Raw genomic sequence first — 142,060 nt, 5'->3', positions numbered from 1 at the left:
CCCTACACGATTTAAAACCAGAAATTTATTGATCTTGATTATTATAGCAATCTTAAATAGGCAAATAATATACGATTTTCATGGTTTTACAAGTCGAATTTAATTTTTCTTCGCATCAGAGTAATAAATTGTGCGCTGAGTGTTACAGACGAATCTTATTTTATAGATGGCTTCTAAATCGGGGATAAGGCAATCTTCATTTTCTCTAACTTAACCTACATTATATTCTACTTTATTTTTTCAATAATTTATCAGAATAAACAAAATGAAAATCATCGTAGAAACTGACGATGAATGATGTGGAGGTTTGTATTTTAAACTCTTCAATGATTGGATAGCCGGGTTGGAAAGGAAGTGATAGTCCTGAGTTTTTATTTCTTCATTTGAAAACAAGTTGGTCTAGTTGTACGATCACTGTCTTGGTCAGCTCTCTGTCTTCGTCTACACACGGTGAATTGCCATTTGGTCTACAACCAGCTCATGAACTACCCAATTAGTCTATTCCCATATGGTCTACACACAGCCGGTCAACTATCCACATGATCTAATAACCATTTCGTCTACTTATCATTTGGTCTAATGACCATTTAGGCTAATAGCTATCTGGTCTATCTCCTATAAGTCTACTAAACATTTGTTCTATTGCTCATTTAGTCTAATGTCTAGTCTGTCTAATACCCAGTTTGTCTAATGCCCATTTTGTCTATCCATAAGATATAATAATGATTTGGTGATTGTTATTATTTATGATTGAATGATTATTAGACTATAAGGACATGAGACGGGCTTGGTGTAGACCATATGGAAAAAAACCAAACGGGTTGTAGATGAAGTTTTCTGCCTAACAGCATGGAGTTACTAAACAACAATAACAAAAAACACTATAAGGACATGAGACGGGCTGGGTGAAGACCATAATGGAAAAAACCAATGGGGTTGTAGATGGGGTTGTAGTTGACTGTTATGGATTTGGATTGCCATGGATTTTTGATAAAGACATTTCACATGACAACATGATAAAAAGTAAGTATATCATTTCATTTTGAATATCTTAGAGGAAATGTTGTCATTCAATGAAAGAACACAGGAAATGGTTAAGACGGGTTAACAAGGGTATTTCAGATTTACTACCGCTCGATGCCTTTATTTCGAGGGGCACTAGTATTCGGAGACAGACAGACAGACACAAATTGAGGGGGGGAGGGGGAGGGGGACAGGTGCATCGTTCTTCCTTGGTGGATTGAGAACAAGCTATAAGTAATTATTGAGAATGGAAGGGTGTGGGATTTTTTTTTCCGAGTATGACAGTGGTGAAGGAATTCAATTTAGGTATCATTTTTTTAAAATATATTCTTTTCACGTTGCGTTTCCCTCTTAATTCCCTTCTTTCTTCCCTCTTTTTGCCATTCGGGGGCGGGCATACATGAGCTATACTTTAGCTATACTCTGTGCTATTGATGATTATCATCTCAGTATAAATGCCTACATGCTTATAAAATGATTGGAGATATTGTCAACTCAGAGTCAGTTATACCCACACTCAAATTTGATCCATTTCGCCATTGCAAGAATAATGCATTCCAAGTAAATTACTGGATAAATTAGGTGCTGTAACCACTAGCTCATTGGCCGTTATTATCAATTATAAAGAAATGACATGCTTGCTGGTAATAATAGTTATAGATAATCATGTTAACAACACTTGACAGGAATATTGTCAGCCTGCAGAGACAGAGGTTAGAAGGGGAAGGAGAGAGAAAAGGAGAAGTTTGTTGAAAGGAAGAGAAATATGGTAAGAAAACAAATTTGAATACATGTAAAGAATTCTCTGTGAGGATTGAACCAATTTACCATATTAAATAATATTCATGACATTATGATTAAAGACGATAACAGAGGCCTAAAATCAAATATCGTGCAGTCTCATCAAAATATTTTCAAAGTATCGCTGCCGAAAATACCTTGAAACAAAATTACGTACAAAGGTTTATTAAACTGCTTACAAAGAATAATGTTAGTTGAAATTTTAAAAAAACTCCACAGTATAAGAAGAAGATTATATTTTCTCTGTCATGTGATAAAATGTACACAATTTGTTGATGTCATGGGACAGGTTCGAATCCTGTGAGGTTCCGGTCAAATTGATCACTAAGAATCTTCATTGGTGTCCATACATCATCATTATTGTACTTTAATCAATACTTATGAATCATTTAGGCTCTAAATCTGTCATGTCAATCGAAGCATGGTGACATCTGTGTTACAAGCCTTCCATGCTTTTTCCTTACAGCTCTACAATGGAACCCTTTAAAAAAAAAAACGCTCAAGACACATCTCTTGAATTTGGAAATGTATTATTAACTATTGGCTGAACAATCAAACTTACTCTTGAACTATACATTGCGTCCTAGAAAACAACAAACCGCGAAAATATTTGTAATGATTTATGCTATGATGAAATATACCAACCAGCCATTGATCTCTAGTAACATGAAATGGATTTTAAATGATGGCCTTAACTAAACGATTGAGCATTCATGAGTGCGTACGGGGTGTGTACATAGAGATATCTCTATGGGTGTGTATGTGTGGGGAAGGGCGGGGGTCCTTTATTAAAGAGAAAGTTGAGTTCTGGGAAGAGGTGAAAAATAATTTGTGAGCGTTATCATTCTTATTATGCAAGTGTGGAAGAACATCAGATAAGACACGTTCCCTGAAAAGCATGGCTCTTCAAATGCCTTCATATTCTAAATATCTCATGTAACATCGTAACAATCCGGGTAGGATTTTTACGCCACGTGTTTGTGTAGTCCCATATACATCTTTCTGTGTACAGTGTTTGTAACTCTACCAAGACTGGGCCAAATTTCTTATCATTTTGATGATTCCAGAACCTTGCAATACACACAAATTCTTATATGCTAGATGATCAACCTTTTCTGGTCGATTCCACAACGTTTCTTTCGCAATGCAATCGCATGACCAGAACTCAACTTCATCTTTAAGCATAAGGGAGTCAGGGACGGACGCGCATTCAGTGTCTGTTCGGGTCGCGTTATGTTTTTTCTGCGGCACAGATTGGGGTTAGGTGCGTGTTGAGCCTATGGGAAAGTTTAGGGTTAGGTTAGGGTTAGGGTTAAATCAAGACCTCTTTTTATTAAAAAAAAAAAAAAAACCCCAATCTGGGCCGCAGAAAAAATGACGCGTCCGGGTCGGTCCATTGGGCCCAAAGACGTTTAAATAGATGTTGTATTGCCCTATGCGACCGACCCAAAAATCATAAAATCTACGGTCGGCTTTAAAAAAAGGCACCTAAAGGGCAATACAGCATCATTTTTGTTAGGCCTTGTGGTCTCGTTCCTGAGATTGTAGATTCCATAAGACGTTACCATGGCAAGTTGGCTTTAGCGTTGGACATACAATTAACAACTAAATTATTCATACCCCTAGTAAATTTGATAATTTTGTAGTTTTCGTAACAATTACTGAAGAATAAACAGAATTGGGGCCATCAGATGTAAGCTTTCATAATGTCCCATTGTCAAGGAACATAAAGGGGACACAATTAATACATTTTTCACTTACTTCCAAAAGTACAAAACTTGGTAGGGGTATGAGTAATTTAGTTGTTAACGCTATATTTGTATGTTTGATTTGGTTTCCTATGCGTACCAATCCAAGCTATCCTTTTTATGTTAATCTATTTTCTTCAGAAATGTACCCTTATAATTGATCCAATTTCTACACGCAGTAAAGAACATTTTGTACTACAGGTAAATAAGCTCGTTCGTTCGTTTAATCATTTCAAGATACAATAAAAATGTAACTTAATAAACAATATACAAAACAAATATAAATCATTAAAAATATGTCACGTATAAAGATTTAAAAACCGTTAAATATGAGATTTGAAATAAGATAAATATCGGAAAACCTGTATAAAGCCTTGTAGTTTACAGTTATCTTAGTTTTGAATAATATACATATTAGGAGTGCTCAAACTACACGTAACAAAGGATGATGAAAATAAAAAGAAAGAAAGACAAAACTACTGGGAACAAGAATTGTTAAGAATATAGGAAAGTATTAATCATGTTTAGAATAAAAAAGTAGATTTCAGCTGTTTTTTAAACAATAACATTTTTGTATACAGACGAATGCACGGTGGTAAATTGTTCCAGATGAAAGGTAATTAGGCATTTCTAACTCATTTTGTTGGCAAAAGTTGTTATTACTTTCCATAAATGAAATGAATTACACAATCTAGTATTATAAGCAAGAATTTCATTATTAATTGAAAACAATGCAGTTATCTTACAAGGAAGTAATTTAAGAAAAACATTGAAGCCAACTAATGCAACAAATGCCAACAAATCAAAAATATTCAACCACTTTAATCTAAAGAATAATGGACAAGAATGAACTGTATAACTACTTCCTGTAACGCGTAGGCCCTTTTTCTGTAACTTATAAAGAGTGTTCATTTTCATTTGACTTTAATTTCCCCAATAACAATACAATATTTGAATTATAAAGTGTAAATAATATCGAGAGAGGTACATTAGTCAGTATACCTATACATTTTGAAACTTTACCTATACCAATATTAGAGGTATTACAAAGTTTTGGTATGGGGTCATGAATTTGGTTCAAATTAACAATTTCGGAAGCATATGCGTTCCTACAATATTCATTGATCGTTGTCGCGGTTGAAATCGAGTCTAAAGTTATGAAATTATAAATAATAAACTCTTTATGTTGTATAGCTCCCTCTCAAGGTCAAATATTAATTTAGCTATGAAACAATGTTTCTTGACTAAAATCGACCGATTAACTATTCCCGTTTGGAAATTATATATCACAACTACATATTCTGAGATTTTCATGGTCGCAGCTACCATTGTACGGCCATAGGCGCTATTTGAAATTTATCAAAATTTACCGGGAGCACCGGTAAATTTTTATATTCAATTTTTCTCGAAAAACAGATGTGTTTAGGGGCTAAATTTTGTTGTGCTTATGAAACATCCACAGGGGCATCCAAATATAACAAAATTGTAAAGATTTACTATCAACCCAATTTTCAAAATTTCCCAAAACTTTGTATTACCTTTAATATGAGCATCCCAACAAAGGTTATTATCTACATTATTATGTAGATTAATTATACAGCAAGAAAATTAACAACTTCTTTCTTAGATATACAAACAGAGTTAATTCTAAGCGGAATAAATAGGTATATGGTATAAAAAGAAACAAAATTTGAAAAGTTAAGAAAATTGAAGCATTCTCATTTCATATTTTGATATGTAAACTTCTGAATTTGTTTCATAGATTTTGAAATATTTTTTGAAATATTTGTTTTTTCAGACTTGCTAAGCTCCTCCCCCAAAACCTCCAGATCTCATTCCCCTTGTGACATCATCTGTCAGTCATTAATGAGCTAACTTGAGAAAGTGGTATGTATCTTTGCCGAAGTCGACCACCTGTTACAATACGTTATACAATAGCAACATACAAGTTGCTGTGTCAGACATGCTGTAGCATCACCAGGAAGACAGCGGCAATGATGATGTATTGTACATTATGCCCGCCCCCCCCCCCTCCCACTCAGTGTTATTTAGGGTACGCATATGCTCGTTCCCTTTTTTTGAAAGCACCCCCTATTTGAGGACTGTCAACATTTCCGAACCCCCCTTTCGCGGGCTTTTCGCGGGCTTTTCCTGCCTTGGAGACCCCCCTAAATCAGGAAAAATGCTCAATGTACCCCCCTAAATTCGGAATAACTTCTCAGGAGTCCAAAGAGATGAGAGAAAACAAGGAAAAACACCCCCTTTTTAAAGAAATCTCCGGGTGAAAAGTCAAATATACCCCCTTTTTTTTTTACAATTCTCGGGCCGGACTTTGTACCACGAAAAGTACCCCTTTACCGGACATTTTGGCAACACGCATGCGGTCATTCCGACCCCTGAGTGGGCGGGGGGGGGCGGGACATTATGTATGGAAGCATGTAATTCTATTATGAACTTGTGCTAAGCTGGGGGAAATTACATACCATTGTCTATTCTAGAATATTAGTTTAGTCTGACATGTCTGACATAGCAACTTATATGTTGCTATTGTTTGTGGTATTGTAACAGGTGGTCAACTTTGACAAAGTTACATGCCACTTTCTAAAGTTAGCTCATTGGTGACTGACAGATGATGTCACAAGGGGAACGAGATCTGGAGCAAGTTTAAAAAACAAATAATTCAAAAAATATTTCAAAATCTATGAAACAAATTCAAAAGTTTACATATCAAAATATGAGGTGTATGCAGGACTGCACACCAACAGGAATACACTTGTATTTTGATATCATGGGCCCTTTAAACTGCAGCACATCACTCTTCTGGCATGCCGGGTGCACAGTCAGAGGGAGACGGAGGTCTGACACTTACTGCGCGTGTACAGGTTGCACAAGCTTCTCTCCAATCACAGCCTTCAGATCGCAGTGATCCCTAGAAAAAATGGATAATGGGAAATGAGGTGAATGAAAGAAAAATATCATATAAACCATTTAGTTTTAATGTTTTCCTCTTTAAAGTAAATTAATCGCTACCGATCGTTGTGTTGATAGATAGGGTAATCTTAAACTAAAACCTGTGTGGCTCAAAGTCCAGCTTTGAACATCCCTGCCTGAACATAATTATCAATAACCACCCAACACCATTCATGCCATGATTAAACTCCGAGACTGATTAATATTTTTTTCCGTGAACGGATCATTAAAACATAGCCATAGGTAAATGAAGCTCTGCTTACAATCTCCGTCATTGCTTCATCAGGTCTGTACGACCCAGTTTCTTGTTCCGCATCGCTGTTTCCATCTTCGTCGGTGGGCTGCGCACTAACTGGCAGCACCAGCACCCTTTCTAATGTATCTCCTTCCTTTAGAAATGAAAGAGAAAATGATTACATTTTAATACGTATAGTCGACGGTGTCGATTTGTACCCGTGGTTGGGGGGGGGGGGGTGAAAGGTGCCAAAATATTTTCGGCAATGGATCAAAGCAACCAAGAGGTAGAAGCGTGTGGCAGGTTGCACCCCTCCCTTCCATATTAACTTTTTCAAGTCACCCTCAATAAAGATAACATTTGAGAGAATATGGGACCCATGTGGGTCCCATATGGGCTTTCTATCTGGGTTATTATCCTCTCAAGCGCGTAGCATGGATTTTATTTTAGGGGGGCGGTAGTGAGCCCGCGAATCACTTACAGAGCGCACGAAGCGCGCTCCCTAGGAGATGGGTGCAGGGAGGGCTTTGATGTTTCATGAAATTATTAGAGAAAGAAGACGATTCGTTGTAGCGTTCTCGACTCTTAATCCTTGTCTAAATTCAGGGGGGGGGGGGGGTAAGAGGACCCCCCCTTTTTTTTTTGGTCTCGAAATTTGAAAATTTGACATTTTTCTTCGTTGAGGGGGGGGGGGGTAAGGTCAACATTTTTTGGTCAGCCATGGGCATAATTTAAAAAAAAAATTATATAATTAAAAAAACAAAAACAAAAACAAAAACAAAAACAAAGGGGGGTTCGGAAAAATACACACATAAAAAAATACCAAAAGGGGGGGTTTAACCCCCCCCCCTGCGTACGCGCCTGACTACAATATCAACTTTTAAATTTCTGCCCCTTGTATAATTCGTTCCTTTTGCTCTGTTTTAAATGTAAACATTTTGTTGGCTCAGCAAGCAAGTCATTTTTCATAACATTTATCTGTCATTTCCAGGAAATTTGTTAGACTAGTATTATTGCATGAAATCATTTTCTAGTGTTTACACTCATTCAAGTACCCTTTTCTCTAGTCTCTTACCTTCACATCCAACATAATTTCTATCTTCATTCCTCGTTGGTCCGAGGATTGATTGAGCGTGAACTTAACCTGGAAACTCGATTGTGGACCACTCACGGACACCTGTCGAATATAACAAAATTAATAAAATATTAGACAAGCTTTTTTTCCACTGCACGAAAGCCTTTTAATGGCAATAAGAGTCACACACCTCATATTTTTTATTAAAGGGGGAGGATTCCCTTGGATTTTTCCGGGGAACCCACCCATAAGTATTCTCGAATAAAAGATTGCTTCTCCCCCCCCCCCCTCCCCTTCCAACCCTCGACGGCTTGCCCAAAGTGAGTCTCGAAGGACTAAAGGCTATTCCTAATTCTAGAAGCTGGTAGGATTTTTTTCACCAATATATTTCACCATCTCCCCAATGTTATCATGCGACTTTTGACACCCCTCATTATTTACCTTCCATCTCCCTTCATTGTTGCTTCTGTCATTGTTACAGGATGAATTGCCTCTCTCTTGATGTTTGGGGGTTGCCATTGCATGGCTGAAATATAGAGCATATTATGAGAGTGTGAGAGCGGATTTCATCATTAAGAAAATAAAATAACTAGAGGCAATTAATAAATATTGTATTATATATTTCATAACCAATTTAGAATTCAAAACTTAGGCTGAAGCGGCGGAGCGTTATTAAAAGATTGAGGGAGCACTAACCAAATTTTGTTTTCTTTTGATGGAAAAGGAGCACTTGTAAATACACTGTCGCTCATATAGTTCGAATATTTTTTTTACCCCTAATTATGGAATAATTTTGACAATAATTTATTCTCATAGATCTAGATAATAGTATACATTCTCAGATTTTATTGAATAATAATTTGCCAGTGTTTTTTTTTTTTGCGTGACTAATAAAGCATGTGTATGCTACTATGCTTATCAACTAGGGGACCTACGCCCTTAAGTCATAAATGACAGTAATGAGGATTAATGCCCCACAAAAGGGCACTAAATATAACACATCGACACGGTTTTGATACTGGGCCTTCACAGTTACGAGGCCATTGATTGGCCACTGAACCATGACTGTACGCAGCGGGGCTAGGGTAGGGGGCAGTTCCCACATATATAAAAATATTACAAAATGCAATAAATTTTCAATAATTCATAGCATTTTACCCCGGTCCCCAACATGAAAAAATTCTCTGTACGACCATGTATTATGGCTCAAGGCATGGGCACACAGAAGATAAATGAAGATTTTTTGACATGATGTTATGCCTTTTAGCATGGTAAAAAATCTATTTCATTTATGCGAAACCTTCACCGCAGAACAGCACTAACTTAGTTATGCAATTTGCCTTCTGGCAATTATAGTTTAAAGAATAGGCAAGTGAATGAAATGCTTCAACACCACTAACACCAGGGAAGGAAGCGTCCATAAATTTGAATACATTTAGTTGATAAACGATTCCGCTTAGCACGTCATGCAATCAAGAAAATGACGATGCCCATGTCTTGCTGAGAAATTGTCCTTTATTCTTGTTTTATGCCTTTCTCATACATATTGGTGGGGTATCATGTAGGTTGAAGGTCAGTAATGCAATAAATCTCCCAGAACAAACAAAGTTGTTATGGGGGGGGGGGGTTAGTTCTCCTTTAAACTTGTATTGCCTCTTCATTTCAACAAGGAATGAGAAATACATTGATAGGCGTTTTAAAAATTAATAACTTCCATAATTTACAAAAGTTAGATTCAAAAATGGATAAAGGAAAATGAAAATAAGTACGACCTTGATGCAGTTCAACGAGGTAGTAGAATAGGATCGTACGTTGAAGAAAAGGTCCTTTTAATTTATCATAGTCTCTGTTGGTATGTGAGTATAATTGGTGTAAATCTTTGTCACTTTCTGTCACAGCGCCAGCTACGACAGAGTTTTAAATAAGCTTGCAGCACAGCAAGTGAAAGCTTATCAAAAATAGGGAGAAAATAACCTCTTCAGCTATTTAGTGAATAAAAAAACTTCAGAAAACATCTCCCATCACAATATGTCTCCATTTTTATTTGATTTGGGAACGATTCTTGGGATTCGAAACTTCTCCCAAGTAGTGATCGAACCCTATTGAGAGTGGATTTCCACTAAAAACGGAGTTATCCCCAATCTGCCCCCCCCCCGCAAAAAAAGAGAGAGAGGGAGAGAGAAGGAAAAGAAGGGAAAGATAAGAGAAAGGGAAAGAAAGAAGTGGAAGAAGAAAAGAAGAGGGGGAAAAAGAAGGAGATCGGGAAGAGCTTGCCTCCCAGCTGTTACCCCCCCCCCCCCCCCCTCCACCAAAAAACAAGAGAGAATGAAGGAAAGGGAAAGAAAAAAGGAAAAGAGGAGATAAAGGGAAGGAAAAAAAGAGGAAGAAGAAAAGAAAAGAAGGATGATATCAGTTGCAACTTTCCCGCTAACAAGTTGTTGCTCTGTGGGAGGGGTAAAAGGCCCTTGCTTCCCCTTTGGAAAATGGCAAATCCATAAAGAAAGAAAGAAAACATAGTGACCTGCCTTTGTCACAAAATGGTGTCCAAATTTGCTCATCTGACCGTGATTAAATGCCTAAACCCCCTGACCTCCTGTGGGGCTCCGCACCCTGGACCCCACTTCAAATAGTGACCTGCCAGTGTCACAAATAAGGTATAAAAATGTGCTCATCTGACAGTAATTAAATGCCTAAAACCCCTTGATTTCCGGTGGCTCTGCCCCCTGAACCCCACCGAGGGCCCTAAAGCGGACCCCTTGATGCAAATCTGACGGCAATGTAATGCTTAAATGAAATCCCCTGAGCTTCTGGGGTCTCGGCCCCCTGGACCTCACGCCAATAAGTGTCCTGCCGGTGTCATAAATAAGATATCAAGATATGTTCATCTGACCGTAATGAAATGCCTATTAACCCCTGGGATTCTGGGGGCTCCGCCCCATGGACCCCACGCCAATGAGTGACCTGCCAGTGTCACAAACAAGGTATCTTACCGTAATTAAATGCCTAAACCCCTGAACCCAACCAATGGCCCTAAGGCGGGCCCCTGGATGCTCATCTGACCACAATCTCTTACCTAAAACCCCTGAGCCTCAGGGGGCACCGCTCCGACCCCACGCCAATTTGTCACCTGTCAGTGTCACAAATAAAGGCATCAAAATATGCTCATCTGACCGTAATTAAATGCCTATACCCCCTGAGCTTCTGAAGCTCCACCCCCTGGACCTAACGCTAATTCGTGACCTGCCAGTATCACAAATAGGGTATAAAAATATGCTCATCTGACCTTAATTTATTGCCCCAAAACCCTGAGCTTCCGGGGCTCCGCCCCCTTGACGCAACACCAATTCGTGACCTGTCAGTGTCACAAATAAGGTATAAAGATATGCTCATCTGACGGTAATTTAATGTATAAAACCCCTGAGCTTCTGGGGGCTCCGCCTACTGGACCCCACTCCAATTTATGTCCAGCAAGTGTCACAAATAAGGTATCAAAATATGCTCATCTAACCGTTATTAAATGCCTATACCCCCTGAGCTTCTGGGGGCTCCACCCCTTGATCCCCGCTGGGCTTCGCCCCTAGACCTCACGTCAATTTACGCAACCCTCTACCTGATCGTAGATACCTACCCCCCCCCCCCCACCTATTTAGAGAAACGTTCAGCGGGGCCTGCGTGTAAGAGTGGGGTGGTGCAGATTTTTTTTGTCCCCCCCCCCCCCCGTCCCCAAACGTTTTGCTCATTTCGCCACTGCCGGCGTTACCATAACGTTCCAATATTTTGCTCGCATAATTTCAAATTTGGGCCCCCCCCCCCTCAGAAATCCTGGATCCGCGCCTGCCCCCACCCCCTCCCGGCCGGCCCAATTGAATTTCAAGGATTGCACCAAGAGTTCAATGGACTGTGGTGATATAGTTGTGAATGTAATGTTTCCTTTTATATTTCCGTTGATATTGAACTGTATCGTCACAACCTTTCCTTTGTCTATTTTGGCTTCGTGCTTGCAAGGACCAAAGTCTAATTTCACGAGAATAGAAACTACAGCGCCACGCCGCCACGTATATTAGATGTTATACGACAAGGATACGTTGTGACTTGTTAATATTTATAAAACTGCATATTGCTTTCTACATTCTTTATCCGACATGAACTGGAGACATGTATACTAGTATTGGAATACACAATTGAATGCAAGGTAATGCATTTTTGTTTATATCTTGAGTGTTATAACATAATGTTGCAATGCGGAATCAGCTCTGCGTCACAGCTATGTGTAGTAAATAACTTACTATTTACAAGATCATGAATATAGCCAAGGGTGTCGATTTGTATCCGTGGCTGGGGGGGGGGATGATAGGTGCCAAAATATTTTCGGCAATCAAGAGGTAGAAGCGTGTGGCAAGTTGCACCCCTCCCAAGCGCGTAGCCAGGATTTCATTTTAGGAGGCGGTAGTGAGCACGCGAAGCGCGGTCCCTAGGGGGTTGCGTGCAGGGAGGGGGAGTTCCCCCCCCCCCCCCCGCGAAGCGCGGAAGCTTTGACGTTTCACTAAATTATTAAAGAAAGAAGACGATTCGTTGGACCGTTCTCGACTCTTAATCCTTGTTTGAATCAAGTTCCCCTTCCTCCGCGCATAGCGCGGAGCCCTGACGTTTCATTAGATTATTAAAGACAGAAGACGATTCGATGTACCATTCTCAACTCTTAATCCTTGTCTGAATTCATTTTCGCCCATTCCTGCGCGAAGCGCAGAAGCTTTCACATTAGAGAAAGAAGACGATTTGTTGTATCGTGTCCTTCATGAATTCAGTTTCTCCGCTTTGACATTTCACTAAATTATAAGAGAAAGAAGACGATTCGTTGGACCGTTCTCGACTCTTAATCCTTGTTTGAATCAAGTTCCCCTTCCTCCGCGCGTAGCGCGGAAGCTCTGACGTTTCATCAGATTATTAAAGAAAGAAGACGATTCGACGTACCATTCTCGACTCTTAATCCTTAATGTTTGAATCAAATCCCCCCTTCCCCACGCGTAGCGCGGAAGCTCTGATGTTTCATTAGATGATTAAAGAAAGAAGACGATCCTATGTACCATTCTCGACTCTTAATCCTTGTCTGAATTCATTTTCGACTATTCCTGCGCGAAGCGCGGAAGCTTGCACATTAGTGAAAGAAGACGATTTTTTGTATCGTGTCCTTCATGAACTCAGTTTCCCTCCCTACCGCGGAAGCTTTAACGTTTCAATAAATTATTGCTCTTAATCCTTGTCTGTATTAATTTTCGCCCATTCCGCGCTTAGCGCGTAAGCTTTCACGTTTCATTAAATTATTCGTAAAAGAAGACGCTTCGTTGTATCGTGTACTCTGACGTTTCATTTGATTATTACGCTTAATCCACGTCTGAATTCAGTTGCCCCCTAACAGCTTTGCCCTTTTCACTGAATTATTAGAGAAAGAAGACGATTCGTTGTACTGTTCTCTATATTAATCCTTGTCTGAATTCAGTTTCCCTACTGAAAATAATTTGTGTTACAAATAAGTTGTGACATAATAATCTTTCTCCAAAAATGAAAAATCTTTTAGGAAATATCAGGAAATAAAATGAGTGAACAAAACAAAAATAAAGATACAATGACGTGAATTTTAAAAAGGGTGAACGGAAACAACATAACAATTAGAGAACTTTTTTATAAGTCATACTAATGTCCGAAAATCTTTCTCCTTGTCTCCGATCTCATCACGAAATTGTCACAGAGTTCATCTATGTTTACACTGTCCAGGATTGTCTGATGTGCATTGCAGATTGCTATTTTTGCGCTTCGCGCTTAACATTCAGCTCGTTGCTTTTTGACGCTGCGTCTTTGCATTTCGCGCACTGCATTTCTATGATGCTGTTGATTGAACAAATTGAATAAATTCGTCAATTCCTGATGAAGCCGTATGAGCGAGAATTCAATTTATTCTTGTCTCATATACGGTTGTCTTATTTACTTCGTATATATGTATGTATTATGAAAATGAGATAGCAAAATGTGTATATTGATGGTCATCTTGCGAGTAATAACCATTAACTACTCTCATCGGGCTCTCATCCTTAATTTTTCTCTTCATTTTTTTTTTTTTTTGATGGTGAATTATTTGGGGGGGGGGGGTGATTGTACAGGCCATCCCCCCACCTAAAATATTGGGGGGGGGGGATATATCCCCCCCCCCCATCCCCCCCGGGGTCGACACCCATGAAGATTGTACAGGCCATCCCCCCACCTAAAATATTGGGGGGGGGGGATATACCCCCCCCCCCATCCCCCCCGGGGTCGACACCCATGAATATAGCATCAATTGCTTTCTGTTTTGTAAGTACAATACCAATACGAATTAATGAGACTGAGATGCGAAAAGGGACGGGCGATTTAATGGACGAAACTCAGTAGAATCAGAATTTTGTTTCACGTAAATTTTAGGAAAGTGATCAAAATAGTTATTGGTTGGTATTTTCGGAAACGTCCATTATTATTTTATCAGCACGCTGATTCCATCTATATACCAGTGGGCATTTTCAGGATAATATCACTGTCCACCGTCCACCCCACCCATCGTAAAAATAGAACTATCTTTAGTAACCACCAATATACAAGGACAATATCCTCGGGACCCGGATAATTATCCGAGGAGGACAAAGATAACTAAAGAATAAAACATAAATATAAAAAGGGAAAGAATCTGGACTAGGGTGGAATTGAATTAGGTGATAGTTTTTGATCGGGATTGGCTCTCCGGGTAGTTTTCAGAGGTCAGGGGACAGTTGCCTATATGAGTAATAGTCCACGGGTACTTATCCGGCTGTAATTGTTCACGATGATTTGTCTTTCTTCCAAAACGACTCACTTGATCAATAAAGGTAAATTCATGCACAAATTGGGACTCTAAAAATCTTCGGGGAGCCCCCTCCCCCCGGCTCTTGGAGCCCTATGTGTATGACCGCACTAAAGCTGTAGGTTAATAATTCAATGCTTCTTCATCTGTGGTCTAGAATTAACGAATTATCTGGAGGAATATATTCAAATTAAGAATTTAGCAAGGTAACAGACAGTGAGGATTTTTTCAAAAACAGAACCTTCCTCAATGCCATCTTTGTTTACACTGCGGTTTATTGAGGCGCAATAAGGAGCAAGGCAACAAGTATGAAAATGTAACGACCCTTTAAAGTATTATTTAAAATATATAATTGATATTGGCGGGTGAAATTACGAGATTCTGGAGCACATGCGAAGAAACTTAAGAAACCATTCGCGGCTTAAACTCTCAAAACCTTTATCCTATTTACCCTGCGTAAGAGGGGCGCATAATCTTTAAAAGCAAATATAATCTTGATAGAAAACTACTGTAGATGAAAGCAGAAAATGAAAAAGTAGACTGGTGAAATTTGTGAATTTATGAAAGTTATAAGAATGGGCTCTTCAAAGTGGCTGAATGGGTAATGAATCTGTGATGTAGTGGAGAACAACTTTCTCATTTGACTAAAATGTCCATTTTTCAAAAATGTATTACTCAGGATTTCTCTTTAAATGACTTATATAAATATGCTTACCAAACTAATTTTGTGAAGTTCCCCAAGGGAGAAGGCACTTAGGAGACAAAAAATAACTTAATGAAATTTGTGTACACTACAACCGGGAGAGTTATCCGCGACTACGTCACAATCCACTGGCCAAACTGCCAATTTGAGATTCGCATATACTTAGTGATTTCATATTTAAATCATCCTTAGCTTTCTTATCATTGATCTGATTCATATTAAACGTTCGCCTTTCTGTTTATCTTATTTTTTTTGCTTTCACACAAATTAATGGACACAAGGGGTGGATCGCCCTTATTAAAATGGATCATGAATTTAATTTAATTTCTCCCCTTTTTCTTCCTCTCTTTTTGTTGGCATTTATTGCAACCCCTTTCTTTTTCGTTTGTGCACCCTTCAACTGCCACTATTGTTATTGTTGTTGTTGTTGTTGTTGTTGGGTTATAAGGCTGTCCAATCTGGGAAAAAAATTATTTCCGCCTGGCTATGACTGATTCTGGAGTTATTCATCAATGATGATTATAGCTGGCGCTGTTTCTTTTTCTCTGGCTCAAATATTGATTCAGTGAGTTTCACAGCTTCCGTTCAATTGATGATGTGGGCAATAATTTAGGTGTCGACCGTGAACTGGGTGCGAGTAAAGGTTAACTGTGCAGTGCTAAACTATACTTTTCCTTTTTCTTCCTTTCTGAGAGAGTGAAGACGAACGTGAAATAATACAAATACAAAATAAACATTGGCCTTTAGACGTGTATACATTATAATTAACAACAAAAACCAAACATATAAAAAAATCATATAACTTGCTCTTTACATCACCTTGGCAAAGTTAGTTATAACTCGCCAGCTGCATTAGGGGCGTTCACACATAACATTTATCGAATTGGAACGCGATTGATTGATTGATTGATTGATGCAAAGGTTGTTTTTGTTGATTGATTGATTGATCGATTGATTGATTGATTGATTGATTGATTGATGCAAAGGTTGATTTTTGTTTGCGACATTCACACCGGATTCACACACAGGAGAATAGACCAGTTCACGGTTAGCACATTACTGCAATGACCCCGAATATCCACAGATCTTCAAAACATGAAGAGGTCCCACTTTGTACATTGTGAAATAATCACTCCTACAGCGACGGAGGTGCTATATACTATAGCCTTTGTTTTCCCCTTTTGAAAGAATACTTCCACCTGTGTATCATGGGGTGTACTGAATGTGCAAGAATGAATAACGATTACATAACTTTTATGAGCACGTATCCAGTACTTCGTCTCCGTGTATTTCACAATTTGTTCTGCAATGACCTTGATCTGCTCATGCTCAGACTGCAACCGTGAACTCGCTCGACGGCAAGAACGTCCGAACTGCGCATGCGTGAGTCTCGACGCCGTACGCGCGCTCGGAATCCTGGGATTAAATAATCAATATCATTCACACAAAATCAAAGCGCCTGGCAAACTATTGCGATTATTCTGAAAATTACTGCGAATTGGATCGCGAAAATTTATGAAATTATTCGAATCGATTTTTTTTTTTTTTAAACCTCACTTTTTGTTTGTAGGTGTGAACTCCCTTGTGGCTTTTTATTAAAAAACCACCAGAGCGTGCAGATGATGTTCTTTCACAAGAAATTATGTAAACTCCTTTTTTTTAGCTTCAGCCTTGAAAACAACTTTTTTCCTCTCTCGTATATATTTCTTACAGACCATTAAATAACATTCAATTGTTTCAGTCTCATGACAAAAATTACATAGGCCTTTTTTATGTTTGATATTATAATATTGATTATAATTTGCATTTTCTTATTCTCATTTTAATCTTTTATCTTTTCTACAAAATCCAGATAAGTTAATAAGTCTCGCTATATCAGAACGGATCTGAAATAGGAATCTTCCTTTATCTGTTGTTTCCCACTGATTTGCCATAATTGCTGATAAAATGACACATGTGATTTGTTAATTGAGATATATTCCGGTTTTTTTTGTGTGTGTCGCTTAGTCCCTGTGGTTCATTATGCGCAAGCATCCACTCGATTATGTCTATATATCTAAATAATGTCAGTTTCTCCGATATTTCTGCAATTATACTAGACTTTTCCCCTTGTTTTTCATAGCCTGCAGGGTTTGTATCGAATCTGGATACTGAAAAATAGTCCTCCTATCCACATGATGATCGCTGTCAGTTCGGCGGTCATATTATAACTTGGGTGGTTCTATAACCTCTACCTGGGACACGCGCCCCCACCCCCTCCCCTTTCACTACCTTTAATGCATGTATACAGCTTGTCCGTGTAAATTCTTCGTAATGATTTGGAATAGTTGTAAACAAAAACGAATATCAAAATAAAGTTAGTTGATTTCAATAGCTATAAATTTCAATTTGAAGGCAAAATGTATTTAGCAAGCGTCCGTGGCTATGACAAATATATCAGACAATTTTCTAATACAATTTTTATTCGTTTTTGTGACCTGATAGATTTTATCTATATTATTATCGGTTTGTGCTGTACAAGCTTGCAATGGATATATAATTCCAAATATTTGTATAGACTTTGATTATTTTTTTTTAAATCTTGAAACTTGAATACATTTAAAAAAATGTACCACCCCAGCTATTATTGGTTTTATTTCTTGTTCATAAATTATCTACATAAAAAAAATCACAAAAATTTATTTCTTCAGAATTCTGTTATTTATACCAAATAAAACGTTTTTATTAATAATAATTATGTGTGAGATCTACAAAGTAATCTATATGTATTACGTTCCTTGTGTTAGCTTTCTCCTCGAGTCATGCATTCTATCAAGTTCTTCTTTAAGCAAGTCTGTGCATATTTGCTAACATTCGTAATATTCATTCATCATTCATTTCGGTTTATAAAGAAAATCCCTGTAAAGAAAACAGTCCAAAGACTGATATACGTACATAGATGACATAGTTGCACATTTTCAAAATTGTATAAAAGAATCCCATACATTCACCAAAGTGGTATAAAATAATTCTATACAGTCACCAAACTTAACAGGGAACAAAAAATTGAGATTAGAAGTAAACAGTGAATTGTTTAACATATTGCCCTTCAAAATTATAATAAACATAAACAAAAAAAAATCCAATTTTAAAGACAAAACAAGAAAAATTGTACACGATATTATTACAGAAAAGGAAAAAAGGGAGAAAAATAATCAAAGTAGGCTTACTTACATATCGAATGTAGCGAGGAATCATGAAACAATGTTGCCCAGAGAGATGAATATAAAAGTATTACCTCTACTTATGAAAATAATATCAGAAGTGATGAGTAGTTTTAACAAACAAAATATACTTGTAAAGATGGTGGTCCACGGGCTAATGGGTAACAAGGGTGTCTCTCTAAGCGGAACACGTCCTTCAGGAGGTCGTAGAAACCACTCAGAGCCGAGTAGTGTGATTAGTAAGTGAACAGCAGGTAGTCGGGGGGGGGGGGGGAGAGAGAGTCTACCGCTAGACGTGGAATATACACGTTTTGTTATATATAGAGCATTACATATTTATGCACTTTTTCCAGGTTAATATTTGTGTTCTAAAACATAAAACAAGCTTTGTTTCATAAAACTTAGTATCTTTAACAAATGCTGAAACAATATCTTAAATTTGCTTTTATCTATCAAATGCAACAATTTTAATAAATTGTAAAAACTATTGTAACTTATTATTGCTAACAGTTTTCATGAAACGTTTATCTACATCTGCTGTGTAATATAATCGATCCATACATTTAAATGTAATCGGTCATTGCGCAAGAGAAGTATAGGTGGGAAGAGATATTTTTGGAATAACATTAATTGATCAAGGAAAATTGGTAAATCAATTAATTCTGGTAAAGTATTTGATTTTCATGGTAAGAGAACGTACTTCATCTATGACTGTGGATGATCTATAACTGTGGATGAAATTAAACGCAGTTTTCAAAGAAGATGAATTGGAATTGATGAAAGTAACTTTTCCCTGCATCTGAGATAATGGAAAAACTGGGAAGTTTTATGGAGGTGGAACGAAGGCAACAGCGTAAGTCATTTCGATATGTGACCCGCTACGGCAAAACCCGACGCTTCTCGGCAAATCCCATTGTGCTGTAGGCCCGTTTGAACATGAAATTTCGAATTTAGGGATCAACTGAGATTTTTGCATGATCAGAAAGTCTATTTTTTATAAATTGATTTAGAGAAAAAATGAACTCAAAAAACGATCTAGAAGTATTTTTAATTATATTTTGTATCTAATCATGTGCTCCATTGTCCAGTGAAATTAGTTGAAACAATGTGGTCAAAAGAAGGGAAAGTTCGCGATTCATCGCTTGTTGTTTTCCCTCTCAGTTGACCACGTTTGAGTCGATCCCTGACGTATTTGGTACGAAAATAACGAGTAAGGATCGGTTATTCCAAATATGGTTATATTGGGCGGTCCTAAATAAAATTGCCCAATGAAAAATGCCATGAAAGATGACATCATTTCGATGAGCTGTCAAGCAGGCCGTAAACAAATGCCTGTTGCCAGCCACGTGATCCAAATCCAGACACTTGATTCGCCAATATTCGCACATGACGTCATTGCCTTGTTGTTGTGATTGCTCAGCGGTCAAATTCTCGCATCGAAACACCAGCTTTTTTCTTCGAAAACTTGTTCAGAAGTTTGTTTTTAATGAGCTAGAGTTTCATATATCAAGTAAAATACGGGCATTATCGTGATCCAAGTCCCCAGGGACTCGGATCCACAGACACTTTTTAATCTGAAAAACATGTCCTAGAGTCTACCTTCCAAATTTGTTTCCACCAAAGCGCGCGTTTAATGGTACCTTTGAAGATGAAATATTACTTTCATTATAATTTTTTGTAATGATTATTATTGCTTTATTTAGTCAAGCCAATTTATCTAGTAGGCTTATTAGAAGTCCTTCACTGAATAAAGCAAACTATAATTCACATTTATTTAGTCAAGCACTGATTAGGCTGTATGATATTGAAGACGAAATATTACTTTCATTATCATTTTTAAAAATTATATTATTGCTTTATTTAGTCAAGCCAATTTATCTAGTAAACCTAATAAAAGTCCTTCACTAAATAAAGCAAACTATAATTCACATTTATTTAGTCAACCATTAATTAGGCTGAATGAATAAATATTATATTGATTGATTTCATCATGCCTTTAACGGTTATTGAAGACGAAATATGACTTATTATAATTTTATTAAATGATATTATTGCCTTATTTAGTCGAGCCAATTTATCTAGTAGGCCTATTAAGATTGAAGTAAAACACTATTAAACTGTCTATATATTCCTCGTGGTGCGAGTCCCCCCTCCGAAATTAATATGAGACGGCAATTAACCCGTTGATATTATCTACCCCTCATTTCCCTCCTCTTCAAGACCACACTGCCACTTTCAGACAGATACCTAGAGATGTTAAATTAATATCCGCTGTTAAAGTTTATTAATAAATCAAAAGAATCTGACTAAAAAACATTATAAAACTGTCTATATATTCCTCGTGGTGTAAGTCCCCCTTACATGTTAAAATCATCAAATTTCCCATAGAAGGGGACTTACACCACGACTAATATACTCCTCGTGGTGCGAGTCCCCCTCCGAAATTAATACGATACGGCAATTAACCCGTTGATATATTATCTACCCTCATTTCCCTCCTCTTCAAGACCACACTGCCACTTTCAGACAGTTACCTAGAGATGTTAAATTAATGTTCGCTGTTAAAGATTATTAATAAATCAAAAGAACCTGACTAAAAAACACTATAAAACTGTCTATATATTCCTCGTGGTGTAAGTCCCCTTTACGTGTTAAAATCATCAAATTTCCCATAGAAGGGGACTTACACCACGACTAATATACTCCTCGTGGTGCGAGTCCCCCCTCCGAAATTAATACGATACGGCAATTAACCCGTTGATATTATATACCCCTCATTTCCCTCCTCTTCAAGACCACACTGCCACTTTCAGACAGTTACCTAGAGATGTTAAAATAATATTCGCTGTTATAGTTTATCAATAAATCAAAAGAATCTGACTAAAAAAACACTATAAAACTGTCTATATATTCCTCGTGGTGTAAGTCCCCCTTACGTGTTAAGATCATCAAATTTCCCATAGAGGGAGACTCGCACCACGAGGAGTATATTAGTCGTGATCCGAGTCCCCTTCTACGAGAAATTTGATGATCATAACACGTAAAGGGGACTTGCACCACGAGGAATATATAGACAGTTTTATAGTGTTTTGAGTCATTTTATTTGATTATATTGAAGTTACCTAGAGATGTTAAAAGAATATTCGCTGTTATAGTTTATCAATAAATCAAAAGAATCTGACTAAAAAAACACTATAAAACTGTCTATATATTCCTCGTGGTGTAAGTCCCCTTTACGTGTTAAGATCATCGAATTTCCCATAGAAGGGGACTTACACCACGACTAATATACTCCTCGTGGTGCGAGTCCCCCTCTATGGGAAATTTGATGATCTTAACACGTAAAGGGGACTTACACCACGAGGAATATATAGACAGTTTTATAGTGTTTTGAGTCATTTTATTTGATTATATTGAAGTTACCTAGAGATGTTAAAAGAATATTCGCTGTTATAGTTTATCAATAAATCAAAAGAATCTGACTAAAAAAACACTATAAAACTGTCTATATATTCCTCGTGGTGTAAGTCCCCTTTACGTGTTAAGATCATCAAATTTCCCATAGAGGGGGACTCGCACCACGAGGAGTATATTAGTCGTGATCCGAGTCCCCTTCTACGAGAAATTTGATGATCATAACACGTAAAGGGGACTTGCACCACGAGGAATATATAGACAGTTTTATAGTGTTTTGAGTCATTTTATTTGATTATATTGAAGTTACCTAGAGATGTTAAAAGAATATTCGCTGTTATAGTTTATCAATAAATCAAAAGAATCTGACTAAAAAACACTATAAAACTGTCTATATATTCCTCGTGGTGTAAGTCCCCTTTACGTGTTATGATCATCAAATTTCCCATAGAAGGGGACTTACACCACGACTAATATACTCCTCGTGGTGCGAGTCCCCTTCTACGAGAAATTCGATGATCTTAACACGTAAGGGGGACTTACACCACGAGGAATATATAGACAGTTTGATAGTGTTTTGAGTCATATTATTTATCATATTGAATGATAGAAAAGAGACTAAGAATACAGAATATTACGTCGTTTGAAATAGTGTCCTAGCCAGTATTTTTTGCATCAATACAAATATGTGTGGTGGAAGGAAATCCCCCGTGTAGGAATGTTCTGTGTGAAGCTTCGCATCGTGGACAATAGATTTCTTTGACAACCTCCCAACCGTGAATCCTTTAGAAAGATTGCTGGAAAATAAGGTACGTCTCAAGTTTGTCCCCAGTGACTCGGATGACGATATAGCCAAAATACGTGTATTCATCGAGTGGCTAGAACAATGTCGAGGAAAAAGAGGAATTTAACGGATAAAACCGTCGCTTCTTTGTTGAATGATGCATCGGCGTGCGGTATGCCGTGCATGGCTTGACCGAACACCTGGCTGACTACTTCGCGAACCCGACCGGGCCGAGCCCCCGGCCGCGGGCGAGAGAGGAACTCCTTCGTCTCCTAGCTCCGACTCTGATTCTGGTAGGTTTATTAATATTATCATTATTAAAAAGGTATTCAAGTTACTTAGTTAGGTCTACGCCCATATTATTTATTAAAGACTTGTTTCGCCAAAATGTTCGAGCAACAAAAGCTAGATTAGACATTTTAAGTGCACTATTATTTAAATTAAAATTTATTATTAGATTTATGAAGCATCTCATACCTATACAAAAATCTCTGCGGAGTCTAGACTACTTGTTGATATTAGTTTTTGAATCTCTATTTTATAATTATACTTAACAGAGTCTGATGAGTTCGAGGAGGCAGGTCCATGACCAGCAGAGCCATGTGAAAGCGGCGATGAAAGCGGCGATGAAAGCGATTGGGTCGATGAGGCAGATGCATGCAGAGGAGCCTATGGATTTGTCAAGTGACAATGAAAGCGTCATACTGGGACCGGGTCCTGTCATTGATGACGAGGAGGAGGCGGCAGCAGCTACAAATCTGGCCCAACAAATACATGTAGATCTTGATCTGGAACCGCTGAAGGACCGCGTGAATAAATGCAACTGCCGTATCTTCAATCGAAGACGCTGTATCAAACAATTCTCTGTAGCCGAACAAGAGTCCATAAGGTATAATTGGATCTGTCACTATTTACTTGTATTTCTTTATAATAATGTCTAAGGACTGGATGTTTATGTACAAGCTGCAGTTTAATGCAAAATATACTTACATTTATTCTAAGCTAATTATATTTTCTCCTATTTTGCAGCATTAATCAGTAGACCCTAACATATGCTTTAAAAAAAATACTTCACCACTAAACTGTACCAAGCATAATAAATATTATAATTGAGATCCTTAGGAAAACGTTGCAAAGCTCTGTCCAAATTTCAAGTGTTTTAATGAAATGAAATTTGCTACAATACATTTACTCTTTTCTTCTTCCAAGTCAACCAACTTTTACTTTATTGTGAGCTGGTGTTTTCCATTTGAGAATGATCTACTATTGTAGTGTAACAAAAAATATTTACTTTGTAAAGAAAAATAGTAGATGCGAAAATTTGACTAATCAGGAGATTTTTGTTTCGTTTTGCTTTTTCCCTCATGTCTGCAGGTCAATGTTCCTAAAGAACAGAAGACAGAGGCACTCAGGAGGCAGGAGGAGCATCTTCTACAGGACAGCCTGTCAAGCCTTACAGGCAGTCGCGATAGAGCTCTCCATCAAGAAGCTAGGGAAGAAGACTGCGAACTCCAAGCCTGTAGTTTTTCATTACAGATTCGACTTTGCACAGCAAGTGCATTATCCAGTTGACCCCCAACAACCTGGCCCTTCGTATTTCCGTACACAAAGAAAGTGCCACATCTTTGGCATGTCTTATCCTATGTACATACTATTGATCTCTTCGGCTGTGAATTTTGTATGAAACAAGATAACTCAAGAGATTCGAAACTGTTCATCATTAATTCTTGGGCACTAATGCATAATAGTTTATGATTAGTGTAGTCACTAGTCAGATTGCATTTGTTATGGGATTCGTTATTGTTTTTTCTTTACTTTGATAATGAAAGAATATATTTTATATCTGATACTGATTGACTGAAATTAATATTTTTGCATTATTAATCTCTATCTCAAGAAGACAACAGCTCTGTCAAATGGTCTCAACTGTTACTTTATTGTACATTCCTAAATGAACCAGGATATTTTTACAATACATGTATTATAGGTTATCTGTTGTCGAGTGACTTACACGATATCTTTTTTTTTCTCAAATAGTCTTGATTAAGACTAATGCTTTATATCATAGCCTTTATTAAATATGACAAAATATCAATCATTTTGAACTCGCTTTATTTGTTCCAGTAATTATCATTTGAAAAATAGATTCTGACGGGTTTCAAGTTCAACGCAATTCGTTATTTCACTTTATTGCAATCTTATTTTTAATATATTTTTTTTAAATCATTTTTATTACATCTGGTTTTGTAATAGGCCTATTATTAAGCATAAATTTTAAGAAAATGCACTATTACATTTTATTATTGCAACATTGATGTAACCTGCTACTATTTTGTGTACAAGAACAAATTCTGTACTGATGAAACATAATAAACCGTGGAATCGTTTTCCCATCAACTTTGCCTAGTATAACAAAAACTTTGAAATTCTTTTGTTTTCTATTGTTTTTAAAAATTATCATAACTTTATTAATATTTTTCCAAATCTAATGGTTTTAACAGAAATGTAAGTTGGGTATGTGTCTAGTATGCCTGTAAAATAACAAGACTTTAGCTTGTTTGGTTGATGCCGTTGCTATGAAGTGAATGTATGCATGTTTTTTGTGTGAAAATTGAACCAAATTCTTAACTTTAAACCTCAATATCTCATAATCAACTTCCGGTGATTGAAATCACAAAAATCACAATAACTTTGTCAAATTTCAATCAATTTTTTTAAATGAGGTATCATCTTAAAGGTCATACTTTACTCTTTCCAATGATACCAAGAACTCAATTTTTATTTTTACCATGAAGTGTTGGGTTTTGCCATAGCAGGTCACATATAGTAAAGAAACCTGTCCCAAAATCCATTTTCTTTCCCCATAAGTAGAATTGAAGGGGAGAGGGAGGGGGAGGGGGTTAAGTCCAATGAGTTAGAGAAGAGGGAAGGGATGGAGATGGTAGGGGCAGATTGTGAGATTTTGTATAAAGAACAAACTCATAATTTAAATTAATTTATGTTGAGAAATATGAAAATCAAAATGTTAGGAGTATTCAATTTTGTTCTGAAAAAAAATGTTTGTTCTAGTTTGGGGGTTGAAATAACTGCGTATACAATAGTGCGTTAATATTTTCCTATTATATGTATGTAATTATGCTATTTATTAAGTCATAATATACATGTACATTGTGAAATTATGAACAATGAATAATGTTATACTGTAACAGTAAGTTTAAGGTTGCACCGTGTGAGAGAGAGGGGGGGGGGGGGGGGGATTGGGGAGTCCTGAAAAGGATTGTCGGTAATCTCTCTTTCTAGAGCTTGTGTGTAATCCTGAAAAAGACTGTTGGTAATCTTTCTTGAGCTTATAGTTCTAAGGAGAACTATAGCGTCGGTTGAAGAAGATGGGTAGTAGGAGTGGCTCGACGTTTCGAACAGGTTGAATATCCGTCGTCAGGAGTCGACAGCAATTATGTTGTGTTCAAGTTCGTTTATCAAATGTTAGAAAGTTTGTCACATAATTATGTTTCAGCTGGTATAAAAACTAGGAATTTGGAAATCGCTTTCCTTCTATGTTATGTTCCTATGCTATGTTAACAGTAAAATTGGAAATTTTCTGGTTTCTTCGTTTGTCAATCTTAATTAGTATAATTCATAATAAGATATGATTTGATTTTTTTTTTTCTCGGCTTTTCATAGAAGTCGATTGAGAAAACAACAAAATCTTGACTTATGTCACTCGATAAATACAAGAAAACTATCTTCTGCAGATAGATCCACTCCGCATATCACTACAGGGTCTGTGAGTGAAGAATACGGTAGCTCTCGGTAAATCTGCATTTTTGAGTTAGGCAAAATTCTGACAAATCGTACAATGAGTTTGAGGACCAGAATAAGAGTATTGAATTGTTACATCTACCCAGTACTTATGTATGGTAGTGAAACATGGACTTTAGCCTCTGATACTAAAAAGCGTTTGGAAAGTTGCGAAATGTGGTTTTTAAAAAGAATGATGAAAACCCCCTGGACTGACAAAGTTATTAATGTGGAAGTTTTTACACGAGCTGGAGTGCAAAGGAAAATGATACGTGAGATGTTGATTAGGCAGTTGAAGTTCATGGGTCACATTACACGTAAAGAAGGCCTAGAGAATCTTGCTCTGACAGGGAAAATTGTGGGAAGAAGGAGTAGGGGAAGAAGGAGGATACTTTGGATGGATAATCTGCAGAAATTGTTGGAAGAGAGAGGAGTGAAAGAACTGGGAGTGGTACTAATACAGAAGGCTAGGAGCCGAGGGTTGTGGAACAGCATGATCGCCAAAGTCAAACGATATGGCACTTAAAGAGAGAGAGAGAGAGAGAGAGAGAGTGAGAGAGAGGGAGAGTTCATTGTTTGGACGGCCTCTACTAGCCTATGTTTTTGTTGAGTATTATGCACAACCTTCGTAAGGATGAAGATTAGCAGGTTATTGGCAATATATTGCCAAATATTGCTCTCGAGCTGATGAAGACATACTGAAGTAGTTTTTCGGGCAAAAAAATCGTAGTAGGCCCTACACGATTTAAAGATAAAGTTGAGTTCTGGTCATGCGATTGCATTGTGAAAGAAACGGTGTGGAATCGATCAGAAAAGGTTGAATTGATTCGGTTTATTGCAATAAAAGAACATGCAGCTGAAAAGGTGAAATTGCTCAATTATTACAAAGTCAATGTACAACACGATAAACGATCAAATATGAATGACTAAGACGTACAACCATAAATGATGCATAATGAAACAAAATAAAACTCTCGTATAATATAGGTGTGTACATACTGCAAGGTTCTGGAATCATCAATAAAATTATGACAACGAAATTTGGCCAAGTCTTGGTAAATATGTATACGGGACTACACGAACATGTGGCGTAAAAGTCTAAAAATCCGTCCCGATCTGTATACTGTTACATGCCATATTTAGAATATTAAGGCATTTGAAGAGCCATGCTTTTTAGGGAACATTCTTTATCTGATGTTCTTCCACACTTGCATAATAACAATGATAAAGCTCAACAATTATTTTTCACCCCTTCCCAGAACTCAACCTTCTCTTTAAAACCAGAAATGTTTTTGATTATTTACAACAATCTTAAATAGGCAAATAATAAGCGAACAAGATACGATTTACAAGTCAAATTTAAGTTTTATTTTAGAGAGACAGAGTAATAATTTCTGCGATGAGTGTTACAAACGAATCTTATTTTATAAATGGCTTCTAAATCGGGGATAAGGCAATTTTCATTTTCTCTTACTTAACCTATTATATTATAATCTAATTTATTTTGTCTTTATTTATTAGAATAAAAATAATCATCGTAGAAACTGACGATGAATGATACGGAGGATTGTATTTTAAACTCTTCAATGATTGGATAGCCGGGTTGGATAGGAAGTGATAGTCCTAAGTTTATATTTCTTCATTTGAAAACAAGTTGATCTAGTTGTACGATCACTTGGTCAGCTCTCTGTCTTCGTCTACAAACAGTGAATTGCCGTTTGGTCTACAGCTCATGTACTACCCATGTTATCCATTCCCATATGGTCTACACACAGCCGGTCTACTATCCACGTGATCTAATAACCATTTCGTCTACTACTACTGGATAACTGTTTTGGTTGAGTATGCACAACCTTCGTAAGGATGAAGAATAGCGGGTTATTAGGCAATATATTACCAAATAACTTGCTATTTTTGAAGATATACTGAAGTAGTTTTTCGGGCAAAAAAGTCGTAGTAAGCCCTACACGATTTAAAACCAGAAATGTATTGATCTTAATTATTATAGCAATCTTAATAGGCAAATAATAAGCAAACAAGATACGATTTTCGTGGTTTTACAAGTCGAATTTAATTTTTCTTCGCATCAGAGTAATAAATTGTGCGCTGAGTGTTACAGACGAATCTTATTTTATAAATCGGGGATAAGGCAATCTTCATTTTCTCTAACTTAACCTACATTATATTCTACTTTATTTTGTCAATATTTCATCAGAATAAAAAGAATGAAAATCATCGTAGAAACTGACGATGAATGATGTGGAGGTTTGTATTTTAAACTCTTCAATGATTGGATAGGCGGTGTTGGATAGAAAGTTTTTATTTCTTCATTTGAAAAAAAAAGTTGATCTAGTTGTACGATCACTTGTTCAGCTCTCTGTCATCGTCTACAAACGGTGAATTTCCGTTTGGTCTACAGCTCATGTACTACCCAATTAGTCTATTCCAATATGGTCTACACACAGCCGGTCTATACCATCCACATGATCTAATAACCATTTCGTCTACTTATCATTTGGTCTAATGACCATTTAGGCTAATAGCTTTTTGGTCTAATTTCCATTTAATCTTATCTCCAATAAGTCTACTAACAATTTGTTCTATTGCTCATTAAGTCTAATTTCTAGTCTGTCTAATTCCCAGTTTGTCTAATGCCCATTTTGTCTATCCATAAGATATAATAATGATTTGATGATTGTTATTATTTTTAATTATTTAATGATTATTAGACCATCAGGACATGAGACGGGCTGGGTGTAGACCATATGGAAAAAAAAACAATTGGATTGTAGATGCAGTTTCCTGCCTAACAGCAACAGGAGCAACAGCGAGATCGAACAACAATAACAAAAATTAAAAGGGAAAAAATAAAGGACTGGTTCAAACCGGTCCAAAGGTTGTTCCCCACATGTGACGTCAGGTATACACCCATTTGACATAGAAATCTCTATGATTGGACATAACAGATTATGACGAATCATCTTTTGGGCCAATCATCGTCTTACAACATCGACATGTATGCAAATTAATACCGGCTATCTCGAGCTATAGCAATACGTTGCAAGCTAGCTCATTTCACTTCAATTCGCAATTCGCAAAGGCCGTGTAATTTTTATTCTTTCTGTCTTTCTACTTCATCGAGAAAAAAAAATTGTTTTGCATGTTACGAAATATTTCGTGTTCTTGAAGTGCAGTGTCGCAGGTTGAGAGATAATGTGATTCGTTAATTTTTACCACATTCTGCAGACAGTAGAGACCTAGAATCTATACTTTCAACTTTTTGTAGATCTATATCCATCGTGGGAAAATGAATAGACCTACACCTACATCTAAGTTGACTGTTATTATGGATTTGGATTGTCATGGATTTTTGATAAAGACATTTCACTTGTAACATGATAAAAAGTAAGTATATAATTTCAGTAATTTTGAATATCTTAGAGGAAATGTTGTCATTCAATGAAAGAACACAGCAAATGATTAACACGGGTTAACAAGGGTATTTCAGATGTACTACCGCTCGATGCCTTTATTTCGAGGGGGCACTAGTATTCGGAGACAGACAGACAGACACAAATTGAGGGAGGGGAGGGGGACAGGTGCATCGTTCTTCCTTGGTGGATTGAGAACAAGCTATAGGTAATTATTGAGAATGGAAGGGTGTGGGGTTTTTTCAGATTATGACAGTGGTGAAGGAATTCAATTTAGGTATCATTTTTTTTAAATATATTCTTTTCACGTTGCGTTTCCCTCTTAATTCCCTTCTTTCATCCCTCTATTTTCCATTCGGGGAAAATACATACATGAGCTATACTTTAGCTATACTCTGTGCTATTGATGATTATCATCTCAGTATAAATGCCTACATGCTTATAAAATTATTGGAGATATTGTCAACTCAGAGTCAGTTATACCCACACTCAAATTTGATCCATTTCGCCATTGCAAGAATAATGCATTCCAAGTAAATTACTGGATAAATTAGGTGCTGTAGCCATTAGCTCATTGCCCGTTATTATCAATTATAAAGAAATGACATGCTTGCTGGTAATAATAGTTATAGACAATCATGTTAACAAGATTTAACAGGAATACTGCCAGCCTGCAGAGACAGAGGTTAAAAGGGGAGGGAGAGAGAAAAGGAGGAGGAGGAGTCTGTTGAAAGGAAGAGAAATATGGTAACAATCAAATTTGAATACATGTAAAGAATTCTCTCTGAGGATTGAACCAATTTACCATATTAAATAATATTCATGACATTATGATTAAAGACGATAACAGAGGCCTAAAATCAAATATCGTGCAGTCTAATCAAAATATTTTCATAGTATCGCTGCCGAAAATACCTTAAAACAAAATTATGTACAAAGGTTTATTAAACTGCTTAAAAAGAATAATGTTAGTTGAAATTTTAAAAAACTCCACAGTATAACAAGAAGAATATATTCTATTCTCTGTCATGTGATTAAATGTACACAATTTGTTGATGTCATGGGACAGGTTCGAATCCTGTGAGATTCCGGTCAAATCGATCACTAAGAATCTTCATTGGTGTCCATACATCATCATTATTGTATTTTATCAAATCATTATAAATCTTTTAGGCTCTAAATCTCTTGTGCCAATTGTAGCATGGTGACATCTGTGTCACAAACCTTCCATGCATGCTTTTCCCTTACAGCTCTAGAATGGAACCCTTTTAAACAAACGCCATTCAAGCCATTCTGATGTATTTAACTATTGGCTGAACAATGAAACTTACTCTTGAACTATACAGTGCGTCCTAGAAAACAACAAAACCCCGAAAATAAATGATTTATACTACGAGCGAACCATGCGCTTTGCATCAGATATAATATATACTCCATTCACACTCGCTTCATGTCAAAATCCATTTGTTCCAGATTCGGGTAAAACAGTGAAAAGTTAAGATCACATAGCCCCCCCCCCCCCCCTTCGTTCCCTGTATTGTATTGTATTGTATTTATTTTCCGTCATTTAAAAAAACATGAAACAAAATAATCGTAAAGACAAACTTATAAAAGGAAGATGGAGAGATGGCCCTACTCAGCGTTGTTAGCACCTTCTCGTTCTCTCTCCCTCTCTCTCTCTCTCTCTCTCTCTCTCTCTCTCTCTCCCTCCATCTCCCCCCTCTCTCTCTCTCTCTTTCTCTCTCTCTCTCTCTCTCTCTCTCTCTCTCTCCATCTCTCTCTTCCCTATTTTGTTTAAATTAATTTAATACATTTCAAGTAGTGGAGAGGAGAGGGGAGATCACAATGTCATCGTATTGCTGTACCACTTTAATTAAAAAACAGTATACACAGTCGTAACTATTTTGTGTGCATGAAAATAACACGGAATTTAAGACATGTTTTTAAATCGGGCGATTCATCATGAACATTAGGTTTTAAAATATATCTCATGGCCTATGGCAACAACACCAGGCTTAATTTCGTGTTCAATTGCCTATTACAATATAGAATATAAATATGAAATTTGATATAAATATGAAATCATCACGTTGATATCCTCTATGATAAGGAGAATACACGTCCTCTGTAATAGAGAAGGTATACAGGTATTTCAAATGTTGAAATATACCAACCAGCCATTGTTCTATATATTATAGGTTTTCCCGCCCAACTTCGTAAACTTAGCATCCGAATTAACGTTACGTTCATTCAAGTTCGTGCGAAATTGAATGACTATGTAGATCAACATTCAAAAAGCTAATTGCGTCGTTCAATTTGATTTAGTAGCATGCGATTTCATACTCTTGTCACGGAGAAGTGCAAAACGAGCGTTCAATTTAGAAAAGCGTGCAAAGAGCAAATTCGCGCCGGACAGACGGTGGTATGTATTCGAGCATTCAATTTCGTGATTAGGCATCCATATGTGACATTTGTGCATTGCTTTTCATTTGATGTTAATTTGTCACTTAATATACTTCTGTTTGAATAATTTAATGCTAAGTTTACTTGTAGGAATGATTATGCGTATTTGTTAGCAGATATCTGTCATTACACAGATAACTGTCCCCAGAGAAGGCGCACAATTTGTGACTTCTCTTCTTCTTGTAAGAACAAGCTATATAATTATACACAGATCCTGGACAGCGGTAGAGTTGAGCTTTAGACATGGCCATGATGGAAACAAAATACAATGATGAATAAAGAAAAATATGTGAAATGAAAAGAAAGAAAGATTACCCACTCAATCCAAGCATATGTTAATACGTTATTTGTGACAATGACGGGACAAAAATTGGTGTGGGGTCCAGGAGCGGAGCCCCCAGAAGCTCAGGGGTTTTATACATTAAATAACCGTCAGATGAGCATATTTGTATACCTTATTTGTGACACTGGCAGGTCACTAATTGGCATGGGGTCTACGGGGCGGAGCCCCCAGAAGCTCGGGGGTTTAGGTATTTAATTACGGTCAGATGAGCATTAAGGGGCCCGCCTTAGGGCCCCTGGCGGGTTCGAGGGGACGGAGCCCCGGAAGCTCAGGGGTTTAGGCATTTGATTACGGTCAGATGAACATATTTTGATACCTTATTTGTGACCCTGGCAGGACACTGATTGGCGTGAGGTCCAGGGGGCGGAGATCCCAGAAGCTCAGGGGTTTTAAGCATTGGATTACCGTCAGATGAGCATCCAGGTGCTCGCCTTAGGGCCCTAGGTGAAATCCATGGGGTAGAGCCCCCGGAAGCTCAGGGGTTTTATGCATTATTTTATTCACGGTCAGATGAGCAAATTTTGATACCTCATTATTTTGTGAAAAAGACAGGTTACTATTTTTTCTTTCTTTCTTTCTTTTCCAACAAACGCATACAAAAGTATAATTTACTAAAGATTGAGGAAAAATTTCGGAAAATTATGTCATTTCAGCAACATTTGTAAATCACCGGTATCGAATGAGAAATAAACCACAATTGAATTATATTTGGGGGCATCTGTCTCCCCCAAAACCACCTACCCCATCAGTACACCAGTGCTCCCCCCCCCCCCCCCCGATCTACACCTTGCTGGCGGGGAAAATCGCAACTGATCCCCCTACCTTTTTTCTTTCCCTTTCTCTCCTATTTTCCTTTCCCTTCCCTTCCTTCTCTCTGTTTTAAGTTTGATGGGGGAAGGCAAGGGCCTTTCGACCCCCCCCCCCCCTCCGATCCACACGTTTTGGGCGGGATTAATCGCAACTGTTCCCCCTTCTTTTCACCCTTTTCTTTTCTTCTTCCTGTTTTTGTTGTCTTTTAGCTCTCCTCTTTCCATTTCCCTTCTCCCCCCCCCCCTCCCCTTTGGGGGGGGAGGCAAGGGCAACTTGTTGGTGGAAAAATTACAACTGATATCCCCCTTCTTTTCTTTTCTTCTTCCTCCTTTTTCCTTCCCTTTATCTCCTCTTTTTCGTTTTTTCCCTTTCCTTCCTTCTCTCTTATTTGTTAACGGGGGAGGGGGGTAGGTAACAGCTGGGAGCCAAGGCCATTTCGGTCCCCCCCCCCTCCCGATCTCCTTCTTTTCCCCCTTTTTTTTTTTTCTTCCTCTTCTTTCTTTCCCTTTCTCTTCTCATTCCCTTTTCCTTCTCTCTCTCTTTTTTTTGCGGGGGGGGGGGGGGGTGGAGGTCAGGGCCCGCTGCCCCCCCCCCCCCCCCCCCTCCCCCTGAATCCTCGCTTGCCGGGGGCTAAACCCGACACCTACGTTCAGACTGACAACCTTTTTGTCAATGAGTTAAATGGTCTTAAGTAACTTTGAGGGGTCAAAGCTTACGGGTAACATTTTGTGCCTTAATTATGCGAGCGGATATTTTAGGACAAGATCCCATATGAAATCATAACGACATGACATTATCATCGAGGTCGATGCATATCATTAGAATATTTCAAAGCTTCCATTACTATTTAGGGATGGGCACGTGATCTCTCAAATAATCTAATGACTAAAACAATTGTCTGTCACGGTAAAAAAAAATCACAAAATAATATTTATTGATTCGATAACAATTATTCATGACTATGGATAGATGATTCCTTATATGATTATGGCAATGTTCAGATTTAACATGGTGACGATTGGATATGACGCTATATATATTGACAGTACTACAATATCAACTTTAAATTTCTGCCCCTCGTATAATTCGTTCCTTTTGCTGTTTTAAATGTAAACATTTTGTTGGCTCAGCAAGCAAGTCGTTTTATCTGTCATTTCCAGGAAATTTTTAGACTAGTATTATTGCATGAAATCATTTTCTAGTGTTTACACTCATTCAAATACCCTTTTCTCTAGTCATCTTACCTTTACATCCAACATAATTTCTATCTTTATTCCTCGTTGATCCGAGGATTGATTGAGTGGATTGAGCGTGAACTCAACCTGGAAACTCGAGTGTGGACCTCTCACGGACACCTGCCAAATATAACAGAATTAATAAATATTAGACAAGCTTTTTTTTCCACAGTACGAAAGCCTTTCAATGGCAATAAGAGACACACACCCAATTTTTTTTTCTCCCAGAAACCGATTCCCTCAAAGTGCTGGCGAACCCACCCGAACTCACCCCCATAACTCAACGAGTCTGAGATGCAGAGGGGATGCCCAAATGTTCCCGAATTAAATGATTTCTTCTCTGCCCCCCCCCCCCCCTAAATCCAACCCTCGACGGCTTGCCCAAAGTGAGGGTCGAAGGACTGAAGGCTATTCTTAATGCTTGTAGCTGGTAGGATTATTTCAGCCTCCTGCTCTCCAATCCTTCACATTTTTAAAATCCCTTCATTGCTTACCTTGTATCTCCGTTCGCTGTCACCATTGCCACTGTTACGGGATGAAGTATCTCTCACTTGATGTCGGTAGGTTGCCATTGTTTGGCTGAAATAGTATGGGACATTATGTTTCATCAACGATTATCTCATCTATATAATGAGAGCAGAATTCATCAGTAATAAAATAAATTAACAAGAGGCGATTTATAAAAAGAGGTAAGGAACACTTATCAAAGAGGTCCCTTTGGAGGGCAAAAAAGCACCCATAAAATAGTGAATACAAAGAAGGAAAAAAAATCACAATCAGTGGAAAATTACATGTTTCAACGCTTTCACTGTGTAGCAAGTTTCTTCAAACCTATGTCGTAGATGACGCTGCTGTTAATGCAGTACCAGTGCCATTGATTAGGAGAGTTTGGCCAACTTGGGCCACAACATGGCGTATATTCTTTTGTTTTGTGCTTGCCCAACAAAGCAGTAGCCGCCATACTGTGACCTACTCGAATCGGGTTGGCCAAACTCTGTGCATAAATGGCTATGTGCAGTACGACGAGGTATTAGAATGGGATCGTATGGTACGTCGAAGAAAAAATATATTGTCCTTTATTATAGTCTATGTTAGTATGTGAGTATGTATGCATGTATATATTCGTCACTACATGAGTTTTCTTCTACCATATCATCGTGCTGCATCAGCAACAGCTCCAGCTACGACAAGAAGCTTGCAGCACAGCAAGTGAAAGCTTACCCAAAACAGGTAATTTTTCCTAGGATAATTGTGAAGATCTTTTGTTTGTTTAAGGTTACATCACTAATCAGCTGAACCTCTTCAGGGATTTAGTGAATTCAATTTTTTATGAAATATCTCTCATCAAACTATTTTATTTTGACTTGACACGCGTCGGTAGTTTAAATGGACAAATTGCATAAAAAAGTGGAGGGGGCACTTGGTAGCGTTGAATAGGAACAAGAAGGCGCGTAAGCAGACGGGGGGGGGTGGGGTTACCCCCCCCCCCTCTCAATTATTTGTTAAATGTGTGGGTATAGGAGGATAACCTCCCCCCTTACTTTTCGTAAACAAAAAATATTTTAATAACAAAAAATTAAAAAAAATTGTGTGTGCTAAAAGGTAGAAAAAAACAGACCTCCCCCCCCCCCCCCCACTAAGCGAAATATCGGTAGGCCTAATTTCCAATTTTCGGGACAAAAAAAAATGCTCTAACCACCCCCCCCCCCCCCCCCTTGCGTTGCGAATTGTTTACATTTATAAAGATTTCTTTATTCCTTATCCAACATAAACTGGAGCCATGTATATTGGAATACGCAATTTAAATGCAAGTAAATACATTATTGTTTATATCTTGAGTGTTGTAGCATAACTTTGCCATTCAAAATCAGTTCATCGTCACAGCTATATGTGCAGTAGATAACTTTCTATTTTCAAGATACCCTAGTATACCCAAGTAAGTAAGTAAGTAAGATCATGAAGATAGTATCAGTTGCTTTCTGTTTTGCAAGTACAATACTAATACAAATTAATAAGACAGAGAGGCCAAAAGGGACAGTGATTTAATGAAGAAAACTCACTAAAATCAGATTTTTGTTTGACGTAAAATGTAGGAAAGTGATCATTTAATAATTATTGTTGGAGTTTTCGGAAACGCCCATAATTACTTATCAGCACGCTGATTCTATCCATACCTGTCGGCATCAGTTTCAGGATAATATCACTGCCTACCCCCACCACCGAAAAAGGGACTATCACCCGAGCAACTACCTCTATAATAGGACAAGTAACCACCAGGACAATATACTCCCGGATAACTATCCTAGGAGGACAAAGATGACTGAAGAATAGAAAATACATACAAATGGACATAATTGGAATTGAATTAGGAGATAGTTTTCGTACGGGATTAGCTCTCCGGGTGTAATTGTCCTAAGGGTAGTTTTCAGAGAAAAGTTGTCTAGGGAAAGTTGGCTATACGAGTAATAGTCCGTGGGTTCTTATCCGGCTGTAATTGTTCACAAAGATTTTTTTCTCCAAAATGACTCACTTTTATCAAAAGAGGTAAATTCATGGACTAATTGGGACTCTAAAAAACATGAAATGATGTAAATACACAATAAACATTGACATTAAGGCCTGTAAATAATTAACAAACAAAATATAAACAATAAATAAATACAATTTGCTCTTTACATCACCTTGGCAAAGTTAGTTATAACTAGCCAGCAACAAGTTTTTCCTCTCTCGTATATATTTCTTACAGACCATTAAATAATGTTCAATTATAACAAAAATCACATAGGCTATTTTCATGTTTATTAATATACTGAATTTATAAAAGTTTAATATGCATCTTCCCATCCTCATTTTGATGTACTAATCCTTAATCCAGATAAGTTAATAAGTTTCGATATATCAGAATGGATCTGAATTAGGAATCTCCCTTTATCTATTGTTTCCCAATGATTTTTCAATAATTGCTGATAATAATGACGCACGTGATTAGTTAATTCAGATCTATTCCGTGGTACAGTTACATGGTGCAAGTATGCACCTTTAGGGGTGCAAACCAATGCAACACAGGCAGCACCTTTAGCGGTTAAATCCTGCACCCTTTAAAAAAAAAAAAAAAATTGGGCCCCCTCCCCTAAATCCTGGATCCGAGCCCGTCTTGGTTAGTAATCAATATATCTATTGCTAAAACGTGAATGTAATTGTAACATGATCAGACAAAATAATCTATTGGTTATGATTGCTGAAGGAAAATACAAATCACAAAATTAATGTGCATTGTCATTATTTGCTTAACAAATCATGATAAATGTATTTTTATGTGAACACGTGTAAAGTAATCATGAATATGCATGCAATATGCAAACTTTTATTTTGCACCCTTTTTTGGTCGATAGGGTTCATTTTTGTGGGAAGGGTGCAAAATCTTATATTGCATCCTTTTTTGAACCACTTTTCCTTTATAGGGTTCATTTTTATGTAAAAGGTGCAAACTCTTATTTTGCACCCTTTTTGCTCCCTTTTTTCTTAGAGTGTTTAATATGTTCTTTTTGTGTCACTTGTTGAGCTAAACTGTCGGCTCTAACTTTTCCCTGTAGTTTACAATGTGCGGGCTTCCACTCAAACTGTCTATACCAAAAGCGCTTGATTGTGTCAATTTATCCGATATTTCTACAATTATACTAGATCTGTCCATTTTTTTAATAAGTCTGCAGGGCTGACATCGAATCTGATAATATTACTACAGATACTGAAAAATAGTCCTTTATCCAACTTAAGGCAAGGATGATCGCTGTCAGTTCGACAGTCATTATCATGTACATACTTGGGTGGTTCTTTAACCTCTACCCGGGACATGTGCCCCCCATCCACACCCCGCCCCCTTTCACTACCTGTAATGGATACAGCTTCTCCATGTTCATTCCTCGTAATGATTTGGAATAGTTGTAAACAAAAACGAATTTCAAAATAAAGTTGATTGATTTAAAAAAAAACTTTAAATATCAATTGGAAGGCAAAAGATATGACAAATATTTTTGATGCTATTTGATGCTATTCGTTTTTGGGACTACTTGATAGCTCTTACCCATATCATTATCGGTTTGGGCTGTACAAGCTAACGCAATTGGATATAGTTAAAATGTGATATATATGTATTTTTTTAATATTATTTATTGATTTTTTTTTTTTGATTTTTTTTTTTAAAATCTTAAAACAAACAAAAAAAATTATACTGGCGTCTCGAATCTTGAATATATTTGAACAAATTGTATAAATTGTATTACCCCAGCTATTTTTGGTTTTATTTTATATTTTGTTAATAAATTACCAACAAAAAAAGTCTTGAATATTTATTTCTTCCGAGAACTGTTATTCCTATACCAAATAACACGTTTTTATGAATAATAATTATGTGTGACATCTACAAAATAATCTATGGCGTTCCGTAATAGCTTTCTTCCCGAGTCATACATTCATTTTCTTCTTTAAGCAAGTTTGTGCATATTTCTAACACAATTAGCTAATGCACATTCATTCATTTATCATTCATTTCGGTTTAGAAAGAAAATTCCTTGTAAAACAAATAATTCACAGACTGATATACGTACACTGTCGCTCATAAAGGTGGAATTATTTTTTTTTTACCCCAATTTATGGAATTATTTTAAAAATTATTTAAAAATAACAGATCTAGATAATAGTATACATTCTCAGATTTTATTGAATAATAATTTGCCAATGTGTTTTTTGCGTGACTGCTAAAGCATGTGTATGATACTATGCTCATCAACTAGGAGACCTACGTCCTTAAGTCATAAATGACAGTAATGAGGATTAATGCCTCACAAAAGGGCACTAATATAGCACATCGACACGGTTTTGATCCTGGGGCCTCACAGTTACGAGGCCATTGCTTTGTCACTGAACCATGACTGTACGCAGCGGGGGCTGCCCATGCCTTGAGCTATAATGCATGGCCGTCCAGAGGATTTTTTAATGTTGGGGACCGGGGTAAAATGCAATAAATTATTGAAAATTTATTGCATTTCCTGTTTTTTTTTTAATTTATGGAAACTGCCCCCAACCCTAGCCCCCGCTGCGTACAGTCATGGTTCAGTGACAAAACAATGGCCTCGTAACTGTGAGGCCCCAGGATCAAAACCGTGTCGATGTGCTATATTAGGGCCCTTTTGTGGGGCATTAATCCTCATTACTGTCATTTATGACTTGAGGGCGTAGGTCCCCTAGTTAATGGGCATAGTAGCATACACATGCTTTAGCAGTCCCGCAAAACACACATTGGCAAATTATTATTCAATAAAATCTGAGAATGTATACTATTATCTAGATCTGTTATTTTTAAATAATTTTTAAAATAATTCCATAAATTGTGGTAAAACTAAAATATTCCACCTTTATGAGCGACAGGTACATGGATTACATACATGTCGCTGCACTTTTCAAAATCATATAAAATAATCCTATACATTTGCACAAATTGACAGGGAACAAATAATTAAGATTAGAAGTAAAAAATTAATTGTTTAACATATTGCCCTTAAAACTCATAATGAACATAAACAAATCTTTCCAATTTTAAAGACAGAACAAGAGAATTTTTATACGGTATTAATTATTACTAAAAAGAAAGAAGGCAGACAAATAATCAAAGTACTTACATAATCAGCGATGAATCATGAAATAAGGTTACTCCAAAAGATGCTACCTCTACTTATGAAAATAATTTCAGAACTGATGAATACTTAGAACAATCCACAGTTTTGCTTACATCCAGGTATCTGTCGTACCAGCATCCAGATCTTAACACATACATATAATAAACTTTCAGTAAATGCCGAAACCATCTTTTCTTCCCTGCCAAGATTATTCAAGTTTAAATTTTTTCCCATCATCAAGTTCGTTACATAAAAAGACCAAAATACAACTTCCTTCCCATCATCAAGTTAGTAACAAAACAAGACCGAAACTTACCGTCCTTCCCAATATAAAGAGACTGAAACCAGAGACTGAAGTACCGACTGATACTATACCTCTTCAAGTCTTAGTTTGTGAAATCTACATTATGACTTAGAATGGCTTTGGTATGATAAAGTCACAGTTCATGCAATCTACTCATAACAAACTCCCTGTTAAAGACCAAGCATGGCATTTCTTCCTTTTCAATAGACAAGTTTTTACCGAAGCCTGTTTTCTGCGAGCGAAACTTGTATTCATTTTCTTATATACAGTGCATCATATATTTTTGTACTTTTCCAGGTTAATATTTGTGTTCTAACACAAGCCTTGTTTCATAAAGCTTGATATCAACAACGAATGCTAAAATTCTATGATAAATTTGATTTCATCTATCAAATGCAACGATTTAAGTAGATTGTAAGAACTATTGTAACTTATTATTGATAACAAGTTTTATGAAACGTTGTTCCACATAACACTACACTACATCTGCTGTGTGATATAATCGATCCATAAATTTAAATCTTATTGGTCATTGCGAATGATATAACAAGAGATATTTTTGGAATAACAATAATTGATCAAGGAAAGGAGCAATAAAACAAAATGTAATTCTCGTGATGTATTTGATTTGCATGGGAAGAGAATGTACTTCATCTATAACTGTGGAGGAAATTAAACGCAGTTTCCAAAGATTAAGATGAATTGGAGGAAATTAATTTGGCATTTATAACAAATAAATTTCCCCTGCATATGAGAAAATGGGAAAAACTTCAAATTTTTAGAGAGAGCGAGGTGAAGTGGAACGAAGGCAACAACGTATGTCATTTCGATATGGTAAAAAAAACCTGTCCCAAAATGCATTTTCTATCCACACAAGTAGAAGTGAGGAGAAGGGAAAGCGGGTTAGGTTCAAGGATTTTGAGAAGTGGTAAGGGAGAGAGAGGCCTTAGAGGTAGATTGTGTGTTTTAATAAAGGAAAAACTCATAATTTAAATGATTTTATGTTGAGAAAATAATATGAGAATCAAACATTTAAGAGTATTCAGTTTATTCTGAAAAATAAATAAGCACTGCTTGTTCTAGCTTGGGGGAATGAAATAACTGCGAAGCGCGGTAATGATTTCCCTGTTAAGTAATTGTGCTATATTTTAGTCATATACATTGTGAAATTATGAACAATGAATTCGTTTATCAAATGATAAAATGTTTGTTATAATTATGTTTCAGTTTGTATAAACTAGGACTATGGAAAATGCTTTGTTTCTATGTTATATACGAATAAGAAGTGGAGTTCTGATAAATAAATTCCATTAATAAAGACAAAAAATCCTAACAATATAATTGGAAAATGTCTGGTTTCTTCGTATTTCATATATTATATAATTTATAGGAAGATGAGAGTTGATTTTTTTTTTCTTTCATTGAGACGTTTGATGAGATGATACTTCGTCTTTTCGCAAAACTCGATTAAGAGAAGAAAAAAATCCTGATCTATGTCACTCAATAAATACAGGAAAACTATCTTCTGCAGATAAATCCACTCCGCATATTTCTTAAAGATCTGTGAGTGAGAATACTGTGTGTGGGTGTCAAGTCGACGTCATTATAATAATAATAATAATTTGATTTATATAGCGCCTTTTCCAAAGGATACAAGGCGCTGTCTCTTAGACTATCAACAATTTAAGTGGAGTTGTACAAGTAAGTTTTCAGTTGTTTTTTTGAAGAAATCTAGTATATACTGTTTCTTAAGAACTAGTGGAGTTTGTTCCAGAGACGTGGGGCTATAAGGATGGTTCGTTCCGTGTTTTCACTGGTTGGACGTGTCATGGACTCAATGTTCACATTACATTATCTTAATCACATACTCATGATTTTTTAAAACATTGTTCGCTATGACAAAAATCACCCCTTTCATAAATTTTGTCAACAAATTTATAATTTAAAGACCGTTGACGGCCAATCTTGAACTGTTATACTTTTTGTTTGTACTTGTTTATTTTTTTCAATTTGCTTGTTTGAAAGCTTGTAACCTTCATCAGCAAATTTGAAAATCTACCAATCAATTTTACACTTGTCGGCAAATTAGGGCCGACATATCGTAATTTATTCCTAAATTGTTATGAGTAGAATCCTTGTATGGTGTATGACGTTTAAAAGCTTATTTTAGTTTTCATTTGAAGATCTGTCTTTGGCTCTGCCCTTTCTTTCACTGCCTATTTGAAATTATACTTTCGGATGTATCAAGTGTCCAACAACAAGAACAGCGGCAAGAACAACAACAATAACAAAAACAAAAACTAACAATTAAAAGCTTAAAACTAAAAGGATAACATGGAAGGAGATGTACATGTAGGTTGGTCTAGACACTATGAATATGACTGACAAAGAAAGCGGACAAAATAAACAGTTCCTCAGGTAGACAAAGGAACATCCCTTCACTGCTTTTATTTAAAAACGTGTAGAACAGGTGTCACATGCATATTCACCTTTTTACATAATAGCAGTGAAGGGAAGTTCCTTTGTCTATCTGAGGAACTGTATATTTTGTCCGCTTTCCTTGTCTGTCATGGTCATAATAATGCTACGTTTACACTATGTTCCCGGCGGCCACGGCAGCCCCGTTTGACCGAAACGTAGTGCGCCGTGGTATTTTGGCCATTTTCTTTTCTGTATTCAAGTTTAGTTACGTCTTGCCAAGTTTCCTCACGGTCTATCACGGTTTCCGTGACGGGCCGTGAAAGGGAAAGGGGCTGCTGTCCCGGAGGCTGCAAGGCGCACTACGGTTCGGCCCGCGGTCTAACACGGACGCCAGTACGTACGTTCCCTCCCGGTCCGTCACGTTCTGTTGGGGTCCCTCACGTTTCTCACGTTCTGATCAAGGTCTGACACGTTTTTCACGTTCTGTCAAGGCTTTGTACGGATGAAACGTGGAGGCAGGGCAGCTTTGGAGCACGTTTGTGCCGGCGGTATAAAAAGAAGGTCTCCCAAGCAATAGCAATCATGGTATCCTGAGACCTCGTGTTGTGTCAGACCGTAGTAGAACGCAACGCGCCGTAACGTGCCGGGCGCTTAAACCGTCCCACTACGGACCACCTCAAAGTTTTGTTACGGCCTGTTACGTTCTGTCACGTTTTGTTGCGCTCACCCCGTTTACCTACGGCCTACTAGGTTTCTCATTCCTACCGTGACTGCCGTGGCAATTTTTTTGACAGTTTAAAAATATGGCCCGGCATCCACGGCAATCACGGCTTGTCACGTTTGCCCATACGGTCCCCCACGTTGTCTCACGTTCATCCCGTTTCGTCCACGGTGGCCTGAAACGTGGTTGCCGTGGCCGCCGGGAACATAGTGTAAACGTAGCATAAGACTAGTGTCACGTTCACTTGGTCAGCTCTCTATATATGCCTACAAACTGGCTCAGACGGCTCCGGCTCGAAACTGAGTCGCGTCGAGTAGTTAGGATGGTGACGATAAAGGTCGCAGTCGCGGTCCCAGACGTCAATAATCATATCTGATTGATACTTCTTTTTTTTTCTTCTTTTTTTTTTAATTCAAATTCAAACTTTTATTGATTTCAATCCAAATGTATAGGGTCATTAGGATCATTCTCAATTTTTGTATGCGTTGGATAACAAATTTCAAAGTTATAGTGCAGCATAGATAAATGAGTGTAACAATAACCAGGATTCCATCAGGAATGTCACTGCATGTCACACCTGAAATATAATACAGGGATGAAAATAAATTATATTATTCGTAATACTTTATACAATCTTTTCCCCTTTTCTTTTCAAATTAAAAAGGGACAAAATACACATGATAGTAAGACAATATACATTGTATTATGATTATCAACCCCTCCTCACGAGATGATCCCCACAACTCGACCCTATTCCAAATCCAGTGAGGAGTATTAATTTTTTTCAAACAAAAATTGTCACAAAAGGTTGTCTGAAGGCGACAGAAACTGTTGGAATTCAACCCTTGATCAAACTATAAATCGAACTAGTGGACGGAAATGTCTCTGTGACGAAAACAGGTGGTGATTAGCAGAAATACTTTGATAACTACTTTCCGACAATAGTAAGGGAAATTTTCACCAACTAAGTAGCCTACTTTATGTTGGTTGTTATAGATTCAATCAGTGGCGTACGCAGGTTTTTTTTTTTAAGGGGGGGGGGGGTAAAATCGGGCCAAAAAAATTCTTAACGACTCAGCCAGCCGCTGAATAAGCGGGCGGGGGGGGGGGGGGGGGGTAAGAGGACACTTTTTTTGGGCGGGGGGGGGGTCTCGAAATTTGAAAAATTGACATTTTCTTCCGTTGGGGGGGGGGGTTAAGGTCACCTTATTTAGGTCAACCGTTTTTTTTTTTTTTTAAATAAATAAATAAAAAAACTCAAAAGGGGGGGGGGTTCCCAAGAAAAATATACCCAAAACATACACATAAAAAAAAACTCAAGGGGAGTTTAACCCTTGCGTACGCGCCTGGCTTCAATACATCACTTATCTATATAAACACTGCTGAAACCACATTTACTTTCGATTGAAGATGAAGACAGTATCTCGACAACAATATTTTATCTTCCATGCAGTCTGAGAAAGGTGTATGGAGTATAATGCCTATATGTCACATTTGCCGCGGCGGTCGTGCGGTCTAAAATATTAACGGCCAAAAGCAATTTTAGAACCGCCGCAGCTAGCATTCCCACGGTCACATTATGATAGCGGTCACTTATGTTAGGGTAGCCGCAATGCGTATTTTGAATTTGTGGAGACAGAACATCTGCGGCTGCCATACGGACTTTAAAGTGATGACGCACGGTCGCCTTAGGGCGTCCCTGTGGCGGCCGTAGCTTTTTGACAAATACGAAGGCAGACGCAAGGTAGCCGCAAAGTGCCCGCAAGGTGATCGGAGGGAGACCACACGGCGACCGCGCGGCCTGACTGATGCTACCGCTTCACCTTTGGAGTATAACACGCAAGGCCAACGTACGCCCGATCGAGGTACGGTCGCCAGTGGAACCGCTCTACGGCATGGCTACGGCGTCTAATCGCTATACGGCGTACCTAGAAATGAAAAACAGTTATAACTCAGCGTTATAATCCCACGGTGACCCATACGTCCTGTAAAGATAAGGATACGCCCCATGGCATAGGCGCCAAAAAAAGTAGGGGCCAAAATTCATTTTCGCCCCCCCCCCCCCCCCGCAAAAAAAAAAAAAAAAAAAATATTAGAACATGTATTGAATCACATAAAAAATTATGTTCCATTCAAAGAAAAGGAAAGTACATAGGAATTAAATTTCCTAAACATTCCGCATTCCCCTATATTTATCAATGGAGGTTTTAATTATAGCGATACGCGCATATCGTGGAAATATTGTGAGATAATGGGAAAGCGTGTGTGTTTTTTATTATAGGCGTGAGAAGACATGAGCCCCTGAACACTGGCGTACTCATGGTGGGGGGGGGGGGGTAGTTTTCCCCTAAATAAAATTCAAACGTGATACCAGGGATTTACAAATGTTGCCGAAATGTTGATTTTCCGGAATTTTTTCTCAATTTCTTTTGTAAAATTCACAAATTAAGACATGAGCCCCTGAACACTGGCGTACTCATGGTGGGGGGGGGGGGTAGTTTTCCCCTAAATAAAATTCAAACGTGATACCAGGGATTTACAAATGTTGCCGAAATGTTGATTTTCCGGGATTTTTTCTCAATTTCTTTTGTAAAATTCACAAATTAACAGTCAGGCAAAAAAAAATATGCTTTTCTAGAAGCCTTCATTTCAGAGCTTGCAAAACGGAGGGCCCCTCATCTGCATTTCGCTCATATGGGGATCGAGGGGGAGGAAGATCGAAGTACTTATTTGTTTGTCCTCGGAAATGTGAAAATTGCGCCGACCGATATTTTATTTCGCTCAGTGAGGGGGGAGCACTATTTGTTGTCTCGAAAGGGGGGTGGACTCTCCTTCTTTTTTTTTTTTCCTTCTTTTTGCTAGAGGGGGGGGGGGGTTCAATTTGTGTCTAAAAAAGGTAAAAATTAACGTTTTTCTAACCTGTTTTTTGCCAGGCTCGTCGCCCCCCCCCCCCTCCCACCTCCCGTCGGATCCGTGCCTGCAGACATTGTTCAATTAAAAAATGTTTGAAAATGCCATAGTTATTACTACCATTCCAGTAATGATATCGAAAAAGAAACGCAAAACGAGACTATAAGTTTTAAAGAAGGGAGGTCGTTGGAGATTTTCGAAAGTAGCGTTCCATACGCTTCATTCTGAGAAACAGATACGGGATCGGGAGTCACAAATCTAACACATATTACTTGCTGTTGTAAGTTATATTTTTGTTAACAATACTTTTTGCGAGATATTCTGGCGATTTTCATGTAAATTTTCGGAGCTTGTTTGTATTTAGACTCATTTTCAATGTTTAAAACCAAAAGTAAAACAATGAATACTTTACACGTGGCCCATATACTTGATTTGTCGTAGTGTTATGTTTTGTGCAGTTCAAATGGCGTTCGCGTGCTTTCTCTACCAGGGCGGCGAGCCGCGCTGCGGCCTGACTGAAGAGGTCATAAACTCGCTGATCGCTGTAGCTGGCGCAACGCAATGGAATTTGGTACTCGTGCACACATAGGTGCATTACTATCCTGGCTGGGTATTAATAAAAGCTGTGCTATTGATTCTCAACATTTCAAAGTCAAACACCACTGTTGACTGTTGACTGATTTCCCTAAAAATCTGTACTTTAGTGACAATTGATGACACCTAAATAGCAATAAAATACAATTTTTTTCCAACTTTCCGATATTAGAATATAATAGATCTAGAAAGAATAATTACAATACAGATTCAAATTGTGAGTCTACTGTCAAACTTGCCGATCAGCCGCATCACGCGTCGGCATGATTGTGTGCATTTGTCTGTTGTGAGTGTATTGTCTTGACTATTCATGTATTCAAATGCTGCCTATTAACACGTATGGTAGTGCAGTGCTAGAGGTCAATACGCATTAGCATTGACTCTCTATGCTTTGCTGGAGTGGTACTCGTGATCATGAGGGTAAAATCTATTACTTAAAAAATATATGTTTATTTCAGGAATCATTCTTTCAGAATCCTGCCGAAGTCATTCCAACTTACGTAAGCTAAAGTTCTACGTGCTTAAGTTAAGTAGGCCCTCTCTCACTTAAACTCGAAGCGACTCGAGTGGAACGGCCAATGGGAGCGTGTAAACTCGCTGTACACCGATCAATGGGCAAAGTTCTTTGTTGGGGGTAGAGGTTGTTTAGAATTAATTACAATATTGTGGTCAGGACTCGGGGGCCCAGGGAAGAAAATCAGATGACTCTCTCCGACCTCGCCAGTCTCTACTAGTTCTCCTTGGTATCTGCTGTCTAGAGTGGGAATATGTTCTTTGTCCTCATTTGTGAATGTTGTTGCAAAATATTTGCTCAGAATATCTTCTTTCTCTTTGTTGTTACTGGTTACTTGACTATCTTCTTTCATTTAGTCTCCAATCTTGCTCCGTGAGTTCAATCTCCCATTTGCTTTGCGCTTAAGTTAAGTAGGCCCTCTCTCACTTAAATTTTTTTTGAAGCCACTCGAGCGGATCGGCCAATGAAAGCGTGTAAACTCGCTGTACCGCACTCAATTACAAACAATATGCGCAAAGTTCTTTGTGTTAAGCTCAACTTAAGTTTAATGGCAATGTCAATATGTAATATTACGTCACACCACAGAGATTTTGACATGTCATTCTCTGATACAATTACAAACAATATTTGAAATTGATTTTAGAATGAAAAATTCACGTTATGAATGTCGTAATACGGAGGTAGGCACAAAGAACTCAACCATATGCAGCTTGATTGTAGGTTGGGTGATGAGCCCATTTATTTGTTGATCATCAGTAACACATGTACATCAGCATGAAGAAAACCCTGCAAATCAATCAGATGTGCCAAACATAAATACAAGACAAGTATAGATTCTTATCAACATATATCTGATAGTATACAACAATGTGGGCAAGGTAAACAGACAGTAAATTATCACACTGTTGGTTTTAACTGTGGCATCATGCATCAATGACAATATAATAATTAAGACAATATCATTGTCTTTAATTAACACATATTATATGAAAGAACATATTCAAAATGCATTAATAAACAACATTACACCAATTAAACAATGTATGTATTAAATCATAACGTATTATAATTCCTACCCAAGGTCTCTGAAGATACAAGCCGGAGCAGCTCCCGGCTCCCAAAAGACAACACAGTCCCAGACCACAATATTACAGCTTCCAGCAAACCTCGCTAGCATGTCATCTATAACAAATCATTAAAACATCCTTATAGTATACTAATAACATATTACATAAAGTAACTCATCAATTAAATTATCATACAAAGATTCCATGGGTGCCGCCATCTTTATCACAATATTAACATCATTTGCCCTCAACGGCGAAATCATTACAATCAATAATTCACGCACTAAATACAGGTAGGCGTTAACCACTAACCATTTAAATGACAATTTATCTAAACATCATATAGAATAAATGTAATAACATTTATTTAAATGATCAATATAATTTGATTAACTAGATACCATATCCCTATGAAGACACGCTATTCTGACTAACGGAAGTTGTCAAGTACAAGATCAAATACATTCTCCTTCCAAAATAATCCTTATTTTCCTCTCCTGAAGGACATAAAAACATTTCATAGACACGTATCAAAGCTTACAATCTTTACTATCAAAATGACATTTAAGGAAAACAACTTACTTCTTTCAAAGGTGTAAAAAGAAACAAGGGCGTTGCACGTTAAACAGACAGCCCGACACACGCATAACCTCCTTCGCCCATGACAAGATGCAATGTGTACCCACGTATCTGCTATGTCAGGCAGATTCCCACGCCAAAATACAAAGACCTATCACAATTATATAAACAAAATATCCTTCCTCTTTTTGCTATTTTTGTACAAACACCTTTTGAATGAAGTAAAAATTAGTTATTACACATTATAAGCAATCTTATTCCTTTTTTACATAGACTTACAATATATCAATTCTTCCTCAAGATACCAAAACAAACTTATAAATCGAGGAACTACATTTCATTCACCGTATTTTTATACAGCAGTTTTATGCAAATTATACAAGTCATTTGCATAAGAAAAACACGTATAAATCCAGTTTCCTACATCAACAAATCATATACACTTTGTTTGAACATGTTTGATACTACAGAAGACTTCATCAGAGAGCAACAACCTAAATATATTATTTTCAAATTTCAATTCATTTTATAGTAATCTCGAATAATGTTTTTTTTTTTAATGACTTTTAGGTAGAGTCGTCAGGGTATCTGAGTGATATTTTTTCTTCTTCAACAAGTGGGTATCAGTTGGTGGTCTTGGCTTCATCTTACCTTCATCTTATCAGATTAAGAGAGCTGATGAAATGGCCAATGAAAGAGAACAAAAAATGACTTTAATCAAAGAATTGCGACCAGGAATGAAAAATCTTCAAATCATATTCATCGTCCTTGATATAGGTAAGGGGGCTTGTGTATTCTTTTGCTTCAAATTTTCATTCCAAATCAGATCCTTAGAAATATCAGGCACTGTTGTTAGCCAATTGATTAACAGGAATTTGTTATATTTTCATTGATTTTAGTATTTATGTTCCGTAAACAGTTTTAATCATGAGCAATGAATCAGATTAGAATTTGCCCTGTAATTTTCTAAGCTACAATCTTGTTGACAGTGTAAATAGATTTAATGATGTGAATGCACAATATTATTTCACATTTCACTTGAATAGATTTGTTTAATAAAAGATCAATTATTAATATGTATTTTTTTATATTACAGTTTGTCTCATTTAGTAACTGTTACATTTTATTGGTATTCAATTCGAAAAAGAATTTTGATCAAACACTTCTAAATATAATTCTGCAATTTCAGATAAGCCAACCAAGACTAAAGATGGGCACGAGGTGAGGTCTTGTAAAGTGGCTGATAAAACAGGATGCATCAATATGTCATTATGGGATGAGCTGGGAGAAATCGTTCAGAGTGGTGATATTATCAGATTGACTAAAGGGTAAGTAGTCAAACGGAAGTAGTATTCTCAATTTTAATTGTGATGATGAATTTTAATTTCACAGAATAAACACTGTCCACTTGAGGATGGGTTGCTAAACTTCTGCTGATGCCTTTCTGAACTATCCATAAATGTGGACATTAAACAGCGGTTCATCAAAAGGCAGATATCTTTTCAGAACTTATTAAAAGACCTATTCACTACATGAACAAATACAAAGATATGCCTATTTTATGTCAGTTTAATTTTTGGGTAAACAGAGATAGGAGAGAGGTAAAAATTTATGGAAATAAAGTAGAATGTTGTCCATTAACTGGAACTATATTTTAAAAATGACATAATATATATCATGTTGTACACATAATTATGATCCATTGTATTTTAACAGGTATTCTTCAATGTACAGGAATCATTTGACTCTCTATAGTGGGCAGGCTGGAAAACTTCAAAAAGTTGGAGAGTGAGTACCTTATTGCTGGCGTGTTAAAACAAAATCTCTGAGAAATGAAAATTAAGCAATTTCAGAAAGGCATAACCAAAAAGCATTATGATAATATCCTTTGGCATTTATACAAATTCAATTCAATTCAAGTTTATTTCTACAAATTTCATTATGCAAACATTTCTATGGACTCAAAGAAATTGAAGATAAAAGATTTGTTTATATAGATTTTACAAAATAAGCTATAAATCAACAAGTGTGAGATATACTTTTAGAAATGTAATATTTAAAAGCAAAATAAATCACTTACAATAGTCAACATCATATCCAAATATCATTAATAGAATGTAAATTTTAATACATGTTTTACGTATAGTAGCTTTGATTGTTCATTTTCGTATTTTCTCCCTGCTATCTCTTATTCTTGTGACAGGTACTGTATGATATTCTCAGAGACCCCCAACCTGAGTGAACCGAATCCAGAATTCATTGCTCAATCTAAAATAGTGAGTCTTCATGTTTCATTGTGATTTTTTTCTTTTTTAAGGTGAAAAACGTAGCCTACTTAGTTGCAATTAAGGGTAGCTTGGAAAGAACTTTTGAAACATACCTTTCTCTACAGTATAGTAGGGATAATATTTTGTATCTGGAGTCACAATTTTTAGTCTACAAAGTCATCATCAAGATGTAACATTTGAGGGCTATACGGATGTCTAGTGGAGAATTGGCAATTGTAGGGGGGAGTGTGTTATAAATCAAAATTGAGGTTTGGCCTCCCATAAGAGAAGATTTTGGGAGGGGGTATGGAATAGCGGATGGAAGTAGGAAGGGGATAGAGTTTAGGGTTGTGTGTCAATCATAACACACAATGAATTCTCTGACTTGGAGGAGGGGGAAGGGCTCTAGACTGCTCTATGACTCTATTAAATACAACCATTGTTTCAGTAGTTGACTCAGTTCACAATCACTTTTATTTGATTCACAAAAACAGGTACTCTTGTGAGAATAAAAATAGGTTGTCAAAAAAAAATGATTACTTCTCCTTTAAAACAAGAAGTAAATGCTGGACATATGATTTCTTGAATTAACAGATTGACTGTTTTTTGTTGTTTTTTCTTCTTAAGAATTTGCAAGATGGTAGAAGCAACTCGCCTACAGGAAATAATCAAGGACTAGCCCAGCAGGCACCTAATAAGCCAAGTAATGGTAAGTCATATACATGAGTGTCTTTATATGTTCACAGAGCACAGGTTCAACAAGATTTATAAGAATTGTAGGTATGTTTACTGGTTCTGTTTTTATGCTCCAATTTTGTTTTGTTTTGCTATTACCAATATTACCTCTCTTACAGAAGAAATCACGAATGTCTGTAGTTCATTTTCACTCCATTTTTTTTATTAAGTTTCCCTATTTGATTCATGTGAAAAACAGGATGTAGGCCTAGCCTACTGTATCACTAAGATTTTGTTCTGTATTCACAAGCAGACAATTATCAGTGGCCCCTCTTGCCAAGTCTTTTTTCCCTTATTTTACTTTTTTTCTTCTTTTTTATAGGTGTTAGGATGGGGAACAGTGGTGTTCCTCCTTCTGGAAATATGGATCAACAACATCAACGTCCTCCCACGCCCCCTCCTGGGGGATTCCCCCACCAAGCTATCCGAGGAGGGAGGGGTCATATGCCCTCCAACAGAGGAGCCTTTTCAGGAAGAAGTCGAGGAAGGAGAGGGCGATAGTGCATTGCTTTTGTGATAGGAAAATTTGAACAAATTTACTAGAGAGGATTAGTTCATCTTCAGTGACTTCATAAAACAATGTGGAAACTCTGAACGTTGGTGCTGTCACACTGTCATTGGAGTCTTGAATACTCTTATTTGGAACTCGGCAGTTTTGTGAAATATAATAGTCTGTGGCTGCCTTCTATATTACGCTATACCTCTGCAAGCAAAGACTTTATTTTGATACTTGATCAAAAGTGATTGTGACCTGAGCCAAACTTAAACCAACTTGACAGTGGATGCGGAACGGCTGGAGTACGGGGCTTATCGACAAGGTAGTCTACAGCCTTTGTAGATCAGACCCTGCATTATTTGTTAGACTGAATAAGCATTTCCATGTGCAAACTTGTGCATTGTCAAATGTCATCCCCAGCTTTTTGTTGGGCTGAAATATATTCCCATCTCAGTTTAAAGCTCATAATTTTTTTGTTGTTGTCTCAGATGTTTTTTTAATTGCTATTGTTATCATCATTATTATTAATAGTATCCACATTCCAAATAAGGTAGTGACTTTAATGCTGGATGTACAAGTTTGAGTGAAAACAGACCATATTAATGATACAAATTGGGGAAAACTGACCTGATCAATTCCTTAATTCTTCCAACTATATTATTACAATTTAATTACATTTTAGGTGAATGTAAATCTTCACAAAGCAATGAATCGGCTCTATATACCATTCCAGACATTTAAGTGTTAAGATTTTTTAAAGCCCGTCTTATATCTTATTTTCATGGAAAAATGGTTGGGAGAATTTACTGTTAGAGGGTGTCGCACAGTGACGCCTTCAAAGAAAACCATAAATATCTTTGTGGTTTGAGATTATTTTCAGGATTGTTTGCATGTTAAAGGGTTAGTACAGTAGAAGAAATATAATAAGTAACATTTCATGCGAAAATTACACATTTTTTTTCATCAACCTTCAACAATGTTACCGAGTCACTTTAACGTTCGCATCCTACCGGGTACCTATTTAATAGCTGGGTGGAGAGTGGTAAGTATAGATTAACAACTTGCCAAAGGGCATGAGTGCCGGGCTTGGATCCGAATTTAATGTTGTTCACTTTGAGTTCAAGTCTGAACACAATATGTGCACCATCTCCTCTCCCTAGGAAGCTACATTCACATGCACATGTGCAAAGTGAATGCATATTTATCAGTCACACTTGGTTTTTAAATCCCAGGTAGGATTCTTTCCTCAATAATAGTGACAAATATTTCTTTTAATAATGATCAAGAGATTTGAGCTATGTGACTGGCATGGTCGTATGCTTTTTATGATGTTTGATACTGTAATCATGTACATGTATTCGTGTGTACCAACCATCCTACTTGAAATGCTGTGTTTTTACATTTTAAATATTCTCATCAAATATAAGTTGAAATGTCATAAATTTGTTGTTGAACCAGCTTTTATTTTCTTCTATATACACCAAAAGTCATCATCAACCCCCCCCCCCCCCCCCCCACACACACACACACTCACATACCTCCATTATAGACTTTATATGAACAAATGGAGGAAACTAAAGACGGTGGTAAAAATCCTAAATTTTGTATCAATAATATATATGTTGTTTTTTCAAGAAGTGAACAACTTCATATATCCCTCTTGGAAGAAGACATACAGGTAGACACAACAAATGACTGATAAAGCTAGGGACTCCAGTCTCCATTGCATTTTGTTTTGGTGTCAAAATAGGGTCTAACTTGTAGACAAGTTTTCTATGGTAATTCAGTAGAATCATACAATATTTCTAGTTCATCAAAAAAAGTCCCTATAGATACACTTCTGAAATATTGTGTTTAGCATCGAGACAAAGACTGATTCACAATTTCATTGTAAGGGAGGAATTTCAGAAATGCCTTTAAAGGAGGCAAATTTGATCTCAAGGAAGCATCAGTGTGTAAAATACTAACATATCATGTTTTTATATTTTGTATCACTAGTATACATCAATGAAGTAATAAGTATATGAAAGCCTCATTTTCTATAAATGTAATCAATAATGAACTGTATGCTCAAGGTTTATATCAGGGATGTTAAGTCTAATTATATCAAAGCCAGAGAAGCGAGCTTACATAAGTACTGCTATTGCTATTATGAAGGAATAGAGAAGGGCTAGGTTCTTTAGCCGGACCAAGTAGAGGGGGATTGAAAGAGACACTGGAAGAAAGAGAGAGATGTGAGAGAGACAGAGAGAGGGTGTGTGGGGAGGGGGGGGGGGAATATGGAATATGTTTCTTAATTTGCATATTTATTACAGTTCGCCTAGTCTTGCACTTGAGAACTCCAAACACAATAAATGCAAAATAACATATTGTCAGTGTGAATTGCAACCGCCCAAGACATTGTCATTGGGAGAATGATAGTTGTTTTATTAAGTACAAAAGATTCTCAATGTGTGTGTGTGTGTGTGTGTGTATTGGGTTTTTACAGACGTGTATCAATCAGATATGATTATTGAAAATTTGAAATAGAGAGCCCTTTATAAAAGAAACTTTTCCGGGCAAAAGCACTATTTTGTTCAAGTTAATTAACCGGACCGCCCCCCCCCCCTTCCAAGTGGTAACTATTTAAGCAAAATGAGAAAAAAAATTATAATAATGATGGACAGGAATATATCAAAAACTGTTATTTCAGGACCGGGCCACATATTCCAGTTCAGTGGGCACAGGCTAGCTGATCTGACAGCTGAGGCCTAACAAAAAGATGTTGTATTTGCCTAGCTTAGTTTAGGTGCCAAAACATGGGTCGGTCGGTCGGAAATGTTTTTTCTTTTTAAACCTTTTTTCTTCTTTTTTTCTCCCGCTTTGGGCAGATATTTCTCAGTTTGATGCTTTAATATTTGTTTTAATCTAAAAAAAGGTAACAAAAAAACAAACAAAAATTAAAAGCCGACTGTAGCTAGCTAGATTTCAAGATTTTTGGGTCGGTCGCCTCTACAACATCGCATATACATACGAACCATATCAGAAACGGATCAACTTACTTTGGATTCGTTCATTATACATAGGGGAGAAAGATCTATAATTTATGATGTAATTTAAAAGACTTATTTTGTCGGCATTAAATAAAACGAAAATGACTTTGACATTTGAAAAAAATAAATGTATTTTCAAATTTTGTGTATGATTAATATATAAATTTGGAACTGGAATTTCCCAATGTTATAATGCCATGATAATTACATTTCTCGAACCCCAATTATCGAATCGATCTTTCGTTTGGTCACGTGATATCATCTAGGCAACCGAACGCTTCTAAGTTATATTTCTGTTGTCCGGAAACCTAAATTCACGTAAGACAATTATAGTTATTACATTATTCTCTATCATTGTATTGACACTCATATTTTTAAAACTCTGAAAATAATCATATTTGTTTTGTATCATATCTCCAAAGGTTTATATATTGTAAAGACGAATAAAAGAGCGCGTACAAAGAGTGTGAGTTGATGTGTGAATATATTACAGTCCCACTAATGTTTTTTTGTGTATTGTGTGATGATGTATATTTTTCTTCTTCGCTATTAAAATTACAAGCCACTGCACCGTCGGGTGTGTTTTCTTACTTATGTAGGTTCTGTGCAGGTGTATATATAGTGACTCAATAAAATACCTGTAAAGAGGGAGAGAGTTTGTCAGATGTTAGATTTAAAGTGAAAATAGATCTAGATCTAGACTCTATTATCTAAAGTTAGAACTGTTGCCTGTCTGGAGGGTTGCTGTTCATTGACATTTCAAATTTGATTTCTGACTCTGAGTCTGATCGGGAGTGCCATGGCCATATTACTTGGTAAAACACTCACTAGATCTAGACCTCTAGGTCTACCCTTCCCAAAATCCAGTCAAATGAATCTTTAGTTTTTCTTTCTAGGTGGATCCTTTGAAGTTTTACATCCCAAGCCAAGGATTCTTGCTTGCACAATGTTTTACTTTTAGCGCCGAAATAATATTTTTTCTTATCGCTAACGATAATTCCCAAATTTTAGTGAAAGGTGTTCTTAATCTTATAACAATTAATACAATTTTTGTTTTCAATCTATAGGGAAAAAAGTCTCAGTGGTGAGTGACTGCATGACTTGAAAGCGACTCTGTGCAGCTAAATCATCATGCCTGCCAAAAAGGAGACAATTTCTCTCCAGAAGGAGATTCTGAACCAGGAGATGTGGGATGAATTATTGAGTCTTGAAGGACTGACAGGTAATAGACATCTATGGAAATACATGTAAATCCTATCATGATAAAATGTCTGATCTCAATTATTTTTTCTTAGCTTATTAAAGCTCTCCTTTTTTCTGTTTAATTGTATTGACCTTTTTTACATTTAAACTGGGAGTAATTTGTTTACTCAACAAAGAATGTGATCCTTAAATTCTTGGATTTTACAATGAAATAAAAGAACATCCTCAGAACTTTGAGAAAGGAATAAAGAATTTTGTTTACAAAAATGCCTAATACTAATAGAGTAAAGTAGCCCGTTTTCGGCCACTTAAGACAAAATCCTATTTTTAGGACTCTTTACTTCCTATTTATTATCATTTCTTGTTCAAATCATGAAGCAAATATTATTATTATTTACACAAAAAAAGAATCCCAGAAAAAAATCACGAATTGCCATGACAATATCCATTTCAATTTTCACTGTTTTGGAGCCCGTTATCGGCCGAGCGTTTCAGTTTACGGCCGCATGTACAAAGTCAATAGGAAGCGCTCGCGCGCGCCGTGCGTTTCCGCGCTGATGTACAGCACAAGCGGGCGGAGCAGGTATCCCACGCCGGAGCTCCCTGGTGCTCACCTGGCCGAAGACGGGCACAGCGGTGATCGGAAGTTGGAATCTGAATTAGATAGAGATATCGTGTGTGCGTCGCGGTGTGCGGCTGCATTGATTTAATACATGCGATGACATACTTTTGAGCTTGCGACTAGCACAAAATCGGGCTTTAAATCTGAAAAATACTTGAAATAAAGCTCATTTTATGGTACCCATATTTCTTACAGACACGCGTAAGATACTCGATTTTTCAGATTTGGGTAGCGGGACCGGCGATTACATCGCTAAAATGTGATATTTTAGGATATATTTTCCATTGCAAATGTGGTTCTTCAGTGACACTGGCATGGTATGGTATGTGTGGGATATGTGTTATGCTATTATGCGATGTATTTTAGAGTGATTTTACCTTGTATCCAACCAATCGGCCGAAAACGGGAGCTGGCCGATTACGGGCTCCTTTACTCTAGTAATAGACCCGCAATTTCCTCATCGTATTCAAAAATAGATTACTGAGAGAAAGGTCTGCACTGTCTGGAATGTGTTTTTACCATCTTGATTTGATCACAGAAAATCATGAATGCTTTGTTATATTATCTGTCATGAAGAAAGATGATTTGTGTATTTTTGTTCTTGTTATGTTCAGTTATTGATGTATATCAGAAATGGTGTGGACCGTGTGCTGCAGTACTAAGTCTCTTCAAGAGGCTCAGGAATGAGGTCGGAGATGATCTGCTCAGATTTGCTGTGGTGAGTGCACATTTCTTTTTAAATAATAATTATGGATTAGTTTTAGATTGTGGTAAATCCATTAATGATTCTTAAACCAGAACCTCTGCTAACTTGCGTATATTGAGCTTTGTCAAGTAAGCCTTGGCAAGCTGTTTGATTTCTCAGGCCACAAAAGTATTATTTGTCTAGAGTTGATTCTTTGCAGGCATTCTTCTATGTACCTTGATTATTTTCTTGAAAAGGGGGAAGTTTTCTTTGTACTTGTAAATGAGAGAATAAACTTTGATTCTCATCAAATAGTCTAATGATATATACATGTGTATATTTTGGGTATTACTTAGGCTGAAGCAGATAGCATCGAAAGCCTTGAGAGGTACCGTGGAAAGTGTGAGCCTTCGTTCCTTATGTATGGGAGTGGTCAACTGGTCAACGTGGTGAGGGGGGCCAACGCTCCTAAACTCCTCAAGGACGTAGAACGAGAGCTGAAACAGGAACACAAGGTTCTAGAGGAAGGAGTAGAACGAGTAGTGGTAAGTATTCAATAATATTAATGGTTAAAATTTGTGAAAAGCTGCTGTTGAATGTATTATTTGAGATGAAGGTTTCCAACCCTTTTAATCAGGGTATTGAGTTGAGAGGGCACATTAGTGACCAATTGTAGGAAGGGTCTGTCTGAGTGGATCCTTGGCCTCTTATAGGTTTAAATGTATGATACTTTTTACCCCTTTGTTTATCCGGTGCCATGCTACTTACAATGTTTTGTCTGTATACATGTGTGACTTTGGTATAGCAATTTGATTTGTCCAACTAAATGTGGTGACTATATCTTTGTTTAGATCAAGGATCCCTTGTTAGCAGCCTTTGAGGCTGAAGAACATCAGGCAGCACAGGCAGAAGAAGTTGAGAAGAAGAAACAGGAGGAGGATGCAAGGAGTAAGTCATACTATGTATCATTTCTGCTTTCATTCCATTCATCATTCCATCTCTTATTCCTTTCACTATTGTGGAGTGAAGATAGAAAGGCAAGGCATTATACCTCACTCCATATCTTCTATCATTCAATCATGTTCAGATTAAAAAAGATCGAGTCATAGCTTTCTAACATTTGATCTTTCTTTCCATTAATTTGCTCATTTTCTATGTCTGAATGTTGACATAAAATATGATCACATAGGCCAACCTTAATTATCAAAATGTCAACTAAGACTACTAAATGTTTCAAAGAACATGATCAGTTGAATGTATCTTGTTTGTTACATGTACATGATTGTTATCTCACATTCATAGCATTAGGTGGCCTTTCATTTTAAATGAATTTCTTGCTTACTGATATTTATCAAAAAAAAGATAATTCTAATGATTAATTGCTTTTGCTGTGAAATTAATCAAGTTCTTAGAGATCATTCAGCTAAATGGATGAAAACACTCCTGGTGTAGACTCATGGAATATAATGTCATGATATCTTTATTGTAACAAATAACAATATTAATTCACTTTACTTTCTCCCCCTCATTAACTAGCATATTTCTTACAGTAAATCTGCTTTCAGTAACTTTGTGCTATGCTAATCTCCCTTGGTATTTGCTAATACCTCAATCTCTTTCATATTTTGCTGTGTGCCATCATTCAGTTTTCACAATCATTCATTTTCAGTCCATTTCAACTTCTCATCAGCTTTCAATTGCAGCTTCTTGCATTCTCCTTGACCAGATTCTAGAAGTCTGGAGTTATTTCATCCTTCCATATTTCTTGGCATTGACCCATTATGGCTACATGGACCATATGATGCAGCAGATGCATCAAAGCAGTATTCATTTAGTCCGATATCTAATAAGTTAGTCAGAGCATAAATGGAATAGATATTCTGATAGTGTAGTTTTTGTCCTTTCCAATTTACTAACCTGACCTTTCTCTGCGTCTCTAGTCAAGGAAATAAAAGAATTAGGTGATGAAGGAGAGGTTAGCGTGAGACCAGTAAGTCAGGGTACAGTAGACACCTTGATGCATGACAGACAAGATGGATCAAAGACAGGTATTCAACTATAAGGGCGTCATATCAATTAGTGTAATGTCCTTCTCTCACTCACTCAGTACACAGACAGGTATTCAATTACAAGGGCATTGTATCAATCAGTTTAATGCCCTCCTCTCACTCATTGAGTACCTAGACAGGTACTTAAATAACTCACAACTACAAGGGCATTCATGCCCTTCACATATCACACAGTACATAGAATAAATTACATGATGGTTGATGGTTGCAATGTCAGTTGTTAATAGTTAAGTGTGATGTAAAGATTGAAGTACACATCCATGTCAGTGTATATCAATCAAATTATGGCTCATTTATAATTCACTACTCAGTATCCAGTAAGTGCACATATTAAGAACAACAACACGTACTCAGTGCATTTAATGTATATTATTTATAGCTCAGTGTATTTAGTATAGAGTATCATTCAGAATGATTTAGAGCTGTTTATTCACAGTTTGAATGTTGTGACAATAATGGATTCACAAAGTCAATAGGCTATTATATATATAACTTTCACCAGACAATTCATGTCAAATATCTACTGTGCCTGTGTTCTGCACAAAGTCACACAGTTACATGGAATATTGATATACAACTTGTGAATCAAATACATGTACTTGTATGTAGCACATATATTATCTTTAGATAGTAATTGATGTTGAGAATACAAAGTAATATCAGTAATGATTTTGAAGTTCATTTAAACATGTATTCCCAATATTTTACTTTATGCTCTATTAAAAACTAATGATATCATCACTTAAGAACTGTATGGTTAGATAGCTGTTATAGCAAGTGGAAATACTATTTGTATAAGTACCCCATACCCAATCTCTTTTGTAAATGTTCATACTTTATTTGCTGGTTTTTCTATGTATATAGCACAAGGAAAGCCAAACAAATAACCAGCTTAATATCTTCATATTTTATGCTTCCAATCGTTCTTTCTCTATTCTGCAATTATGCTTTCAATCTGCTTTTAAATGTTCATCACTTCAAAATCACTATGCCATTTTTCATATCTTTATTTAGCACAAATATTTATATCTCACTCAACTTATCAAACCTAACAACAGTATTAATTTTATTAACTGTAAATTAACAGCCATTAGAATAGAAATTAACAACTCTTTGATATACAATGGCAGTTTTATGTTTCGTACATTGATGAAGTGTTCTGTAGTAACTGATAGCTGTGCATGTATTTAAATGTGAGCACATATATATCACCTATATATATACTCTATGCTTTTAAAAAAATTACCAAAAAATTCAGCAAAAATAAATCCCTAATAGTCATTGTGAAGCAAACTATCTTCATATATATGAATCAAAGTGAACAAATTCTCAGACTAAATGCAAGAATGTTGTTTTTCTTTTCATTTCAAGGTTATTATGAAAATGAAATTTATGCACAAATTTTTCCTGCAAACACTCAATGGTGATTGGTATTTTCCACACATTTGATAAATATATTAAAGGTACTATGTCCCATTTGCAGGCTAAAAAAATGAAAAGGTTAAATTCCAACGGCATTTGAAAGATAATACTAATTTAGAACTTCCCTAAAAAAGGGGGGGGGGGGCTTGAAAATGTCTTAAGTGGGAAAATAATGACTATTAGTTGTCGATTCGACTTAAAAGCTATAGAGCCAGTAAGTAATAGTCTGATTTTCAGACCATTGTACCGAATGGTCATACGTTTCATGCTGCGCAAAGATTCAATCAGTTTAATTTTGGCCATTACAAGAAGTGGGTGATGTAGACAAATGCTCATGTACCGTTTACAGCTCATTTTATGTATGTTATTACCAAAGAAGAAAAAAGCCAGTCAGTCACTCAATAGTGTCTGACAGTGAAGTCTAGCAAGTAAACGGGTTTCCTTTCATAATTTGAATATTAGGACATTGCTAACGTTTAAATTTCACAGATAGGACATATATGACATATTCATAATTCCTGCAAAGTTCTACAAAATTTGATGTTGGCTGCAAAAGGGACATAGTATCTTTAAAGTAAATATTCTTGTATCAATAAAGATGTTTAGATATTTAGCCAAATATAAAGACAAAGGCATAGTTTATGTGTAAATCTTGAGAAAATGTGAGTATGAAATTATATTTAATACTGTTGTGATAATGCATTCTACAGAGCCTCTTCCTAAAGAAGTCACAGTTGTTCTCATCAAACCGGACGCTGTTGCTAGTGGCCACGTGGATGATATCATTGCTAAGGTTAGTAATTGCTTTTTTAAGAATTTTCTACTGGATGGTTGTATCATGTGAAGTGAATTCATTCTCTAGAGTCTATTCAAACAAGTAAACAACAACAACAACAAATTTCAGAACGACAGGATTTTCCATTTACGGATCTTTATTCCAAACATAGACATGCTGATTTTAGCCAAAATATTTTATACGGGGTAGTAGCTACGTGTAGTAGCCGATAATACTTTTCCCCTGTAATTTTCTTTTTCTTTTTTCAATTATACAGTGGTAAATTGGGGGAGGGAGCCGGGTCATCTTCCAAATAGTGAATGTATAATTTTATGTGGGCACCCCCTCTTTTTCAAATCCTGGATCTACAAGTGCTTGTGTTTTATTTCATTTTTTTTTATTGAGGATATAGCATCAGCTTTTTCAAATTCATCATGTAACACAAAATTACTACTCTTTGTGAAGTTGAATTGGGAGTTTTAATTCTGTAATAATAATTGTGATGGTTGTAATAAGGATGAGAATAATGGTAACTCTTCACTGATATATCTATGTAGAAGTGTCGTAGTCTAGTGGTTTAAGCACTTGACTTGAAATTCAAAGGTCGTGGTTCGATCCCAGACACGGCACTAATGTCCTTTGGCAAGGCATTAATCTTCATTTGCCACACTCGACCCAGGTGAGGTAAATGGGTACCTGGCAGGAATTAATTCCTTGAAATGCTAGAGCGCTGTAATGGCGCCTCGGAATAGAATTTCTAGATAGACGGCGCTATAGAAATGCCTATTATTATTATTATTATTATCTATTGTCCTAGATTGAGGAGCATGGTTTTGAGATCCTGGCTACAGAAGATAAGACTCTGACTGAAGAAGAAGCCAGAGAGTTCTACAAACAGCATCAAGAAGAAGATCACTTTGAGGAGCTGGTCACCTTCATGGCTAGTGGTCCTAGCAAAATTCTTGTCTTGACCCGAGGTAACACGGGTGAAGGGGTCGTGTCGGATATCAGGAATCTGCTAGGACCCAAGGATATTGAAGTTGCCAAGGAGCAAGCACCTGAAAGGTAGCTATTTTTTCCTGATTTTCCCTCATTTTCCAGATTTTTCCCTATTTACTTACTCAAAAGGGGAGAATGTTTTAGATGCCATTTTTTTTCCCTCCCAATTTACCTGGATTTTACCCACAGTTTTCCCCCATTTTCCTGATTTTCCCCCATTTTCCTGATTTTCCCCTATTTTCCAGATTTTTTTTCCCTATTTACTACTCAAAAGGGGGAGAATGTTTTAGATACCATCCCCCCGAATCCCTTTTTAAAAACCCTTTTTTTTTTTTTTTTTTTTGGTGCTCACTATCACCCCTGGTTATGTTTGAGTAACACAACTTTTTCTTTTCAGCAATATCTCAAGATCAGCAATTGATAAAATAAACGAAATCCCAATTTGATAGTGATGTGCATGGATGCCTTCACAGCAAACATGAATGGTTTGGATTAGGGTAATTCACTTTTTAGAGGTCATGGGTCATTGAGTTACTATACATGTACATCAAAAATTATACATTAGTTAGGAAATCAGCATGATTTACATTTGATTTTTGTAAGTGGGCCGACAGTGACCTACAGCCAGTGACCTTAGCGATGATATCTAGTAAGTCCCTTGTTTGATTATTTCAAACTATACATTTCATTTGCATAGGTAAAATGTGTTTGAAGTATCATGAGTAATCAGAGGAATAAGGCTACTAGAATCTTATTCCTGTACCGGTAGTTTGTACTAGCAATTTAAATGTTCAAATTCAAATAAGGAGTAGACTTCAATATTCATTTTTAAATGTAATAATTGCGATTTCCTCAAGATTGAAATTTTGCTTAATACAAAATGTCTTTCTTGTCTATCTTCTCTTTAAGTTTGCGAGCTCAGTTTGGTACAGATAAGAAAATGAATGCGATGCATGGAGCAGACTCGTCAGAAACAGCTGCAAGGTATGTCGTGTGTCAACAACAAAATCTGAAAAGCTTTTACTTTACCCATACTGTAATCAGAATGGTTTTGAAGAAGTGAAATGTTTGAATGTTCCCTTTGTTTAAGTTCTCTTGCTTCTAGTTTTTGCACTATTTTTTTCTAGTTTTCCTCATCATATCCTTATATTTTATGGAATAGGTGTTAAATCAATCTATTTATTATCATGCTTATTTGTATCACTACTTTTGTATGATACACTCTCTCTTTCTCCTCTTTCATTCCTCCTCTCTTTGCCTTTTTTCCCCTTAAGGTTTTATTTTATCATTTTTTTCTCTCTTACTATTTATCATCTAATCATTGATCACTGCATTATACCTCGCTGTTTATTATGTAATGTATTTATTTGTTACCTTACAGAGAGCTAGCATTCCTTCTTCCTAACTTCAACATTCCCCTTGTACCGGGGACTGGTCCTCCACCAATCGTTGAGAAAACCTTGGCTCTTATCAGACCAAGCGCACTCAAGGACCATAAAGGTATCAAGTCTCTAATTCATTCATCTTCACACTTTCCTTTCTTTCTTCCCTTTTAAAATGAAAACCTAATTTGAAATATCCTCTTTAGCAGTATTTTGGGATTCATTTAAATAACAAGAATGTAACCTGTGTATTTTTCATATACAATGTAGATGGCTTTTGTCAGAATTTTGTAAGAAGACATAGTCAATGCAATATGCGCTATAAGGGATTGAGAAAATGCTAGGATGTCAGTTTTCAAGTATTTTTACTTCACTATTTCAGTCCTTTTCAAAATTAACAGAATATCATACAGAATGAATTATGACTCATTCATCATATCTTGGTCCGCTTTCATGATTTTGAATTTTAAAAATTAGTATCCGGATAAAGTCAGAATTACTTTGGAAGTGCATAGAGATGAAGTTTCAATGTGCTATGTACAACAGGAAGCAGATGATGATGATGATGATGATGATGATGATGATGATGATGATGATGATGATGATGATGATGATGATGATGATGATGATGATGATGATGATGATGATGATGATGATGATGATGATGATGATGATGATGATGATGATGATGATGATGATGATGATGATGATGATGATGATGTTGTTAGATGATGATGAAGATGATGATTATGATGATAATAATGATGACGACGACGATAATGATAATGATGATTACATTTGTTATGATACAGATGAAATGCTGCAGAAGATTCAAGAGGCTGGGTTTGAGGTATGCCTTCAGAAGATGGTTCAGCTAACAGAGGAACAAGCTAAAGATTTCTATAAAGAGCAAGAAGGTACCGCACACTTTGAAGATCTCATCAGGGAGATGACAAGGTATACCACTTCTGTTGCAGATATCTAAATTTATTCACTTGTAATTTAGAGATATGGTATCTTTATTTATCCAAAAAGAATTAAATAGCTGGTATTGAATGAGAAGAGATTGGATGGTCTAGTGGATATGTCACCAAACATGAAAATCCATGTAGCACAGCTGTAGAAAGAACATCTTTTAGTAAGATATTGTTATGTTGGAATTGTGTTCACCCAGTTGGATGTAAGGTAGGACTGCTTTATTCACCATATATGAGAATTTAGCTGGAAATGAGTGTACTAAAGGGGAACTTTTGTTGTAGAAGATGTGAGTATTTGGAAGGGAATGGTGCATATTACATCCACATAGTATGATGAGTATCATGTACATGTAATAATGCAATGAAAGATATCTGAGAATAGAAGATGATTTTGATTGAAAATGACTGATGGCTCATGAACATAAAAGAAAGAAACTTCTTATTACAGTTGTTGTTTTGATCAGGGATGCCAGTTTTCAGGCAAAAGCCTGAATTCAGGCCCTGGCGATTTATTTCAGGCCATAACTTTTTTTGTGTACAAAATAGCTCATTCTAGGTGATTTTCATGCCTTCTGATCAATTCCAAATGGCATCCCTGTTTGATTCACTCTGCAACCTAATTATTGTTTCTTTTCTCCATGTCTCTATACGTACCTCTCTGTTTGTGATCAGTGGTGAGGTTCTTGCTCTAGGTCTTGCCAAAGAGTCTGCCATTCAATCCTGGAGAGAGTTCATTGGACCTACCATCATTGATGAAGCCAAGGAGAAAGCTCCTGAAAGGTGAAATCATGCACTCTACATATTAGATCTGCAGCCATATATATATAGCATTATTCTGATAATACAAAAATAACATAAAATCTATGATTATTGAGGTGATATTAAAGGAGATTGATGTAGCATGATGAGACTACGTGTCTTTCCAGTGGCTTGACTGGGGGCCAATCGGGTATAATACGACTATGGACCGCAGTATATATTTATGTGCGTGCCACATACGTGAAACTGAAGTGGGAGGAGAACTTTGTTCTGTTTCGGAAACGCTATAGCGCGCTGACCGTTAATCAAGTCCATTCATTTATGTGCAGTTGTCCAAAAGAAGTCGTAGATGGCGTTAACCAGTATTTGCCATGCTACACCCCCTTTAATGTCAATAATAATATGGTGCCCTCATGATTACAGTGTACAAGACATTCCGTGTAGCTAGGTCGGTAGCCACATATAGCATTGTTCAAATGATAATTGAATACAAACATAACAAAGTCTATTATGATAATGAGAGTGATATTGATGCTAATAAATGGTGTCTGTGTTTTTTATTGCAGTTTACGAGCTCAGTACTCAGTCCCAGATACTCAAGTGAATGTAGTCCATGGTAGTGACTCTGTAGATAATGCAGAGAAAGAACTCGGGTTCTTCTTCCCCAAACAGAGCACATTAGCTGTCATTAAACCTGATGCAGCTGGAGAACATAAAGGTGAGATTGTCTTTTTATTAACAAATTTGTCCTTTCTCTCACTTTTTTAAAATAAAGAATTTGTTTATCTTGAGCAGACATATTTTTTGTAGTGTTAGCTAGCAATGAAGACTTATTAACCCATACCGTATCAGGAGGAATATGTCTGTATCTCAGATAAAGATGTATAATTACTTTTCCCTTAATTGTCAACTTAATATTCTTTAAGTATGACTATGTACTGACAACAAGATGGGAGCTGTTTGTGTATAATTGTTATGTAGCAAGGCTGTAGCTACATGACAAGTAACAAATTCTGAATTCTCCCTGGAATATTTTGTACTTGCAATAGTCAAATCTTGACAGATATTGTAGTTGTTTCCATATTTTCTAGTCAAACATTTAAAATTGTAAGTGAATCTGTTTAAATTTGTTTTGTTGTGTGGTGTATATGCTGCATTCAGTTTTGACTGGTATCACATTTTTGTTACACCTTACAGAGGCCATCATTGAGAAGATCAAAGAGGCAGGATTTAACATCAGTCTTCAGCGAGATGTTGAGCTGAACAAGGAGCTGGCATCTAAGCTCTACATGGAGCATGAGGGCAAGGAATTCTATGAGAACCTCATTGAACACATGTCAAGGTACGTCCAGTGATTTCTGAAGATTTCTTGAAGAAGTTCTCTGCTTTAAAGCATGAAAACATCAAAATTTACCTAGCTTATTTGATTTTTGACTTAAGAACTCATGCAAACGCTTACTGAAGACATCCAGAGAACCTTTTGTTTGCGGCACTAATGTCCTTTGGCAAGACATTGATCTACATTTGCCACACTCAACCCAGGTGATGTAAATGGGTACCTGGCAGGAATTAATTCCTTGAAATGCTGGAGCGCTGTATAAACGGCAGCTAGGCTAAAGCCGGGGTAATAATAAATGCGCCTGGGAATAGAATTATCTAGATAGACTGCGCTACAGAAATGCCTATTATTATTATTATTATTATTATTAATGGTTCTTGTTCTAGGTCTTGTGCAACCATATATTCATCTTCCTCAATTTGTATGTAGATACATCACTTATGGATAGTTTATTCTAATAGAGTGTATACCTCAATCACAGCTGTATTTTAATATTTGGTATTCTTTAAATTGTCCTAGTTCTGTGCCTGTTGCCCACTGAGTACTTTTTAATAGACAATGACATATGTATTCATTTTCAGTATACATATATTGAAAATAATCAGACTACCTGTTGGTGATTTTAACTGAGAAATTCCATTCTACACATGTCTGAGAAGGAAGTAATTCCCAAATGTCATAGCTGATTTCTTTTTCACTTACTGATGTGATGATGCAGTGGTCTATCTATGGTGATGGTGTTATCCCGCGAGGATGCTGTTGACGGCTGGAGAACCCTGATGGGACCTACAGACCCTGACTACGCCAGGGAGCATGCTCCGGAGTCATTGAGGGCACTGTTGGGTAAGGACGTCATGCAGAACGCTGTCCATGGCAGCTCTAACCCAGAGGAAGCCAAGACGAGGATTGAGAGACTCTTCCCTGATGTGGAAGTACTACCTGGGGGAGAGGTCAAAGGTGAGTGCATGAGGTCAAAGGTTGTCATCTAGACATCATTATCTATTTTGATGCAGTGCCCTCAATTTTAGGCTTTGCAAAATGCATCTCAGATATGTTTAAGAAACCTGGAAACATGCACCTTTCTCATTGATATCAGTGAATTGCTATCCCTTTGTTTCCCTTTCTCTACAGAAGGAGACAGTGACAGTATATATATGTGCCTTACAAGTTACATGTATCAGTAGCAGTTCTCTATTGGATCTGCTGAATAAATCATTTGCTGACTGAATAAAAACAATTGCAGCTGCTAATCAGATCTTCTTCTATTTTTTTTTGGGGGGGGGGCATGCTTTTTGAGGGATGATGGTTAAGTTGTTTACTTCATTCATATGATTATCTTTGAGATGAGATTATCTAGAATTGATTTAACATGATGATTGCTGTCCGTTCATTTTCAGGGAACTATCATTATATCAATCCTTTTTTTTCTCCATTGGAATATAGAAGCAATGGTACAAATGCTCTTTTTAAAATGACTTAAATATAGATCAAAATGGGAGCAAATATAGTACATATAAATGCATGCTGGAGTAGATTTACAGTTAGTTCCCCTGAGTTGGTATACATTGTAAGCAACATTTTTCTTATACTTGTACTAGACTCCTTAACAAGTATCTCAATGGAGCAATCTCACGGTGAGATACATATACTTCCATATGACACTATATTCAGTCAAATTCAGTGTTCATTGCCTTCACAGACTTTCCATTTTCTATGCCATGTATTTTTGCTTAGAAATTTTTCATTAGCTTTTTGTGTTAGTTTGCATGCTGAATTTAAAGCTTTATATTTTTAGTCTGCTTGAACATTCTCCTATATGTTTAGCTGATTATTTTGCTGTTTGATTCTTTTGGATGTTTGTCATTTTTGTTAACCTGTGTGATAATGCCACAAGTATTACATTTTCCCTTTGAAATTATTGTTTTTTGTCAATCTGTCTCTCTCTGTCTCTCTCTGTCTCTCTCTTCATCCCTTTCTTCTTCCCTCCCTTCCTCTCGCTCTTTCTCTATTTGTTGCTAAAGTACAGAGAGATTCTTCAGCTCATCTTGTTTTTTTTTATTCATATTATTACTCTTCTGATGTGCATGCTGAACCCCAATAACAGTATAAGCTTGTGCTTTCTTTCTGTTTTCTTTTTTCTTCTTTTTTTTTCTTCTTCTTTTTCTTCATCATATTACTTTTCTATCTCTTGATCGTATCACGAAAAAGAACTTGTTGTGTAAATGTCAAATTCAATGTAGCCAACGGAATCAACATTTCTTATAAATTCTCATAATTTCAAGATTTAGAGTAATTTATATGTAATTAATGATCTTCACTTACACCAAATTAAGGAGTTGGATACATAGATATACATATTTTTGAATCAGTGTACTAGGTACTGTCATTCTTTTTTTGTTGTTTTAACCAATTGTTAGTATTAATACAAGAATAAACCTATTTCGTTGCTTTGCACAACTTTAAAGTTCTTTGAAGTATAAATTGAGCATTTATTTTGTTATTACTGCTTCATGGCTGATAATGGCTTATATATATTTATTTATTGGGTTTATAATATTTATTTTTGAAACGTTCATTAATAGATACTGATCATTTTTCTACTTTTTCTTTCATTTTTCAAACTTCTAGTGAAAGGAGAAGAAGGAGAAGGTGATTTTCGTTGTGTTTTCAAATTACTTAACAAATTACTTAACAATTTTGTGAACCTGCCATTTTTTATTCATACTTAGAGTACAGCAGAATGTAAAGATCATGTTATTCTGTAAAATTGTAATTGTTTTGTGGAGAAAAGTGTTCCATGGACTAGAGATTATTTGTTCTTGTTCAATATCTAGCATGGCATTCAATAGCAAGGCACTCATTTCGTACTGCTTCAAGGATGATTGTGATGATAAGGATGGGGAGGGCACTGGTGTTGATATTTATAACGAATATGTAGTATTTTCTTTAAATGCAGTAAGGTACATTCAACATGCAACAAAAGCACACTTAATCAAGTCTCAGATTTACAGCAGAAGGAACACACAATGGTTAAATTGTAAATCAGAATTTCAATTCAATTCAAAATAATGTAAAGGGAAAGTTAGTTGTCATTTAAAATTCATTAAAGAAAAGAAAAGAAATGAACATTGATTTATATGAAGGATGATGAGTTGACTCTTCCGTATGATGTGGTTATGTTGCTTGTTTTATTTCCCAAACACTTACAGAGGGAGGAGAGCAACAGACAGAGCAGCCACCAGGAGAAGGTGAAGAGCAACAAGCAGAAGAGCCTGCAGGTGAATCAGGTGACCAACAAGCAGAGGGAGGAGAGGCAGCTGCAGAGGGGGCTGAACAGCAAGCAGAACAGCCACCTGCTGAAGGAGGTAATGTCTTGGTTCCAATGAAAAAAAATTGTTTATTTGTTTGTTTCACTTTATCAAGTGTTTTTAGTTTGTTCTGTTTTTGTTTGTATGTTTGTTTGTAGTTTTGTTGGCCACCTAAGACAAGTTTACATTCTGTCTAACAAGTGCAGCAGACACTTGATAACCATGATTTGTAATTAATCATTTCTCAATAATTGTAGTTGCAAGGCATGTTCAAGAAATGTGCATGATGCATGTAATATTCTAATTTGACAGTACTTCAGAAGATAGTAAACATTGCTTGTTTCCAAATCTCTACATAAGTTATGTGTGTGAAACACATGTGCATGTTTTTTTTGTTTTGTTTTGTAACCAAATGCATGTGTCTCTGTATTGCACCCTTTGTGTCACTCTAACTTGCACTGAATGTAAAGAAGAAGCAGCACAACAAAGAGAAGAAGGAGGAGAGACAGAGCAACAAGCAGAGGTTGGAGAAGGAGATGGTGGTGAGACCCAGCAGGTGGAGGATGGTCCAAAAGAAGATGGTCTAACGGAAGATGGTCAAACCCAGGAAGCGCAGGCTGAGCAGCAAGTGGAAGATGGGAAGACTGGAGAAGAGGCTGCAGAGGAGGAGAAGGCAGTGGATGAGGAGGCCACACCAACTGATGCCCAAGAGGGTCAGGCTGATGGCGATCAACCCCAGGGAGAGGGGGAGGAGAAGGAGCAGAAAGAAGGGGGCGATGAAGGTACCTAGCCAAGCTTGGTGTCCAGGAAGTCTTCTGCATGCATTCTCTCTCCAGCTTCAGTATAGCATTCTTAATTTTCCCCTTTCTGTTTTGCTTCTTGTTCCATTATTACTAACATGACATTTGCATCTGTGTTACTTTTTAACAAGATAATCATTATTTCTCTTTGATTGAGTCTTGACAATCTTTCATTGCATCCAGCTACATTCATATATCCTTCATTCAGTCATCTTTGAATTACATATACTCCTGTTGAAAAGTATTTTGTGACAATTTGTTTGTATTATTTAGCTTTCTTCTGTATAATTTCAATTCAATTGTAATAATAAGTTTGAATTATTTCATTTTTTAGGATGTTTCATAATCTAATGTATTCCATTTCAGCGATCATTTTATCCCTTTTTTCTATGGGGGGTGGGATTCTTTGACAATCATGATTTTTTTTTCCCCATCTTTTTCCTGCTTCTTTCATACTCTTGTTTCTATATCATTTTTATTTTCTTCAACAAAGTGTTCTTAATATATCTTTGTTTTTAGATTCATAATTTGTTCCTTAAAATGATTTTCTTTCATAAAAAGATTACACAAGCTACATGAACCCTATAATTGGTCTCCTTTTTAGCCATCTTTCTATCAGCCGTACCCTGAAATACCTTTTGAAAACCTTCTAGTCAATTAATTTACTTTGCAGGTCTTTGTTCATGGTTCAAAATGTCACTAATTGTCGGTTTCATTTAGGATTTGGGCCTTAGAAATACCTCAAAAATTTACTGAACAATATAAAAGGTCAACATCAAGTAAACTTCATCCTAATCTAGAAGTTTGATTGCTATTTGTTGTGAGTGATGTATTTCCTGATTATTCCTTGCAAACAGGTGAGAAACCAGCTGAAGAAGGTGAAACTCAACAAACACAAGAGGGTATGTTCCGCTGATCTACATTTAATCACTCATTCTCTCTAGAGACTAGCACCAGCAAACATCAGATCTTTCTTTGTTTGATGATATTTTTTCCTTCTGTTCTTGACTCAAGTATTTTTTCAAGTTTAGTAGTTCTGGCACACTTGATTTTTTTCAAAAACTATCTAAGAATGCTACTATTATCAACTTTAAGTAAATAGTTTTATGTGATGTCATTTCTTCTGATAAAGCCAGATATTAACAGTTTTTCTTCATGTCCACCTTCCTTTTTATTCTCAATGAAATCGTTTTCTTGGTAGAGTAGGATGATTGCTAAATTCTTCTTCTGACTAAATGTCTAAAGTATCTGGGATAAAGTTGAATGAATTACTATCAAACTTTGAAGCAATATATAACAAGCTGATTTATGGGGGAGATCTTACTTTGCATGTCTGGTACAATATAGGTATGTATTGACAGATTGGAATTTAATTCATGTATTTCAGTAAATATCCCCATATTACAGTGTGAACTGTACTTTATATCACAAATAGAAATAAAGGACTTATGCAACAGTTGTCATTTTGCAATTGTGCTCAAAAGATGCTGTGTAATTTGGGGTCGGCACAATATTACCGGTATATCAAAAGACATCGTGCTAAATTGCATTAAAGAGGGTTCTCTATTTTCATAGGATGGTTAAAGCCTTAATGATGTAATTCAGATAATGAGATATTATATTAATTATCTATAGGCGAGGCACCCGCAGCTGAACAAACTGAACAGACACAAGAGGGTATGTGATGCATAATGTAATCATTGACTTACTGAATTAGGAGCAGCAAAGTGGTCATTACCATGGGTTTTTTTCTTCCAGTCTGGTTATTTCATATATAAGTATGCATCTATCTGCTTTAGACACTTTATTTTTTGTTAAAAGCCCCTTCTTTACCGTATATCTTTGAAATTATTCCAATAAAAAGCAAAGCAGAATTATATTCAATGCATTTTTTTTTAGATGGGGAGAAGTTAGAGAAAGAAGAATTATTTAATTTATTTTGGATTGTAGGTCATATATTTTGAAGTAATATAAAATATCAACATTAAAAGAACAACACTTTCTACATTTTATGTAAAACACTCTCTAAAGAAGTTAAATAACTGCATTATATTGTATCTTATCTATCTAGATGCTTAGAAAGTGTATACCATACAGCAGAACACATTCATATATGATTGCAATCACACACACATATATATTTATATATATAGTAGTTACCCTATTTTTAGTTACTTGTTGGATATAACTTATAAAGGCAATCACATATTTATCCACAAAACCACCTTAAATAGTTTGTATACAATACACAAATTAATTATTCAGAAACTTGCAAAATCTTACACAAGTAACTCACATACTTCCAGTTGTGTATCACAATGTGCAGAATATATAAAGCACAATTATGTTTTCTATGAGTGAAAATGTCAAAAAACATTGTTAGGCCTATATGTAAACAGATGCTGATTGTAGTTCAGTGAGGATGTGTAAATTCACCGTATACGATAGTTGTTTATAAGTATTTCTGATCGTATGGATTATATGTAGGTGAAGCAGAGAAGACTGCAGAAGAAGTTGCTCCTGCCTCAGAGGGTGAGAATAGACATCATGTTTATTCATCACACTAATGTTTATTCATTAACCCTAATATTTATTCATCACACTAATGTTTATTCATTAACCCTAATTTTTATTCATCACATTAATCTATATTTAGCCATCATGTTTATTCATCAGCCCTAACTGTTGTTCATCAGACTGACTAATTTTTCTTAAACCAAGGATTATTCATCAACTTCAATGCCATCAACTAATACTGATTATTCATCCATTCTAATTTATATTCATCAGACTAATGATTATTCATCGGTTTAATGTCTATTCATCAAATGTAATGCATCACTTATAGCATGAATGTCTGCATTTATCTTCACCAGATACTGAGCCCATTTCATCTGTCCTCAATGATTAATTCATGGTCTGTTTTTCAACTACCGTGAACAAAACAAGAGCTTATGCATCATATTAACTTCATCTCAGAATCATTTCATTTCATTCCAATTTTTGTTTAACCATTTTTTCTTGTTCCCACTCAGGTTCAATTTTGTTCCATACCTTTAATTTTCTCCTCTATAATAGAAGTTCCCCCATCTTTTTCCCCCTCTCTAGCTTTTCATTGCTAACACATATTTAACTTCATACTAGTAAGAGCAACATTATGCAATGAATATCATGCCTGTTGTTTTAGTTTGATAATGGACATCTTTCTAATTCAGGTGGAGTAATCATTGAGTGACAGAATTTAAAATTCATCATAACTTTTATTTTCATCATAAGTACCCTTCATCATAATGAAGGTCATTTTGAAGGACTTGGAGTAGAAATCACTCATAATCCTAATTAATCCTTTGTCTTCTCATTCCTTCCATCCATACTAAGCGAGCATACAAACTAACTGCCATTGGTCTCTCACAGAGTCCATTCATTTGAATTTCATGACTAGTTTAATCGACTCACTTATCCAATCATATGTTTCAGTTTGCATCATACCATATGCATTTCATTTATTCAATTGTATACATTTAAGATGTGACCTACATGTTATAGCACCATACTTCTTTTAAAATATTGAAGTCAGTCCTCGGATTCTATACCATCTGAATTACTATTGTGTTCCTCATCCATAATCTCTGAGTTTGCATTCAAAGCATTTCACTATGAATCATCAATTAGGCCTATAAGCGCATTGCTTTTAATTGTCATGTTCTGTATTAATCACATTTTTTTGCTGTATGTAAAGGGAAAATGTACAATTTTGGAACTTCTTGGTAGTTAAAAAAACTGTTAAATTAAACACTTTGATGTCATGAAATGTAGTTTATTTGAAAATGAAGAAGTAAAAAGGGATTATAAATGAGGACAATTCTTTTTCTCATAAAATTGGGTAAGAATTAACATTTATACTGGCAATGTATTAATGGAGCAGGCTTCATCATGATGGTATTGATTGGATTGTTTTATTCTAGAAGCAGCAGCAGAGCAAGCACCTGCTGCAGAAGAGACTCAGGAAGGAGAGGAGAAGAAGGAAGAACAGACACAAGGTAAGATGGAAGACAGGAATGGAGGAAAGTAGAAAGGGAGGTGTGGTTAAATATTATGGATAGAGGGTTAGATCAAAAGAATGATGTTTAGATTGAATAAGAATTGATACATTGCTGAATGTTTACATATTAATCACTGGTATTGGATGTAAAGTTTTAAATCATCTGTTGAGAACCATAAACCTATATCACTGAGATAATGTCCTTTTAGCTCCAAGCAGGTGACATCTCCATTATTTATCATTAATGACAGAATCAGCAATTTGTAATTTACTTGTGTGATGTAAACGTACATGAATCATGTATACACTAATTGAATCCTAAGTTCAAATTGAAGACGTTCTTAATAAAAGCTCGGCTAAAGCCAGGATAATAATACGACTGCAGGCCCCTCAGGGAAAACAGTATTAATACAGATGAGGCTACCCTGGGTAAACAAGACATATGTGTATTATTATTGTTGCATATTGTTACAAATGTTTATACACGTGTCATATATTGCAAACTACATACAAATAATCGCCCTTAACCTGTTTCCCAGATGCACCTGCAGCGGAAGGTGGAGAGGCAGGAGCTATGGAGGGGGAAGTCCCCGTCACTGAAGGAGGGGAAGCCCCGGCCGCTGGGGAAGGAGAAGGGGATGCTAAGCCAGAAGAGACTGCATCATAAAGAAATCCATCAATCACAAAAACACTCATCCCATTTCCCTGGCAATTTTTATTTGTACCCTGGCTATCTGGTTGTAAGCACAGGGCTTCAAAAACCATACACAGAATCTTATCAAAACTGGACAAGGATATGATTTACTTGGGATCGGTGTAGAGTGTTGTGATGAAGTGCATGTTGCCTGAATTGAAAGCTCTACAAACCAACCGAAGCATTTCTGCTGGAGGATTCCAACATTGCAACAAAGTGAAGAAAAGACAAGTTATCGTTAACTTTTGAGGTGTGGAGGTCAAATTATAGAAGAGTATTCATATAGTAATAATATGTATATAAGTGTTTCTTGTTTCATTTTCTTCTCAGTACAAATAAGATCTAAGTAAGATCAAAGCAAATTGAGTGTTATAAATACCTTCTTCCATACTCTTGGTTGATTGTGAGTAGGATTACATATTCGCAAAGTAATTGTTAAGTAAGTAACAATATTTATAAAAGCCGTTTCTGTACTGTTATGATACAGCTTACTCTCATTGAAGACAAAGTTTGCCTCTCTTCATGTCATCACTTGAGCAATAATGCTGATGTATTGATGAAGAAAAGAGAATTCTGAGTTTCCTGTTTAGTACATGCTTTGGAGCATGGAAGCAGGGGCTTGGAAAGTAAGAAAGTTTTGTATGGATGAGAAGCTGTATTAAGGGAAGATTCTAACATTCCTTTTCTGCTGCAGTTTGCAATGATTTTTCCTTTCATGAATAATACTCTCCACCCACTTTAAACAATGCTGAATTACAGTACTATTGTGCAGGACATAATATTCAAACAGTTGGTTTAATAATAACAAAACAATGAATATGATTCTCTATCTCAATTGAGCTTTCTTGAAATGAATACATGTGGCTTGCTGTTTAGTACATATGTAGACCATATGGAAGCACAAGTCACTGTAAAAGCTCTAAATATATTAAAATGAAAACTGTTTTTACTTTATCAGCAGTTCAGAAATTTATCATCACATTAACGATATGTCTTTACTCAAAGTTCCGTCCTTTCCAAAGCTATATTCAAAATACTGAAGAATTATTTTATGTATGTATATTAACATTGTCTGTGAACTGTATTTTATATATGAAGAAAGCAATATAAAATAATAAAAGAATTAAAAAAAGGAAAGTAACCCATTGTCCATTTCATACTTGTATAAATGGGATATGATTTTATATATGGACGTACCAGATTCCTGGGCTAGTACAATAGATGCTACATATGATGTATATGTACCTACCAGTTTATTGTTGTCCCATATGTATAAATCAACTGTGACCACATTTTGGAGAAGAGAGTTGCATTTAGGGTATAAAATATTAGAAATTTTCCTTCCACCTTCCACATGTAAATTCTAAAATTAAATCTGAAATAGTGGGATATTGTAAGCCTTCCCAGAGAGAGTAAAGACCTGATTAGACATATCAGGGACATGCATGGGATTGGTCTGTTAAATAACCAAATTTGGAATTGATTTGGCAATTTTTTAATTTGTTATTAAATTATTCAGTGACTCTCTTGACCATTCACAATCTCAATATGGAAGCTTTTACCATAGTCATCTTGCAAACCACATGTTAATTTATGCTATTTCTCAAAAAAATTGTGTCATAGTTGGATCATTCAGTGCCTGTAAAGAGGTTGAGTGAAGTGACAGTTACCAGTACTACTCCTCTTCATGATAGATATTCCTGACCAAAGAAAGGAGAGAAAGAGATTCAGAAAGAAAATTATTGATAGAGAGTGGGAGACATATAGCACTAAAGAGAGGGAAAAGCTAGAAAGGAAGAGAGGGGGAAGAGAGAAACGAATGATTGAGAATATGTAAAAGAGGGGGAGATGGAGACGATGTATTTATACATGTAGGTGGGAGAGAGGATTATCGATGGGGAATATTTTGTAATGTGATCGCAAAACAGTTTTTTAGGGAAGATCTGGCAAGCATGCATCTACTATTAACTCCTTAATGTTCACTTAACCGACAGGAACATTGAAAAAGTGGCCATCTAAAACATACTGAATTACGTGACTATATAGAGACTGAGGTAATTGTATCAAAATAGGTTTTCTTTTCAGATATGACATCATCTGTTGAGATCTAAACCAAAAGGGTGTTGACTTTAGGATGAAAGATTTGTTCACTAAATGCCCCTCTAGGTTTGGCAGATGATATACAGTACACATAAGTTGTTGTTTGTTTTTTTTCTTTTTTTTGGGGGGGGGGGGGGGGTGAGGGTTACATTATCTCTTCACGTAGAATATACCCTATCAATTTATGTGACTATTGAGGTCTTGATTAAAGTTTAGAAAACCATGTAGAATTGCAACATACCTCTAATCTTAAATACATTTCAAGAAAGTAGGATTGATGAACAATGTAGGATGGAAGAGGCATATAGAATGGTATATAAGGTTTCAAAAGTTATTAAAATACATTTTCCCCAAAATGGGTTTTTATGCTCTGGGTTTTTGTGACTTTACAGGTCCTTAACTGTATTCATGATTTAAACTACAAAATATATGTATGAGGGTGGCATATTCTTAAGGCTTTACAATTTTCAGTAGAGTTGTATGGATGGAGGATGCAATGAGGAAGGGGTGTAAGAGGAAGGAATGAAAGGTTTTTGAAGAGGATCTATAAGATGATCTGAAGGCTATGAGTATCATGTAAACCACAAAGCCATCATGTCTCACACGTGATTAACCACAAGATAATTGACGACTTCCCAATGAAAGGATAGGAGAGATGGTTTATCTTCACTAACAAGGCCGAGGAATCATGCCCTATGGAAGAAGGCGAGGACTGTGAGGTATCCGATGATGATGTAGCGCTTCTTTTGAAAGGTCAATAGAAAGCCAAGTTCTTTCCATTTATGCGTTTCAAACAGGAATGGGATATTTTGCTTTTGCCAATGTTTGAGCACGGATTAAAGACCTTGTCGTATATAACCCCTGCTTCTTCTCTTGACATTAGTTCTGTGCTATCATTATTTACATGTTTTAGTGTTATAAATTTTCTTCGATCTATACCATCCTGCCTTTCCATCCTTTTAAATGTGATGGCAATGTTTTTTTTATCAAAAGTAATTTTCCATCTCTCTTTCTCTCTCTCTCTCTCTATCTTTCTCTCCCTCCCTCCCACCCACCCTCTTTCTCTTCCTCTTTCTCTTCCACTCCCTCCCTCTCTGTAACTTTCCCTCTCCTACTCTCTTTTTATTTAATATTTTCTGCTTCTATTAATCGCTATTTGAATTATCTGTAAATTATGTTTACTTCTGTCTCTGAATTATCTCCAAATTATGTTTGCTTCTGTCTATTACCTGTCTTGTTTCATTCTCTATTGCCCCTCTCTACACCGGTGTCTCTTCAGTTTTTCAAAGAAATTTCACCAAAAAAGACAATATACACCAATGTACTAGAGTTGTGAGGTACATGTTATGAGAATCATATACATATACCCAAATTCCTTATAAAGGGCATACCATCATTTTCTCAAGAAATTCCCATGCTGAGTTCTCAAATCTAGAAATGACAATGACACTACCAGATTGAATCTTTGTATCTCACTGCTTTTCATGGCAGTACTCCATTTTATTTAAAAAAGCATACCTAAAAATATTGTTTTGATATGATAAAAATATAAAGCGACTTTCAAGCTACACATTCTCACGTAGCAAACAGAGTGAATAACAGTGAAGATTGTGCGCTGAAAGCCATGAGGGCTTGAAAGATAGTTTTAACCATTTTTTATTGCAGAAAACACACATATAACTCCTAAGGAAATGGATTAATCATACATGTTTCTTTACAGATCTGTGTAGAAAGAGTTGATATCACATTTTAACAAGACAGATACTTGTCCATTACTGAGTAGCCAATAAGAAGTGTAAAAATGTCTTTGGTTTTATCATGAAACTCGTGATTTCTATGCTGCAACATACTCTATGTAGTTCATACAGCATTCCATAAAATAGTTTCAGCATACAATATCTTGTAATGCAATAATAGGGAGTTCACATACCAAAAACCTTAGCCATTTTCTGCTGATTCTAAGCTTAGCAATCAGTAAACATAGCCAATTTTTGAAAGTCCATGGAATTAATTGTTTTTCCACTTTGTCTAAGTAATCTAAAAACATTGCTCAAAAGAAAACAAAATCAGATGAATCAGCCAGTGTATTTACAGCTTTCCCTTTTTGACACAGTTTAAAAATTATCATTATCACCATTTCATCTTGAGATATCAAACAGTTTACATAAATCTCTCATGATAAAGACACTTCTATTAAATACATCTTTGTGAGTTGTTGCAATCAATAATTTAAAAAGTCCATTACCAAATGAATTGAGTTCTTGTGTATGCTCTAGAGTTATCATAACAATCTAAAGCCATTACAAGATATTTCCACATTGTGGTAAAGAGTACCGGCTCTAAATCTTATTAAAAAGTATATCATATGTTGAGTAAGAATACAGCTTCTTTGAAAGACATTAAAAGAAAGATTTTTGTTTTTAATTGCCACATCATGAAATGTCCTCATGTCTACAATAACTTGAAATGATTCTCTTCACCAAATCTGTATTAGGACCTAAGTGCTTTAACTCACCTCATAACTTTCAAGTTTAAAGTCCACACATTTGAAAACATCAATTCAGTATTTAGAGCAGATTCAAAGAGTTGTTCAAACATCACCTACTACTATATTAGTATTAAACAAGAGCATGATAAAAGCAGTTAATGTCACATAAAACCCTTACATGTTCATTTTACCTGTACGGTTTATCTATAACTGAAGGCACATTATTTTTAAAAGTAGCAAATTCCTTAACATACTGGGTATATGAGATGTACATTATTTGTATCAAAATAAAGATACTTCAAGCTGTGTATAGGCTATCAATGAGACGACACTAAATCATGCAAACCTTTCTTTTTCATTGCATAAAATATGGGGTGTTTTATATAAAAATATTTTGCAGATTTCAAGTATATACAAAAAATAGCTCTGAGCACATGGCATACAAAACGTAAGCTCAATTTGTACAAGAATCGTATTCTAATAGAGTGCATGCTACTTAGACCTATATGTACATATCAGAGTTTACAAGAAATTTACATAGCATCACACACAAGTGAATATGAACTAACCACCATGCCCATAAAACTCACTGAACCATAATTTCCAAAGGCATACAGCAAAAGTCTTAGAATAAACTAATTTTGGGCATTTCGTTTGTGATATTGTTCGAAGTTTAATTCATAATTTGTATTCATGACTGGCAAAAGTATTGACTTAGTTTTTATCTCAATCTGGACCATGTTGCACAATTCATACCATTGATGATACCTTTGGCATCTATAGTAACTGCCATGGAAGCCTTCATTTGATTGGCTGTTGCGTGATATCGCCATGGTATTTATTAATGATAGCAATGTTACCATCAATGGTTAGTTTTATGCAATGGGACCCCAGGTTGTAACCTGGTTATACCACTTTCATGAATATAGATAGACCACTAGTAATCATCTCAGTTTAGTCCTGCCATACAAATAATTTACAACTTCCAATTTTCCATGGATTATTCCAAATGTACAAACATAGTGCCTATTCTTGAGTATGGTCACTAAACAGCCCAAATATAGAACTTCAGGTAGGCACACATTTACTTTTTATCAATAAAATATTAAAATATACTGCAAAAATATATTCATACAAAATACTGTACTATGATATTACTAACTACATTGCACAAGATATTCATGCACATGTAGCAGCTATTTATGTCAAATATTTCCCTTTTTTTGCTATGAGAAGCAGCAAATGTATCAATAATGGGAGTTCATAATGCAACTGCAATAACCTTCTTCAGGTGGCACTTAAAAGTGATACTGTGTTCTACCAATTTCATCTAAAGGCACTGGGATGATATCCTAGAAGGAGCATTCTTTGGTTCATATAATTGCAAATGATCAAAAATCAAAATCAAAACTAAAATTTACCCGCTGCCTACATGAACCAGTTGGTCACACTGTATAAAACTTATGGAGGTTCAAACAGCATTCAACATTATAAAGCAATACACAACTTGGTAAACTCACTAATTTTACCATACAGAAGTTGATAGATAATGAAAAAGAAAATATAACAATGATATTTCACTACCGTTTCTGTAATAATACAATGATTTACGATCTTGTTTTTATGGTCAGTGGTTGAGGGACTTCATAATATTTGCCTCAATTGCCTATTGATAAAAAGAGTAAATTGAAAGTGAAAGTGAACAGGGCCCATTGTTCAATGTAAATGATCAATATGGTAGAAGTCCTTTAGTTGAAAAGTTTGCCATAAAATGATTTCCTCATAACCAATCCATCATGTATATATTTTGTCACTATACCACGCCAAATAAATGATTATCCAGTAAGATAAAATGACTAGTTAAATTTTTCATACCTGTAAAATAGTGACTACTGTACAAACAGAAACTTACTCATGAATGGAGCCACATGTCAAGTTTATAAATAGTCTAAATTTCAAGCGCTTCATGCTGAAAATTACTGAAACACAATATTTGCAATTCAAAAAAGTTCTTGTAATTGCAAATTGCAAAGTTTCATAAGTTACATAAGGTTCTCATTTTACTGTGTGCACTGAAAGTATGCAATTATGTAATTGAATCCACTGACAGAGGGAAGTCCCTGACTCATGAGAAACCCCATCAACAAATTTTCTCCGGGCTATTCTGCCTATTAAAGGCAACTTTGCACAGCTCTCTTAAAGCTTATCTGAGAGGATCATGGGGGACCAATGGTCACTGATTAGGCATTGTTTGTTATATAGAGGGCGCAAGTAGCTACAAGTAGTGCAGGGGGCCTTTAAGGACTTGTCTGTTTCTTTGGTCAAACCTTATATCCAACGAATCCTCTGCTTTCCTCTTCTTCCTTTACACTGCGCTTTGCCGAGTATGATGATTAACTGCTGTGATACAATGTTGAATAACTTTTCATTGAGAGAGGCTTGGAAACGGCACTACTCATTAGAGAGTTATGTTTACTGAGCACTCTCTCTCTTTTTCCTCTCCACTCTCAGAATGTAGGAGTATGCAGATTCAAACTGTATGACGGCAAATCCAATCTCTCCTTTGTCCAGGAAGTCAGGAAGGAAATCCTCTAAGAATCGGAGTTGTGGGTAGAAAGCCGTGACCTCTCCAGGGTCACCATGTATCAGGAAGAGAATCAGAGATGTAAGCAGGTCATCACCACTCAACATGCGCTGCTTACCACCTGGATGTATGGAGAGAGAGATATGAGAAATGATCACCACTCTGCTTAATTCAATGCAAGACTAGTTGTTGATGCAATCAAAACAATGATATTTTCACATTGGATTCATTTAATGCACATAATACAGATAAACATAATCATATAATTTCATACAGGATACTGCAGGAGTAAGTGGAATATCCTTTACTTTTAATTGGCAAAACACTCGGATATCTGAAAGGCCATCGCCCATTTCTATTGTCAATTTGTGATTATGTTAACATTACAATAACAGAATCACAAGGTGCTGTTTAAGAATTAGTCGATACATTTGCATCATTAGCAAATGATTCTAATACTAGTTTTGCATGCTGTGAGATACTTACATGATATAAGAGATGCTTGTTTCTCAGCCACAGAGTTGACTTCCTTGAGACATCGAAGCAACCATTGAAGCTTGGAGCATGGAACACTCTCCTCTAAGACCACTCTGAAGTAGTGATAGGCCTGGCTGAAGCGTTTCAAGAACTCTGAGATAGCTGGCTTCTCCCTGCATCGTCTTGAGAGCTCTCTGTCTAGTTTGATCTCTCCATCCACTCCTTGGATCATGATGTTCACATCCATGTCATTGACAGGATCATGGCTGCTAGATGTGATTGACATCTTCTCAACGTCTGACGCAGCGTCTGAGGATATTACTACCTGCGGGAAGGTGGATGCGTCCATTGATGGGTTGGAGCTACATAGATCAGATGCACTGAGAGGTTGTGATACATTGGATTCCACGCTCATAGCAGTCCTTGAGCTATCTGTTCTATTGAGATTGGAATTATGATCACCTTTCTGACTGTGTCTGTCATCGTCATGGTGATCATTGAATACACCCGAATCATCACCAATGTGATCGTCTAAGTGGCTAGACTCTTTCTTGAGCAGAGGATGTGGTTTGTCCAATACCTTATTTAGGAATAGGCTATGCGGGGAGTACTGTTCAACGGCTATATGTTTCAATTGCTTGATTTCAGGTAGCGAGGCATGTCTTGCTGCTATCTCATGGTCTCTGAGCTTCACACTCTTTTGCCTCAACTGCTTCTGGACGATACAAGGTTCCGACTGCGCACTTTCAATGTTGATCGGCACCGTCACCCACTTACAGTCTATGATCTGTGTGTTACGCCATGATTGCCTCGATTCACCTTGCCTATGAGGGCTTGCATGGCGTCGTAATCTCTCCTCGGGGAGATCAACATCCACCCCCGATTCTAACCTCCCTCGAATGTCTTCGTCTATATGAAGTCTGTGTTTGACAAAGTCACCCAACCCTGACACTGATGCAATGTCTGTTAGTCTGTCATTATGATCCTGCTTCTCAGACTGCTTCTCAGGTTCTATGACCTGTTCTGTGACATCCTCACCGATCTCAATGTCATCATGGATGTTGAAAATAGGAGCATAGAGTCCGAGGATGTTGAGAATCCATTCGTCGTCTAGTTGCATGTCTTGAAGGTTGGAGGTAGGCAGGATCTTCTGAAGATCTGCTATCTCAGCCTGATAGGCATACTGCAGAAAAATGAAAAGAAGATGGCGTAATTAAGGGCGAGATAAAAGGTCTGGAATGAATTGCATTTTGGGTTCAAATTCATGAGAAAGACGAGGTGCAGTTTGAGTATGACGATAGTCAGTGTCATAATATCAATGTGAAGATGATGACAATGATGATAATGATCGCAATGATGATGATGATGATGATGATGATGATGATGATGATGATGATGGCAATAATGATGATGATGATGATGATGATGATGATGATGATAACGATAATGATGATATTGATGATGATGATGATGATGATGATGATGATGATAATGATGATGATATTGATGATGATGATGATGATGATGATGATGATAATGATAATGATGATATTGATGATGATGATGATGATGATGATGATGATGATAACGATAATGATGATATTGATGATGATGATGATGATGATGATGATGATATTGATGATGATGATGATAAAGATGATATTGATAAAGATTAGACTAAACATCACACCACAACAATTATGTATGCTGCAGCCTAAATGCTCTGTCTAATCAAACTCATTATCACTTACCACATAGATCTTCAGGAACTCTGAGATCTTGCCAGGAAAGAAGGCCCTCTCATAGCATGTCCAAAGATCAGCTCGGCTGTAGTAAAATGGTAGATTCAGATGACTTGCTAACCTTGTTGTTACCTACATGTAGTCAAGGTAAAAAAAAATCATGATTTATATGTAAAAATGAAATGCATAACAAATCAAACTACTTATATTCATATCACATAAATGAAACAGTTACAGTTCTTGCTCAAACATTTAATTTTGATGAAGTACAGCCTAAATTTATACCTCAATAGGTCACACTTAACCTCTCCTAAGAAGTAGAGTCAACATCAATTTTTGTTTTCCGCACTCCTGAAAACGGCCTATTTGACATAAAATGGTCCGAAAATATCAATATCAAACCATTCCATTCCTTGCCTAACACTTGTTGTTTACGCAACTTCAAAATCAAGCTCAAACTCATTTTATTCACAAACTGTGCACAGAAAGAAAAAAAAGGACAATGCAAATCTATATATTTTGTGGGATGGCATTTGAAAAACTCACCTCTTGGAAATGCATATTGACATCTGTCTTGAGTCTCTGAGTAACAGCTTGGTAGTGAGCCGTTGGTCTCTTCTCAATGAGACTATGTCGTGTATTCCTCCTCATCTTATCACTTTCATGATTGATGCTAACTCCACTGTGCTTCTTGGCTAGCTTCTAGAGTGATATATGAGCAAATTAGTATGATAGTTATAGCTAAAGATTGTAACTACAAAGTCTTTACCAACATCCTTATTATCAATATTACCATCAACAACGATCACATTATCAATCATTATCATCTTCATCAACAACAACACAATGAAATTCAGAGAATATACATTCACTTTAAAAAGTCAAGAAAGTTATAAATTACCTTCCATGAGTTACTGACATCAAGTTTCTGTCTGAATCTCTTGATGGTTGGTTGACCTTTGATCTCTTCACGACACTGATTCACTATTTCTTTACTGAAATCATGATGAAGATCATTCAATGTCTTGTTCTTCTCCAAAGCCTAAACAAAAATAAAACAAATACATGAAAACTGGCATTAATTACAAGAAATCTCATGTTTTTATTAAATCACAATTTGAAAAAAGTGTTAAGAAGAGGGATAATCTATAAAAATGTAATTTTCTAAATGTAAAGGAAACCTTCATGAATAGTGCACAAAATAGGAGGGGCTTTAACATCATTTTCCAATAAATCCAGAAGTCTCTACTGACTCATATCACTTCCATGGTGCATGCTAAAATAAAAATAAAAATTTTAAAGTTCATGCGAAACAGGAGAGCCAGCCTGTTTGCCAATCCTGAAGGTACAGGATTTCCTTAAGTACAGTACTTGTAATTCATTGCAATCAAAACATGGCTTTGCTTTACTTGGCATCTTTACTCCATTTGAACAGGATATTCATATGAATGAATGAATGAATGGATGGATTTATAACCACAACCTGATTACACAATTTGTTTGTAATAGGATGCCACTTAATAGATATACTGCCGGGAGAGTAAGGAAACTTTCATAAACAAATTTAAATAGCAACAACACCCATCAATTTCATTCATTCTTATATCTTAATCTGCGACATCATTTAAAAAATCATAATCTCTAGTCCATACATACCTCAGAGACTTTACTAGGGAGTGTCTGCCAAGCCTCTGGGAGCTTGCTTGGTCCAAGAACTAAAAAGAAAAGAAACAAGATAATTGTATTACTTGCATAATGATGGAAGCAAAAATCAGCTAACAGATGTTGTAGGAGGATCGTTTAAAAAAAGTATAGGTGTTATATCCATATATCATATAAAACCATCTGTTGACATATATGGCATTTCCTCAGTTTTTTAAACGTGACAAGAGACAATGTTTTAACTATACCTAGCATTTAACTGTACATTATACATTGTGGTGATTACACGCATGCTGTCATGGAGATTGACTAGAATCAAGCCTGTTAGGGAAAAGACATTGGAATAGATTTGATTATGATATAAATGGGAACATGTTCGTACCATCTGTCGATCGTATAAGACCATCTGATGAGATATCTATTCCTGTTGTCTCTCTTCCCTGCTTCAATTCACTCTCGGTTGACACCAGGGCTTCTCGCACACTTGTTGCTAAGAGCTACACAGGAAACAAATTATGAAAGATTATTTGAATGGTTTGAAAATATGTATAAATTACTGACAAGAAAGCATTGTTTATCAGTCTATTTTTGTTTGTTATAGCGCTTAGAGACCTCGGTGGTAAGCGCTTTATAAGTAACGTTTTTATTATTACTATTATTGTTTGAATAAGTTATCTCTTGTTAACATATTATCTATAAAAGACAATTCATTTTTCTTTGGAGGTTATTAAAGATTAAGATTTGCATGGTGGTGTGTATAACATTCTTTAGGGTGTGCAGTTTCCCTTTCCTTCATTCTAATGCTTAAATACTTGTCTACTGAACATAATTCAAACTAATCAAATAGGTATTTGAGATTCTTTGTATATCCTTAATTTCTGCTCCTTGTCAATTTATCTCGCCCTTTTCTTCAGATCTGCTCTATAATAATAGTTCATGCCACTTCTCAATAATGTCTCTACTTCAACTAAGTTGATATCTATATCCTTAATTTCTGCTCCTGATCTATTTTTCTCGCCCTTTTCTTCAGATCAAGTCTCAATCAAGTCTCTACTTCAACAACGTTAAGAGCCAGAAGGAGATTAGTTTTGTATTAAAGGGATATATGCAACTAATTTCTAGTTTTCAGTGAACAAAAAGAAACACTGCCATCTAGCTTTGACTTACCTTTTTTCTCTGTAGATCATGGAGCTCTTTGCTGTGTCTCTTGCATTCATCTTGGATACGGATGTATGCTCGATGCTGGTCGGATAACTGCACATCATGAAAGAAAAGCACAAGAGATAGATTGGATTGGAGTTCATTATTTTCACTTCCATTGTCAAGCAGGTTACAAATACATTGCACATATAACATTCATCTTGGATACGGATGTATGCTCGATGCTGGTCGGATAACTGCACATCATGAAAGAAAAGCACAAGAGATAGATTGGATTGGAGTTCATTATTTTCACTTCCATTGTCAAGCAGGTTACAAATACATTGCACATATAACTTTTTTAAAGTCTTTGTGAACTTAATATTTGCTTATGGATACACCAAGTATATTTCCAGATGTGTATGAATGAAGCACATGAATAACAAATCAAACATTTCTGAAATAGAAATTATAATGATAGCTGTGGGGCTCTCATTAAAGCATCACTTTGTATTGTCAGGCTTGATCAGTATTCCTTCCATGGGGTAACAATATAGTATTCTATTCAATCTTTAAAGAACATTTCACAACCCCTTCATAGGGTAAAAAAAACTCTCAACTCTGGGCAGTATATGCTCACTTTCTTTAGTACCAAGAGTAATAGAGACCGAGTATGACACTAAGCTATAAAATCAAAATATACAATTTCTCTTGTAGTTCACGAGACATCTGTATTGGTGGTTTAATTCCATATCATAAGGAGGTTAGCAGATTTTTCTTTTCCAGTTCGTGTAAATGGCTGACAATGCTTATAACATAACATTGGACTACTTCCTCAGTCAAAACACATCTTACTAAATATGTCAATGTAATGTAGGGAAATACCAAAACACTGCCCACTCAACAAAATAAACATTGTGGCTTGAAGAAAAACAAAATCAAGATGATTCATCAGTTTGAAAATTAAATCAATCAAATTGCAATAACATCTATACCACCTTCATGATTCAACCCAGTTCCCATAGAAATGAGAGAAAAAAATGCTACAAAAAATTACTATACTAGGATCAGGGGATAAAAGTATCAATGAAACACCTTGCCTCTGGGCATAAAACACTGTCATTGGATTTGAACCCTAAACCTCATGATTTAAGAGTCCTGAAGGCATGAAAACCACTATTCCATATTGCTTATAATGTAAACCCACCTCATTACTCGCTGGTATAGTTTTAATACTGAGAATCAGATTCACTTCCTCCATTACAAACAGTGACTTGTTGATGTAGTCTGCCACCCTGTCTCGAGATTTACGAGCTCTGAAAGAAAAATAAAAGAGATTTGTAGGAGTGATAAATATGCTGGAATTTCATATTTCAATGTCAAAAGTTTGATACAAATCACAGTATTAGGACTATGGTCGTTGGAATTAAATCTTCATATTTTGAGCACTTTCCTATTCCTGTCTACAGTATATATGCTATACAAAGATAAATAAATTATATGACCATACATGAAAAGGCTTTATAATTATATCCAACCAGGTTTTTTTAAGCCTTGACAGTTGCAATGTAATGTGCCACATGGTCCACTTGATTTCTCAAGCAGCATGAAAAACAGCAAAGGTCTAGTTGTCCATCAATCCATCTTCATCCATCTAATTAATTATTTCACTGATTTCACACTTCCAAATGTGGCATATGATCAATCTCTATCTAGTAGGCCCATGATTCTACCACTAAAGTGTTCTGGTCCGTACATTTTGGTGGATAGTGATTAGTGATGTACATATTATCTGGAGCTACAGGGGCATTATCTTATATACTCTAACACAGAATTAACGCCCATGTGACTTGGAACAGACAATATCAAAGTTGTCTAAGAAAGAAAACCAAGCAAATATAGAGTTCTGTAAGCATCGTTGAATTGATGTGCTGTCATGAAAGTGAAATTCCTCTCTTTGGAGAATGTCCTTGAAATCCCATACAGAAAGGAAATCCAATATTTAAACATTTTATTTCAATGAGACAGAAGAGAATTAAAAAGAAACATATTGTGGTTCCAAAATATCAATCAAAATATACAATCAAAAGAAGATAAATCAACCAGCTAAAAAGTAAAGATATACAAAGGATAAAACTATTTTATAAGCCAGAAAAAAACTGGAAACATTGTGAAATATTTCTTGAAACCATTCCAAATAACATATTTATGTTTCATTTGAAAAACAAATCTTTATTAAATTTCAGAACAGGAAGTACAAGTTCAGGTGCATTCTCAATCAGTTGAAAAAACAAAAAGATTCTGCTATGAGCTACAGATTCAATAAATGTTGATTTGTGTAAAAGAAAGAGCATCGTGCTTAATTTTACTTCACTAAAAATAGCTACTAGATCTCACAAAGAGATATCAGGTATCAAATGTAGAAAGAAATCTGTTTCACTGTAGTTTAGGAAAGGAAGAGCAATTATGTGAGATTACTGCATCATACTTGTACCGTTTACACACGTATCGAAACATGATTTGAAACAAGATTTTGCTTCAGTTATTGTTGGCTATTTTTAGGAAAGCTCTACTGAGCTTGTCCTTTAGAATAGGATTGCATTGTGTATTGCATGATAGAATGCTTGTCATTTTGACCTAATGATTAAAAAACAAATTAAATTATTTTTTTCAATGCTGAAAAAATGTCATTTTTTTCAAGATTGCAAGGGCATGAGTTGAAATATGCAAACTACATAAGCTAAATCATTTTCTTATCAAAATGGTTCAAACCTATTTTGTTATCATTTATTTTGCTTAAGAAAGGATTCAAGACCAATACAGAAAGAAAAATTGATCAGTTTTTGTGTGCGTTTTGGATGAAAAACTGACATTGTGTATTTGGGCATACATTGTAATGGAGCATACTTGCTAAAAGATATTTGGGTGGTTTTGACATAGGTGGGTACTTATACGAAGCTCAAGGGAGGCAATATGATATTGACTGTGCAGCTTATAATTTTGTATTCGGTCGCTGGATGTGCTTGAAGTGATTTACTTAAATTTACTATTTCTGCATAAGTTCCTGGACGGAGAATACCCCACCCCCACTGCCCCCTCCCACTGACCCCTCCCATTTATATTTCCTACAGCATGTGCTGGGGTGGGGGTGAATTAAGTAATAGACAGTGCTCTGTGAATTGTGCAAGAGAGCAGAATGGAATCATACTCACGGGCTTTCTCTTCTATATCTCCTGAGAAAAGGTGAAGGAGAGAACATATAATGTAAATCCATTCTTCAGCTTGTAACTGCTCTGAAAAGTTTGGTTTGATTATGGCTAACTTCCTCTGAAGTTAATGATAAATTTTTGCTATCAATTCACTAGCACCTCTATTTTTAGGCAACAGGTCAGAAATATGATCTTATTGGTTTCTATTTATAACTTTGTGGGTTCATTGTCATTGAGTGAATGACCTATCTAACTGATCTATATGATTATCAAAATGACAGATTGAAGTTTATGTTGGATTAGAATGATACCCATACCTAATCCTATCTCAGCCAGAGCCTTCTTTATGGAATCATCACGATGATGATAGTATCAATTATTCAGATAATGCAAGTTTCCTGATAGAAACAAAAGACTTCTGCAAGGCCTTGCATTCCTCCCTGAACTCGCATTCCATACAACGCTCTTATTCCTCTTGCCCTGGATCAAATTATCGGCCTTCCTGCTCCCCGAGACATACCTTAAAGCGTTAAGCAAAAGAAAACGGGTGAAAAGCTGGCTTATCGTTCATCAGGTCCCAGCGCGGAAGCTACGTCCGTTTCAAGAGATGCTATTAATACATCCCAAAGACAGGATAGCGCTTTCATAAATGTTATGAGAACTGCAGTATGAGCTTGTAAGGATGCACATTAATAATGTACATTCTTCTCAGATGGAATGTGATATATAAGAAAGGATGATGATGTGCGAATGATATATGCCTATTAAATCATCCTTAACAATAGAATACATATCATTCATGACATTGTATTACAATCCTCTGAACTCCCAAACATGTGAAATACCATTAGATTTATATTCAGACCCAACACAATGTCTTTCAAGCCAATACTTCACAATGGATGATGTTGAACATAAAGGGGGGATCTAATTTGAATTATCATCTTCCATTTCTTATTTAACCTGAATTATCTTCTATCAGACATTTATATTTTGTCACGGGAAATCCTAATCAGCTATTTCTCTGGCATTGTCCCAAGTGATTGAACTAATGAACTAAGATAGGCTTGGCAAGGAGTATAGTACGTGCATGCCAATCAGCATTTGTAGTAGTTTATTGTAGATCTACTGACAAAGGAAATTCAAAGAGAGAATTATGGTCAAAGGAAGACATGAAAAGGATAAAGTATGTTTGATATATTTTTTTGACCAGGAAAGAAAGAACGAGAAGATAGAGTACAGACAGACAGAGGCTCTGAAAACCTCGGCTAGTGTGAATACTATAAAATGAAGAAGAGACTGAGGAGATATACATGTATGTGTTGACACTGACCAAGAGACAAAGATAAGAACCACACCAAAAAGATCGAAAAGTATACTATCTCATTTCGGGCAACAAATCTGACTTTGGGCAAGCAGAAACTTTGGAAACTTTGATAAATGAAAATATTGATCATTTTAAAAGCACTGATTCTATCAAAGCCAGAGCTCAATGAATGTATTAAAACAAGAGAGAAAAAAAGATTTTTATAAAAGAATTAATAATAAAGAGTAATCGATGTAAGAGATGGAGTCAGAGTGTACAATTTTCATAGATTTTATTCAAGCTCAACATTCCTATCCTGTGTCTGGACAAACTATGTCACCGGAAATCAGTCCAGGATATTATTAATGATATTTGGAACCAATCCACAACTTCCTGCCCCTAACACGTCTCATCGACCAATCGTCAAACTAATACTAATACATGATGATATGAGAAACTTATTACATCATATACTAATATTAGACGTCACATGATACTTCAACTATATTAAAAACAACATGTTTTTCATCAAACTCGGCTAGGTCTCTCTGTTGAAAGGCTATAAGCTGTCCCTCTTTCTATTTTAGGTCATTATTGAAGATGGATAATCAATAATTCATGTTCATTAATACCATCATTCCAATAATAGACAGCATAGAAAAGAGACAGAAAAAAGAAGAAGTAGGAGTGGAAGTTATGCACAGTGCTCCAAAGGGATGAAATTTAAATTTTTAAAAACATCCCCCACGCATTTGAAGTACAAACTAAAATCAGAAAACTAGAATTGCAATACATAACATAAGACTTTTGATTTTAACATTTCTGGTTCAAGACATCGAGATGAGCACTGAGCAATAGGCAATAGTTTAATTAGCATCAAAGCATCGATTCTATCTAACATGTATCTAACATCACACAATGTCATGACTATTAGAAAGAGAAACTGCTATTTATTTAATACTATATTGCTTAGGGTGTGTACCTAATATATCAAACAAAAATAAATGTCTTCCATCAATCTGTCATTAAAAGACAGATACTGAAATTAAATTTACGACGATGAAATTGCCTCGTTTATATTCATGGGATAATATTCTGAGACTACGTTTGATAGCTGATGACCCATATTCATCTTGAAAATAGAAAGAGAAATTTAGGTTTTGATTTACAGACAGGATGAGAAGATTTGTTTCCCCTTTCCATCAGACTGCCCCTAGCTCAACCCTACAAACATCCTATATTTTGTGGTTTTCCTAAGAGGTATAGAAGGATCGCTCTGCTTGAACATCTGACAAATGTTTCCTATCATATATCTGTCTCTGACTCTAAACATCTGATTTAGTCATCATTTCATATCAGTTTCACGTAATAACACATCATACAATCAAGGACTCTTCAAGTATTTGCAAGTGTTTAGAAATTTTGAACATTTCAATATATATATATTTGCATTATTAATTATGTGCATGCTTTTAAGATTACTTACAAAGCCAGGGTGAGGCACTTATGTATTGTGTACATGTATTGTATATTCAACGACATAGAATGATATGGAAATTGAGTAAGTGGCCTTATTTGTGGAGAAACAAAATATTGAAGGCAAAATTATGAATTGTACATGAGATATATTATGATCATAGATTGGTGAGAAGTAAGAAGTAAATATTCTACTTACTCCACAAGATCACTGATATATTGACTCCCTCTCTTCTTGGTAAGACTTCCCTTGCATTGGTCTACTGTCTCCTGACAACTATCCAACTAAAACAAAGAACAGAAAGAAAAAACAATCTTTATACAACCATATTATAATTCCTAAAATACAAGAACCATTTGAAAAGAGCTTTGGGGATCAAGCACCCCCCCCCCCCCTGAAAAAAAAAAATTGCTCCATATATTCTCTGACTGGTCTAATTTATATATATACTTTTTTAAAGTTCCATGAAGGGCTAGAACCAACTGATGCCCCCCCCCCCCAGTCAATAAATTGCCTTCAACCATACTACATTTATGTAAATTTGAGGAACCCAAGATAACAATATAAGGAACTTTGGGGATAACTGAGTCGGCTCTTATGGTCAGGAATGGAGGGGTAAATTCATGTCCGAAACACTGTAGACCTATCACCCATGGGCGAGATCGTGCAGAAAAAAAACCCCAGCCATCTTGTTAATCTGCCAACCAGCGTATCGTAGAATGTTTTGGGTCATTTCCACGGCAACGTAAGTGATAAACACAGCCAATGAGGATGGAGGTATTCATCAAGGTAGACTTTATCAGGCCTGCTCACATGACAGATGTTTGCACTTTGATTGATGGAATTCATGGATCTCTTCTACCCTTATGCACCTATTTTCATGCAAACCAGTTCAGATGTTTAGAAATATGTGTACAAGTACAGCATATCAATTGGTTGCAAAGAGCATGTTTGCACAATATAGATATTGTTGTCATTTCTTTTTTAAATGATAAATTGATATTTGTAAAAACAATCAAATTTGAAAAATAAATTTGAAAAAAGAAAAAAGAACTACATTGTACCGTACATCTATATTAAGTTTTAATAAGATTTTATTATTCTTGAGAATATATGAGAAATAATTTCATACATTTGGACATAACACACTGTTTTTAACTCATTCTTCAATACAGTACATCTTTTTGTAACAATTTTTCCTTCTACGTTAATATACCATTTCTCTTTTCGTTCCTCCCTAAGGTATCCTTTAGTTACTAGTTATTGGTTTTACAAGGCATAAAACTATTTGATCAATTCTTTCTCTTTCCCCTTCTTCATTATCCTTGTCTAATCAAAGATGACACATATCGTCGCCGTTTTCACGAAGTGACGGTAGTGAAAAAAAAATTGCATTCACTTTGCGTTACGATTTTCCTCTCTACCGTCACTTCGTGAAAATAGGGACGATATACTAGACATGATGTAATTGATTAGGTCAGTGTTTGATCATTAATTCAAAGCATATTGTCGCCAACTCGCCATGCATGGAGGAGAAGGCTAGCTAGGACTAGAGATATTTGTGGTTTTATGATTAATAAGATCTCGTCTACTATTCATTTCCTTTCTGTTTACTGCCAACATGACTCGACAACATGGGCAGCTGCATTGAGCTTTGTTTCACAACCATCTCTTCCCACTCTGTCTCTCTTTCTTCCTTCTTATTTTATCTGCTCCTCTCTCTCTCCCTCTCTCTTTCTCTCCCTCTCTCTCTCTTTCTCTCTCTTTCTGTCCCTCTCTCTCTCTCTTTCTCTCTAACACATACTATATTATTCTGTCTTTCTCTCTTCCTTTCCCTTTATTTCTCTTTTCTCTTCTTCCCTTCTCTCCCTCTTTATTTTCTTCCCCCTCTTTACATTTTCTTCTCTCTCTATCTTTTCTCTTCTTTCCCTCTCTTAATTTCTCCTCTTCTCTTTATTTTTTATCCTTCTATCCATCTTTCACTATCCCTCCGTTTCTCTTTTACTTTTATGTTGTTGGTTCATATTATGTTTGATAAAGTTGTGATACAAAAATAGATCACAACTTTATTGAAGCAAAACTATTGTGGTTTTATATGATCTTTTCTTGTAATAAATGGAACTGTTTCCAGTGAATTTGTTTACTTTGGCCACAGGCTTTAATTACCAGATTTCACAGGCAACAGTTTATGCCAATGGTCATTAAAGAAATAAAAACATGAAGTTTTTAAATCTTTCATTAAGCAATAATGAAATTGATATTTAGAAATAAAAATAACACTACAATAATTAACTTCTATTAGTGATTATTGTTTTAAAAAACAGAAAGAAATGACTCACCTCTACATAAGCATTCCTGAGATCGTCATGAAGATGTTGGGTCAAAAGCTTCAAGAATTGTACATTGCAGTTTGCTATGGCCTTTTCCTGCAGGAGAGATCACATCAGCAATACATTATCTACTTCGATACTTTGATATTTGCCACTACTAGAATCCCTTCATAATTCATCAGAGAATATCTAAAAGGCAGCTACAGTATATATTCCAATTTCACAATGACTCCTCCAATATACACTCCAATATATTGAACAGCAGACATTATACTGACCTACTGTTTTCAGTTTTTATTTTGCTAAAGTCAGCCTATATATTTTATGCTCTATTTGTTTGTGTCTACTCAAGGGAGGCTAAACAAGAACTAATATCCTATTGAACCACAAAAAGTACTATTACAGTCACGCTGATTCAAGGTCTATTTCTGATTTTTTTTTTTTTTTTTTTTTTTTTTGTGTGTGTGTGTAATATACAAAACTACAATGTTAAGTTATGTTAATATCCTATAGTAGAGACCTGTATGTGGGCCCTGTCTTATAAAGAGTTTCAACTGATCCAAATCAATCACAAGTCCTCCAATCAATCACAAGTTTGCAGTCCCCTATCCCTTTTGATACCAATCACAAATAAGTTACGATAATCACAACTGTTACTAAGATGGGGCCCACATCAGCAAGAGTGTTTTTATGAAGTACATTTGTGAAGCGAGCCACAAACATTATGGAACTGCCCTATATACCTTTATAGTGTGGTACGGTATGTCACTGAAACAGGTCCCGTAGGATTTTTGTGCCAAAGTTGATTTTTTTTTTTGCTGTTTTGGCTTCAAAAGGGTCCCAATTGACCAAAAATGATGGGGTCCAAATTTTCAGACCCCTCCTTCATTTCCTGGGGGGTCCTAGACCGGGAGCCAGTGGGGGTCGAACCTAGCTGGGAGAGAAACCAATGTAAAGATCGCATAGCTCCACAAAAAAATTGACCATCTGGCATGTTCTAAGTGGTGGGTGTGGCGCCCCCACCAAAAAAGTGTCCCTTTTGAAGACAAAATAGTATTATGTAAATAATATTTGAAGGAAACCTTGAACCTTAAACACAAAGATTAAAGGTCAAAAGAAAGACTTCTACTAAAAAGTTTGTGAAAAGGTACTATCCAATGCATATAACTTTTTTTTTAATACGGAAAAACTTGTCTAGATTACATACCAATACAATAAACCAAAGTGTAAACCAAATTGTGTATTCCAATATCAATCATTCCAAATGCTTCCCATGTGACAGGCAGAATTCACATCCCCAATTGTGAGTGTCAAACTTGCAATTCAAACACACGATAACAACAAAGCAGCTGCATATCCTATGTATGTATGTATCCCACTTTGTATACTGTCAAAATGAATCCTTATATGGGTAGTGAATGCATGCCCCACCAATTAATAGGAAAGGAAGTAGGGGGTCATATCAGGATTAAGTAATTAATATTTCAGAGTAAATTATTTTCTCTCTGTTTGTCTATACTTTGAGTAATACACTCTCTAAGAAAGTTGGGTGTATATAGTCAGAGGATCAGCGAGGGTTTGGAAGCTTATATTGCAGAGCTCTGTTCACATAACCATCAATACAGCATTATATGCCATTCTTAGTAGATTGATACAAGTTACATTTTCTACGAGTGTGAACATGCTCTACTTCACTGTTGAGCTGCGGGGATGTTCACATCACCATTACGACATAGACATAATACTGTTTCTTGCAAATTGAAACTTGTCACATTAACTCTAATGTAGACGAGCCCTATAGTCCTTCACAAAAAGGGGCTATGCATTGCATCGAATATATTTTGTAGAGAATATATATCCTGACAGTGATGATGATCGTGTTCCAACTGTACTTTTAGCTGCGGCTAAGCAGCCCATAACCACAGTAGGGGATACAGGGGTAACGGTACACCAAAGTTGAGGGGACGTGATTACTATCATTCTGTGATAACACCTATAAATAGCATTCACGTGAAAGTAGATTAAAGTATGGGTATAGACTATTTTTATTCTGGTCAAGAATAGATTTAAATTAGAAATAAGCAAAAGTAAACAAACAAAAATGGGATACATGAAGTAGGTTTTCATTCAAAGTGATAACTCTATCAATCTTAATATCTTAGAGGGTTTGTATAACATTATGCTCAAAGGAAATATTTTTCAAATTCCTAACTTCAACCCTGTAACTCCAGAACTTACAAAACATCTTAACAATCCCAAACATTGACCCTAAAACTAACTTGAAGTATTACTAAGGCTCTTAATTAGCTTTAACAAGAAAAACAGCTAATGTTGATGGAGCAATTGTTTCATCCGTGATTCAACATATTTTTTCCAGAGCATTTGCAACAGGCTACATTTCATCAAAAGTCCAGAGTCAGAGATAGGACTGTATCAGGGTTTCAGGTTATGTTTAGGATTAGGTTTAGAGTTAGTGATAGTTTTAGAGTCTAAGGAATTAGACCATGTTGCTATCACCTCTTCACCCATATATTCAATAGATCCTGATTATTAAAAGGAACAAATGTTCTTACATCTTTCAGCTCACTGCAGATATCTTGTCTCCAGTCCTTCATAGTCTTTTTGATGTCATGTCTTTCATTTGTCATCTTGTCTATAGCAATATCCAGGTCTGAAAGAACTTGAATCTGGTATTTAAAAAAAAAGAAGCAAGAAATAAACATTGAAGGTACTTCAGAGCAATTCAATTATAGTGAAACCTGTTTTAACCTGAATAAAAAAAGAACTTCCTGAATATAGAGACTAAATTTTTCAAACATTTTTTCGTTGAACAATGTATCTCATTGAATGATTGAAACTAGTATTTCGGAACCTGTACATATAAACATACCTTCTATATATAGACCACTTATCCATTACAAAAATCTCATTTCTGAGTAGTGTTTCTTGATATTCATCTATGAAAGGAACTCATAAAATAAAGACCACCTGGCTATGACTATTTATCTTGTTTCCTTGAACAATCTCTATACCGGTACAGTTTGCATAATTTCAATATAAACCGCATGTTATATGGCCGCATGTTATATGACAGCTCACCTATACAGGTTTTTTTTTAAAGGTATCAAACTGTTTTTAAAAAGGTTCTATTTCTTTCATGAAAGTTGTAAATGAACCTTGAAGCCCCCTTTTCACACAAACTAAAAATAGTATTAATCTAAACTTATCATATTTTGACATTGATTTGGCACCAGATCAGTCATCATATGTCCCTGGGTTTTTAGAGGGATTAAACCAGGTAAGAATAATGCAGTTTTACTTAAAATAATGCAAGCATTAGGTCATGGCAATTCGTCCCCTCTTTAAACTTCACTTTGTAATAAATACTTACAATGAAGCTTAAAGGCAGTATTCTTCAATGATATTTCACCCAACTATCACAAATGTAAATCACTAAACTCTTGTTTGGAGCCTGAAAGATATTAAATCATGCAATTTTACATGCAGTATAACATCCTTCTGGCTCCAATAGACAAAAGTTTCTTCAGATGTATAATACAGGATGTTGCTAAAGTATGACAGCTTGTCAAGAGAAACAATTGACCAACTATTATCACATTTTTAAAGCTAAATCTTTTTAATTTCTACTATATGATTTAAACACTAATTATGATAATGTATAGAATAAAACTGATCTCTAATTAAGGCATATAGACAATGAAGTGTGCAACCCTTTATTAGTCAACAATACAAAATATCCTTTGTTTGGGCAGCAAGGGCATTTACTCTGCCAATATGATTCTACACGTGACTTGTCCCGTAGCTTCATATAGATATGATTCACACACAGACTTGATCAAACCAGCTGGTGATAATTAAAGTTAATTAACACTGTATAGCAGTCTTGACCTGTCTTCATATCTGTCATTGATATGTACATCAATGACTAGGATAGGATGACCAGAGGCTACTGACAATACATATATTCCACCTGTAGCATAATTATAATAATATTATGAAAAGCCAAGTCTGTATTCTCTGTAGTCGTTCATCTAAATCGATGTCAACACACTTTAGTACAGTTTATGTACATCAACTTGCACTAACACATCCTTGATCACTTCCCGGATACAAGTTTGACAAAAGAAAGTTATTCCAGCTAAATCTTTTTGTGGTAAAAAAAATATATACCGGTACATGTTTTTACTGAGGTTTATATAATCAGTGCCAAAAAGGATATGAAGCTTTATTAGCAAAACACAAATATTACTTAGATCACTTTACATTAAATCACAAGCTAATACATTTTCATACTTGCTTTGTGTATGGTATTAGACTGGTTCGTGACTATATATAATGGTTTTGTATAACAGAAATGAAAGATAGCGTCTGAGTATAAAACCAAGACTGAAATAAACAGAAACCTGGGGGTGTTTCACAAAGACTAAGATTGACTCTAAGTTGGAATTAACTATATGACAGGCCGTTCATGCCACTGTTTGTTCTCACCATTATAATCTTTAGATATCATATTTTTCTTCAATAATGAATTATCAAAAAATGTAAATTCTGTAGATTTGTGACCATGATTTGTACGTCCTTTGAGAGACCAATGCCAGTTAATGGTGAGAGCAAACAGTGGCATAAAGGGACTGTCATAGTTAAGTCCAACTTAAAGTCGATCTTAGTCTTTATGCAACACCCCCAGATATCTTCCACTAATCTTCTAACAAGCTCAGAAGGCGTTTCTTACCTGGTCCACCAAGGCTGAACTGACATGTTTCCTATCACTGGCATGAAGTCTGATGATAGGTAGTATGTAGACATGAAGCAGAAGCAGCACATTCTGATGCTCGTTATCGTTGCTTCCGTTGAGGATACTCCTGGCTATCTCTAGACCTTTCTCAAGGTCTCTCCCGGCAGTCATGTTGTCCTTCTGTTGTTCCAAATACCCTGTAAATTGAAAAACAGAACTGTCTCTTAATTCTCTTTTATTTTGGATAAAGACAGCAAGAAGCATGAGGATTCAAGGAACTTCCAGCACAACACCAATCTTCAGAGTCTCTTGAAAACTGTCCATCTGTCTGGCAAGAGTGTTGACCCTTGCAAACACCCTGCAATGGGAAATAACAGAACAAGGTATTTTCTATGTGATTAAGATACAGAGAAGATCGAGCTAGAAGCCTCCAAAATCCAAATCAAAACCATCTCCACTCTCCAGAATCTCTTCAAATGCTCTCCAGTTATCAAAAAATCAAGTAGCCACATTGACCTTCTGTTGGTGCAAATACCCTGAGAATAAAAACAATCTTGATGCATCTACTACACATATAGTGCTCATTACCCTCAATGAATGAAGCCATTTCACCAAGTCTGTATGAGCTATTAGGTAAGCCTTGGTCTATAAACATCAATTAAAAACATACATATCATACCCCATGTTATCTCCAATCCTTCATCAAGAACCCGGTCCAAAATCAACTTGTCCATAGGAATCTCTATTGAAGCAACATGGTCCTAGCCTACCTGCACAAAGTTAATCATGCATTTTATCTACATTAGCTTTATGGGTATAGAGAAGAGGGTATAGAGAGAGGTCTATAAAGTCGACCTGTACAGGTGTACTATCAGCCTCCAGATCTATAGGAAAGTCAGCCAGACAGGAAGCATGTGACACTGAGCAATATTGTGACAAATGATACGATGCAAAGCACAGAAAATGGAACAATCCCATGTCCATTTTGTCAATGCTTATTTGGACAGGTTTCTCACTCTATACTCTAGGGTCTATGAACCATTGTATACCCCCCCCCCCCAGATTTTATTTCTCAATCTCTCCTTTTATACTGCTCCAAAGAAAAGTAGAGCACAAATCGAGTTGAGCATAAATAGCGGATGCCAGTTATAACTGTCAGACCCCAACAAAGAATTGGATACTAAAAGGTTGCCAAATAGATGATGCAAATAGTGCTAATTTAATTGCTCTGATAAGCATCATTTAATGATTAAGGTCAGCCTTAAAAAATCAGAAAGTAAACCCTTAATTATTTGGAGTGTTGGTGGTCACTTTGATCAATTACCCTACTAATTTCTGTCACATCACACATTTATCAATATTGGTTTGTGTCCAACCACCAAAGTACCAAAGCAATGACTTCTACTAAGAAACCACTCCCACTATACTAATCAAATTCTTTGAGACCGCAGTGATAGATTCTACACTAGCGATTAAGTTCATGTTTCTTGCATCATTCTAAGCACGCTTGCGAACACCAACTTTTCTCACATTCTACAATTTATAGTTACAGTATCTATATTTCCCCTGAAAGATAAATGCAAAAAAATTGTGATTCCTATTGATCTACAACAAGTTGCAATATGCCAAACCAAAGAATAGCTATTTACATTGACATAGCTGAGATTTAAATTGCTAAATAGTATAGACATGGATATACTAATGGCAGTGTTAGACAGTAGTATATCCATAGAATAAACGCTGACCTGGAATAAAAAGGTTTAAATACATAATTCTTGATCAAATTTCCTGAATTTTGTCTTCATTCTACAATAATTTATCTTTAAACAGTCCCCAGGAAAATTAATACTTTCACTGAGATATCAACAGGAGCACTCTGATCGAATTGAATGTCTTCTAAAACAAGTTTATATTCTGGAACTTCCTTTTCTTGAACTTAATTAGCTATAGGGAGAAGTGAGAACCCAGCTTACTGTACATCCACCATCTTACAACACCGGCTATGGGCGGTAGGTAATTAGTTTTAATCAAAGAAAGAACCTACCATCGTCAATCATCATGATGAGATTAAAGACTTAATTGGCAAATGAAATAGAGGATCTGGTGGTTTGTTCCTATGTAATGAGCCAGACTAAGGCTACACAGTATGTAAGGTGTCAAAGGGATTTGCTCCAATTGTTTTTTTTTTTCAGTGATTAAGACAAAGAGCTTTAATATTTACTAATATATTGTACTTGTTTTCCACAATGTGCATATTGTTTTCAAAGGGTTTTGAATAAACACCTTTCTCACAATATTTTTAAATTTATTTTTCCAGACCACACTAATATGAGTAGCAAATAAACCCAAAGTCTATCAAATGGCATGAAAAACAAACATCTCTTTTACAGAATACAAACTATATACATAAGTACTGCCATTTTGGTTGTTTCATTTCATATATGCTTTCACAAAATTCAAGATTACTTTTGCTTTTAACTCAAGGACTGTTAATCTGCATCACTTTTTAAGCATAGGGGAGGTTTATAGCCTATTCCAAGCACTTTCATTGTGAGATTTGAGATGGTAACGTGTACCTTCAAATCCTTAAAATATATTTACATGTTTAGAGCCAGAATGATGTTGTTGTTTTTGTTTTGTTTTCCAAAGAATTTTTTTATTCAGAATGATGTTAACTCTGTACAACAGTATATGCAAATGTCTTTGCGGCTCTCAATAAATGATATGGAATTTTATTTTAACTGTTCTGTATAAACGTTATGCTTTTTGATGTAAATACGGTATGTTCATATTTATTCAGGGCCCCTTGGAAGACCACTACTTATTGGTGAATGGGCTACCCTGACAAAAGATTAGAAATAAATGAATAAATAAATAAATAAATATGATACTTACATTCATGAGAATGTTTACATGGGTGATAAGGTGTATGACTCTGTCTCCTCTCTTTACACTCTGTGATATTACAGTTGGTCCATTGGATGCATTTTGTCTCAAGATTTAAGCACACTGTATCAATCAACAAGGCCTAGAAAAATAAAATAAAAGTTACACAAAATAATGAATACAAATCAAACATAGACAAAATTACTAAATATAAATCAAACAGAAAAAACTACTTATTTTAAAAGTTGCAAATAAAACTGTGATATTTTGCATTATGATTTCAGATTCAAAATGTATTTATCATACAATTATTCTTCATGTTTGTAGTAGTAATCAATAAGCATCATTTATGCAATTACACCACCCCCCCCTGCCAACAACAACAACAAATATATATATATATATATATATATATATATATATATATAAATAAATAAATAATGAATACAAATAAATCAGAAGAAATTAGTGCATACAAACTAAACTGAAGAAATGTAATAATGAGAAGAAAATACTGAATAGTGAATACAAGTAACACAACATTATTAGATAATTTATTACTAATCACACAGACAAAAACTAGTAAATTAAAGTCCTATCATATCAACACGAGTCATACAGAAACAATTTTAATTTCACTAACAGAATTCAATTGAAAGAAATACAATCATATCTCATTAATTGCAGCAGGTTGGCAGGTTTCAACACTAAAACATATTGGCACATTATTTACTCTCTGCATAGCATGTTAGAAGTTTGGAACATTCTCATTTTGGCCGTAAAGGCAAGTTTATGGGTTTGACATTTTATAAATGGCTTTTCAGCCTATGGCACAGACAAATGTTTATTCATAATTATCCAGTGTAATGAGTTTCATATTTCAGTTCTTGTATTCCAGTAATAATGCAGCAAAGTGTATGGGAAATACTCTAAGAAACCTAAAAATATGTAGTGACTGAGCAATACCTCGGAAATACAAACTTTTTATTTACCGTAATACAAGGTCAATGTAGCTGTATCAAGTTCTCATGATTAATCAGGCTTACTGAAAGAAATATGATTCCCATTACAAAGTACGTGCTGATGAACCTAATCAAGACACGTTCAGTAAGTAATAACTGTGATTGGCCTCCTACGGTGAAATAATTAGCTCCAATTCTCAATCATTTACCAATTGTAAAGTCATATTTCCTGTGAAGACCATACTCTAACATAAATCACATGAATACAGTTAGCACATCCCTCTTAGACAGAACCTTATAAATGCTCAACACAGCATGCCAGTGTGTCAACTGTACATCTGCATGGGTTACTTCGAGAAGATGTGAAGTTGAAGTAAATTAAGGAAAGGGGTGCAATGGATGTTTTTAGGCAACTTGTTAAAGGTAAAGACCAGTTATGGTCATGCGATTGCATTGTGAAAGAAACGTTGTGGAATCGATCAGAAAAGGTTGATCATCTAGCATATAAGTATTGGTGTGTACTGCAAGGTTCTGAAATCATCAAAATGATTATATATGGCCCAGTCTTCGTAAAGTTACAAGCACTGTACACAGAAAGATGTATATGGGACTATACACACACGTGCGCGACACGTGCGTTTATCTCTCACAGACCATGTAGATAAACTAATTTACCAAATATATCAATTAGTAGGCGGTTTCCCGGCAAATATTTTATCATCAGATATTAGTCAAAACATATTCTTTCACATGATTGGTAATAAGAGCTTCCATTTCATTTTTTGAAATTGGGGCGTTTCCAATACTGGTCTTTACCATTAAGCTTTATATGACATTTTACTAAATAAAAGTTAGTTTTTTGTACATCATACCTTTAAATACAAGAAACGTCTCAATGATGGTCAAGCAGTGTACAAAGGCTGAAAGATTGTCAATAATTTGGGTCGAGATTATGCATCTTTTTATGGTATTACATTACAGATCTTTAATAAGGTAACCAATTGCCATATAATGTCTTATGACTTAGAAAGTAATAATTTTAAAGGAATACCAACAATAATATAAAGTTAGGTCTCTAATTTATTATTTAAGTATGTAAGATCTACATATACGTAGTACATCCCAACAATTATTGAAAGGTATCATTTGATTTCTTTAACCTCTTACAAAGCAGTGCCAGAAATAACTCTGATCAAGTCTAAGCAAGTAAAACTTTAACAGTAATTGAAAAGAAAATACCCAAATGCTTTGTACAATTCTGTTCTGAAACACAAGATGCATTTCAAACTTCTTCTTACTCTACTGGGACAGGAAGGGAGGGGGTAAAGAAGAGAGGGGCGGTTGAGCGTGAAGTACCAGGTCACCCGGCAATGACTGAATACTAATTGGGTTCATCATAACTCTACGGTGCTATCTAGGGATTAAATTTCCTGTGCGAACTACCCTGGCTAATTTACTCAATACTGACTACAATGTGCTTCACACATTGTGCTCAAGATATTAAATCTAATTGTTTCACTGCTGAATGGTGCCATGTCTACTCCTTACTAGTCTAGAGATGAGACCTTTGGCTATGATGAATTAACACAAATAAAGAAAGTTTAGTGCAAGCTATACTAGCAGGGAAAAAAGTATTTAAAAGATTTTTTGGGCTACTTTTCAAACTTGCTTGCATAAAAATAACACTCTTTATTTTGTTTTGCATTGAACTTCAAGCAAATATTTGGGGGCTCTTTTATGACTTTCGGGGTTCTTTTGGCATTTCGGGGGCTACTTAGCCTCGAGCCCCCATGTATTGAGTGAAAGGAAGTCAGGAATAGAGACTATCAATAGCTTACAAGGGCATTTTATGAAGTATGCAGGATTGACAAGCATTGTGTGAAATATGACAGACAGGCATAGATATTTATTCGGGGACTCTATACTTCAACCAAAATAGCTTAGTTCTTGCATGCGTGGCAAGGATTTGTTCCTATACACATTAGGATACAAGTTATCATATTAAAGTATGGGCACATAATCGATAGATGAGATCAAGCCAATGTGCACCTAAATGGCTATGTAAAGTGGATATGAGCAGTATACAAGAAGCCAATATGATCATTACCTTGGGAATTTAATTTTTACAACTCATTTTAATATTAAAATAAAACAATATCCAATCACAGCCTCAGACACAGGGTATAACAACTCTAGAAGCAGAATAATCCTCTGTTCTATGGAACAGACATATTCATGGGGCATGTAGGGTGGAAGAAGATAGAGGAGAGGGTCTCAAACAGCTGGCAACTGTCATCAACCCCTGACAATTGTTTTTCGTCATGCTATCCCTTTCATACAGGTACTTCCTGTATGAACATGTACATGTACATTGTTAGTAGTAAAATAATTGAAGAGGATTAATTGCTTCATTTATCTTCATTTCCTGAAACAATGGTCCCTCATGTTTTGTTATGATTGACAGAGATATACTTGATGTAAGTAGCTCTTTACCTTTAGTCTAACATTCATTTCCTAAATGATAGACAAAACAAATCTGTAGTGGTCAAATTTCGCATAAATTGTGTTGTAAGATATAGGGAATAATACTTTCAAGGTATAAAAAGCAGACTTATACCTTAAAAATGTCCATTGTTTCATTTAAGAAATTCTATACATTTTCAAATGTTCAGTATATCCATAGATCCCTTTGTGACATTTTTTAATCTATCTAATTCAAGGAATTGTCCACTTACATCTTACAATTCCATATGAAACTGAATGTATACAAGGCTCAATGAGCGAAAAGAGAATCATTTAATTAGTTTTGATCAGTAACAATAATATAGTTGAAGACTTCTTCAAGATTGTTTTCTAAGTACAACGTAACTCTCTATTAAACTTACTGATCATGAAGATGAAAATTTGAGGGCCTGCTGACACTCCTTGTAAGGAATATCACTCCTGCACATGGTCAGATATCCCATGTATCCAAAACAAATCGACGTAAACAACAACACGATGGTAGCACGAGGAGGATCTGAAGATTTAATCACAAACAGCCTCAGAGAAGGTTGGGCAATATTCCTTCAAAGGCATGTATTTCTCGTCTTCAAACCCGAGTATTGAAATGATGAGACATAAACAGTAAAATCCAGATTGTTGTTATTCCACAACATGTACAGTTGTCCGATGAACTTTAAAGAAGTTAAGAATAGAAAGATGTGAGTTTATTGTTGGACCGATCCCCGTCTGTGTGCACAGTACGTATCACTTCCCGTTTGGGACTGTGATAACCGCTAGGTAGAGAGTGAGGGAACCTCTTTAACTTCAGACGTAGCCAGCTACTGTGCAGCTACTGGAAGGGATAATGACAAAGGATCAGCGATTAACAGGACTCGCTGCTGTTGAACCATTGCCGCGGAGGGAGAGACCCGGTCTGACAAGCTATTCTAGGAGCCATGTCCATGACAACGCAACGTAATTGATGTTTCCAACTTGCGTTAGGACCCCCTAGTCTTTGTGAGTCATCACAGGTCTTGGAGCTGAGGCTCGTTGCCAAGGGGAAATCGTCATTACTCGCATCTTCCTAGCAACCACGCAGGCAGGCTGACAGGTTGCAGTGAATTAGTCTCTATCAAGGTAATCAAAGTGTACAATCTTATCCTTAACCAAGGACATGTTCAAGACAAGTACTATATTTTTTATTCTAAATATTCAACTTCAGGATAGAAATTGATTGAGGTGACAGGATTCAAATTATTGAACTCAAAGCAAAAAAAATCTTGTCGATAGTCCTTTCGTTCTTGAACAATAATAGGATTTATTGCAAGAAAATTTGTGTCACTATTAACAATCCGCTGATTATGCATAAATTGCAACTCTACTCCAAAGGTATGATTTGAATTAATGTATGGACATTGCAGTCTTGTAATTGTTTACAAATGTTCCATGGGGAATTTGCAATTACCTCATGATTGTGATTTGGGAATCTCTATAAATGTTTCAAATTATGTTACACATGATAAAACTATTTATAACATCATTTTGAGCACCTTTGTTCTATCGTTAATCAATTCCCTACTAGTCACATCCCGTCTTCTAGGCTACAATGGAGAGCCGTTGGGGAATAGCTCACCTGAGTGGAAGGGGTTACCTACACCACACTCGATCTACCTGATGAGGACAAAAGAGTTTATGAACTAAGCCTATAACGACCTGGTCCAAATCAAGATGGCTGCCAATGACGTAGGAAGAGAGAGATTGCAATCAACGTAGTAATGAAAGCGATTTAAGCAGGTTAATTGACAATGACTCCCATTTTGTTCAAATTACTGATTCAGCCTCGCATCCAGATGACTGGGCCTTCTACAGCCCTAGGTCTTACGTACTTCAGTAATGCCATTGACGACAGAGAGAATCCCAGGCCAAAAGGAAAGATGTTCCTTTGACAATTACTCTCAGTTATCATAGAAATTTGAGAGTTTTTTTTTTTATTGGGCTGGAACAAACCCAAGGTAAGTCGCGTATCTACGTCAGTTATGATCTTAAAATAGACCTTTCAGAAAGCAATCTGCGTAATCAATTTTTTTTCTTCAGTTGTGATTTCAAAGTTTTGAAAGTGTCTCAACCACCTCCCTGGGTGAAGGCCGTCTAGGGGTAGGCTACAGTCGATCAAGGTATGTAGACCTTAAAAATCGCTGTGATATACTAGTAGCAGATTAACCTACTGGCTACATTCATGAATTCCTTTAGGCTTCAGACTGTAGGCCCTGGTTCCTGTAGTCAAAGGGTCTATGGAGCACAATTATCTTAATAAGTAAATGTAAATTCATATAATTTTAACATAAAGATAGATAATCTACTATGAGGAGATATCGACTGTCTTCCTGAAGCAGATTTGTAGTGTTGAATGCATCGGCATCTTTCTGACCGATACTGTTCTTCGGCTAGACCTACACCCAGGGACCTGATGACCGAGTCTGACCACAACCTATGCCTCATCAAGGAGAACAATAAGACACACATTTCCATCATTTCACAGAGAATATCGACAGCTAATTTGAGTCCAACCACCTCTGCTTTACTCCGGCCCCACCCACTCCTTTGTCCCGCGAGACGATTAGGATGGGTCTCTTACGCAGGTTGATAATTATCTTAATGGCAATGAAGGACTCTTAGCAGACGCTCTTTGGGTGTATTCTCATTATCACTCTCATGAAGACAAGAAAGAGTCTAGATGGGTTGATCTATGAGAAGTTTTAAATGTTTCAAAAATTTCCACAAGAAATTATCTAAAGAACAAGACATTTATACATTTTCTAACTCTTGAACATCATCAAACACATTAGAAAATTCTATGATTTCTATGATCATCTACATTTTTGGTACTTTAATGCTGAAGAGGGATGTATAGATTCTTCAAATAGAAGAGAGTCTGTATCATGTTCTTAATAAGATAAAGATTCAATCTTTGGAGAAATATTTTGTAACTTTTGGGGTACAAAAGTGGGAGTGTCGTGGTCGAGTGGTTTAAGGCGCTTGACTGTAGATGCGAAGGTCGAGGGTTCGATTCCCGACATGGCACTAATATCCTTTGGCAAGATATTTACCTGCATTTGCTACTCTCCATCCAGGTGTTAAATGGGTACCCGGTAGGATGCGAACGTTCATGTGGTTGGACGAGCAAGCGTGCGCTTGTAAAATGGAGACAGGCTGGAATGCTCCCCTGGGAGTGGAAAATGTGCACACATTGTGTGCGGGTAAGCCTGAATCCGATGACCGGGGTAATAATATATCTGTAAAGCGCTAAGGCACATCGTTGGATCAGTGTATTGAGCGCTATATAAAAAAATGGATTATTATTATTATTATTATTATTATTACAAAAAGTGGAAGGCAACATGCACAGGGAAACATAGTGTTGCCAATTTGTCTAATAATCCTCAAGAACGATCCTTCATATTTTTTTTCTCAAATGATTAGGAACCTTTTTATTGAATTTCACTGCTTATATTTGAATCAAACATGAAGTAAGCATTGAACTGAAAAACATTATCAATATCTACAGAAGAAATCTGTTTGTGATCAGAGCTTTTTCAGACAAGTGACAACCTAAGCTCTGCAGTTTTGTACGAGGGAGCAGGATTCGTCAAAGATGAGTTGTACTGGCTTATTTGGGGATAGTGGAAACACACCTTAATTGACATTTCACACAAGTCTTTAGATGTCTGTTCCATGACAAGTATGACACTTCTTTGTCTGCTCCCATCAAGATAGGACACCACAGGCATGAAAGGTGAGACCCTCATTTAGATCAAGCATTGTCCCCTTGGCTACCTTTGTGTGACCACAGTATGAGCCCTGATTTCAAGGGACTTTGGTTAACTTAAGTGACAGATATGAGGGGGCAAAAGTTTAGAGAAACTTTCACAAGCAAGTTTTGAATTTACTAATGTGACTTAAATGTGACTTTGAATAAATCAGATGTATGCAAATATTATTTTCATGAACAACAAAATTACTGAATTGAAATAAATGTTGTAAACAAAATGACTGAGGATCTGTTTTTGAATTCTGTGATCAAATTTTTCTCAACTCTCTCTCTCCTCGTCTGTCTCTCCTTCTCTCTCTCTCTCTCTCTCTCTCTCTCTCTCTCTCTCTATGTCTGTCTCTGTCTTTGTCTCTCTCTGTCTCTATTCAGAAATGCATAATCTCTTCAGAAACATAGCTTTTGGACAAGAACACTTTTTACCAATTTGCCATTTCACAGAAACATGAATTATTTATGACGGAAATGTAATTACACTAATATGAAAATTGAAAGGCAAAACTTGTCATTCTTTCACAGCATCAGAAGTGCCATATCATCCTTTAGGAGGGAGGGAGGGGTGGATGAATTCCTCTCTATCAATCCATGATCTAGTTCTAACACAGAGATGATACCATCATGCACTGACTGACAACAGTGCGGTTTTTGTGGATCAAATAGGATCATGGATATCATGAGGTGTTAACAGATTCCCCTTACTAAGTTTCTTGGTAAGATCGAGGGACAATTACGACCACTTCCAACTTCTGAAGTTCATGAAATGTTCCTCAACAAAATTTGTATCCCTAATCCTTGTCTGATGACATTATGATCTAGTTCATGCGCAATTAAATCCATTAACCTTCAAAGATGATACCAGTTTCCAATCACACAAAAACGAGGATGTTTTCAAAATAAAATGCAATGGACCTATACTATCTAACTTAACATTCCCTTGAGAATCAAATCACGATCATCATCATCAGAATTCAATGTATGTGAAGGTTTCCTATTTTCCTTACTTTCATTTTCCCAAAAGCTTGCATAATTTGAGGGATAATGAAAAATAGAATATGGATACAAAAGTATAAAAAATAAAATAAGGATACAAGCATCTGAAACCATTACTTCTTAGCGATAATTTTGTTTTTCAACTATTAAAGATATAAATGGTACAATCAATCATGTTTCAAAAAAATGAAAGACTAATTATTTTGTCGACTATGAAATTAAAAGCATCCATAATGGTCTTAATGAAAATAAAAACTAGTGATATATATATATAAAGGCACTTGCATAATAATGTCACACTGAAAACAATCTGGCATATCATTCAATTTGGAACTGCTAAACGCCGTGTTGAAAGAGTCCTGCATTTCTATGACTATGAATCATTTCTATGTAATTTGTTAAAATCACTGAAGAGCTTGCCCATATAATATTGCCTCTCCTTTGTTCCTTTTTGTGGGATTATGGAAATTAGATTTTCAAACAAACAAAAATGTATATGAAGTTAATTATACATACAGTATAATGTCAGAAAAATTATCACTGTAGAAAAATCGCCTGCACCTGTCATGGAGCACTTTTATTTGCTAGAAATAAATAACAAACCACTTCCTTACATCTTGTCCAAACCACCGGACCTAAATCAATGACAAGTTGTCTAAATAGTGACATGGTTTTGAGATAGGCCTCTATTAGGATATAATAATCATTATCATTCTATTAATAACAAAAAAGAAAAAATCCAAGGAAATGTTGAATTAATAACAAAGAAAAATTATTTAATAACAGTTGCAGCAACCTGTTGTACAGGGGACAGCCACTCTGACAAATATGTTAAATTAACTGATATAGGCTTGTATAAACATGCAATGGCTATCTCCAATCACTGTATCCCCCCCCCCCCCTAACAAAAAAATATAAAAAATAATAATAATAATAATAATAATAATAACCCCTAAATGTGAACTGAGGAAGTGTACAACGAGTGCCATTAAACATCAAGATTAAAGTACATGTATGTCATGCACACACCTGGCATTCTAGGAAAAAGAACTTAAAGACAACTCAGATCAGATTCAATCACATGCTATGTCATTCACTCAGACAATTGGTATGAAATCATTTCCTTTTCTTGTCAAAATGTTGACATCTGTTCCACTTTCTACCTGTTCATGTCAATTTTACTTAGCTCTATTGGTGTACACTATGTAGCAGGAAAGGATTTCTTATATTTGTTTTGTTTCATCAATCAATTTTCTGAAAGACAAAGTCTTTGAATTCCAGAGAACATGAGCAAGCATTCTTCAAACAATTTTGCCTGTTTAATAAATGTATCTTCACCCTAACAAGTTTTTTTTTTATAAACAAACAGTGTAAAAATTACTCTCCTCAAGTATTTCATGGAGTACAGTTCACAAAATACTAATATTATAGAACTTTCTGTTACTTACGAATAATAACAAATATAAGGTCAAAATGTGTCTTAACATTATCAACAAATCGCCCCAGTTTGACCGGTAAATGGGATATTAAAATGGTCAGCGGGGGCACCACGGTCAGTCAGCAGATTATACATCACGCTTTACTTGATCCCAATTACCATGCCAATGATTCATTTCCTCATACAGACACGTTCATTCTAATGCTAACCAATGTTCTGTGGTACATCTTGTGGCCAGTGGTCATTGATGACCAGTCTTTTACCCTCTGGTCAAGAAAAGCCGGAAAGAGGCTCACACCAGCTTAAATTATTAGGAAACACTCTTATATGATCAGGTGTGTTATTACTCTCATTCTGTTAATGGATTTACTTGTATTACGTTTAACATGAGGAGCCACATGTTTCAAGGTACATTTCCTAAATAGCACATAATTCCAAATACAAACATTTCTTACACAGTGAACTTTGTATAAAAACTGCTCAAGTGAAATAAACATGTGGTCTATAAAAAAGTTGTCTTTCTTAGTTTCTTTACAGGTGGTTGCTATAAGCAGGTTTCAATGAAACAGATCATACATTCATTCACCCTTAATGAATTTCTTTTTTAAATGAAGGTTTCAGCTTAGGGTTCATTCAATCTATTTTGAATGATTAAGTTTTTATAAAAATGCAATAAAGTACAGTGTAATATGGACCTGACTCAGGTCCGCTTTGTTAAATAAGTAATTTTCTTCTTAAAATGTAATTAGCATTTCAGAGATCATTGAAATAACAACTTTAAAAAATCAGCTACCTTCTGGTTTCTAGTTTGGCACTACAGACTCTGCCAAGTTGTAATCCAGAAGTTAGTTGTGCTTCATGATTTCAGAGCATAAATAATTCCTTACATATAAATGTTATCAAGGAATGTAAACACATAAATAAATCTTGTAAATATAAAAGAGCTATAAATAAGTTCACATCTCAGTAAGATCTATTTTAAATTTTTAAATCTAAGTATTTCCTGACAAAAGTATATGGGAGCCATTTGGTTGTTTAAAATAATACAATCGGCACTGACTGAGTGAAGGGGTAAAACAGTGTCATAACTCCTACGCACACAAAATAAGGGGGTAGAAAACACTTGGGATAGGAGGCGTCCAACGTTGAGTCATTCTTACAAGGTTTACAAACTCTAAAACTTAGTTCAATACTGCCCTCTACTGCTTTTGATGGAGCTTTATGTGAAACTGGCCTTTGTCTGTGTTCTCCATTCACAGCAATAAGAAACAGGGTTAAAGCAGTATTTCTGCCTGGTAATGGACTGGAAAATATTGACAATTTACTGTGCATGTACATACTATACATGTGAAATACCTATACCTATATTGTCAGTCCTGTTCGATAAAATTAACTAATCTAAATTCTATCTTCATCCGTCTGCATCATAAGTTTCTTTCAGTATTTTTCTTCTTCTTCTTTGGGTTGATGATTTAACTCCATCCATTGAAACAACTCTCTTTAAGAAGAATAAAAAAGAATTCTCGCTAAAATGTTACCTCTTTAAGTTGTGTTTATCTATTTTGTTTGAGGGGGTGTTGAGACAAACAATGAATCCACAAAAAAAGCAATACCTTAAAGGTAAAGACCAGTAATGGTCATGCGATTGCATTGTGAAAGAAACGTTGTGGAATCGATCAGAAAAGGTTGATCATCTAGCATCTAGCATCTGCAAGGTTCTGGAATCATCAAAATGATAAGAAATTTGGCCCATTCTTCGTAAAGTTACAAGCACTATACACAGAAAGATGTATATGGGACTACCCTATCTCTCTCACCAGACCATTAGAGAAATAAGTTTACCAAATATATGAATTAGTAGGCGGTTTCCCGGCAAATTTTTTATCATCATGTATTAGTCAAAACATATTCTTTCACATGATTGGTAATGAGAGCTTCCATTTCATTTTTTGAAATTGGGGCGTTGCCAATACTGGTCTTTACCTTTAAGATGTTGTCTTATTGGTCAGTTTGTAGTTGGCATGGCAGTGTGACTCGGGTATTACATTATGACACACTCACATAAAGCTCATGCACATAAGCTAGGGTATTACATGTAGGCCAATAAGTAGAGATGTTGAGCTCACACTCACAACAGCATGATGTCATACACTAAGCGAGCGCTGAGGAAGGGGAAGAGGGGAAGGGGTTCTCTTGGGCTACAATCCAACGGCTTCATGTTCGATTTATGGTGTAGTGAAAGAGAGACCTCTCTTGTCTTGCTTCATCCAACAAAACATATTTGAATTTGGTTTTATAATGCACATATTCATCTACTGCAGGGTTGTACAGAGACATTTTGATGGATAAATCTAATTAGATTTATGTCATAATATTCAGCAGGCATGGGATTTGAATGAGAATGTTGGGATTTGAAGACATATTGATGCAGATCTGTCAATTTGGATTAAAAGTACATTTCACTTACACCATATGACTGTTTTCAATTTTATTAACAGCGATTAAATTTATTTCTTTACTTTTAATTGATAAGTAATAAAAATTAGCAATTATGTAATCAGTGATGGACCAAGGAAATCCTAAAAGGGGGCACAATTTTGTGCATGGGTTAGTACCTGTTGTCACATTTTTGTAAAGAGTTGTAAAAACAAAATTACAGGGAGCACATTTGTCCTTGTGTTTGTGCTGTCTTAGTAAGAGGAGCGAGGGTCACTCCCCCCCCCCCCCCACCCAACAGTGCACATACCTTTCTATTAAAAAGATAAAAAATAAAATTGTCTAACTTAATCAAAGTGATCTCATTTCATCCAAACACACAAAAACATAGAGACTTGACGTTCCCCACAACCAAATGGCCCTATTCTATAAATATTTTAGAACACAAGTTTGTAACTCACTTTGAAATTTAAACTACATACTAGTACATCATACACACGTTGATGGGACAGTCACGCTTACAGAGAAATGAAGATTAAAGAGAGATTAATGAGATTAATAAGAAGAAAGACGACTCAATTGTCACGTTCCCAGGATGCACATGGAAGGTCCAATGACCAGAAATTGTTGAAGTGACTTCCTGTGCTATCAGTTACCATAGTAACCGGTATGGGTCAGACCGGGATCGTCCCTCTGGAGGATTCTAGATCTAGTTCCTGATCACCTGTTGCCTTAAATCATGTCCATCAACAAATTATGACCTCCCAAATACATGTATACACTGAAGCACAAACTTACAAGTGCATGTGAGATACTGAGAGGGAGCGACACTGAAAATATAATATTGGGACAGTATAGTACAAAGTCTAAGTAACTTCACCTGCATGTAAACAATGGACACATAGCCATTGACTCATCAATAACCTTAAAAGGAAGATAATTCTGAATCTGATGATCTCGTGATGATTTTGTAGCTTGTCTGAATAGAATGTTGAAATGAATTAGACCTTTGTCAAATACATGGAAGGTACATGTAAGAGCCAATACTTCATGAAATAAAATACTCCTTCTCAACTTAATAAGGTATTTGTATGTACTGTAAAGACCACAGTATTTTGTAATATCCTGTAGGTCTACTGTATAAAACTCATCTTCTGGCTTTAATACAAAAATGATCATGCTTACTGTGTTTGGGCATATCATAAAACTGATAGTTTCACTTTTATAAACAATTTAATTGTTTCACTTGAAACAATGACAAGGCTGTCAGCTATTGTGTTTTTATTTAGGGTACAACGTTCAGAAGCAGACTGGACTTTGCATTTGTGAATTTCAAATCATGATTTTTATCATATTGGTATATTTTCTTGTGGTTTGTAAAAGTTCATAGAAACTGAACAATACGTATTTTTTCTAGAATTTCCCAGTACGCATTTGATGATGAGAGGGTTTTCAAGATATAGGCCTACATACAAACATCCAAAAGAACAAGTGAGATATTCTCATATAATTTTAATCATGTTCTGTCTGATTCAAGCATTAGTGGGGCTATCAGCACTATCCAATATATCGAAACTTACATGTATGGGACAAAATAGATTGGACCTGCCAGTAAAATAATAAACTTCCGTAAATTCCCCCAAAAGTGTATATCAAAGTGAATTGGGCAATAAGAAAAATATAAATATTGCTCTTTGATATGTTAGAATACAATCTTTTTGCTTGTAACATTCTATAATACTTTCACAATAACAAGAGTATCTCAAGATAGTTTCATGTTATACACGATTTGACAAAATCACAGCTCGAGAAAATATACTGACTTAAATCCTAAATATGTCTTATTTCTTCATGCAGACCTATGCTGTTGTGCCTCTTCACCTTTTCCTTCGTACTTATTACAGCTGTCAGTGCATCACTTTAATTTTTGAGTTGAAAATGCATATTGTAACCTATACCTTTAATACGTTCCTATTGTGTTTGGCAGTCACTCACAGGCAACATGGTATGAATCATTCAGAAATACAAAGACAAACATGAGTCTGCTCATGCACATCTGTGTGACTGTACTAATTATTATATAAATATGTCACACAAACAAAGTCATTAGCAGTAATTACACAGAATCACAAGATAGGTATTTGACAATACTGCATTATAGTCCAAAATAAATTTCTAGTAAATAATTTTTAAAAAGGGTACCGTAGTCGAATAGTGGTAAGGGAAGAACACTATACAAAAAAGTGACAAGTACAGGGGTTATTATTAAAGAGATATTTTCTGTTTTTTGTATTTTGGAGGGGTATTCCTACAGGGGTGTATAGAGTTCCTGATTTATTATTGTTTATTTTATTAATATGGTAGGCTATGTAGAAAATATCCTACAAAATGTGAAATACATCCTTTTTCTATTCTTGCTACAAATACAGTTGATACTTGATAGGCCAACAATATATGGATTATGTGGCAGTAATGTAAACTAAGTAATTCCTCAAACTGTGAAAAGGCATTGAATTTATATAGGAAGAGAAATGTGAACTTTGTTTGAAATTAGCGAGTGACCAGAGTGCATTTTCATCAAATATTAATCATGAAATTATTACATGTATCCACAGAATGGGGAAGTAAAACAAAATTGATCTCGTTGAAATTCAGGATACAAAGATTCTTAAAGCACTTTACTAGAAAAATTAATACTATCATAAATAGAGATTTGAAATGGGTTACAAAATATTGCATAAAACGAAAACGGGAAATCCCTGCATTCACTTTATGGGTGAAACAAACTTATACATTTTTTTCCTCAAACCTACATTGCAGCTATATCCAAAAAGGGACTGTTAAAAGTCAAATAAATTTCATCTTTATGAGGTACATGTATTAGTGATTGCTTTGTCTGGATTTTTGCAAAAACTAATTATTATTCTACTTTGGATTTTTTCAAAAGATTTTTCCAAGATCAATGAAGCCAAGCCCACAGGAGGTCTCTATGCATGTGCCTCATATGTATGGATTTCAAAATTATGGGGGTATAGAATTACATAGGGGTGCTAGTGTGGACCCAGAAGTTTGTGATTGCAACCTCATGCATTTGAGCTGCTTGTAAATATTGCAACAGTTTACCATTTTTAATTTAAAAATTCATATTTTCATTTTGAGCTTGTTGTCAGACAGGAGGATTACCTCAAAAGTCACTACACAATCAACTTGTTACATATCTGGCTAGAGTACCATGTGTTTGTATTCACTACCTATTACAAGTACTATAACTGACAATGGATTTAATCTTATTGCCATGGCATGGCCTTAGAAAAGAACAGGTGAATGAGGGTAACATGACTGACTCACACCATTCATTATCGACATGACATGTAATTTGAGTATCTCTTAACAGTTGTAGTTAATCAAGACATACTCTATCACTGGCTATTCACATACAATATGCTGTCAATTTACCAAATATAAATGCTTCACTAAACTTTGTGTTTCTTGAAACAAACAAAATATCTAGAAATCTTTCATTTTTGCACCTTAAGGGTATTCTAAGGAGTTAATGTACAGATCATCTCATTCTTTCACCATATATCATATGCTCCTCTTTTTCACAACGCCCCCCCCCCCCCCCTCTCACCCCATCAGGTGCCATCACATACATGCCAACAAAAGGGACCTTTCTTCAACTTTAAAAAGCAAACAAATTAAATCCTACATTCTAGAAACCAATTCTTTCATACAATACAGACATAGGAAAGAATGTCTTGGCTTTATAACAACCTTTAGAATATTTCCCACACAAGGTCAGCACAGTGTGCATGGTTTATATCTGATCTGTTCGTACATCTCAAAATAACTCTTTCACTCAGCATGAGGAAGCTCTAGCTCCCCTCCATCAGGATGATATCTAGGGACATGGTCCTTATCTTCAGTCTAGACCAGACAGACACTCATTCAAATTGGGTGGAATTGCAGAAAGATAGAATCTGGCAAAGGGGTGAATATTTTTTCTCTCAAGAAAATCAACTTCTCAAATGTCTCCTTCTAGTAAAAATTGAGAGAGAGAGACGCGTGAAAATGAATATTCCCAAGGATTTGGTTTTACCTGAAAATATCAACTAAACAAAATACTAAGCACTGAGTCACTTCTTGTTTGTTTTTCTTTGGTATATATGAATGTATGTAGATAGTAGATTTAGAAGGTAATATTTGTTTTGTGCATGCACGCTGGTTTACTACTAGTCTACAGTGAATAACTCAAGCCTGAGTAGAACTCAAATGCAGGTACATATAATTATGTAGTGTCTCTTTAAATTTTGAACTGGGGGGGGGGGGGGTCTAGTTCCATTTGAGAGTTTTGGGGCCAGAAAAAAAAATTGTCATATTTTTTTCAGGTCAAGCTGTAAAATGAATGACATAAACGTAAAGATCATTTGAGAACTAATCTTGGGCTTAAATCAGAGCTTGGTATGATCAGTGTGTAAGAAGGCTGTAGCTGGGTTTAAGCTCTGATTTCAGAATGCTCATACACCAGCGCTTAAACATGATCACTTTAATCTAAACATGTGCATACCAAGTCTTAGCTTTGACTTAACACAGTATTCTGTCCATAATAACATAAGAGGTATCATTCCAAATCCAAATGTATCACAGCGCTAGATTCAAGAATATCACACAAGCTATCGCCTCATTCATTCTGAGTCAAATCAGTGGCTTGGTAAACCAACTTGTCCTAACTTATGTAGGCTTTACGAATCTGGGCTTTCTTAGCCCTAATCCTATAAGATTTCACATCAAATGCATCGAGTAAATTTTATTATAAAACAGTTAATACACTTTACTTTAAACAAATTAACAGCCATTATTACAATCGTACGTTAGTAGTAGTGATTGATGACCATAATAGTGAATAAGAATCATGCGCTTTGATCCCATACAAGCAGGAAGTCATCAATGACAATAGAATTGATATTATTCAAGTAAATCCTGAATCAAGCAGTAATGTGGTCAACCACATGTTCATACAGTGAAAGGTGCACTTTCAATTATGTAGTAAGAATCTAATAAATGAAAGATAATTTTCATTAACTCGTGTACTGTTAGGGCCAAGTACACAGCCCCAAAACCATCTTCTTTTTTTTTTACTGCCGTTACACATCTGAATAAAATAAACCCATAAAAACTGTTGGTGTTTGCTCATTCTGGGGGCGGGGCGGGCGACTTGACGCTGCTCTGCATGCGATTGCAGAAAAGCAAGAAATGTCATGTGACCAAAAACCCGAATCATACTTCTATGTTTTGAGAGGGAGCATTTACACTGCAAAAATCTGTGAAACTTCCGCCGGTGTTTTAAAAAAACCAACCCCAGAGGCGGAATTTACGTTGCGTTTACCGGCAGTTGCCTAGCAGATTTTTAAACAACACCTGAATGTGAGAAAAACTAAATGATTTTTGCTTGTAAATGCAGCTTGTGAAAGGCCTAAATAGAATCATGAACATAAGACATGTTTAAACTTGTAGTTAGTTTCTACTTTCTATCTTTATCTAATGAGTGATATATTACCTTAAACTTCCTATTATTCATGTGCCTCTTTTGGATTTTGAGACGAAAATGAGTTTCTTCTTGGTACTGGAATACTAGAATGAATATCAAACATGCAAAGGCAATGGAAGGTTAAGAGTCAATTTCATTATATTTTACTGACTGAAAATTTATTTCAAACTATATTTCACAGTTTGCCATGCCTTACATGTACATCAACAAGGATACAAACTATACTGCCTCTGTGGGGGGAGAAAAGGTGTAGCAGAGTTTAAAATGTAGTGAAACCAATACAGAAAGGCCTATTTATAAATGTGATTAGAAACAGGTTACACAAAGCTTGGCAAGCTCACATGTTTTATATTTATTTATATATGATGTATAGAATGCAAAGACAAACCACCCAAAACTATTAAAGAACTTCTTAATATCTCTCTTTTATTTCTTTGTTATTCTTTCTTTTTTTAAATAAAAAAGTATACACAAAGTATGGAAATTAGAATCACCCTAGTCATCAATACAATGACTGTGTTTATTTAGAGATTTATCTTTAAAACGGGAAATTGATATCAGAAAAGGTCTTCTTCCATCGAACTGAATTTAATACAGCCTCTAAAATGCTCATTTTCCTGGAATTAACTACTTCTTCAAATCCCCTTTAAACCTAAATCTGTGCCAAATTCCTGTTTCTGAAACACAGGGCTCGACGGAAGCTTAGAGCGATCCACTGCAGCCCCTTTCCGATCTAGGGAAGTGTAATTCTAATATCCTGGTCCCTCAAGAAAATCAGGTGAAAGCAACTCCAATATATGAAACATACAACTTAAAATAGATTAGAATGGTTTAAAAGTAGCTCTGACAGGCCGTCGAAGGGTGATGTCAGAGTTTATCATCATGAGCAATCTAAATAAAAACCCTAAATCAAATGAGGGTACTAGGAGTCTAGGATCCATGATTGAACAGGGGCCAGAATGCAAAAATATCCTGTAAAAAGGTAGAATCATTATTTGCAAAATATACATTGCCAACTTTGGAAATGACACCCTTTGCAGCGGAAAATCAAATAGGTCTACAAGTTTTATACGGTAACATTGGGTGTATAGGAATCAAATGTATAGAATCACATGATAAGTGTTTACTCTCTCTCTCCAGCTGGGACTTCCCCTTTGCAGGCCACATTACTTCCTCAACAATAGTGAACATAGTGTAAACAACTACTTGGTTCATCCAGATCTACAAAATGAGAATATCTTCAAAGCTTGTAAAAGCAATGTTAGGGGGAATTTTGAAGCTAGGGTTTGGCAACGTTTTATATCAGTCAGTAAGGTTTGAAAAGAATTTTGAGTATTTGCATTTTATAGGGCAGCATATGACAAATAACATTGCACTAATTTTTGATCTTTTTACATAAATTGCCATAAAACCCCTTTTTACATCCATAAGAAATCTATTGTCCTGAAAGAATACAAATATTTAAAGTGTACGCTTATGACATATCTCAAAGTTCATTCCTACAGTTATTACAAACTGAAACTACACATTGGATAAGTTTTATGGTCTGTGTTGTACTTTAAATTGTAATTATAGGCAATAAATATTCAAATAAATGACCCTCTCAGATTATAATTGAGCGGTAAAAGATTTTTAAGAGGACCAACTGTGACCATGACTTGTGACAGATATTATAAACTAGTTTTGACTTTTGAATAAAAATGAAAGACTCCGGGGGAAGAGGGGGCATGTGCCCCAGCCCATCTCCATTGGCAAAACTATATCATGCATTTAATAAACCCAACTTCACATTTGAATAAAATGACAAAAATGTGTGCCTACATGTATGTACCCCTCCCTTACTGGCAACATTGTTGTTACTGTTTTTAGTTTGTTCTTATTCTTTTTTCATTATTATTGTTGTTTTATTTCTGCAAAATGTGCACCCCCCCCCCCCCCCAGCTAAAGAATCTGAAACTGCCACTGTGTAGTCATCATGATATTGATTCCATACTTTCCATTGCTGTAAATTACATTCAGGAACACATCATGTAATTTACAGCAATCTCTAGAGCACTTACAATTGACTGACCCCACACATTGGAAATTACGCTGCCAAAACATCTACCATGCCAAGATTACTGTGTCTTTCCATTTGCCTGACTTGACCTTCATTGTTCATTAATTACAGCAGGCCTGACTTATCCCCATTGTGCTCCTCGTTATGTCATTAAATGTTCAATCATTCAACCAAATACGAGCCAGATTTTAGCAGTTAAAACTTCCTGTGGATTGGAACCCATTAGAGGCAACTGCAATCGTTGCTCTCTGATTGTAAATGCCTGAAGCAAGGCTGGCACTTAATTGAATCTCGGGGCTGACTTAATTAGCACCTCGTGGGCTTAATCACTTTAATGTCCTATTAACAGAGAACTGTCAAAATCATGATCAACTTATTTCCTTATACTCTTCTCTTTCACCATGTACTACTGGTACTGTTTGTATAGAACCCATTGCTTATTGGAAGTGGGTTACACCTATGAAAATGAGAGAATTCAGGAACCAAAGTTAAATAAGTAAGGTTCATCTAATTGTTGATTAAACTTGTGAAAATAGAGAGGCTTCATTAATTCTTTCATTTCATGTGCTATTATCTGGAAGTACAAGTTTCCTAACACTTCTCTAAAAGAAATCGAAATGGTAAGAAATATATTCCAAAATAAATTCTATTTTTTTAATTTGTTTTAATTAAACAATGTGGTAGCTAAAGTAACCTATACTGTAGGTGGACAATATAAACCTAGTCATACAATGTAACTAAATCAAGCTTGTATCTTTAACAAAAAATCTCCCATTTCACTCATTCATACAGAATATAAAAAAGAAATGAAATGTATCATTATTCACAGCAGTATAAAGTTTGTTTCTTTGCAAAAGACAACTGAATTCAGATAACTCCTCACCATAAGATGATCTTGGTGACTATTCCTTCACTTAATACTTATAATATTTAGAATCATGTCAATTTGGGGGGTTTTAAATATGTGGATAACCTATAAAGGGACTTTTCACACTTGCATGTAGGTCTACTCTAAAACAGGATCCCAATCTATGTCCTCGATACTTTGACACTAACAAAAAAATACTGGACGTGTGAGAGGATAGTAAAAATGGCACCATAAATATTTGGAGGTAGGGAATTACTACTACTACATGTAGCACTAACTAAATCAAAATCATAAGTTATATCAAACATAATACAACAAATAATTTGTAGAAACCTCATTTTAAATTTGATGTGTTATTTGTGTTTTTGTGTAACTCAAGAATGAAAAGTGGACTGGTTGGATTGGGGCCTTTATTAAATACTTTTAGATGTAAGTTTTAATATGTCACATTATCAAGAATCATAAATCGCAACAAATCAATTTTACACATACTTAAAACTTACAAACTTGGTAAGGGTATGATGATTACTGGTAATTTAGCTGTTAACTGTATGTGAACACTGCTCTAATCTACATCTACATGTATGTGAGCTTCATAGGTTTAACCATGCACACAGTCATAATCATTATCAGATTTAACAGATTTTGATCACCAGCAGCGTTAAAACATGTCATTTGTGAACAATGCCTTAATCCAACCATAGACCGTCTATGATCCAACTGATCAATAGATTTGGTACTACATGTACATAAGCTCTACTAGTAGAAAGGCATATATTCTGATCACAAGGATATTACACAATGCTGGAGAAAGATTACACAATGCTGAAGAAAGATTTTGAATGATTCCCTTTCCCATGTATAGACAGTTAATCATCATGCAGTCAGCAAAAATGCTCCTATGTCAAAGTTTGAACACTAGTCACATTTCTAAATCCAATCCTGGACCAAGAGTCCTACATGTAGCCCTAAACCTAACCTTAACGTTTCATAGGCCATGTTCAAACCCTTTTACCTTTGGGCTTCAAGGACAAAATAAAGCTTGGGGTAAATTTTAACTGTTGGATCACCTGAAGTTGTACATGACAATCAATATTAAACCTCAACTGATAATTGCTAATAATATATGCCCTTTACACTATTTTTGACATATTCTTCCAAATGTTCATCAGGACAGTGGCTTTAGAGACTTCAAGATGAATGATTCAGATAAATATGTAAATACGACTACAATCAAATTGAACTGAATATGCTGTAGAAATTAATTCATTTAATCAAAAATACTTGAAATGATAATTCCTTTGCCAATGCTTCAAGTGTATATATCAACGTTTACTGATTTGTTTTACCTAGGGCGTATGTTTTCAACATGTGTTTTATCGAACCTATACGAGTAGACTACATACATGTGTACTTCCACACTCATTCTAACACATTTGTAAATGGGACTCCCCCACTAATTAATCTATGCTAGATGATCAAGCGTATTAAGAGCTCTATGTGAACAAACACCTTTTTTATATCAATTATCATTCATCTCATTGGTTCATTTAGCATGGCTTTGTGATAATGAGCAGAACTAATTAAATTTATAGATTTTTTAAAAATTTAACTGTTTACTCAGAAGTAGACAATAATTTCAAAATAATTTGAATTGTTGAAGACCCAAAATATACTTGTAGGCTTGCACATTAAAGCTAATCTTGAGCTCTGGTATGTGAATCAGATGTCGAGAGAACATGGCAATCCTGCAGTAGATTGATTGTTTAAACCAGTAAAATAAAAACAAACTCACACAAACTTGCTGGAAATCAACTTCAATAAAAACCACAACTCTCATATTTACACATAGTGACCAACTCTTATTTGAGGATTGTCTAACAAAGCAGCGAGGTAAGATAATTGGCACCCTTATAAAGCTTTTGCTCTTTAAACTGGCTTGAACCTAAAGGTTGTATAACTCCTTTCCTGACTCCTTCTAATTATACTTTGCTACATGTATCTGTGTCTTAAGACAGGGGTAAATGCTTATCTTCTTGGTGCAGAGAAAACAGTCTGAGACTGACAGGGGAAAAGCAGGGAGGTCAAAAGTAACTCGAGACAAAATAAGTATTTTTAGTAACTGAAGTTTGGAGGCAATATGGATCATAACCCATTATACATGTATGAGTGTGAAAAAAAAGTTCTTTTCAGATGGATTTTCAGTATCATGATATAATTACATTTTAGTAGAGTCATACTCAGTAGTACACATGCTTTGAAAAAATTCACAAATCAACCAGTTAGAATGTAACTGGTATGCTCTGGAAAAAAGTACCTTTGATGTCAGTTCAAAAAGAAGAAAAAGGAGATGATTACGTGAATACCACTATTTTAGAGTCTGAAAACTAGGCTATAAATCTAAATCATGTTACAATGAAGCCTTTGAGAGGTTCTGAAAAGAATTAACTCATTTTTATTTGATCAATGAGTCACTGCACTTCTGTAGCTTATTCAAAGCAGCTGCATTCAAACAATGAGTTAGTACTTCAAAAGGTTTAAGGTTGAACATTTAGGATTCTATGCTACAACAATGTTTGTTATAATCAAAATCACACACTTAATGTCCACTTTAGTAATAGGTCCATGGCTCTACATGGGTATTTTGGCTTTAACACGGGTATGTTGAGGGTATAGTAAATTGTGCATAAATACTTTGATAGTATTTCATTGTAATAGTTGCCCTAAAATAAGATGATAGAAAAAGAGGACAAAATACATACTGTAAGACAGATAAAGAGTGGCAAAGAAAACTCATATGCGAAAATATAACTTGCAAATTAGGAAAATAATAATCTAAGATTTTACTTGAGAATATGTAAAAAGTACTCTAATGACATGTTTAAAAAAAATTTAAAGAATCACAATTTCTGTTAAAAGTTTCTCTGGTTATTTATTAATGCTATGCATTAATGCAATTTAGCTTCATACACAATAACTATTTTGGGTTAGATCAAATATTTCATGGCAGCTAACAGGAGGCTAGAGCAAGCAAAAGTATATCTTATCTGTGACAGTTCTGTCTGGTTGTGTACAACACTGTGTACAACGATATGCCTAAAGCATTTAGTGAAGCCAGAACGACACTTACATTGTAGATTTGTTTTATACATATTGTATTATTTTGAAATAGATTTTGGATCAAGCTGTTTAGTTAACATTAGATTGTATACTTCATGCCTAATATACTTAATGATTATTGTATACAGTAAGTAATGATTGCTTTGAAAAGATAATCTGCTTTCTAGTTTCTACATCACATTTATCACCAACTTCAACATCAATGTAATTTGCCACTATTACCAGTGTCTTGGTGTGGCTAGGCCTTGATTAGGCTCAGCCACTGAAAGGACACTGGTATCATGAGAGGGGGCACATGATCAAGGCGAGGGAGGGCACTGGTCTCTTACTAGTTGGAAGAAATGTGCACTAACAAGGTCATCGGTTGGGGGCAGGTGGTGGGAGAGAGAGTTATCAGTTATGTATCTATTTTTTCTATTTTTCCTTCCTCCCTCCCCCCCCCCCCCCCTCTCTCTCTCTCTATCTTTTTCTCTCTCTCTCTCTCTCTCTGTCTCTCTCTCTCTCTCTCTCTCTGTTATCTCTCTCTCTCTCTCTCTCTCTCTCTCTCTCTCTCTCTTCTATCACTCTCTCTCTCTCTCTCTCTCTCTCTCTCTCTCTCTCTTATCTCTATCTCCAGGCGCGGATCCAGGGGGGGGCCGAGCGGGCCTTGGCCCCCCCCCCCCCCCCCGCAAAAAAAAAAAAAAAAAAAAAAAAAAGAGAGAAGAAGGAAAAGAAGGGAGAAAGGGAAAAAGGAGAAAAAGGGAAAGAAAGAAGAGGAAGAAGAAAAGTAAAGGGGAAGAAGGAGATCGGGGGGAGGGGCCGAAAGGGCCTTGCCTCCCAGGCTGTTAACCCCCCCCCCCCCCCCCCACCACCAAAAAATAAGAGAGAAGGAAGGAAAGGGAAAGAAAAAACAGGAAAAGAGGAGATACTGGCGTACTGATAGAGGGGGGGGGGGGGGGGCTTGGGGGGAATCAAATTCAAACGTGGTTTATTTCTGATTCCACAACGGTGTATTACAAATAATGCTGAAATGACATAATTTCCGAAATTTTGCCTCAATTTTTAGTAAATTATACGTTTGTATGTGTTTGTTGGAAAATAAAAAATTCCTAAATTTACAACCAGGCAAAAAATATGATTCTTGAGATTCCTACATGTCAGGGCCCGAGGTACGGCGGGGATCGAGAGCCTCGAGGCATCAAAATATGCTCATCTGACCGTGATTAAATGCCTAAAACCCCTAAGCTTCCGGGGGCTTTGCCCCCTGGATTCCATCTAGGGCCCTACGGCGGGCCCTTAGATGATCATCTGACAGTAATTTAATGCCTAAACCCCCTGATTTTTTGGGGCTCCGCCCCCTGGACCCCACGCCAAATAGTGACTTGCCAGTGTCACAAAATAATAAGGTATACACAAAAATATGCTCATCTGACCTTAATTAAACGCCTAAAACCCCTGAGCTTCCGGTGCCGGCTCCACCGCCTCGACCCCACCTCTTTGAAATTCAGACAAGGATTAAGAGTATGGAGAACGGTACAACGCATCGTTTTCTTTCTCTAATAATAAAACGTCAAAGCCTCGCACAGGAGGGAAGGAGGGGGGGGGGACTGAATTGAGACGAGGATTCAGAGGCGAGAACGGTAATACGAATCTTTATTTATTTAATGAAACGTAAAAGCTTATGCGCTTCGCGCGGGATGGAGGGGGAACTAAATTCCGATGAGGATTATTTTCGAGAACGGTACAATGAATCGTCTTCTTCTCTAATAATTAAATGAAGATTAAAAGCTTCCGCGCTTTGCGCGGGAGGGGAAAAACTAAATTCAGACGCGAATTATTTTCGAGAACGGTACAATGAATCGTCTTCTTCCTTTAATAGTTTAATAAAACGTCAAAGCTTCCGCGCTTCGCGCAGGAGGGGGGGCTGAATTTAGACAAGGATTAAGAGTCGAGAACTGTACAACGAATCGTCTTCTTTCTCTAATAATTTAATAAATCGTAAAATTTTCGGCGCTTCGCGCGGGAGGAGCAAAACTAAATTCAGACGAGAATTATTTTCAAGAACGGTACAACGAATCGTCTTCTTTCTCTAATAATATAATGAAACGTCAAAGCCTGGGAGGGGGAAACTCGCCCCCCCCCCCCCCCCCCCCCCCGCATAACGTCACCGTTGGTCACCATAACGTACCAATATTTGGCTCGCATAATTTCAAATTTGGGCCCCCCCCCCTAAGAAATCCTGGATCCGCGCCTGTCTATCTCTCTCTCCCTCCATGTACATTCAATTGGGGGACTACCCTCCCCCACCCAACCCTATCATGGTCATGATCACTTCATCAGTGTCATCACCACTATCATTTACCATCAATATTTCATTTAACTTTAACCAAAGTTTGATTTGAAAGACAAGTTTTGTAACAGCTATCATTGTCATGCATATGCACTTGATCCCCAAAATACACAACACTACAATCTCTACTGGTTAACCTAGAAAGGGCCGGCCACGGCACAACAGGTGTTTGTTTGTTTTTTAAATGCCATGATTTACCTTGAACCAGACAGCAGACTCTAGACCCGTGATTGAAGCTTCTACGACATCCTTCACCTTCCTCCCATTCCTAACAGTGGTACGTTCCATATCCACTTGAGGCACACTTCCATCTCGAAGAGAAATCTTTCCAAAAATCTTCCATCTTTCACATCCACCTTGCCCATCACTGATGCCCGAAGAGCTACGGGAGCAGGGCAGTTGCAGACCCAGGGCACAGGCGGAGCCTCGGCCACGGATATACATATACATCGCTGGATTTCAGCTCACCTCCCGGCTTCTACGTATCGAACAAATATCAAGCTTCTAATACAGATTATATATCCAGAATACATAGTCACCTCCCTGATGAAGCACATTTGGAGCTACCAATTTTCGAAGTAAAGTTTATTACCTTTTTATAGGTAATTTGTTGGAAATTTCGTAAGAAGAACATCTTGCGAAGTCATTCTGATCTAGTGCACGAAGATCATGATACAGGCTGTCATAAACCCACTCAAGTGACGTTACTGCATGCATGTATGCACAGTGTGTAGAATCGCTAGGCTATTTCTCTACTTCCTCTTCCGCAAACTTTATGGTACTGTGTAGTCTTCCATACTGTACCGGGCTCCACTCTAAAGTATTCTGTGAACTTTATTTTACTCAGAAATTATTGAATGAGATAATTATGTAAGGCTTACAATCCGCCCTGTTAACCGATTCGATGGCCCTTTTAAAAGCAATCGACAATTATTATTGACTGAATTTGAGGTGTAGCTGTAAAAAGAGGTTTCTCCTCGACCAGGAAGCTGTACTTCGTTGCTTGTATATACTGGCATTGGCGGGCTAGATAAACTATAATGACGATTTATTCAATTATAACGATTCTTTCGACCTACACTTTTTAAACTTTCTTTATAATAACAACACTACCGTCTTCTTTAATCTGACTATGATAACATGGTTATGACACATAAAGGCCTACATGCACCCGTCCTAAGTTTAGGCGGGGGTCGTTTGAATGATTATAACTATAATCAGTCAGGCCTTGGCGATAATTAATTGATGTCGTCTCGGTTCCAAATCAACTAATATACAAAACACATATAGCCACTAACCCAATAATTGTAATAGGTCTATATTCAGATAAGTAATTGTGGTCTCATTTACCAACGTCTTCTCTGGCGATAGTAAACTTGATCAGTCTTTTAGCTATATATCTCCCTTAAGAGTAATAGAGATTCTCCTGGTTTCATGTTTTAATGACATCTAGAAACTACTTCATTTTATAGCAAAGTCGAGTTAATGAGAAGCATACAGGCTCATTCTTCTCATTCGAGTCATTTATTTTGTTTGTTTTTGTTAGCGTTGTGTAATTGTTTTTCCAATGCCACTCATAATTATTTACACCACGTAGAGGATGGTCCCAGGGAAACAATATATAACACATAAAGTCATGTTCTTTAAGGGGATAACCCTAAGACACAGATTGGTGGTATTAACTGAAGGCAGGCGCGTAGCCAGGGAGGCTGTGGGGGCGGTCGCCCCCCCCCTAAAAAAATATTTTAAAAACGCCGGCCAAAAAAAAAAGAGAGAAAAAAAAAGAAGAAAGGAAGGGGAACTTGTTTTAAACAAGGATTAAGAGTCGAGGACGGTACAACGAATCGTCTTCTTTCTCTAATGAAACGTCAAAAGAAACTGAATTTAGATAAGGATTAAGAGTCGAGAATGACGGTCCAACGAATCGTCTTCTTTCTCTAATAATGCAATGAAACGTCAAAGCTTTCGCGCTTCGCGCGGGAGGGGGGGAAGTCCCCCGTTCCTGCACCCCCCCCCCCCCTAAAATGAAATCCTGGCTACGCGCTTGACTGAAGGACCTCAAATCGTCATAACGCAGAAATTAATGGATCATTAACGTTTACTAGAGAATAATAAGGAAACAATTACTCTTTAAAACAATAACGCCATCATCATCATCTATGATCCTCAACCTCTCGATACTCTCAAGAGCGCACATCAAATCTATCTACTTATGAAAATAATTGTTAACTAAACTCGTGGCACAATATCAGCATTTCACTTCATTCATGGCACAATATCAGCTCTTCACTCATATGTCACTCATGTGCTTTTGTCTTTGTAAATAACATCACTCGTCCATATTCTGATTATGTTAATCATTTATGTTCTTAACAATTCGTTTAACAAGTTTATAGCGCTCATAACTATCAAGCGTGTATTTTGCGCTGTATAATTATATGGACATTATTAATTTCTGCATTAACCTGATTTTATTGGCTGTCCGGGTACTTAGATTCCAACTCAGCTAGCATATTAGCGTGTTATATACAACTTGGAATAATGATACACATAGTTAAATATACAATATCTGTGTATTCAAAAGTAAGTTACCTTATTCTCTAGGAAATGATGTCTAAACGTTACATCGTTTAACTTCACTAAAAGCGAAATGAACTCATCTAATTAGATTAAACGACTTAATTGCGATATTACCGCGGACCGTTTTAGAACTGATTCCAAAGTGTAGTGGTTATCAAGGAAACTTCAATGGGAAGAGGGAAATAAGTAGACTTTGATGCGAGGAAACTGATAACAGCTCCTCTTGACCACTTCATTAAGAATTGCTGATTGAATACGTCGGCATTGTGCGCAGAAACATGGGTCCTGTAAAATTGACCGCCGAAATTTCTGATGATTAACTATATATAAAGATTAATAGATAAATACATTGTTCATATTGACATAGATATAAAGGTTGAGAGATAAGAAGAGAGGGGAGAAAAAGAAGTTTAAATATAGATAAACTGAGGGATGTGTAGATAGAGTTATACATTGGCGGGTATATAACGATGGAGAGATTATTTTTTTGATGGTTGTGATGATGATAATGACGATGGTAATGATGATGATGATGATGATGAAAATGAGGATGATGATGATGATGATGATGATGATGATGATGATGGTGACGGTGATGATAATGATGATAATGACGATGGTAATGATGATGATGATGATGAAAATGATGAGGATGATGATGATGATGGTGGTGACGGTGATGATAATGATGATGGTGATGATGATGATGATGGTGATGGTGGTGGTGGTGGTGGTGGTGGTGGTGGCGGTGGTGGTGGTGATGATGATGATGATGGTGGTGATGATGATGGTGTCAGGTAATGATGATGGTGTCTGGTGATGATGATGGTTGTGGTGATGGTAATGATTATGATGATAATGATGTTGCTGGTTGTGGTGGTGATGATGATCGTGATAATGGTGGTGATGGTGATGGTGGTGATGATGGTGATGATAATAATGATGTTGGTGGTTGTGGTGATGATGATGATAATAATGATGGTGGCGGTGGGGGTGGTGATGATGGTGATGATAATGATGGTGTTGGAGTTGGGGGTGATGATGATGTTGATGGTGATGATGATGATGATGGCGGTGATCGTGATGATTATGGTGATGGTGTTGGTGGTGGTGGCGGTTATGATGATGTTGACGATTCAAATATTTTGAGTAATAAGGACTGTGTATTCTATTATATAGATTTTTTTTCTATAAAGCCTACATCTATTGTAGACTCTGCAAATATTGTGAACTGAATTCATAAAAATTCAAATTATGAATGTAGGAGGTCACAAATGATTTGATTTTGAAATAACTGGCAGGAAATTACCATGCTTCTTTCTCAGGGGTGAAGGTAGGTGGCGCTTGAGGCAATTGCCCTCGTGGTTTACGAAATAAGCACCCCTCCTACCGCCCCTCCATAATAAATATGTAAAATGTATATTTTGTAACATTCAGATTCATTTGTTTATTTGCTTCACATATAGATTCTCGACACATGTAAACGAGTAAAGGTTCAGCAAATAGATATATTTTGACTTTTTGTGTCAGAAATGTGTAGATCTGGGGCCCAACCCTAATATACCCTGCTCTTCTTTATGATGAAGAGGGGGGCATTAAGCCACAGTTAATTCGCAACGACTTAATCAGCATTGTCTCTTCCTCCTTCATATTGTCATCTTAAAATCTCTTCTTCGATAACAATAATGAAGTCCTTGACACTCCCGACACGACAGACAGCTGTTTCGGTTATGACATCCTGCTAGTAGCAATAATGTTTAATACATTGATCACGTGCTCATAATCTCTAACTTCCTGTCATATTAATTTCTGAATGATATCTTAAATCATTGTTACAATATCTTCCTAACTTTATGTCAAGTTAAAACACTTATCAACTTTACTCTTTTTTAAGTTTCACTCTTCATTCTCATTTTAAGAAAGGAAATCGTGCGCTTAATATTTGGTTGAATTAAATATTCATAATCATATTTATGACATTTTACTCTTCTTGATGCTCTCCTTTCCCTACCCGCAGTATTTAGGTTTTAAAGATGTAAAACAGGAAGTAAACCATCCATTATATTAATCAAAATCAAATTTACTTGATCTAAATTTATTAATCTCTGCATTGCATTGACATGTATTGTTAACTCAACGAAGGATGCGTTTATTTAAATACCTCTTTCTTTGTTTCCGTTATCTTTATGTCTTCTTGTTCTTCTCTCTTTCTTTGTTTCTTCTATTTTCTGTGTGTTTATGTTTGTCTGTGATTATATTAAATCTATTAGGCCTCTAAGCTCTCTACCGATTAAGTTTGTCTTATTGAGTGGTCTAGAATCTCAAATAACAAGCACACTACTGTAGTACAAATAGAAGAGTTTTGTCATCCTTCTAATCAAATGGAACATTAATGACTTCTAAATGTCTGATACGCAGTCGTCAGACGTCGTGTAATCAGTTAATACAGCGCCTAAGGATTTATATTGTCTAGATCACTGATATAAGCTAAGAAAATGAATTTAGAACGGGGTGGGGGTGGGAGGGGGGGGGGCAAACGTTGAATTAACAATGACAGGAAATGTGATAAATTGTCAACTATACTGTGCTTCATTTTCTGTTTCCCCCCATATTCTCGCAATATTTTCATAAACAAGAAGAAACTGTGTGGAGATTTTAAAAAATACAAACATTAGGTTTTACCATCATTGACTACGAGAAATACACACAAATTATCACGTATTCTGGATGCCTTAGCGGTATATATCTAAGAAAAAAATACAATGGAAAATATCCCCCTTTTGCCCCAGCACTGAAACACCATATAAATCACTCATGAAATTAGTTAAAATTAAAATTAATTAATCAAAGAATTAAAAAAAACAGGACTTTTTTGTTACTTGGTATATCCGCTGTCCTTAAAATAGTTTTGCAATATAAAGTTTGAATTATACGGGGAATTTGTCATAATAATGACAAACTATTGAACTAAAACCAATACATTCTTAACATCGAATAGTGGCCAACCCAGAAAAGAGTCAGCAACAGTTGTTTGGACAGTCTAAGCAGGGACTTGGGATACAACTAACAAGTCCCTGGTCTAAGTGTATACCTATACCGTACCATAAGCTGATATATAACCTGAGAATACGATTGAGTTGGCAAATCTATAACTGGACCCGATCCATGTCATAAAAGGAGTGGTAAGCCTATGGTTATGTAGCCTTATGTAATCTGCCAAACCATAGTTATAATGATTGTGGTCTCGTATCATGGACTTTGTATTAAACAAAGAGCACGGGATATCTTGATGAGATGAACTTGCCAACTTGTACTACTGATGTAACCTCCAGATGACGTGATCAGCTCAGCATGTGATCGCTGTTCCAAGAAAACAAAATGAAACAAATATAAAGTTACTTTCCATTTGTGATTATGATAATTAGTGGCGGATCCAGGGGTTTCAGAGAAGGGGCACGTGCCCTGCCTCCCCCGGTCAAATCTAGTTTGGAATATCACGTTTAAACGAAAATGTGCCCCCTCTCAAGAGCTACTTCAGCCACCAAAAGGCACCTGAAAATGGGAAGACCTTTTTCTCTTTCTTTTTTGTTTTTCCTTCTGTTTTACTTGTCAAAAACTTAAACTTGTTGTGCCCCCCCCCCCTCGGATATCTTGATGAGATGAACTTGTCAACTTGTACTAACTGATGTAACCTCCAGATGACGTGATCATCTCATCTTGTGATCACTGTTCAAAGAAAAATAAAATGAAAAAAATCTAAAGTTACTTTCCATTTTGATGATGATAATAATTAGTGGCGGATCCAGGGGTTTCAGAGAAGGGGCACGTGCCCTGCCCCCCGGTCAAATCTAGTTTGGAATATCCCGTTAAAAGAAAATGTGCCCCCATTTATACACCGCCCCCATCTCTCGAGAGGTACTTAAGCCACCAAAAGGTACCTGAAAATGGGAAGAACTTGTTTCTTTCTTTTTTGTTTTTCTTTCTGTTTTACTTGTCAAAAAACTCAAACTTGTTGCCTTCCTCCCCCCCCCCCCCCCCCCGAGAGTCTTGGAAATGGACATCGAAGCGACTATATTACCTTCAAAGTAATTGCTAAGCAAATGTTTCTTTAAAAAAATTAACTTTGTAGGAAATAGCAGGCATGTTTTAAGTTATACATTTTTAATAGACTCCTTACAGGGGTGCTGGGTGACGTGTATCTCTTTGGATGATGTTTGAAGGTTTGCATGGTGGTATGAATAATCACGGTAGAGGTTTACGGTACACCATGTGTAAAGTCCTAGAAGGACTAAGGAAAGTGGATAGAAAATAGAAGTGAAATAGAAAGGCAACTCTACTCAACTCTCCAACTCAATCCAGTCTTCTACTCAAACCTCTCATTCTATCTACAACTTTCTGGTTTACAGTCCTTTTCAGGACTATACTCACTTCTGAAAGATACTCTTCCTTCCAACCTCCACTTTCTCGCCTTTCTATTTCACTTCTATTTTCTATCCACTTTCCTTAGTCCTTCTAGGACTTTACACATGGTGTACCGTAAACCTCTACCGTGTATCTCTTTGGTTTAATTAACATGACAAGCTCACGTTCCAGACTTTACTTCATCTAAATCAACATAATCGCTCATTTCCTGAAAGTTGAAATTAACAAAGAATATTTGTTAGTTCTAAATCGGCTTTGAAGCATCATTTTCATTACAAATTATTGTCAAATGAGAAAGAAATAAACAGCAAAGACTTAAACAAAACCACATCATAAGATCACTTTATCATACGTTATTAAATACTGATTAGCCTTTTTGCAATGTGTTGATAATAATATTGTTCAATCTACTTTCGGCTTTACGGAATCGTGGTCTGTTATCTGTTCCAGTTCACTGTTTTATTTTGTTTTACGAATGCATCCATTGTGTGACTCAGAATCATTATTTTGTTGTTAATCTTGTTTACCCCTAAAATATTGTAGTATTAACGCCCTTCTGGCGCTCAGCATACAATGTCATGACGTTGCTTTATCTACGTTTACTTTGTACGTAACACCAATGAAAAACAAATTTCGTACATGACATGGACAATAAAATTAGAATCTTTTAAATTTAATCTTTTAATTGAAGATATATATTGTTTTCTTTTATGAAATGTTTACGAAACAGAAATGGTTAAGATTGGTTCGCCCATGATGAGGCAACAGAAATAGAATAGGTGGGGGTTTCGCTCGCCCCTGGTTGAAATAGCGGGAGGGATATTGCCTACGCCCCTTGATAATGATCGTAATAATAGCATGTGATATGTCTGGTTTGGGTGCGATGAAGGATGTTCGTACTTGAACTTACATTCAGGGTAAAGACCTTCGGGGATATCTGAGATGTGGTGGAGAAGAGCGGGAAGGAAGGGTAGAGAAAAGAGATTAAAGGAATAATCTGGAGCAAGGAGAGAGGAATATTCGGCAGATAGACAAATACGAAGTAGAGAGAGAGAAGGAGAGAATAGAAAAGAGAATGAAACCCCCAACAACAACAAAAATATGAAGGGGATTTTTTTTTAACAGTAAGTTAATTTAGGTATAAGGATACATAAACTTTTCAGATAGCTGGTAAAAAAGAAGAAGATAAGAACAAGTATTGGCTGCTACATAAATTTTGTGAAGATCGTGAAGAAAGAAAAGTAGTAGAATTGAAAGAAAGTGAAATCAATCGAAATGAAAATGAGGAGGAAGTAAGTCAGAGAGTATATTATTCCCCCAAAAAGTTGAGGAATTTATCTAGATTATGTTATCGAAAAAGGACATTTTGAACATAGGTGAACTTTTAATCTTGAAAAACGAATGAAAAATTGAATTAAATCATATAAAAAGACAAGAACTGTGCCATTCTGCCAAACACCTGACATTTTACCCAAAGGGTGCTTACTTCAGAGCAAGCAAAATGAAAATAAGGGGTTGAGACAGATGTTAGAGGATCGAAGGAGGGTGCAAGAATCTGTTACCCTTTTCAAATCAAGGCACGAACAAACATAAGTAAGGGAGTATTGTAAGAATTACTATTTTGAGCAGGAATTGTTGTTCATACATGTAGTTCCCTTCATATTTTGATAAAAATAAATCATCTTTTTGCAGTGAACGTCAATCATTTACGTATACTGAGGATGAAGAGGGGGTAACGACGCATCAGATGCTAACCACAGCAACATGAAGGAGGGCTGGAAAGTGCAATCTCTGATATGAACTAAACTTGACTTAATTTGATCGTGCGGGATAGCAATTGTTTGTACACATCTCAAAGGGAATCTACTAGTTGAAAATGAAGTTTGGAGGAGGCACGTGGCTATTATTGGTTTCTTGTAGAATGATGAAGACGGAAACGGGTGCTGTTGGTTGGTAACCAGGGGGTAGCTCGCTCTAAATATGCTAAACGGAAGATGAGTCAGTATGGGAAGCAGACAGAGGAAGAACAACACAGTTTACTTGTTGTCCACCCTACCAGCCCCTCTCCCCCGCTCCCTCCATTTCACCCCTCCCCCCCCCCCTCCTCCCCCCCCCCTCCTCCCCCCCCCCTCCTCCCCCCTCTCTTTCTCTTTCTCTCTCTCTCTCTCTTTCTCTCTGTCTTTCTCTCTGTCTTTCTCTCTCTCTCTCTCTCTCTCTCTCTCTCTCTCTCTCTCTCTCTCCTGCCCTCTTTCTCTATCACCCACTCTCTTTTTAATTTTCGGTCTACCTGGAAAGTCTGTTCCAACACCGGCACCTCACGCAAAACAGTTTAGGGGTACCCATGTTCTTTATTCATCAAAACAAATAGACCTGCTTCTCATTATTTTACGTTCATGTACTATACGGCACCTAAATACTGCAGTCAATCGCTATATAAATGTAAATATTATTCGTATCAAACATTATAACACTATAAGAACTTTGCAAAAAAGAACAACTCATGATTATACTTTCTTTGCACGTTTTTACCTTCAGTTAGGTTTATTATGATCGAAATCCACTCAATGATTATCATCATGAGGCTTTATAGAAAGGTGAAAGTTAAAAGGTGCGTAGAACATTTTATCACACCTCAAACGCCTTGAAAAATCCAAAATATAATTTCGATCCATGCCCCCTTCAAACTTCTATGAAAATGCAGTTTCTATCCGTTTTATCTTTAGATAATAACCCATTTACAGGTGTATGTTGATAAGCGTGCCTGGTGTGCTAAACTCACGTGCTGCGTGGTGTGCTACGTGACATATGACTGATCAAAAACAAACTAAAAAGCCCCAGATTGGCTTCAAATAGATCCTATTTATAGTATCGGTGAACATCGAGGGTTATTAATGATTTCCTCCTAGCAACCATGCACGGTCCATTTTCAACAAACCTGTCTCCTTAGACAGGTATCCACGTATACCCCTTGTGATTTGGAGGGAGAATTAGATAAAGGAAACAAGGAAGGGTGAATATGTTCGAATTGTATAAATAGAGAGAAAAGGGTAGTAGGGAGTTTTGGGGATTGTAATATAACAGAGTAGGCCTACGGGTTTGACTTTCATTTATTATCAAATATATCGTGTTAATCTGTTGGACAAAGGTTTGTTTAAAAGATTGGGCACAGTAAGAAATGTTGTCACGGAGAACATATAACGGACAAATATTGTTGAAATTATCATGCTTATAAAGTAATTTATACTCCTGCTGTCAAGGGTACTGTTCTTAATACTGAACCTGTGTTTATAAATAGTATAATAATAATAATAATAATAATAATAATAATAACTTTTATTTACCCAGGGTAGCCACTTCAGTTATGAAACTGTTCTTCCAGCGGGCCCTGCATAACATAATATGTTATTACTACCCTTCTCCAATCTAATATGCTGAGCGCCTAGCTAGAAGGCAGAAGGTCCCATTGTTATAAGTCTTTGGTATGACTCGGCCGGGGTTCGAACCCACGACCTCCCGTTCATGAGGCGGGCGCTCTAACGACTGAGCCACCAT

The 142,060-nt window shown here is 36.1% G+C and overlaps 4 protein-coding genes and 1 long non-coding RNA gene across 14 annotated transcripts; 3 read left to right on the top strand and 2 right to left on the bottom strand.

Annotated features, from left to right (window-relative positions):
* Nucleotides 1-20,764: 20,764 nt before the first annotated feature.
* LOC115919919 lies at nt 20,765-21,927 on the bottom strand. The gene is made up of 2 exons (XR_004062053.1): nt 21,746-21,927; nt 20,765-21,444 (listed from the first exon to the last, which is right to left on the bottom strand). It is a non-coding gene; the product is annotated as an uncharacterized LOC115919919 (long non-coding RNA).
* A 970-nt stretch (nt 21,928-22,897) lies between these two features.
* LOC582887 lies at nt 22,898-25,239 on the top strand. The gene is made up of 3 exons (XM_011675345.2): nt 22,898-23,114; nt 23,379-23,710; nt 24,196-25,239. The coding sequence occupies exons 2-3, from the start codon at nt 23,385-23,387 to the stop codon at nt 24,503-24,505; spliced, it is 636 nt and encodes a 211-aa protein (XP_011673647.2). The 5' UTR covers nt 22,898-23,114; nt 23,379-23,384; the 3' UTR covers nt 24,506-25,239.
* A 21,890-nt stretch (nt 25,240-47,129) lies between these two features.
* LOC100891179 (SOSS complex subunit B1-A-like) lies at nt 47,130-53,792 on the top strand. Its single transcript, XM_011677958.2, has 7 exons — nt 47,130-47,209; nt 50,254-50,460; nt 50,873-51,011; nt 51,400-51,471; nt 51,887-51,959; nt 52,578-52,659; nt 53,008-53,792. Exons 2-7 carry the CDS (start codon nt 50,367-50,369, stop codon nt 53,184-53,186), a joined length of 639 nt encoding a protein of 212 aa, XP_011676260.1. The 5' UTR covers nt 47,130-47,209; nt 50,254-50,366; the 3' UTR covers nt 53,187-53,792.
* Nucleotides 53,793-56,444: 2,652 nt separating this feature from the next.
* Nucleotides 56,445-77,372, top strand: LOC105444117 (thioredoxin domain-containing protein 3 homolog). 6 transcript variants are annotated; one of them, XM_030974112.1, is made up of 23 exons: nt 56,445-56,531; nt 57,281-57,435; nt 58,653-58,756; nt 59,080-59,268; nt 59,575-59,671; nt 60,664-60,771; nt 62,925-63,007; nt 63,807-64,054; nt 64,898-64,972; nt 65,370-65,488; nt 66,183-66,327; nt 67,020-67,127; nt 67,673-67,824; nt 68,304-68,448; nt 69,164-69,402; nt 71,074-71,094; nt 71,655-71,810; nt 72,224-72,535; nt 73,411-73,455; nt 74,189-74,230; nt 75,041-75,085; nt 76,519-76,593; nt 77,135-77,372. In XM_030974112.1, exons 2-23 carry the CDS (start codon nt 57,345-57,347, stop codon nt 77,260-77,262), a joined length of 2,727 nt encoding a protein of 908 aa, XP_030829972.1. In that variant the 5' UTR covers nt 56,445-56,531; nt 57,281-57,344; the 3' UTR covers nt 77,263-77,372. The 6 variants fall into 6 exon arrangements, with proteins under 6 accessions (XP_030829972.1, XP_030829975.1, XP_030829973.1 ...); XM_030974115.1 differs by lacking the exon at nt 60,664-60,771; XM_030974113.1 differs by lacking the exon at nt 71,074-71,094.
* A 3,474-nt stretch (nt 77,373-80,846) lies between these two features.
* On the bottom strand, nt 80,847-132,214 carry LOC115919768. 5 transcript variants are annotated; one of them, XM_030973927.1, is made up of 15 exons: nt 131,705-132,214; nt 105,456-105,588; nt 102,558-102,757; nt 100,378-100,491; nt 97,814-97,900; nt 95,673-95,758; nt 90,690-90,798; nt 89,510-89,596; nt 88,725-88,839; nt 88,337-88,395; nt 87,582-87,722; nt 87,227-87,382; nt 86,690-86,812; nt 84,948-86,121; nt 80,847-84,582 (listed from the first exon to the last, which is right to left on the bottom strand). In XM_030973927.1, exons 1-15 carry the CDS (start codon nt 131,954-131,956, stop codon nt 84,350-84,352), a joined length of 3,069 nt encoding a protein of 1,022 aa, XP_030829787.1. In that variant the 5' UTR covers nt 131,957-132,214; the 3' UTR covers nt 80,847-84,349. The 5 variants fall into 5 exon arrangements, with proteins under 5 accessions (XP_030829787.1, XP_030829791.1, XP_030829788.1 ...); XM_030973931.1 differs by lacking the exon at nt 131,705-132,214 and adding an exon at nt 109,294-109,582; XM_030973928.1 differs by lacking the exon at nt 100,378-100,491.
* Nucleotides 132,215-142,060: the final 9,846 nt, after the last annotated feature.

This window comes from Strongylocentrotus purpuratus, unplaced genomic scaffold (genome assembly GCF_000002235.5).
Source record: "Strongylocentrotus purpuratus isolate Spur 01 unplaced genomic scaffold, Spur_5.0 spur5_scaffold_7, whole genome shotgun sequence".
Classification (NCBI taxonomy): Eukaryota; Metazoa; Echinodermata; class Echinoidea; order Camarodonta; family Strongylocentrotidae; genus Strongylocentrotus; species Strongylocentrotus purpuratus.
Note: the sequence above shows the minus strand (reverse complement) of the source record. Positions and strands in the feature narration are given on the sequence as shown.

What these genes read in the sequence shown, in the direction of transcription:
- LOC582887 (XM_011675345.2), top strand. Translation starts at nt 23,385, where the DNA reads ATGAGTTCGAGGAGGCAGGTCCATGACCAGCAGAGCCATGTGAAAGCG. An exon ending in GCCGAACAAGAGTCCATAAG is followed by an intron (nt 23,711 to 24,195) that starts GTATAATTGGAT and finishes TCATGTCTGCAG; the next exon opens with GTCAATGTTCCTAAAGAACA.
- LOC100891179 (XM_011677958.2), top strand. Translation starts at nt 50,367, where the DNA reads ATGGCCAATGAAAGAGAACAAAAAATGACTTTAATCAAAGAATTGCGA. An exon ending in ATTCATCGTCCTTGATATAG is followed by an intron (nt 50,461 to 50,872) that starts GTAAGGGGGCTT and finishes CTGCAATTTCAG; the next exon opens with ATAAGCCAACCAAGACTAAA. An exon ending in ATTATCAGATTGACTAAAGG is followed by an intron (nt 51,012 to 51,399) that starts GTAAGTAGTCAA and finishes GTATTTTAACAG; the next exon opens with GTATTCTTCAATGTACAGGA.
- LOC105444117 (XM_030974112.1), top strand. Translation starts at nt 57,345, where the DNA reads ATGCCTGCCAAAAAGGAGACAATTTCTCTCCAGAAGGAGATTCTGAAC. An exon ending in TGGATGATATCATTGCTAAG is followed by an intron (nt 63,008 to 63,806) that starts GTTAGTAATTGC and finishes CTATTGTCCTAG; the next exon opens with ATTGAGGAGCATGGTTTTGA. An exon ending in ACCTGGGGGAGAGGTCAAAG is followed by an intron (nt 69,403 to 71,073) that starts GTGAGTGCATGA and finishes TCAAACTTCTAG; the next exon opens with TGAAAGGAGAAGAAGGAGAA.
- LOC115919768 (XM_030973927.1), bottom strand. Translation starts at nt 131,956, where the DNA reads ATGTATATGTATATCCGTGGCCGAGGCTCCGCCTGTGCCCTGGGTCTG. An exon ending in TCTTATACGATCGACAGATG is followed by an intron (nt 88,396 to 88,724) that starts GTACGAACATGT and finishes TTTTCTTTTTAG; the next exon opens with TTCTTGGACCAAGCAAGCTC. An exon ending in TCCCTAGTAAAGTCTCTGAG is followed by an intron (nt 87,723 to 88,336) that starts GTATGTATGGAC and finishes ATTTTTGTTTAG; the next exon opens with GCTTTGGAGAAGAACAAGAC.